Source organism: Tubulanus polymorphus, chromosome 8 (assembly GCF_964204645.1).
Source record: "Tubulanus polymorphus chromosome 8, tnTubPoly1.2, whole genome shotgun sequence".
Classification (NCBI taxonomy): Eukaryota; Metazoa; Nemertea; class Palaeonemertea; order Tubulaniformes; family Tubulanidae; genus Tubulanus; species Tubulanus polymorphus.
The window spans coordinates 7345869-7490047 of NC_134032.1; the positions used below are offsets into that span (position 1 = coordinate 7345869).

General features: G+C 36.7%; 4 protein-coding genes and 2 non-coding genes across 13 annotated transcripts; 4 read left to right on the forward strand and 2 right to left on the reverse strand.

Moving 5' to 3' along the window:
- The first annotated feature begins 13822 nt into the window (after positions 1-13822).
- On the forward strand, positions 13823-16848 carry LOC141910034 (uncharacterized). The gene is made up of 2 exons (XM_074800724.1): positions 13823-13856; positions 14678-16848. The coding sequence occupies exon 2, from the start codon at positions 14680-14682 to the stop codon at positions 16783-16785; it is 2106 nt and encodes a 701-aa protein (XP_074656825.1). The 5' UTR covers positions 13823-13856; positions 14678-14679; the 3' UTR covers positions 16786-16848.
- Positions 16849-28573: 11725 nt separating this feature from the next.
- Positions 28574-29629, forward strand: LOC141910315 (uncharacterized). The gene has a single exon (XM_074801049.1). The coding sequence runs from the start codon at positions 28574-28576 to the stop codon at positions 29627-29629; it is 1056 nt and encodes a 351-aa protein (XP_074657150.1).
- A 12285-nt stretch (positions 29630-41914) lies between these two features.
- LOC141909795 (putative glutamate receptor) lies at positions 41915-108165 on the reverse strand. Of its 4 annotated transcripts, none has more exons than XM_074800419.1 (5): positions 107835-108165; positions 50949-51013; positions 45545-45748; positions 44269-44432; positions 41915-43410 (listed from the first exon to the last, which is right to left on the reverse strand). In XM_074800419.1, exons 1-5 carry the CDS (start codon positions 107887-107889, stop codon positions 42876-42878), a joined length of 1023 nt encoding a protein of 340 aa, XP_074656520.1. In that variant the 5' UTR covers positions 107890-108165; the 3' UTR covers positions 41915-42875. The 4 variants fall into 4 exon arrangements, with proteins under 4 accessions (XP_074656520.1, XP_074656523.1, XP_074656521.1 ...); XM_074800422.1 differs by lacking the exon at positions 107835-108165 and adding an exon at positions 52912-52960; XM_074800420.1 differs by lacking the exon at positions 107835-108165 and adding an exon at positions 52433-52532.
- On the forward strand, positions 72342-72413 carry Trnat-cgu (transfer RNA threonine (anticodon CGU)). The gene has a single exon. It is a non-coding gene; the product is annotated as a tRNA-Thr (tRNA).
- Positions 74225-74296, forward strand: Trnat-cgu (transfer RNA threonine (anticodon CGU)). Its single transcript has one exon. It is a non-coding gene; the product is annotated as a tRNA-Thr (tRNA).
- A 7128-nt stretch (positions 108166-115293) lies between the features above and the next one.
- LOC141909792 (uncharacterized) lies at positions 115294-127621 on the reverse strand. Of its 5 annotated transcripts, none has more exons than XM_074800412.1 (2): positions 127429-127621; positions 115294-119341 (listed from the first exon to the last, which is right to left on the reverse strand). In XM_074800412.1, exon 2 carries the CDS (start codon positions 118746-118748, stop codon positions 117549-117551), a length of 1200 nt encoding a protein of 399 aa, XP_074656513.1. In that variant the 5' UTR covers positions 118749-119341; positions 127429-127621; the 3' UTR covers positions 115294-117548. The 5 variants fall into 5 exon arrangements, with proteins under 5 accessions (XP_074656513.1, XP_074656516.1, XP_074656515.1 ...); XM_074800415.1 differs by lacking the exon at positions 127429-127621 and adding an exon at positions 127255-127336; XM_074800414.1 differs by lacking the exon at positions 127429-127621 and adding an exon at positions 125880-125964.
- Between the last annotated feature and the right edge of the window lie 16558 nt (positions 127622-144179).

Here is a 144179-nt window from a genome sequence, read left to right on the forward strand (position 1 = left end):
AATGAAAAAGAAAATTGATAATATAATCCTCTAGAATCTATTTGATTAACCACTGGTTGGTGGGTATTTTAGGCCTAGCAGCGGCAGTTATTTAGCGAAAGGGTCGACAATTGGAATTGAAAAACCATGAACAAATGAATAACAACTGCTTTTCAGAGGGATATCCTAGTATTCAAGATGAGATGGTTACCTAAAGGTGAAGCAGATAGGAAAAATAAAATTTCTTTTTAGCAAAAAATGAGCTAAAATTTAGACAAAACTTGGATTCTTGTGCAAAATACTCAAAGTTTTTAAATTGGGTAGGCATAACCATTATTCGTCTTATATATTGCCGATTTCGTAATAAAGTATGAGTTTATTGAGTGAAAGTGACGTTTTACTTGTTAAATTGACATTTAGAGTGGTAAAAATGAACCAGGAAGTGTTTTGATTGATCAGCTGGCAGCCGGTGTGAGCCGGCAGTGACCCGGATGTAAACAATTTGAAGCGCCTTGCCGACTTTAGGTCAAAATCCGCGAAAGACTACTAAATCAATCTTAAAAGTAATAATTGAAAACAATATATAAAGTATCTTATTTTATCATGTAGTAGAGTGCAAGTTGTTAAAATTATTAATTTTAGCGTATGAGCACTTTGAATTATGTTTACGACTTTTTCCGAGTGATACAGGGCCTACCAAAACTTGCACGCACCGACATGCTCTACTTGAAACATGTTCTTAAAATATTCTGAGGTCAAATATCCAGCCAATCAGCAGCCGGCTCACGGATTTGACCCAAAAAATTGCATGCGTTTTTCACGTGTTTGAAAAATGCATGAACAAACATGGCCGCCATCTTGTTTCCTAGAAATGAGCCGACGCGCGCCGAACTACGACTTATTGCTCCGTAACTAGGCAAGATACACTCATGAAATTGACACCACAACAAATAACCGGTAAATTGAGTATACTGAGCAAGTTTGGCTTCAATCGGATATAGAATACGTTTTTTTATGAGCGATTGAAAATTTGAAGCGTGGAAAACGCTAATTATGACACATTTTGATCACGTGACCTGAAATCCCTAGATGCTGATAGGTCTGTTGTGACTGAGCTTTTGGACGTTGTGGCTAATTGGCCATTTGAAAAAAAGAAAAAAACATCGACGAAAAAGTGCCCAGCAATTATTCTTCAAGTGTTGGGTAAGTTGTTATCGAATAGGCTCTAAATTTGCCTGTCTATAGTTGATTAGGTTTTTTTAGCCTAAACTCGCTTGAGACGAGTGGATAGGCCAGCAAATTATCGGACATAAGATGACATTCTAAAGTTAATTTTTGAAAAGATTTATTTGCACAACCTATCATCTCCTGTCAATTAGGTTACTGGAGACGGAGTGAACTGGAAATATGTCATAAGATCAAATCGAAATTCTTTTGACTTGCATTCGAATTTCAGATGATCAGAGTGAGTTGCAGAGAATATCATCGAGATTGGAGGTATAAGCAATAAATGTAGACGAATTACCGCTCCTAAACAATGGAACTCCAACTCCAAATCAAATTGGAAAGGGCAAACGGCCCAAGCATCAAAGGAAACTTGACACTGATTCGGAGGAATCAGCTACCGACGATATGGAGAAGGAAAACCGACAAAGGAAGAAAGCGGTGAGTTAAGCATGGAAATTATAGGGCACCCGTCATATGATAGATTTTATTTGATGTGATTTCTATGTGTTGCACAATTTAATCAAGAGACTTTAATCCGACAACATGTCTGATGATTTGCTTGCTGATTTTAAAATTTGCTAGAAATCGTAAGATGTTTGGTGATCGTACTGAGTTCTAATGAATTTGTTGAAACCCAAAGCAGATTGCAATGTTCCACCACCTAGAATTTTGTTATGATGATAAGGATATTAATATGTTCGTTGTCCACACAGGCCTTATAACAAGTTAAAAAGATCCAGTTTATTCAAATATACAACTCCTTATTTTTATAGAAACGTACAATTGTCTGATGAAGGCTCAATTGCTTGTGGATGTTTTGACGACAAAAGAGAAGCCAAGACCTCAAGAATCACTCCCTCATTGTTCCAATGCAATTGATTTAGTCGGTTAGTTTGCCTAGTTATAGGCCTATACAATGAATGAATAAGCAATGATGAAAATGATATTCAATATTACAGGATTTTAACATTTCATTTAAGATCAGGAGATAAAATCACCTCAAGCTAAACCAAAATTTGGAGAAAAAAAGGAAAATACATCGATGATAGCAGGTATGTTCTAGCATAAAACAGTGGGTGGGGGAAGGGGGGGTGGCTTTTTTTATGATAACTTATTTTGATTCTTATGGTAAACAAAATTGACAAATGTAATTGCTTATGATGAACTAGGCCTACATTATAGACCCTAAATCAATTTGAGAATTAAACCTTGTGAAAATGTAACATCAAATTTACCCGGGTAAAAACGATGCGTTTGACATGGAAACTATGTTTGAATTTTGACATTATATCTACAATATTTTACACGTCAAATGTTAATGAGTTTTGACAGTATAATGGCGATTTGGTTTGTCAATATATGCAAGATCATATATGACACGTCAAATACAATGTTTTGACGAGCTATGTAGAATTTACTAGTAAATTTTATGTTTATTTTTGACTAGTAATATATGAAAGTTTGACTGGTAAATTTGGTGTTTTTTAATTGTTAGGCCTATATGGCTTCAAAACTAACTCGAGTCATTGATTTGTTTGTACAGGGATATCTCCTCTATCATCGACACCAAACACAACTAGGGGTCAAGGGACGCCATGCCCACTTGGGAAGTGGTTTCAAATGCTCATCTATCTAACAATTTCAATATTCAATGCCCCCTGGTGACCATATACTTAAAACCACTGACCACGAAACTCACCACAATCATAGAACATATCAGCAGCTACGATTTCGTAATCGATTGTGATAACAAAATATGCCTCATCACTAATTTCATATGGACATACTAAGTTATTCTACTATTCAACGCCCCCTGGAGACCATATGCAAAACCAAATGACCTTGAAACTCACCACAATCATAGATCATGTCATGAGCTAAAACTTTGCAATTGATCATGGTAACAAAATATGCTTAGGTACCAATATAATAAGGAAATACTAAGTTATTCTACTATTCTACGCCCCTGATCTTAACGATCTTTCTTAATCTACATTCATTCCGACATATTCATTAAATATCTGTTTGTTACTCGTGTTTGTTTCAGATCTTCAAATATATATCGGAACAAATGGAGGGCCGTCTGAATTCAAAATCGTTTTCTGTGTTCGCCTCCGACCTCTTCACGGCAGTATTTGGGACCAAGGTTCTTGCAACCCACACATTAAAGGGTCATAAGAATAATGATCGCCCTATCCTTGATCAGCAAGCAGTGCAGGCCATTGAAGGTAAGGAATTTTATATGATATAGTTTATTAAAACGAAACCACAACGTTTCAGCTGTTGACTTGCAGCCATCATCAGGTTGAATGACCCCCTACTAGAAATTTACTACTAATTTACTAAAAGCTCCGATTCCACCTGATGATGGCAGTTAGTCAACTGTGAATTTTGCCTTTTTTTCAAACCATGGATTCTGAAAAGCTCTTACACTAATACAGGGAGGGAGTTATTCATAAAAATAATACGCAAGGGGGTTATAAAAAATCTTACAGAGAGCGTACAATGGAGGTTAAAATACCTAGCAGTCAAGTGTACGTACTTTATGCAGGTCCCTTGTCCTGTGCGCTTTCTGTCATTAATTGAATAGAAACAAATAGAAATAAAGTAACTTTGAATAGCTATTTGAGTTACATTACTATTTGATTCTATTAAAATTTGTATTGTTATATCGTTACAATAAAAACTAGGCCTATAACAATTTTAATAGAATCAAATAAAAATATATAAACTTCTTAAATAAATTGCTTGTTAAATATTTGATAAATAAATTAAGATGATCAATTTCATCAATTCTTATTAGAATCAATGCAACATACTCAACATGAAGGTTTTACATGTGATATATACAATAAAAACTCTTATGTCATAAATATTCCTTGAAAAATCATTCAAATGTTGATAATTTAAATTGAAAAATTAACGATTTACAAAATAATATTTCCTTAGCTATTCATAAAATAGCAATTATATTAAAAGTATGTAATGCATTAGAAATTGATTTCGATAATCTTAAAAAAAAATAATAAAATCATATATGAAAATGATGATAACTTAACATGTATTAATAGATAATGCCCATAATAAACCTTTAAATTGTAATAAAATTTAATGTCAGATGAAGTATTTGATTAACTCGCTAAAAAATAATGATCCAAATAGATCAGAGTTAGACAGTCAACTTTAGATGACATACAGGACCCGGTTCCACAGTTGTGAGTTAAAGTTAACTCTGGGTTAGCTTTTGCCCCTAGGGTCAAATTTTTAACTCAGAGTTAGTAAACCGAGGGTTAAAATTGTGTTCCACAGTTCATGGTTAGCTCTGAGTTAACTAACTCTGAGTTAGTATCCCACAATTCATCATCAGAGTTAAAAATGGCGTCGTTTTCGAATCCCATCAGCGATGTTGCCTCCTCTGATTTCAAACAAAAGGGCTAGAGGATGCAATTTTAGCAAAGACGAAATGGCGGTTTTATCAGATATGGTGCTCAAGAATAAGGACGTCTTGTTTTCGAAACTGACGACAGATATCTCCAATAGAAGGAAGCAGGCGCTTTGGAAAGATATTACGGCGGCTGTCAATAGCCTGGGAAACGCTGTCCGCAAGCCTGAGGACATTAAGTATAGATGGAAAAACATGTCCTCAAAAGCGAAAGTGAAAAATATGGAGCGGAAAGTTAGTCTCCAGAAAACGGGGGGTGGGCCACCGGATACTTGCCTCACTGAGGAAGATCCAGTCATTGAGAAGATCGCCGCAGCGAATGAAAACCGGGTGGCATGGAGCGGCATTCCAGACACCGATTATCTCGACAGTTTTCCCGTATTTGAAAAGACTGGGCAACAAGAAGGTCAAGGAATATCTTTATTGGATGCATTAAATGAAGAACAGGGTAAGAAATCATTTGGTTTTGGACCCGAGGGAGGGTGTGAATCTAATGAGTTGAGCATTTGTTTACATTATCGGCTGCGTGATGACGTCATTGATGACCTTAAAACCTATCCAGGAAGTATCCTGGAATTCCAGGGTCGGAAAATAGATCATGACCTCGTGACTAGAAGATTTAAATTCTTACTTACCCTGTTTATCTAAGCTTATGCCATGTTACCTACTGGATAGTACACTGAACACGTCTGGCCTTCCAAGCATTCCGAGCCTATAATCCCTCCAAGTGCTTTGTGATTGATACATAATCCTAAATTTACAGTGTCTACTGCTAGACCCAAAAATACATGCAGCAATGGCTGGCATCGTGCCACGAGCGCCGCCTTTTTGCAGAGCAGGCAGGGCTCGAATCCCGCTGGACTCAAATATTATATTTTTTCACACAGATTACATCGTACTCGCCAACAAAATCCTGCTGCAAGATACGGAGCTGCAAGATACAGTTACGCAAAGTTCTTTAAAAGAATCGACCGAAAATATTTCATGCGGTAAGTGTCACAAATTATGTATTGATCAAAGTTATCAAATAATCGCATTCTAAATGTAATCTGATTTATTTTTGTATTACAAATCGATTGTATGCTCATTGATTGAATCTAAACATTGTCGGATGTTTCATTAAACGTCAACTTAATCCAAACCACGCACGATCATAAATTCATTTCTCGTTCCAGAAAACAAAGCGAAGAAAAGAAGATTTACCCAGCAGGATCTACTTAATGAACAAGTTATGTTCATGAAGGCCAAAACAAAGAAAATGGAAATGTCCGTCTTCGAAAAAGAATCAGCATTGCGTGTTCACCTGTTAGAATTGAAGATAAAACACTTAGAAAAAGAGGAATAATTGTGTATAAAATAGTGAATTTGTTTGTTTATTTTTCAAAAGTTTTATATATTTCATATATTTGTTAATTCTGTTATCAAATAAATTGCCGCAAAAGTTCCATTCTTTGAAATAATTGTTACATGTTCTCTCTTGTGTTAGCAGCATTATGTTGAGGATGTTGGAGTGTCAGTCGCTGAGGAAAAAAATGTGGAAATTATCCCTGTTGGTAAAAATGTTGTATTCAAGTCTATGGAAAAGATCTTTTTTTAATTCTAAATTTTTGATATAGTTGAAGTGATAAATAAGTACTAATCCTAAACTCCCTCAATAGTTCATGCTTCCGTCGATATGATTCTAATTCCGAAATTCAAATATATTTTTTTTAGAATATTGACCAAATTTCCATACCACAATCATTTACAGTGTTATGTAATACCCCAAATGAAATAGATAGTACTACGATTTTACGATTAAATTTAGGAACTAATATGTAGATAGATATTGTATTACTACATTTATACTATATTTCTTCATAGAAATTTCCAAACTGCGATAATATCACCACAGAGTATTTGAAAAGTTTGTGAAATTAAAATATTTTGTTGAATTTTGCTCCGAATTCAAATTTGGAGGAATTTTACCAGGGGATACTACTTACCAGTTACCAAATTTAATATCATCAATAACCTCTAACATTTACCTAATTAGTGTCGAAAACTTGAAATTTCTAATACGTGCACATTTTTTTGATGATTTGATACTCAAGTCTGCATTAATTGTATGACAGAAAACTCATGGCATTGGTTATTGAAATTGTCCAATCATCTTTTCCACACACTCTTCACCAATTACAAGTAGAACCGAATCTTATTTAAAAATAAGTGTTTGTGATATATGTTCTCATATGTAGCCCTTGTTCATCAACGGCATGTGCAACATGGTTTTCATCTACTACTAGTTCATAATTCACTGCATCTTCATCCCTGAAAACCTCTTTATTCATTATTGCGAAATTATGCAATACTGCACATGCTGTTATAACCTTGCATGCTTTTGTAGGAGCTAATCTTAATTCACCATGTAAACAGTGAAATCTTCTCTTTAGCCATCCAAATGTTCTCTCTATAGTTGACCTGGTTTGTTTATGAGATCTATTAAAGTTATGTTGTTGCAGTCCATTACAATTCAAGTATGGTGTAATGAGGTGTTATTTTAAGGCATATCTACTATCCCCAAGCAAGTGACCTTTGTAAGGGGTTCCATTCAAGTATCTAAAATGTAAGATTATAATTAATTAAAATACATGGATTTTTTATATTGAAGTGAGAGTAGACATTTTCTATTTAGAAACCTATTGCATTTTGCGAAGTTTATTAGGCTTAAATAACTAATCGGGGCTATGCCAACAACGGCTGAAGCAACATTAAGCACTTTAGTTGAATTCAACTCCTTGTAGGCCAATATTACTTTTACATTTACTACGCGGCCTTTAATTTCTCAATACCTTACCTGGCAAGGGAAGAGGCTCTGTAGATGAAGCTATCGTGGCAACTTCCTGGCCATTGTGCAAACGATATTCGCAAATAATCCTGAAAATGAAATGAATATTCTTAAAGCATAAGCTAAAAAGTATGAATATCTTACCAAAATCCCTCCCCCTCCCTTAGCCTGAGCTCAGACCACTATTCCAAAATCTTCTAAAGTATATATTTCGAATCTTGTTATTGGCGAGTCAATTAAATATCTATTTGTTGTACCAATAAATTTGCGGTGTGTAAATGTATATGCTTACATATCTTACTATAGATATTAAACTTACCATCGGCATTGCAAACAGCCTGCACATTGATACTATGGTATCCCTTTCTATTAACATAATCGGCTTCATTCTCATTTGGTCCCTGTTTTCGTATGTGCGTTCCATCGATGCACCCAATTATACCAGGAAATTGCGATATCAGATAAAAGTCCGCTTTCGTTTTTGCGATTTCAATATTTGACGTGGGAAATTTTATAAAATCATTCTTCAACGAGCATAGAGCATTGGTCACTTCGCTTATACATCTTGACACCGTTGATTTGCTCACCCCAAAACTATCAGCAATCACTCCTAAGAAGGATCCACTTGCGTAAAAGCGCAATGCTATCAGAAGTTTGTTTTTTTTGGTTAAAGGTAGACCACGTTTCGAATCTCTGTCAACGTGATAACAGACCGTAAAGTCGCTCAATGCCTGCTAAACTAAACCTTTATCGGTGGTAGCATTCATCATCTGTTAAAATACGGTCTATCCTCGAGGAATATGACTTTTCCTTAGCTTGTCGCCCAGCCATCAAGTAGAAAGCAGCCATTTTTAACTCTGAGTTAAGGATTTAACTCTAGTCTGACCCTGGGTTAAAATTTAACTCTTTTTTCAAATTTTAACCCTAGGGTCAAATCTAACCGACAACTATGGAACGGATTTGACCCTAGGGTTAAAATTTGATGGGGGGTTAAGGAATTTGACCCTAGGGTTAAAATTTAACCCACAACTATGGAACCGGGTCCAGATGGTTACCTTGTCCATCCACATGAAACATGTGGCCTAAGTAAGATTGATATGTCATGTAAAATTTTAAATTGTTAATATTTTTGTATGTTTTTCAGACCACGAACGTACACAGTTTCCTGGGACTTCTCAGAGCCAAATCCGCAGCTCATTGCGATTGAAAATAAATAGATGTCGTGAGAGAGAATCTAGTTGTAAAAATGATAACTGACTTAATAAATTATTTTGAAAGATAAGTAGGTGCCAATTGTTGTCAATTTTGAAAGATACTGGGTTTTTGTATTGGTAGCATCACTGCAGTATATTGCTAGGATTTATAAACAAGGGAGGTCATTTGAGGAGAAACTAATTGTTTTAATTCAAAATGTAATCCAAAATACATTTTTCTAAGGTAAAGGTATATTTACAAAAACATATTTTCTTGCAAAAATATGTTTTGAAAGACATTTCTCTAGGGAGAAACATATTTTGAAAAACATATTTTCTTATTTAAAAATGTGTTCTGAGGGGAAACATGTTTACAAAAACATATTTGTTTTGTCTAAAATGTGTTTTGAATTCAGGGAAAAACACATTCAAAAAAACATATTTCCTTGTAAAAATGTGATTTAAAAAACACATTTTTGTCCGAAAAAGACATGTTTGAGAAACACATTTTTTAAAACATGTTTAAAAAAATATAGAAAACATGTTTTATTTTCTTAAGGGGAATGACTCTAGTGCAAATCGGGACTACACACATTTTGAATACATGGACTTTAAGTTCATTCCAGTAAAGCAGTCCCCTTATCAGTGGTGTACCGCCCTCCACCATCAAAAGTAAATGGACTAAAAAACAACAAGTTCTCTGAGGAGTGGTCGCAATACATTGACACGGGACTAACCCCAATGACTCCATTATAATAGGGGATCTTAATTTCCACCTTGACAATTTAGAAGATAATGATACCATTAAATTCCAGCGGATCTTACATGAGAACAGTCTACAACAACATGTCTGTGAGCCTACCCATAGAAAAGGTCATATACTAGATGAAGTCATCACTAAAGAGGACAGTAAAATTGCATCTAACGTTGTTGTTAGTGATTCTGGTATTATCAGCTCAGACAGTCATAAACCCTGTGCGTCGCTTTTGAGACTAATTTTCCAAAACTACAGCATAAACAATCTTCTGTATCGTTTCGAAAGTTTCGTAAAATTGATATCAGTGCACTCAAAGCAGACATTTAGTGTTCTACCGCATTAAATTACACTGACGGTTCAGCCAAGGATCTTGTCAGTACCTATGCTAAAGGTGTGCAGTCTTATGGATAAACATGCCCCTGTGCAGCACAAGACCATTATATTGCGCCCTAATGCACCATGGTATACTGATGAGCTCCATAATGCTAAACGCAAACGTCGTCGTCTTGAACGCCAATGGAGAAGGACTAAATTGGAGATTCACCGTCAAATGTTCCAGCAGCAGTGTAGAACAGTAAATTGTATGCTAGTTAATGCTCGTAAGGAATATTTCAATTCAAAAATTATTGAATGTGGTAGCGATCAGAAAAATATTTCAAATTAATTCAATCTAATTCAATTAAGTCACAGGTTGGTATCAGAAAGCATTGCACTATTCAAAAATGTGTTGCAGATTGTCACAAAAAAGTGCGCAGGCAGACGCGACCTTGAATAAAGAAATTTAGCATAGAAAGTTGGAAAGTTGCAAAGGAATCGCTCATTGCTTATATTGATCAGCTACGTGAGATGATACCATAATCAGGTCAGATGGACCTTCATCTAAGTTTAAGAACAAATTTATCGTCAAAGGAAGTACAACTAAATAATACGATGGAACTTCTTAGCAACCTCACATCCAGGGCCAAGTAGATGGAATAGGTGGGTCATTTAAGAGGGAAGTCTGTTTTTCTGCAGCTTACTGCTATTTGCCTGAGGCACCTGAAGAATTATTTTATGATAGTGCATGTCAACTTGAAGAATATTCTTTAAATTGGGAACCAGCCTACTGGAAAACACTAGGTTTTGGCATGATGTCAAAGCTATAATCATAAATGTGGTTCAAACTACAGATCTTGCAGAATAAAAGGTATTCTTAGAATAGACTCTAAAATATGTGAACAGTTTAATTCATTTATGCAATGTATTAAATACACAGGCACTCATCGAAGTCAGCCCCACTTCCGCTTTTTTCTTCAATTCTTCATCATTATTTGGCAATTGAAAAAAAATAACTAGGGTACACAGCAAAAGAATAGCTCTTGCAGTTGCTGGTGTTGAATAGATGTTTTCATTACATCGCTATACATAGATTCATAAGTCATTACTTCATAGGTCAGAACTTATGAAGCATATTCTTTCATTTTAGCTGTAAAGTGAATGTAATCATTTATGGAGACAGTTTCGTCGAACGGTTGAGGAAAATATGGGATTTCAGCCACCCAGAAATATGTGCAAACTTTGCTGGCTACGGAGGTGCAAAAATACCTGATATTGACAATCAAATAATGGCGCTGCATAGAAACAAATATGAGCTTGGAATTATTTCTGTGGGAGGGAATGATTTAGATAGCCACTGTGCTGTAGAAAAGAGCATTGCAGCATATGACTGCATGATTAAAAAATCAACCACCAGACATTATACCACCGATTTTGTTTGGCCTCCCACTGTACAAACGCGCCAACACCAGGAATTGCAATGAGGTCGAGTACAACAAAAAAATAGATACTTTCAAAGGGTACATGTTTGACGAATTGGATGGACCAGCAGTAAAAGTATGGAAATAGGCCTATAACAATCTTGGTTGTCGATATGGTACTTGGACTGCTTCAGGACGGGGTTCATTTTAATGCAAATGCGAACAATAAATTTAACCAGGGGTCCAGGGACACTATGCCCACTTGGGAAGTGGTTCCAAATGCTCAACAATCTTACAATTCAATATTCAACGCCCCCCGGTGACCATATTAAAAAACCAATGACCTTGAAACTCACCACAATCATAGAACATGTCACGAACTATAACTTTGTAATTGATAAGGGTAACAAATATGCCTAGGTACCAATATAATAAGGAAATACTAAGTTATTCTACTATTCAATGCCCCCTGGTGACCATATAGAATAACTAATGGCCTTAAAACTTGCCACAATCATAGATGATGTCATGAGCTACAACTTTGCAATTGATTGTGGTTACAAAATATGCATTGATACGAATATAATATAGAAATACTAAGATATTGTGGCCATATACAAAAACCAATGACCTTGAAACTCACCACAATCATAGAACATGTTATGAGCTACAAGTTTCTAATTGATTGTGGTAACAAAATACGCTTAGGTATCTATATAATGTGGAAAATTTTTTCCCACCTACGAATGAGTACTGATGACACCAAGATGGCCGCCAATTGCGTCATAATTGGCTGATAAAAAAATACCTGTCTCATGTATAAAACATCCCTTTCCAAAGAATACCCATCACAAATTGCAATGAGATATGGCAAACCAGTAGGGAGCTATAGGACTAAGAATTCGGGCCAAAATTGACATTTTTGGGCACTAAAAAAGGTCATAGGACGGTCATCTTGAATCCGATCGACCCAATTTTTGTTATGCTGATGGGCCCTGGGGGGATTCACATACATCCGAAAGATCAAGGTAATTGATCGAAGCGTCTTCAAAATTTCCCTCAAAAAGTTCAAAAATGTGTAAAAAGTGATTTTGGCAAACAACAATGGCTCCCAGTCAGCCATCTTGATTCTGACAGGGCCAGTTTTTGGGCTGAAGATGTGTCTAGGGTAGATACATGTGTAACCCAAATATCAAGACATTACATTGAAGCGTCTTCAAAACTTCTAAAATAACTGGATTCCGTCTACGGACGCACGGACGACGGACGAAAAGTGAACGCAATAACCCACTGGGACTTAAGTCCCAAGTGGGCTAAAAACCATGTCCGTCAAATCATCATGAACAAATGATATAATCTGTAAAAGCGTTCACGTACTGTAAACCTGTGCCATTCACGTACAATGTGTACGGAACCTGCGCTATAATACGTCGTAGATTTTGTAAAATTTTGAATGTTTGATTTTTGTTAATTTACTTTACCAACTAACACTATTTATCTATTACATAAATGAATAAACATCGTTTCAATTTCACATAAATCCTTTTTATTCAATGATTATTTGTCGTGACACTTTTTCGTTATCGCTGAAAAGTAGCACTACTAATAGCTATTTTCGCTACTTTTATTTTTCTCCGCGACTCCAAGTAGATCCAAAAACATGTTATGTTTTTTTTCTTCAGAACGACAGAAAAATTCGCTATTTTTCGGAAAATCGTTATTTTTGATTGGTTCTAAATCTCGCTCAAATTTATCCGTCCGAACGTCAGAAGAAATCACTATTTTTCATTTATTGGTTTAACTTGATTTAAATGCTTGAAACCAATTAGCCCTGAATACTTAAAATACTTAACATACCTTTCTTTTGTAGTATCAAAAACATATTTATCAGCCCTGTTTATGCTGTTGGAATGCATCACCATTCGGCGGCTACACTCGATGTAGGTACAGGTTACATTTGTCAATATGAACCAGAAAATACCAAAGACCCCAATGCGATCATGGTACAAGACAGAAACACTAAGCAAGTCCTGGCCTATCTTTAACTAAAAGATGCTGCTGCCCTTGCTTCAATTAAAAAATGCGTACACAGTTGCATCGTTGTGAAATGCAACGGTGAGGCGATCACACGTAGTCGTTTTATCGGGCCTAAGCAGAAGTGTACATTGGGCTTCAAGCGTAAGGAAGATGACGTTGACAGAATTAAGGCTGCACTTCTGTTTACATACCGTATAGTACATGTAAAGTAGTTTAAAAAATCCCAGAAATGTAGCTTAGGCCTACATAAAATGTTTATGATGCTACACGATCGGAGCCTTCCCCGACTTAGTTTTTCAGATGTTTTTGTTATTTTCTTATATTTCATTATTCCTTGTTTAAATGATAATGTATATGTAAAATAAATTAATAAGTATATATGGGTTTCCTTTAAATTCACATTTCTCGCAAGTATAAGGTAACGTGGGGTGACTTGGCCATTGGGGTGATTTGGCCACCATAATCAATAAAAAATTAAGAAGGCACGACCCAAAAAATCAAACTGTGCTTATTATTTTCTTTGTGATATAGTTTTATTGTCATGATCGTACTGTATTATAAATTGATAATTGTCAAGAAGTCACATGACCAGTCATGTGACTTGAAGATATTCAAAATGGCGGACTGCAAACTCACGCTGTGAAGTCAAGGAATTAAGGTAGGAAAAACTTGTAATCATGAGCACTGGAACTGAATTGTTATGTGTCATTATAATTAGTTAGTTAGTGACGTATAATTTAGAAATTGAATCTTCTGCAAGGTATTTTATACTTTAATGTAATCAAGAAATTACTTGTTTTGGGGTGACTTGGTCACGGTGGCCATGTCACCCCACGCTTGTACCTATATAACAAGTGGTCTATGTATAAACTCTTGGATAATAACTGATGTGCTAAACCTTATAAGCTGATAAGGTGCAATCATCGGTAGGTCTACTGGGATCTAGCCTACTGTATACTATCACAAATTTGTTTTTGTAGTACAATACCTGGTAACAGGTAAACAGGTAACCCCCCCCCCCCAAATTTGATTTCACAGCAAAATTCAATAAAAATACTTCTATATTCTTATGTTGAAAAACTTGAATAGTTTTCAAAAATTTCACATTTTCCATGGCGTTTTTCACAATATTCACCTTGGATAATCTGTGACTTTTACCAAGCTACGTGCATAGAAATGACATTATTCTGTGACTTTTAGCTACCAACATGCATAAAAATCACATTATCGTAGTTTTGATAATTTCTATAAAGAAATCTAGTTTGTAATGGTGAAATATCTACGTACCCTAAGTAGTATTGTAAAAACTATTATCTGTTTTAATTTAGGTTTTATACTTAAGTTTGATAGAAAACTGATCTGGGGGGGGGGGGGGATTTTTCCCATGTCGGATTTTTACCGGGGGGATATTTACCGGTGGGATTATTACCTACATTCAAAATACCTTATTATCTAAGTATTTTTCGTCTTTATTTTCAGGGATGCCACGAGATTATGTTAAAAAAGTTGGTGGGCGCCCATACAATTGCTATGATGCTGGTGATATGCAGGCGGCCATTCAAGCCTGCGAAGATGGTCTCTCAAAAAAGAAAGCAGCAGAATTATTCCATGTTAGTCGTACTTCTTTACGTAGACATCTGGAGGCATACAGACGTGGCGAAGAAATAAAAAAACCAGGAGGACAGACAGTTCTCACAGCGGAAGAAGAGGAGTTGGTTGTTCATTCGTTGCAAATCCTCAGCGATTGGGGCTTTGGTTTAGATCGCAATGATATAAGATTGATCGTGAGAGATTTTATAAGAGGCCTAGGAAGAAAAAACCAATTTAAAGGCGATCTACCAGGGTTGGATTGGATGAGACTATTTGAAGAGCGCCATAAGTCTAAAATATCGCGTCGGATTGCACAGAATTTCCCTCTCAATCGTGCCGAAGCATGTTCTCAGAAAATAGTGGATGATTTCTTTATGAAATTAGAAAAACTGTTAGATGAAAACCAGCTGCTGCATAGTCCAGGTCATATCTTCAATATGGATGAAACAGGCTTTCAAACTGACATTGGCTCGAAAAAAGTCCTATGTCGACGAGGTGATAAAAACCCACACGTAACGGTTGGTTCTAGTACCAAAACTATGTACACAGTTGTTGAATGTTGTTCTGCTGATGGTAATTTTCTAGCACCTTATGTTGTCTACAAAGCAAAGAACTTGTATGAGTCTTGGTGCACTGGTGGGCCTGAGCGAGCGAGATATAACGTATCAGACTCTGGATGGATGGAAACTCCTCAATTTTCTGAATGGTTTAAGAAAGTTTTTCTAGAAGAGACCAAAACCATACCTGGAAAAAAGTTACTGTTATATGATGGACACAATTCTCACATCAATTTGGATGTGCTGAACCTGGCTATGCAGAATGATGTGATCATCTTTTGCATACCAGCGCACACTAGTAGTATTCTTCAACCACTTGATGTAGGGGTATATAAGGCGCTAAAACAAAGTTGGCGGAAGGTTCTAAATGAACACTACGTATCAACTAGGTTTAAATCTGTAGATAAAGCTACATTCCCTTCCCTCCTGAATAAAGTCCACCAATCTAGTTGTATGTCGCGAATGAATGCAATCAACGCATTTGAGAAATGTGGAATATACCCGCTTGATAAAACCAAGATAGGCGATGAACTACTCAAGACATCTTGCGCTTTGCCTGAAACTCCCACTGAAACTGTAACTAACGACAACGAGATAACCAGAACTGATGCCTCAAGATCCCGTGAGAATATATCCGTTCAACCGAGAGACCTTCTACGCTCGAGTACACAATTCAGAGAAGGCCCAAGTACAATCACTGTAACTGCTGAAGTCCATAGTAAGCCACCTGGTAGCAACGTCATCACCCCTCGTCCGGAAAGATCGCAAAACTCTGATGTCCTCAGTCCAAAATCTAGTCTTGAGAAGGCATTGCTTGATCATTTCAAGTATTCTGCTCCTGAGCCTCCGAAGAAGAGAAAAAGACTAGACAGGAAATTTGCTGAATGTCTCACAGTAAATGACGTTGTTGAGCGGCTCGAACAGGAAGAACAAAAGAAAGAACAGAAGAGAGCTAAAAAAAAGAAACCAAACTCAAAAATAAGAAAAAAAGTGAACGGAAACAAGGAAAATGTGTCTGATTCTGAAGATGGTAATGAAGAAGAACCGGAAATTGATGATGATAGTGATGACGACATCGGTCAACTGGAAAATGATAGCGATATGATTGGCCAAATGGAGAACATGATAGCTAGAGAGTATGAAATTGGAAAATTTGTTATTGCAGTCTATAATCAAAAGTGGTATGTCACGACAGTGTTGAAATCAAGTCCAGCAATTTCTCCAACTGTATTCTTAAAGTATAAACGATGGCATGGGGTGAATAGGTTCTCGTCACCACCTAAGGATGATATTCTGGAAACCTGTAAGGAAGATATTCTCTGTTCCATCTCTGAGTCAGATATCATCAATGTTGGTTCACGATTTGTAGGTGTGACATCAGAAAAGCTGGCCCTCATAGAGAAATGTTTTTCGAAATGGTGTGATGAGTATGGTGAATAATATTGTTCTACGTACTTGTGTTTTATCGTTATATAGCAATTAGTTGCCGTTATTCATGTTTTGTTGATCGTTAGAATTTTACTAAAATTTGATTGTTTAGTGTTCTTGAATAAGATTGTCTATGAATAGATTTGAATAAATTCTGGCATAACACACAACTGTACTTATGTGAAAAGTTGATAATGCATGTATATAGCATAGATTTATGAGGTATTCTGTCAGATATAAAAAAATATAGCAAGGTTCTGTTTGAAAGATTACATTCCATCAGCCTTCATTACTTTTATTCAAGAGAGAGTCATTTTCAGTTCAGACTATGGTTTTTATAGAGCATGGGATTTAACCCTGTAACGTCAGAGTTATCAAGGTTTCCTGAAGTTATTATGCTAGAATGAAAACACCACAAACATTACACCCTATTTGTAGCGTTTTTATTCTAGCATACCGTTGTATTATATCGGAAAACAGGATTTTCTGCATGTGACTGTCTAATCAAGGGATCCAGAAACAGACCCATTTACTACCCAAGCCTACTAGTCATTAACAACAATGAATTTAGTCGCAGCATGATCTTGTTCAGTATAATGGTCAGTGGTCCACAAGTAACCTATGATTGCAGAAGTAATTGCGGAACACTTCTACTAAGCTTATAGGAGATCTCTGCAATCGCAAAACCATCCTTTTTATCTTTTGACCAAGGTACCGGTGGGTAAAAACATTTTACACCGGTCAGAATAAAACTTCTCCTGAGGGTAGGGCCATGGGTTGTCATATACATGTATTATAGCTAATATGACCAATTCACCCCATGCACTGACCAAGTCACCCATGTTGTATGGGGTGACTTGGTCACACAATAATTCCCGTTTACTCCTGATTATACAAATCATCCATAGCACTTTGGCTAACTAATGACAGGTACAAGATAACCTATGGTCCATACTATCAAACATAATAATTGGGGGAATGATTATGCAATCAAGTGATTAAGAATATCTGATTTTAAAGACATATGGCCAAGTCACCCCACGTTACCTTATCGAAATCCCGTGTTCGTAGAATGAAAAAGTGATATGCGCGAAAAGTACCGACATGACATGAGGAAATGGTCCCTGGATATCACTTCCGGTTGCGATGCATTTTGGGATTTTTTTACAGTGGGTTTTCCCAAGGATGCCACTCTACCACCTAGTGGCTGATTTGGACATGTACCGGTAAGTGCTTTCAATCTGAGAAGGTAGGTAATATTCGTTAAGTGTGCGAAAACTCCCGAAACTACCCTAGGCCTATCTAGTCAGTAACCTGACTGTGGTTGAGTTTCACGTTCGGATATTTTCACAAACCACAGTCAGGAATGGGAAGGTCATTTTTCAATGAAATTTTTGTGAGTCAATTTGACTCACGAGTAATTTGCCTGGCATTTCATTGTCTCTTAAGATATCCGTCTAATTTTTGTTGTAATCAATGCACAACAGATTCGTAGTTTGTTTGAAACCTATAACACCTCACCTGACGATCTTAATCCATGTGCAAATCGGCAGTAAAGTGAGAGTAAATTTTCATAGATTCGACGGCGGCCATTTTGAAAACTCGTGGAGGGTGCTGGCATCTGTGGACTGAGGCCAGGACCACAACACAAACTAACGAAACGAAACAACGAAATTGAAATGAAAAAACCCGACACTAATTCACATTTTCCTCAACCAGAATTTACTATTTCATTATTTATTATGGAAAACACGAAGATTTGAAATATAAGTTAGAAAACTATCAAAAATAAAAATTGTTGTTTCGTTTTGAATGTTTCATATAAATCCTTGTAGGTCACCTAGTCTATCATGCCACATGTTATGCAATACAGAGAAATGGCGGCCAATGGCGAAATTTGCGGAGAAATTAATTAATTTCTCAAAATAATTTTGATTAATCGCTCGAAACATACATAAAATTGGATAATTTCAAAAGGTACCTGTGTTAGTTTGTGATTTAAGCCATTAATTGTGGACTGAAGTGAATAGAAAGTATATTTTTGAAGTGTTACTTTTTCAACCGTGTTTTGGCCCTTGTCATCCCTAACGTTGGTATAAGCCCATCCGATTATAAAAAGATTACCACCAACGATTAGGTAACTAACTAAGGCCTATCCACAGGGGCTTGTAAACTGGCTTGGATTTTACTTCCGGGTTGTTGATAATCTCGCGAGAATGGCGCTAAATTTAAACTGCAAATAAATTCAAAATATCACGGAAATACCTCAACACAAGCCCCTGTGGCCTATCCCATTTGTAGAAATTATGGCAACATTTATGGAGGACCTCTTAGTTTAGGTACTATTTTTGGGGTCCGGTCCAGCAATACGCATCTTCGAGCTACTAACCTAATTGTGCCGTGGTCTGATGCCTGAATTGTCTAGGACTAGAGAGGTAGAGCACTTCTCTTGTTTTAACAACGCCGCTTCCCCTGGCGCCGCCCGCCTCACTCACTTGCGGTCGACTCCGGTCTATGTGTTTCTAATTTTATATATCCGTAGCGATCTTATAGTTGTCTCTTTTCGCATTTATCCATTAATTTTATAGAATACGATTCCCGATTATTCTCGTTTCACGTCTAAAATGGATGTTTTTATCTCTCGGCACGGCTGAATGATTTTGCTTGATTTTATCCGCGGGGCGCTTCTCTCCGGCACCCTCGATCACCGCACTCTTTGGTGGTAAAACTTTAAAGTTATCGTCAAGTAACTGTCTAGCCAATTTTTGAATTCATCCTGCTCCAACACTCTTAAATCCGCGGCATTTGAGGGCATTGTTCTGTTTTTATGATATTCAAGAGTTAGCGACTCTGAACACAATGTGCATTGTCTGAACGATCACGCCGCGTGGTGATGAGCTAAGTTAGAATGGCCATTTTTATTCTATAGGCCTAAAGGACCAAATAATCGGTTGATGATCAGGGATCAAAAGTTACCTTTCGATGCGCAACATTTTGGCGCAGGTCACGGCAATCATCAACGACTGTGAATAAACTTTGACAATCCTTCAATACAGTGCCAAATTGTTGCGATGGATTTTTATTCCTCCCGTTTTTTGTTCTATCGAAATTTTCGAAGTTACCGTACCTTTCTGGGGGGCAGACCCAGGGTCTTAGCCAGCACCCGTCCTACCCGTCATTTACGACAGGGAGAAAATGAAAAACTGAAATTGACGGGACGGGGAAAGTTTGGTCAAGACGGGTCAGAATATGAAGATTTTCTCAAAAATGACAGGCTGTATAAACATAACAGGCGTTTTGTTTATCATGCATGTGTATCCATCTGACCCTTTACAATAAATACATGATAACCCCTTGTGGAGTACGTATGTACGTCATGATACTGTAGCCTGCAAACTTAAAAATAGCTTCCGCACCGGAAGTACGACAAACAGATCAGTGCTGAGACGAGTGTCTAGTGACATTGCTCAACCTCCGATAGTCCTAGTAAATGATAAATTAATCAGTTAAATTAAGCTTCGTTTTTTTTCTTTTATTTCTATCATTGCTGACATTCAGACAGGTTTTATACATCCATTCCTCTGACTCCAAGTGCTCTTAAAATCACTTAAATTGTGGCCGAAATTCAAAATTTTGGGGGGTTGGGCCCCCAAATCCCCCTTTGAAGAAGGGGGACACCTCCCTCGAGCTCCCCCGTCTCAGTACCTGCGGTACCTCGGGTGTCGCCTGCGGCGCCACTTCAGTTGGACTGGCTGATTATTTCGAATGTTCCAATTTTGACAGGTACATATTCCTTTTTGGCTAAGACCCTGGGCAGACCTGCAACACAGTGAGGTCATGGGATCGATGAACGAGGTCATCAGTATCGTTTTACGGTGGCGTATCGTAAAATAATCAAGGATCGCGCTACTCAACTTTTATGATGGCGGTAAATCGGGAAATATTGTAATGCATTAGCATATGATTGTACTAGGAGATTACGTTGGCGGTGGCGGTACGCGTGGGGCGGTAAATCGGGTTTTTTCCTGTACATTTTAGATACGAATGTTCAGTTTAGTAGGTGTAGAATGAAAAGTTTAATCAACTACACATGTGGGAGCCATTCACTATTGGTGGTTTGGAGCATTCAGTAGGGCCTAAGGGTTCCGTTCTAAGGACAATGAAATCATAATGATAAGTATTCTCTAAGTAGTACATGTAATATGTATATAAACATGAATAAATCAGCATTTGATAATGATAGTGGATCCTAGTAGGTGTTCCGTTCCGCAAATTACAGTTACACATGTATACCCCTAGTGAAACTGTATTTTCCGGACCGGATCAAGAAAACAAGAAAATTAATTTTAGAAAATTGTATAATTTCTGGGCTAAGCTAATGTGGAATTGCAAATTTGAAATCGAAGTTTTAAGAAATTTGGGGAATGATGAGATTTGGCGATTGGGTAGATGATACGGCGGGTCTTCGACTCTAGTAGTGGTTTAAATTTTTTTATTGAAAATTCTCAATAATTGATCACGAACTTGCGACCGACTTCATTTACTTATGCCTCTAAGCTGGTCTGCAACTTCATTGCCTCCATGGTTGAAGAAAGAGCTCTTCTGATGTCTGCTTCATCATGACTTCGAGCATATCGTGTGGCCTAGCCAGCCGGCCCGGGCCACGGGTTTGGCTGTCACTCGATATCCTAGAGTCTGGGTGGGTTGAAGTAGACATTGTCATTTAAAATAACATGCTTATGTTGTTCTGTATGAATTACCCGTGTGTCATGTTGTATTAATTCATTTTAAAATTTGTATTTATTGAATTTGGGAATTTTATCCCGAAATTTCAATGTAATAAGGATCAATAAAGAATTGAATTGAATTGTCACCTAATACACATGCCATCAGAGGACGCGGAGCCGTATATGATAGCTATGCTATTATAAATTGCTAATCTCACGAAACCTGCATACTTCTAATATCAAACATATTTTCTAAAACGTTTGAATATTGAAATTAAATGTTTACACATTTTCATATTGACCTCTTGTAGCCGCTGATGAAATTCACGCCGGCCCTACACACATCGTAGATAGCTTCGTCATTCCACCGGCATGCCCACGTCAGGGTCTGACTTTTATATCAGACTTCCAAATCGTGTATACATCCGCCATTTAACCGAATAATCCGATTTACTTATCATTTCTATTTATGCCTGCCGCTTCTGATATAATCATACATCCTTTACTATTACAATTCGTCTTCTAATGATATTCAATGCAATATAACATTTCGACGTTCAAATATAGGTCATTATATAATCACAGGAAGCCATTCTACATCTATGTCAATAATATTTTGCCAGATAGCTTATTTGTGTACACATAGACCTGTGACGTTTTGCACATCGATTTACGGCTGTCGTTTGTAAAATGACGCTGAATGGTTAACATTGTTTAGGTTTCATAATGGAAACGTTTTATAAGGCGTCAAAAAATCATGTTAATGAGTATTTTCTACGTAGTACTACGTGTAGTACATGTATTAATGAATGAATTAGCATATGTGAAAATGAAAGTCGATTTTAGCAGTGTTTCATTCCGTTACGCAAATTACAGTTATCCCCTAGTGAAACTGTATTTCCCGGAACGGAAGGTAACAGGAAAAAATAAATCATGTTGGTAAGTAATTTTTTAAGTGGCACTTTATCTAATAAAATTGAATAAATCAATATGTGCATTTAGATATATAAAATAAACGCACAAACAACCTAAGTCGTCGTAAATACAGATATTCTGCAGATCTTGGTCTCTTTGAATTTGAATTTCTCTTTCAAAGGACAACATCTTCAAGATTCAAATTTTATAACTTAACAACCATACAATTAAGTTCATATTATATGCACATTATACTCGTCGTTTTATAGATGTTAAAGTTGAAGTCCTGCTTGAAATGTACTACCGATATTTTAAATCTAAATCTTCGCCTTAGTGGACAAATTACGTAATTGTCATTTCTAGAAGGAAAATTTGGTTCAAAAAGGGGATTGTCGCATCCACACACGACCCCTGTGTGATCAGCGAAACAATGGTTTAATGACAGCTCTCTACAGTTGTATTTCAAGCAGCTGGTGACCTAAAATCTGTTAAAAAAAAGTTTTAATTTTTCATATTAAATTTCTGCAGTCAACTCCACTCAAGTTATTCGCATTATTTAGAACCGTCGGTTGATGATACGAAGAGAATACGCGACTTTTCAATGTCGATTTTTTAATTTTCCATATCCGCAATGTGATCAACCCAAACTTTATCGTTAAAACTTAAGCCTGGATGACTAAATTGTTTAAGATAAATTATGTTTCTCAAATATTGACGAAATCTAAAAGGAAGCAGATGAGAACGCCTTCGACGGAAAAACCCTGAATTGTGGCAACAACGTCTACAAAATAGGTAGAAATGAAATCGGGGTCAGAAATTTCTATCATTTCTACACATTCAATACAGCATTAACATGACTTATCTTTTTTTGTTCCGTTCCTGGAAATATAGTTTCACTAGGGGGTAACTGTAATTTGCGGAGCGGAACGGAACGGAACGGCGTTTCCGTTTCGTTCCGTTCCGGTAATTACAGTAAGAGCATGATGGATTCAGTGACTGTCGATACTTGGAACTACTTTGATCACTGCTGTTATCTTAGTGTTGAAGCATCTTCACCCGTCAAGGGATTCGAACCCACTACGCTAAAGCTGTTCCCCGAACCCTTGAACTCACGAGGAGTCGTTGGAGTCGTTCTAGCCGACCAGAATGCAGTCGTACCAATTACAGCGCTTGTAAGAAAAGACATTAGGCTTGGAAATTGGTTAAGTTTTGTCACATCATTTAGTTTAATTTTCATTTCTTTTTCACGTTTAAAATCGAATCCAAAGCATATACTTGGTACTACAGTATTCATATTTATTCTGCTAAGAATTATTCTTTACATCTTATTACCATTCATAAATTACACGAAAATTATCTAAATCAATTAAATATCCATGATTTCTTATTTCTAAACTAAATAATCACATTCAGGTAAATTATAGTTAAGTTGCATACCAAATTCTTTAACATGTTTAATGGTAAAATATCTAATACAATGTATACTAGAATTACAAGTTGTATTTTCATCAGCCTCGACCTCGTTTTTTGTAGGTTCTATTAAATTGCAATAAACATAAAAATGTGAAAAAGGCATTAAATTCGGCATAGAATCAACACTACTGCCGGTATATCTTATATTAGGTGCAATTCCTAGTAGTTTTGCTGCAGGTTTTTTTACCAAAAATGTATGATAATTATAAGCTAACTTTATCTTTATTCTATTGGTAGAATCACTTTTGAAAATCTAATACCAAATTCGGCAGCACATCCAGTATATTGAAATTAGTATTTAGAAAATATTATTGATTTTCATTTCATTTAAAAAAATTTAATTTTCAGGCCGCTTAGCGACCAATAAATTAATTCAATTATATAAACATTTCGGTTTGAAATTAATAGTTTTCTTTTAATATATTTTCCGACCTTACGACCTTACGACCTCTGATCTGAAACAACATATTCCCTATTACTTGTAGAGAATCCAAAGAATATTGGTGTATAACACAAGCGACATTTCAATGATACAAGAAAACACATGGCTGCAAGACTTATTTGAAGAGGTTCAAGAGAATAATACTGAAATCAAATAAGCATTGTCTACTGAGATTGTGCCCTCTAGATCATTCCATAATGTTACTCCGGATCCGGTTCCACAAGTTCCTGGTTAAAGATCTATCTGACTCTGGAAGGCTAAGGTAGTGAAAATGAATTAAATTTAACCCTCGACTGTCCACACATCACATGTGTTCAGCGGATACATTTTTAATTGACAATGAACTACAAACACCAGATGTCAGGCGATCTTTTTAGAACACTTTCATTAACTGATCGACTGATGGACCCTTTAAATATCCCCCAGATCCGATCAGTCACACAACTTCTTCGCCATTCAAAAATCGAGTCCTATTGGTAGAAGATTTAAGCGTGAAAAATACACTGTTTTCCCATCAATTCGTGAATCCCCATAGATGAGATCCTCTTCTTATGAAAAATAATGATTTATTTATTTATTTATTTCCTGAATAATTTACATCAATAAATAAATACCAGACAAAATTACAATAGATGATTAATTTGGTTCATACAAAAATACATAAACTGATGTAAAATAACAGCAGGGCAACCAGAGGAAAGCAGAGCTTGTAATATCAGGCACCCCAAAAGGAACAAATAGAGATGAAATACGCACGATACACACAAACACACACACACGCACACACACTCGCAAGCAAGCAGCACACACGCACACACCAAAACACCCACCACATATAAGAAAACCACACACATATATTCACACACATTTACAAGTAGACACACACACAAAAATGTATACATATAAATACATAAAGTTATACCTTGGTTTATTCCAAAGTTATACATACATCATATGAGCATAATTAAGTACCATTTGAGAAGGTCATTGCACCTTATACATAATTATCATTATTATTATTTTCATGAATAAACTGTAACGATTAATAATGAGAAAGTAAAAGGTTTTTTGTTCGATTTTTGAAACTTTCAATAGAAGGGGAGTTTTTAATTGAATCATTCATAATATTCCAAATATTTGGACCGTTGACTTTTATTGAAAAACCTTTTAGATTTGATTTGAATGAGTCAGGGCGGATGTTGTTGCTGTTTCTAGTGTTGTATCCAACGTCATTCGTCTTAAAAAAATTATTGAACATCTCAGGTAACTTGTTATTGACATATAGATACATGAATTGTCCAATTTGAAAATTGTTTATATCTGCCAATTTAAGAATTTTTGCAGACTTAAATAATGGTGAGGTATGGGCTCTAAAATCGGTTTTAAAGATAATGCGGACCGCTTTCTTCTGGAGAAGTTCCAGCTTTCTTAAGTTTGAAGGATAAGTATTACCCCATACAATATTACAATAGGTGAGATGGCAATAAATGAAAGAATAATACAACTGCAGTAAAGTTGTTTTTGACAAAATTCCATAAAGTCTACCCATTATACCAATGAACCGTGATAGTTTAGTACAGATGCTATTAATGTGTGACTTCCAAGTAAGCTGGTCGTCAACTTGAACGCCTAGAAATTTTGTTGTCGAGACTTGTGATATAGACATATTGTTGATTTTGATAGAAATTGAGTGTTTATGTTTAGCACGACTGAAAAACATGAAATGAGTCTTTTTCAAATTCAATGAAAGCCTGTTTGCCCGAAACCAGATATTCAGTTTGTGTAGTTCTGTATTTACTATTATAGTTAACTCTTTAATATTGATATGAGAAGTGAATACATTAGCATCATCAGCAAACATGATAAGATTAAAAATGCTTGATGCGTTTGCAAGGTCATTTATATATAATAAGAAAAGGATCGGCCCCAAAATAGATCCTTGAGGCACTCCACAGAATACAGGATAGCTAGTGCTAGTAGTCTTTTTAAAAAGAACAGTCTGAAAACGGTTTGAAAGATAGTTTCTAAACCAGAGTAATGGCGTACCTCTGATGCCATAATGGCAAAGTTTAGACAATAGAATTTCATGATTCACTGTATCAAATGCACGCGAAAGGTCTAAAAATATTCCTATAGTTGATTTGCCATTGTCTAAATTATTGATAATTTTATCTATGATAACAGTAATAGCCATGTTGGTGGAATGGTCTTTTCTAAATCCAAATTGACATGGAGATAGTATTTTATACTTGTCCAAAAAACTTATAACTCTTTTGTTAACTACTTTTTCTAAGATCTTGGAAATACATGGGAGTATTGATATTGGTCTGTAGTTTGAAAAATGTGAAACATCTCCAGATTTGAACAAAGGTAATATCTTAGATATTTTGAAGGATTCAGGTACTTGTCCATTAATCAAACTTAGATTTAAAATATGAGCTAACGGCCGAGATATAGCGTCAATTACTCTCTTAAGGATCTTTTGATTGATACCATCATGACCAGTGTTATTACTATTTTTAAATTTTGAAACAATATTTTCAATTTCCAAAGAATCTGTGGGAGAGAAAAAGATATTATTTTGTTGTGGCGGACCCAGAAAAGAGAAAAATGTTTTGTTAGTAGGTAAAATATCATTGGCTAGATTTGGACCCGCTTGTGCAAAACACTTATATATTTCATTGGCTATACTAACATTATTTTTGTACATAACACCATTCTGTTCAAAAACATCAGGATATTTAGAATTTGATGATTTTCTATTAATTAGGTCATTAATTATTTTCCAGGTTTCCTTGGGATCTCTCGCATTGTTTAACATAGAGTTATAGTGAAGCGTTTTAGCCTTTTCGATACAAGTATTAAAAACGTTTCTATATCTATTGTAGATATCTCTATCAGTTTGAAGTTGTTTACTAGACAGGTATCTTCTATAAAGAGAATCCTTCTTTTTCAAAGAAATCAATAAACCGTTAGAAAACCATCCGTGTTTCTTGTCCCTATATATCGAAAACTTTCTATTGATTATAGGGAAACATTCCGTGTAGTATTTATAGAATACATCATAAAAAGAGTTATAGGCAACATTAGCATCATGAATATTAAACACATGAGTCCAATCATGTGCAATTAGCTTTCGTTTAAATCGAGCGATATCATGATCTGACATTTTTCGATAACTAACTGTCCTAGTTGATGTATGGTTGACTTTGATTTCCGGCATAATTGCAAAAATTGGAAAGTGGTCAGATATATTAAGATCAGAATCCCTGAAATTGCATCGAAACTAGAATAACAGTTTGAATATATATTGTCAATAAGAGTAGAAGATCTGTCGGTTACTCGTGTTGACTTATCTATTAAATTCGTAAAACCAGTTGAAAGCATATTAAAAATAAAATCTCCAGTCGGTTTATGAGAGTCGGCGTTGAAAAGATTTATATTGAAATCGCCCAAAATGAAGCACTTACGCCCTGTTCTAGTTAAGTTTTCTAAGAGTGGTAGAAAATCAGTATTAAAGTTATTGACACTTGCATCAGACGGTCGATAGATAGTGCCAACAATATGTTTTGACATATTACGTGGTAATTGGATTTCTATAAATAAACTTTCGAATGTGTCATTTACACACGTAAAATCATCCAGTATCCTAAATTTAATGGTGTTGGGGACAAACATCGCTATTCCACCACCACGTGTATCCTGTCTACTTATGAAAATCACTCATAATCAGGCAAATTATACATTGACTTGTTGTCATGTTGAAGTTTAGTCCACGTTTCAGTAAAAGCTAAGATCCCAAAATTGAAACAGAGGGAGTGTATATATAATTGCAAATTCTCAAAATTCTTATTAAAACTCCTTATATTTAGATGAAACAAGGAGAAGTTTGATAATCCAAACTTTGATAATTGCGTTAAATCCTTATAATATTTACTACTTGAACCTACGATAAACTCAGGATGTGCATGACTGGCCATCTGCTTGTGGAATTGAAGCGTGATAGTAATACTTCGACGGCACTCACCGTTACATAATAAATTTCGCTCATTATGAACAAAGTACGCATATGTATACACAAAAAAATCAATGAAAACAAAGAAAAATTGACGATGTAGAAAATATGTAGAAACCTTTGATACCTTTGAATGGATTCTGATTGGCGGATGATGCAGCATAGAAGCCAGACATTTGTCGAGGAGTGAACGCTCTAGACTAGTTCACTAGTCAGAAACAGATCACCATGGCTGTCAACAGATCTTGGTATTGGGTCAGTAACTGCACTATCAAACCACCTATCACCACCAAATACTTCTACCATATAGTATTCTATGCGGGTATATGTGGACCGATCGCTTTGGCTGGACTGGTGCTCAACAGCTTGTCAATCGCTGTATTCGCACGCTTGAACAACAAGGCTTACCACTCGATAAACATCCTAGCGATTGTCGATATGATTTACAGCACGAATTCGTTTTTCATGTACCCGGTAAGAGCTATATATGTGTACGCTATACTCGGCGATCTGGTGTTCCGTTGGGACGACTGGCGCTTTGGTTGGGAGTTCATCGTCTGGACCTGGCCGTTGCTGTGGCCGCTACATCTTCTTCGAAACGGTTGCGTGGTCGTCGTCAGCGTTGAACGCGTTTTGGTGATTGTGTTTCCGCTGAAATATCACAAATTCTGGAAGCGTTGGGTCATCGATTGTATCGTATCTATGATCGCGGTGTTTGGGTTTATCATCTACATCAACTTGATGCCCAATCGATTGCCTGGTTTGTGGAAATGGCCTTGTCTCAAGCCGAAACAATTCGCCTATACAGTTTACTGGAGACACAACCCGCCTGGGGTAATCAAAACCCCAGTCATCCAATTTAGACGCGGCGAATTTATCCCCAAATTTCCATTCAACCACAGGGCTGTATTCAACGGTGTCTTACCAATCTCGATTCTGATTTCAATCAATTTCGTGTTGTTGGCATTCTATTTCAGAAGCAAGTACCAACGCTCAAAATTAACGGCAACCCAGAGTAAATCGACTAGTGACATGGCTCTATTCCGTATGGTAGTCGCGGTCGTATTCGCCTATATCGCTTTGGAAATCCCGACGGTCGCCAATTCGATCGGACCGCTGGCGAAAATTTGGAGTTTCAAACAGTTCGGCCAGAAAATAGCGATGGCGACTTCGTGGTTGAATTCGGTGGTTAATTTCACCATTTACTGTGCGACGAACAAGAAATTTCGCGCGACAGCGAAAGAAATATTCAAAAAACCAAAATTTATTTGCAAATGTGTTTAACGAATAGCGAGAGATTTAACATTCCTAGGTTTCCAAGTACCGTAGTAAAGTTACCATCATGTAGATAAGTATAGTGTTGGTGATACTATCATGTAGATAAGTATAGTGTTGGTGAAGAACTTTGAGACAAGGCGTAAATTGCTAGGTACGAGCCTTGCGCAAGTTTCTAAAATTACTGAGTGGAGGAGGCTTGTAGCATAACAACGACCATTACTTTACCCTGTATTCTATCATTTTTAAGTTCTGTAAATATAGGGGTGATTCGGGCTGCTGCCTTTCCACTGAGGTTGCCACGTTATGTACGTCGAAAGCCTGTTCAAAATTGACACTGATCCTCTCGATCGGGAATTAATTCAGAGAGGTTCATCCAAATTATCATTGTGTAGAGAATCCAATAAATATTGTTATTATTTGGGGAATAGTTCATAGTATCCAATGGTTCATTAGATCCATTTGATATCATTTATATAGATGAAAAAAACACCTCCAACACGTTCCCAAATGTTTGATACTTTCTCAGTTTGTATCAAAAATATTGCCAATTTCTGGTCCTTGAGTCCTGAAAAATGATAAATTTACAGCGCAAAATCGTACAAACGTGTCAATTATGCTTCTAAACACTTTATTTGCGGACCAGTTTATGAATTGAACGTGGGCCATAGAGCGCTATATCCGCCTGTGATCTCGACTTTCAACTTATTACGTAAGCTATTCGTGAACAAAATGCGATCGGCGCACAATAGAAACTTCGCTCTATGTATTCTTTCATTACCGCCGACAAAGAGAACCGATATTTTGCAAATTGGATTCGGGAGGTTTAAACCTCCCAAGGTCAAATCACTAAAATTGTGACCTTCGTGGAGATTATCTAAAAAGCCGATGGTAATCAAATTTAGCAGAACTTTTTACCCAAACGTTCAATGGTTTGAAAATCTTTCAATGGCATTCCTAAGTATTTGATGAAAGTTGAGAAATCATAAGATATTCCTATAACCATGGACTCTAAGACCTAAATCGTTTAAGAGTCCCTGATATAAAAAAAAAACTTCGCATAACGAAGAAGCAAAAGTTCGAATCTGATTCATCTGTTTGGAATTGATTCTTATGAAATGGAAACAAATGCGTGAGCACTACTCATTCATTCAATTTACTTTGCGGCTTTACAACGGCTATTTCACTGGTTCTGTGTGATGAGATAATTCTGATTAAAGTTATTGTAATAATTTCAATATGTATATACGTAATGATACTATTTCTGAATAAAGGATGCACGTTATTCGAATCCCCACCATTGTTCTCTACAATGTACGTTAATCAAACCAGGGAAACCAGGAATCACACTTCCCTGATCAAACTCACGATAAAACCAGAGCCAAAACCATGGACTCAAAAACGAAGAATCCGTGGTCAAACATACAATTCTAATTTCCCCGTTAGTTCACTGATGCCGTCAGTTTCTATCGAATGCAAGGATTCTAGCCAATCAGAGAGGCGCATGTACACATCCATTGGCATGTTAGTTATAGTACAACTTAGACAATAATCAAGGTTCGAGCCAATGTCAGTAACTAGAATATGTTCTTTCATCAAATACAAATAACTCAGCAGTAGTCAGTTAGTTGAGTTTGTTTGACTTGATTTGTATTTCATCAATCAATCTATTTCATTTTATTTTAAAGTACAAACTAAACGCTTGAATTGTTTTTAACACGACCAGGTATGAATTAGAATAGATCGGCTTAATATTTCGAATGCAAATTTGGCGTTTAAGCAATCGGAAGTTCGAAGTGCTTGAGAAATTTTCCAATACGCACATTACTTCGAATAGCGATAAGTTCATTGACACATGTGACATTGTTGTGTTACTTTCGAATAGCGAGTCGAATAAGCTATGGGACAGCTAACGACAGCACAATCGCAATATCAACAGAAGTTCATTTTATCCTACATGATGAGGCTAAATTCAGCGAAATCGATCGTGTTCTGAAATATATATTTTCCTGGATACATGTTGTTTATTGTAGCTATTCTATGCGGTTTTATACATTAACCTGCTATAACATATTGACCGTTTTCAAGAACCCAAAAATTACAATTTTCTGGGAATCTGTTTTTTTTCAAAAACAACCCAAACCCGAAATTGTGTACAGTTAGTACGCAGCGTATATAATGTCGGATTAGAGAATATTGAAAAAACTTAGAAAAAGTTCAGTGAAGGAAAATAAGCTCAGCAGTGACAAATTGTCATTCCATCCCCTTCACGTGATTAATTGATGTCCAAATATGTTCTACCGTGAAAACTCTGCATTTAGCTTCAAACGAATTTTTGTATATGTATCTCAGGATGCATGCTCTTAAAAAAGGTAGCCTATTAGGAAAAAACTTACCCGGTAAAATCCTAATTTGTCCTAAACGATATTCCAACTATTATTTTGTTAATTATTCAACTAACTGGGTAAGTTAGTTGAACTTACATAAAGATATATCATTAGGGACACTTCAATTTCACACCATTCAATATCATAAGGGAACAAAATTCTTTGAAACTTGGTTAATGGTAGTTCTTAAGACTAGGTTTTGTTTCCGGAATTTACTAAATGTACCAATTCTAATAATTCACTCATTGAAGCTTCTATACATTAGAAGCGAAAGCTCGTGCGTCGAAATAAATAGTTAACCTTTAAAGTACTACTCCTCTCTTCATTTAAATTCAAATAATATAAGTCTTTATTGATTCTTTTTTTGTTGGAATATGCATAACTTTTTCTGGGCAAATTTCTATATTCTGTCAAGTCATGGACGTTTTAGAGTCCATGGTCAAGGTATTTTGGCTATAACGAATATAACTAACTCCCTGGGGCAACGATGTGGCTGATGAAATGATCTCTCCCATTGTAATCCCACCATTTAATTACTCATTGTATAACAACTCTCACAATTAAGCCTCGGACTCTACAACGAATTATGAGTGCATGCTTTAGTATAGGCTCTGATATAGAGCATATTGTTTTGATTTAGAACATGTATGCATAAACTCTAGGCTGCAAAGAAATACGTTTTCAGCGGCTCTAATCGAGTTAAATCTTTCGTGATAGATTAACACAGAAAGGCGGCACCCAATCACTGCTTATTGACATTAGGCACAAGTCACTGTTATGTTCATTAGTAAAACCATGGACTCTAAGTCCATGGTAAAACTAATATAGAATGAATAAGTGAGGAGGGAAAATGTATAAATTAAATTTATAAATGAATTTATAAGAATTTAGCATGCATCGGAGTGCACTTAAATTGGATTATTACAAAATAACTCACTTCAAAATTTATGATATTGTTTCATTGATATTTATTACTTTAAAGCGATTCACTTTAAGAACTTTGGTCAACAATAAGTCTGACCTGCAAATCAAATCATCGGGAGACAAAATGCTGTTTCAAAAATTCATATTGCTTATACATTCCTAATCTTAACCTTTCGCCATAAACCTACTGGATTTAGGGCCTGGGGAAAAATCTAGGTAAAATCCTCACTTGGCGATTTCTCAAGAACATTTGAAAGCACGATATTCATTCAAACATATTCATCCACGATACAACTGCAATATATTTAACTGTGCATTGATCTCTTTTGTTGAAATAAATCTTTAAATAAAATCATAGAATAAATGAAATTAATGAACTTTTTATTCATACTATCTTTTCATATTCTTATTCATACTATCTTTTAATTCGAACTAAATAACTCTTTTTAACTTGTGGTATAGTATGCTTATGATATGGATTCGATTTACGTATCAATATTTTCATGTTGACGGGGGCCTGATGATGGCTAATAGCATTAGCCGAAACATTGCTCGGAGAACATTTGATTTTTAGCTGAATTCATTGTGGGATTTGTCTCGTTATTCACCATACACGGATATTGTGTATTTTCTTCTCATTTTCATGTTGGTTTTGAACAACTTAAATTTTGCGATTCTAATACCTTATTAACTTTAGATGACAGTAATACCTTCAATTTACATGTAAAATATGATCACTGCTGAACGTGTAATAAGGAATATATATTTACTCCAGTGACAATATTTTGATTCAAAGATTTAATTCAATCATCTAGTCCGAGTCTGTATGGTAAAACTTCTGGCTAACCAAGAGCTAACCGAATACCGACAATAGAAGGTGGTCGCTTAAAAATTAGTTAATTTACGCAACAGGAATCTATCTTGATTTCAAGGGCACTTCAATTAATCGTTTCAATAGTGACCACTGTAAATTAGCCAGTAGTTTAAATGACCAAATTCAATCAACCGATTCGTATCCTAAGAATGAGAATTGTATCTAACCACAGTAGTTATTCCTCATCAAACGTTCGGTCATCATATTATACATCTATATATCATTACTATCATCTTCAGTTAATAGAAGTGAAATAAAATCTAGAGTCTATGAGTTGAGTTTTTTTGAACATAATAAATTGTGTTGATTTTATGTTAGTTAAATCAAATATTGGGAATATTTTTACGGGGGATTTTTACTTTGGGGATAATAAGCTAAATTATTTTATATCATCGGTTTTCATTAAGAAAAAAAAACAACTATTAATCTTAACTACACTTATATTCCTTTTGGAACATTAAGATTCTTTCATTGAATTTAATATGTTATTTCGTACATAGTTCATCACAGTGCATCATTCACGCTTAAATGTACAAAACTTCTTTACAGAGTTCAAAATATAAACCAACAATCTCATCTCAAGCATGTACTAGCGCTGACGCTATGGGATAAAACCAAGTCTCGATTCTTTCATTGAATTTTATATGTTATTTCGTACATAGTTCATCACAGTGCATCATTCACGCTTAAATGTACAAAACTTCTTTACAGAGTTCAAAATATAAACCAACAATCTCATCTCAAGCATGTACTAGCGCTGACGCTATGGGATAAAACCAAGTCTCGATTCATTGCCTAAAATGTGGGTACATTCATTCAAATCAGGACTAAAATATGCTTATATGAATATCTTGCATGATATCATTTTACATTACGGGTGTCTCATAGGCCTGGTTTTACTTGTACATTGTCATCAATTGGTTAAACATCCCAAGTAACTTCTTTATTTACTTATGGCTTAATCACTGGTATTCAATAGCTAGTCGGCTATAGAAAGACTAACCCGATAAAATTCCATTAACCGTTCGTCCAGAGTCGAACACTCGCGCGTTAATTCGCAACGATTTTAAAGAAAGAAAATGATTGCATGAAATCTACTTTTCGTATCAATCGGCGTCCAATCTCTTAAACCACCCTAAACACAGTCGTGTAGTAGTTTGTGTCTATTTGCTTTTGCTGATGCCATTTAACATAACAATGGAAATGTATTCGTTTATTTGGAAATTATATGAAGATATGGAGTAATCATGAGACAAATCAAATTATTACTGCAAGGCAAAACATAGCGCACTTCAGATAAATGATATGGCCTTAAAGACTTTTCATATATTAACAGTCCAGTTTAACGTCTATTGATATGAATAGTCCAGTTTTGATATGACTGTCGCAACAGTTGGAATAAAACCTATGAAATCTAGGGGCATTTATCTCATGAAATTTAGATTTGAGATAATTGTATTGTATTGTATGAGGATTAAACATTTCAATGGCTGGTGATTATTTGTGATGAAGTAATCAGTGAGATGGACTGTTGATGTAGCCTTGATTGAGGCACTCGGGTCAGATAATATTGTTAGATAAAACAGTGCATTTGTTAAAGCAGAACACATGATTTTAAACTAAATATAAGTAGCTAAATCTTAGGAAGAGAGTTCAAATATCTGATAAGTAATATCGGATAAGTAGCTAAACCGTTAAATTTCATTCTTAACTTTTCATCACTCCTGATTATCAAAAATAGATCAACAGTTTGATTAACGGATAGTTGCAGTTAACAACATTTCTATCTGATAGAGAAGGTATACAGGTATACAGAGGAACAAGAAAAGAACATCCAACTAGACACTGAAAAATCTTTATTCGGGTTTTCTACTAGGGGCCTTTACCTTGGGGTATATTTAACTAGGGGATTTTTACTGAAAGGGACCTTTACGGGGCGAGTTTTTACCCGATCACATCGATTATTGAATGACACACGAAAATATAGGAATGAATTCTGAACAGAATCAAATCAGGTTGTTCTAATTGGTATTGTGTATACATTTCATTCATTTGATATTTCAAGTAATTCGTGTAATTAGGAAAAACTCGATCCAATAATTGGTTTTTCTTTCGGTTTTACGTAATTTACAACTTACCAAATATGGACTACATGGTTTGACATTAAAACCAGTGAGCATTATGGTATCAAGTTCAACCAAAATTGATAACGATCGGCCTTTCGTAGAATCTCCCTGAAGGTCACAATTTTAGTAAATTGACCTTGGGAGGTTTAAACCTCCCGAATCCAATTAGCAAAATATCGGTCCTCTATGTCGGCGACAATAGAAGTACCCTGCGCGTAACTTTTTATTGTGCGCCTGCCGCGTTTTGGGCACGAGTAGCTTACGTAATCTTAATTGAAAGTTGAGATCACAGGCAGATATTGAGGTCTATGGCCCACACATAACATCATAAATTGGTCAGGAAATAAAGTGTTTTGAGGTATAGATGGCACGTTTGTACGATTTTACACTGTAAATTTATCATTTTTCAGGACTTAAGGACCAAAAATCGGCAATATTTTTGATACAAACTGAGAAAGTATCAAAACATTTGAGAACGCGTTCTCCCTGGTGTGATGAAACAACTAGTTTCAGTAGAGTAGGACTTTTTGAAGCCATTGGCATTGAAGCCGCATTGAAGTGTGTCTAGTACAGATAACTCACAGGCCATGTACTTGAGGGCGATTCATCAAAGGACTTTTGCTAATTGACAAATAATTGCATGTACTGAATGTTGAGTGAAAATTGAGACTATGACATTGATGGATTAACTTCAGTGTTTTCTGGAGTTTCTTATATTTCCTATTGACCACACTAAGCTCATAAGATTACAGATGTTCATACGTTTTTACTTCAAGTGTATGTTCCCAACAGCTGACACAGCTGATACAGATAACACAAAAGGATTTACAACGGGACCATGCATTTTTCTACGGAATAAGTGAAAATACGGATTATGGAGCACGAATTAGACAATTTTAAAGGGAATGACGTTACTGAAAGACGGGACCAATTTATTCATACGGAATAAGCACTTAAACGGTTTAACCGGAGACGGATTAACCGAGGTTGACTGTATAACACAAGCGACATTTCAATGATACAAGAAACACATGGGTGCAAGACTTATCTGAGGTTCAATAGAATAATGCTGAGATTAAAGCATTGTCTACAGAGATTGTGCCTTCTAGATCATTCGATAATGTTACTCCGGATCCGGTTCCACAAGTTCTTGGTTAAAGGTTTCTCTTGACTCTGGAAGGCTAAGGCAGTGAAAATGAATTAATTTTAGACTGTCCACACATCACATGTGTTCGGAGCTTCACTGGATACATTTTCAATTGACAATGACAATTGACAACTACTCGGCGATTTTTTACAAAACACTTTTTTAACTGATGGACTGATGGACCCCTAAAATATCCCCTAGTTCCGCTCAGTCACAAAACGTCTTCGCCATTCAAAATCGAGTCCTATTGGTAGAAGATTTTAGCGTGAAAATACACTGTTTTCATATTTAATTCGTGAATCTCCATGGATGAGATTCAACTCTTTTAAATACATCCAACATTTTATTCAATGTTCAGCATAATGGGAGCGATTAGCTCCAAATTGTCGTCAATTTAACGACCTGATATTGTCGTATAGAAAGTTAGGTAACCGAGTCACTGGAGAGCGAAGACGTATTGCGTCAGCTATTGAAACTCTGAATGGTAATAGATCAAACAAACTAGATTGATACGTCTATAATCAAACAAAGAACAGTAAATTGGAGCTTACTTTAGTCAATAGGCTATGCGTCCCTCTGTTCGGGGGCAACGTTTGATACGGGGAATAGAGCAGGTGACAGAGGCAAAGATACTTCGCGATCAATTGGTTCGTATCCTAGCCACGTCAAAAAATTCTGTATGATATGCTGCATATCGTATCAAGGTTTGAAATAAAGGAGAACATATTTATAATCATTGGTTGTAGTCATCAATTCTTCCAGTCAGCTTGCTTCCAACCACAGCGCTGATTTGGCTCGATCACGGCCGGACCTCGTCTTAATTGGTTGTCGTCTGTCCCCGATATTACGTGTAGTTTATGAAGAACCCATTTTTATATTCGAAAGATCGACAAGCGAGTTGTGTGTATGTATTACTATGACTATTATTTACAGTTTAAATGCCCATTCGACTTAAATCTGAATCTTCAGCGACTCGTCTCTCGGTCATTTTACTACACCGTATTTGGTGGCTCCTGATTACATGTAAAGATTTGATTAAGAGCATTAGCGCGGGAATTGCAAGTCACCACACTTGCCTGGTCACCAGTCACCCATCTCACGAGTTCTTGACTTGACTGGTACCTGGGGCTGGTTGCTCAAAAGGTTAGTTACATCTACACTAGTATTTTGTACCCGGGTTATGCGTCTCCACTACGCTCGAAACACGGGTTCAATGCAGAGTTTTCTGCACAACTCGGATTTTAGAAACCCCTATTGAAAAAGAAGGGCACACTCCGCATTGAACCTGCGTTCGCGTAAAACTCCGCATTTTTTGCTAGTGTAGACACATCCTCGCTTGCCAGGGGTCCAGTATCACTCCCGAACTCGCTTCCACCAGCCCCCTGGCCTCACGAAGCGTGATTTCATTACTGGCGCTGTTGCGCATGACGTCATATATCGATTTGCGAAATACTTCCTTGTTCGGTAAAACGTTCTGATTGGTCCATTTAACGGGAAAACCAACAGAAGTCTACTGAGGGTTTGTTACAAGCGCTGTGATTGGTACGACCGGATTATGGTCGGCTAGTAACGACTCCAACGACTCGTGAGGTCAAGGGGTTCGGGGAACAGCTTTAGCGTAGTGGGTTCGAATCCCTTGACGGATGAAGATGGTGTAGACAGTGACCCGTGTTAAGAGTTAACCAATAGATAGTTGACATAGTGGCAGCTGGAAGTTTTTTGTTGATATGGTTGTTATCCGGGTTATCTTAAATCAAGACGATTTCATGATTTAAGACCACTTCTGGACTCAAGTTACGACGTCAACGTTGCCCAGGCAAATGATGTAAATTCCAACTGGATTGACCGCCAAAGATTTGAATGGTTTACTTCGAGTCGGTGTTGGCCGCGCGCGAAGACATGAACTACAATTCAATGAAAACTAACTTCAATTCAATGAAAACAACAAAAGATAATTATCATAATTATCAATATCATTATTAATATTATTATCATTGTCATTACTTACTATCATGATTTATTTTCAATAATTACTTAAATCAGCGAAATGAAACTTTATTTTTACATTCAAAGCGTTACGACATATAAAGATGAAATAAATCTTTTTAGAAAGTATACATATTTTATTCTATCTAAGCTGAAACAAACTCCCATCCTTGGTTCGATCGAAATTTATTCAATATTAGATAATACTCTATCATATCCAATAGAATCAAGTTCTTAAAAGAGTTGGTGATATCTCCGAATTTTTCTTTTCGAAATCAAGAATCCCGTGTTAGCCACCATATGTTATTTAATCTGATAGAGTAGCAATTTGACAATTACATAGGATCGCTTTTGAGTTACCGGGTATGTCATCAATGGATACATATTCAAAGATAGTCAACGTATCATTTCTTCATGTCAATACTTTCATCTAATACAGGGCGGTCCAAAATGCAACCTCTTACTTCTTTTAGAATCCTTCAATATTCATGGATGGATAGGAAATTTTTATACAACAATTTTCAAAACCTTTTCTGGCTAAGTCTCAGGAGAAAGTTCGTTTCCGGAGAAACATGATAAGCTTAAGATAGGGGCGATGCAGCACCCAGAGCACCCCACCCCTGGATCCGCACCTGTTTTGTAATGTAATACAGGCAGACCAATCTAGTGAACAAGGGTTTTAAGCTAATCCACTTGGAACTCTCCCGGATGGCAAGGCCTCTGTACTCAATCGAACAGAGACACCCAATGGTCCTCACAACCGATTGGAGAACCTGTATTGATACTGTTCACGTAGAAGGACACTGGGAAATGGGTATACTCGTTCTGTTAAGTTTTTAATTAATTTTAGTCGAGGCCCCGTTCAATCAACAGCGGCAAAGCTCAATTGTGCCATATTTTCCAACATGATGTTCAGTTTGAAAATAAAGTGTATTATCTTATTCTATTATGTGTTCAGTAAACAGTGTGTGATAATCCTAGCGAAGCAGAAATTGGGCAGTTTGTTGTCATGGCCCATTCAATAGAGGCTCTGACTGGTTCGCAACAATGACCCTGGAATACAAATAACTTGACCGAATCGAGAGTCATTTTCACCCTAACAAAATTTCCGATCCATCTGTATGAAAATTGAAGGCCTCTGATGAGTTGGAGTGTATAACGTTGCGTTTTTGGACCACCCTGCGTACCAAACAATGAGTGGCGTGGTCGTTTTAGTAAGTATACACCGGTGACAATCTTAACGATTCTCGTTTATCCCCGCCAAAAAGACGATGTTTTGTTTCACGCAGTTAAAAAGACAATTCCACGCCGACATTTTCGCGCCGCGAAGTCATGCGTCGAAATGTCAGTAGATGGCGCTACGTACGTATGAATTATGTCATCCTGGTAACCCGGAAATAATTCTTTCAGCGTTATCATTTTAGCTGTTTTGACGTTTCGACTAGCAATTTGCCCGATCTTCTTAAAATGACAGATATTTGGGAAACCCGGTTCGCCGGGAGAGCGTTGTTTTCTACCGGCCACAGCAGATATCCTCACAGCGCATGCGCAGTGGAAGTAAACAAACACACGTCTCTGAAACGGTGGATAGAAAAGATTGTGTAATGTCGATTTTCTATCCGTCAGAGCAGGATCGTTTAACTGTTGTGATGGATAGAAATTAGCTTCCTATTCGATTATTTAATCGTCAAGAGCAGGATCTATACTGCAGTAATCTGGGCATTCTTTTAACTTTGATCGGTTTCTTTCGTTCAACGGCAAACATACTCCAATTATTTCAAAAGTTTTTTTGTGCATATTAACTAGCAAACTCATTTATTCTTTTTGAATGATTTTTATGTTTTGGAGATTATTTCTGGGTTTCCCAGGATAACGTCATTTACATCTACGTGGCGCCGTCTACTGACATTTCGGCGAATGACTTCGCGGCCCGGAAACGCCTACACGGCGCGGATTTGTCTTTATCGCGGCTTTATTACTGCGCGTAACTAAACACAGTCTTTTTAGCGGGGATTGTCGCCCATACTCGTTTGTTGATTATTGCATAGTGTGCCAAGGGACGATATGGGAAGTTTTTCTAAGTGGGCTAACTAAATATAAACATGCTAGTATTTTTTTGCCGAATCTTCATTCGGCGATTGCCAAATTCGCCCACTGCGCCACCTTTACCGAATAGGCGAGGCGAAAAATGGTACATACAGAAATTCGCCTAGTCTGTTGCAGGCTCAAGTGTCTTGCACCTAATTCGCATAAACCAGTTTAAATCTAAAGTTTTGTGATGTTTGGTTGTTAAAATATGTTTGTATAAATGTTATAATGGTAATAAATTTACAATTACAATTACATGTACTGTTAATTCTTCAAATAAATTTGCTGTAGACAGTACAAATAAACAGGACACAATGTTTGCTTAAGGCATAATCTGATGTATGTACCCTGCCCCTCAAACAATCTGCTGCCAGTACCCTGCACTCAGACAAACCGTACCCACCCCTCAGATATTCTACTGTCTGTACTCACCTTCAGACACTCTGCTGGGCTGCAGGGAACCTTGGGGTAACCATTTGACTTGAATGATTACACCCAAGACTAAACTGACTTGGAGTTCGAGAACATCCCATCCCTTACCCCCTACCCGGTACAACGTCAGAATGCAAGTCAACAGTCTTTCATAAACATGGAAATCGCTGATTGAAATCAATTTCGACTGGTTGCAGTGTATAGGATGTTGTACATATATTAGAAATTAAACAATATCATTGGCGAACAGTAACTAAAAGAAAACAAAGTTCAGATTTGGTTTTGAGCTCAGAATGTTCTAATCTCAAATCAGAGTTAACTCTAACGCCAGTGTAACTGATTCATTGTTGTTTATATTTCATTAATATTGTTTTTTTCTTCACGGATATTTTCGAATACTAGATTCGTTCTATCAAAATTCATAGATATATACAAAATGAAGGGCTTTTAGATCAGTCGCTGAAGATGTACAGAAAAGTCAGGTTTTTTTTTAATATTGTGGGACGTACGAAAATCGTCGTCGGTTTAATCCATGTTAGGGATCCTGATCCGAAGCTGTGAGTTATGATTTGTGATTTGACTCGGAGCGAACCCATTGAAAATGAAATGATTTTTAATCAGCATAAGATCCAATTCACAAACTATGGAACTGAGTTCTTGGCTTTAGATACAAATATTGTTTAATTTCCGTGTACAATAAAAATGATCCGGGATCCCGGGTCTGGGATGACCCATTCCAAATCATTTCTCTTTCAAACTAGAGCGTAGCGCTTTACACTTTTTGATGAAACAAAAATAAAACATTATATGTTTGTCCACGCGCTGTGTGTACGTCAATATCTAAGAATCTCTGGGTCGTTTTTAAAGACTGGTATTACCTTAACGTGGGGTCAACTCAATTCATTATCGATTGAGTAGCCCTCGGGTTAAAGGTTAAACCAGTTCATGAATCCGGCCTCTAGAAATTTCTGAAATCAACATTGAAATATCAGGTCTATACATAGGATATATATTCAATTCTTTTCGAATTTGCGCATAGTTATTTGATTCGAAAAAAAACAAATTATTGTCCGCTTATTTTCACATCAAATTCAAAATTGAAAACGTTTTCTCTCGAGGTGAAGGTCGTCGGTTTTTCAATGACGTCACGCCAAGCGATATCGTTGATATATACGAGGTGAAGGTCGTCGCCATTCTATGACGTCATCTTTGTAGAGACGGAGCGAAAACCAAAAAAAAATTAAAATTCTTCAATTTCATTTTTCTTTTAAATTTTTCCTTACAGCTGCGCTTATTTTGACGTCGAAACCAGTAAGAAAAGGGCTAATATTAAACTAGATATTGCCAAAATTGTGTTTATACTATTCGACCGCGAGGTGGCATTACCAGTCGTCGCGGATGCATCCGGGAATCGCGCCGGAGTTTTGAAAGTATTTCCCGAGCATTTTGTCGCCCACCATTTCTCTACTAACTTCTTCAGTTGCCCATTTCTTCGCATTTCCTTCAACACGAAGTCGAACTTAGATTTCCACGGAGACAATTTTTGCATCGGTAAAACCAGCGTTTCGTGTTTGAGCGTGTCGATAAGGATTTTGTTGCATGGCTGCTGGCCGGCCCAGTAATCTGCCAAGTTGAACTCCATGAACACCGTAGCGTTACCCTGCTCTTCCTCGAGAACAGCGACGGCTTCGTCTGCCGTGCCGAATAGTGGGGAAAACGGCCGTGTCGTGCGGACTATTTTTCTGTATAGTTGTTTCACGTAGGCGTCTTTGGAATTCTGAAAGAACTTTTCGGTTACGCTGCTTTCAATCAGGCCGGGTAGAACGCTAAAAAAATCGATAGGAAACAAAAGTATTAAAATCAAATTCGGATGCGATTTTGATTTCAGGAGAGGCTAAGTTTAGACTTGTTTTTCGATGATTTCAAAATCCAGTTACATAGCTCCGGAGCAGGGTCTGCAGTTTGACGAAAAAAGTAATACGATTTTCACGAAAAAAGCTTACTCAGATCGTTTGTTTTTTTCAGCCCAAAGACGTTTTCATGAAAATGCACCTTCCGACCATTAAGATCAGTAGTTGGTTCCAGTGTGTGGGATTTTTGGGGGTTTGCACCCGCACCATCCCCAATAAGGCTGCTGTCAATGCAGATATCACCAAGACTTCGGGAAATGTACCATAGTTGGGTGCACTCATGAAGGGTCGCAGAGCCCTAACCAGTCCCATTCCAAAGATAGGGTGAAGTCAAAACATTGGCAGCCATTCTTGGAAATTTTAGGTTTTCTGGATGTATTTTTTCGGACAATTATAAGGGGTTCCAACAGAAAAAGAAGAGTATTTCCCAGATAAAGCAGCCACGTTTCTTGGCGGCGTTGAAAAGGTCTAAAGAAATGCATCAGAATAGATTCGATTTCCAACCTAGAAGGTGAGTGTCTAATTTGCAGCAAGTTTCAATAATTTCTGTCTTGACAATAAGTGCACAAATTCAATGCGAAAGCAGGGGTACTGACCCCCACCCCAAAGCCCAGAGGAAATATTCTGGAGCCATCAAATATTCTATATCCATCAAATATTCTGGGGCCGGATTTTATCATCTAAGCCATAGCAAGAGGCAACCTCCTAGATCAACACATGCATTGTAAAGCGTCTCAATGACAGTTGAGTTTAGGATTAAGACTGATTACATACCGTTGTTTCAAATCTCTGAATGATTTATATGGTATTTCCTCTGACCCCGGTTTCCTGTAAACCATCATCACAATACCGCTCTCCATATATGGAGTAGACATTGTCAGCCTGTCTCTAACCAACTGAGAACTGTTAACAAATATGGCTGCCGCTACATCAGCTTCCTACAAAGAAACAACATACGGATAATTGAAATCTCCCGAAGACACTTTTTAGGAACATATATGGCTGAATATAGCGATGTATAATCCATTCCACGGAGCCCTTATTAATTACTGCTGCCTGCGTGTGACGTTTTGAACCGTTATTTCGTCAGTAATCAATTGATCCACCTTTATTTATGCATCAGTTTGTTCATCAATCTTTGTGTATTCACAAATAAGCTATGATTTCGCATAAACGTGTTTTGCTTTTAGTGATTGTCACCTGGAATAAGCTCACGTAATTATATCGTGCAGTCTCGCAGTCATCATCAGCCACCATTACCATTCGACCTGATAATGGCTGTTTAGATTCATTTCAATAAGTTCTATCATACAAAATTTAAATTTTGGAACTTCTTCTTTTTACACGGATTTACGTGTTTTATTCGGCTACTCGCTCACGTAATGTTGAAAATGGCATTCCGCGTACCATAATGTGGCACCAACTACTGTATCATTTTATGCAAACGTTTAGGCGAAAACGTCATAGCTACGTCCCCGAGCGTACGCGGGGCGTTTATGCGAGTATTCTTCTAGGTAGAAATTCGCTGATAGATGATAATAGATATAAGTTTATCCCAGTTCTAACTTATTTCTGAATGTAAAATCCTTACTGAACAAAACTAATGAATTACGTATATTGACAGATCAACTAACTATTAACGAATTTACGGATCGAAACGTCGCACGAAGGGGATGTGTGACGTACTTCGATAACCGAAGTTCGTCTTGTGGGTCAGGGCGGATCTAAAAAATTGAAGGCAGGAGTCGGAGAAAATATGATTGAGGCATTTTTCAGATAAAGCAGGGTGTCACAGGCTACTATCAGGGTCCCATTCAGGTGTAATTAGTCACTTTTGGTAAAACTCATCCGAAAATATGGTATCTTCGATTAGGATGAGTGTCATATTCACAGGTTATAACGATCTTCATCTTGACGAAAAGGGCAATCACAATGAGAGGGGGGGGGGTCCTACGAACACCCCTAATATAACTCCAACTCTGTGTTTCCAGGCTACAGCTAGTTCGAATTCGTGAGATTAGTACCCGGTATACGGTCTCTTATCGCGTACCTGTTGCTCCAGTTGACCTAACATACCGGTTAATCGGTTATCGGGTCCGACTTCGCCGTATGTCTCATCTGGCACTTCTTTCACCTCAAAATCAGCGTCTACAGCCGGGTGACTGGCGATCTCTCTAATCAGTTCGAACAGAAACCCCGTGTATTTATCATTACCCCTTTGGGTGTGATCTCTGATCTTCATAAATGGCTCTTCCTACGTAGAAAATAACGATAAGTTTATTAAAAAGCGATACAACAGGATTTTAACAACCTCGACTTGATTCTCCAATATCAAATAGTAGTAGTTTTCGATAACTAGGGGTCCAGGGACACCATGTCCACTTGGGAAGTGGTTTCAAATGCTCAACAATCTAACAATTTCAATATTCAATGCCCCCTGGTGACCATATACAAAAACAAAAACCAATGACCTTGAAACTCCCCACAATCATAGAATATGTCAGCAGCTATGATTTTGTAATCGATTGTGATAACAAAATATGCTTCGTTACCAAATTAATAAAGAAGTACTAAGTTATTCTTCTATTCAACGCCCGCTGCTGACCATATGGAAAACCCAATGACCTGGAAACTCACAACAATCATAGAACATGTCATGATCTACAACTTTGCAATCGATCATGGTAACCAAATATCTCTAGGTACCAATCTAATAAGGAAATACCAAGTTCTTCTACTATTCAACGCCCCCTGGTGACCATATGGAATAACTTATGTCCTTGAAACTCACCACAAACATAGACGATGTCATGAGCTACAACTTTGCAATCGATCATAGTAACCAAATATCTCTAGGTACCAATCTAATAAGGAAATACCAAATTCTTCTACTATTCAACGCCCCCTGGTGACCATATGGAATAACTTATGTCCTTGAAACTCACCACAAACATAGACGATGTCATGAGCTACAACTTTGCAATTGATTGTAGTTACAAAATATGTGTAGGTACAAATATAATATAGAAATACTAAGTTATTATATTATTCAACGCCCTGGTGACCATATGCAAAACCCAATGACCTTGAAACTCACCACAATCATAGAACATGTGATGAACTACAACTTTGCAATGAATCATGGTAACAAAATAGCCCTACGTACCAATCTAAAAAGGAAATGATAAGTTATTCTACTATTCAACGCCCCCTGGTGACCATATGCAAAACCCAATGACCTTGAAACTCACTACAATCATAGAACATGTCATGAACTACAACTTTGCAATTGATCATGGTAACAAAATATCCCTAGGTACCAATCTAATAAGGAAATACATAGTTCTTCTACTATTCAACGCCCCCTGGTGACCATATAGAATAACTTATGTCCTCAAAATTCACCACATCATAGACGATGCCATGAGCTTCAACTTTGTAATTGATTGTGGTCACAAAATATGCGTAGGTAAAAATATAATATAGAAACACTAAGTTTTTGTATTATTCAATGCCCCCTGGTGGCCATATACAAAAACCAATGACCTTGAAACTCACCAAAATCATAGAAAACGTAATGAGCTACAACTTTCCAATACATTGTGGTAACACAATATGCTTAGGTATCAATATTATGTGGAAAAACTTTTTCCCATCTACGAATGAGTACTGATGACGCCAAGATGGCTGCCAATTGTGCCATAATTGGATGATCAAAAATAAATGTCTCAGGTATAAAACATCCCTTTCCAAAGAAAACCATCACAAATTGCAATGAGAAATGGCAAACCAATAGGATGCTACAGGACTCAGAATTTGGGCCAAAATTGACATTTTTTCGGCACTAAAAAGGTCATAGGACGGCTATCTTGAGTCCGATCGACCCAATTTTTCTTATGTTGATGGGCCCTTGGGAGCTACAAATATACACAAACAATCAAGGTTATTGATAAAAGTGTCTTCAAAATTTCCCTCGGAAACTTCGAAAATGTGTAAAAAGTGCTAATATTGGCGAACAACAATGGCTGCCATCTTGAATCTGATAGGGCCAGTTTTTGGCCTGAAGATGTGTCTAGGGTAGATACATGTATAAACTAAATATCATGACATTACCTTGAAGCGTCGTCAAAACTTCCCAAAATAACTGGATTCCGTCTACGGACGAACGGACGACGGACGAAAAGTGAACGCAATAGCCCGCTGGGACTAAAGTCCCAAGTGGGCTAAAAATGAGATGATTTGACATAAAAATTCTAGTCAGGGGAACTGGTAACGCCACTGTGGCAAGTGAAAATTCAACGATGATACGCCATGTTAAGCCTCTCCTTATTAAATTACGTATATATTAAAAGTCGGACGTGCTTTTACGGTTGTGGTGGTTCACAGCTTGGCTTTGTTCTGTAAGGCTGTACTTATGTGAACTGTGTGTCTTCCTTTGTACAGTTTGGAGTCTGTCGTCCGGGGTATTCCACTGTGTGTGGAAGTCTGATGTATTGTTGCCTGCTGTGCGCGGGCTGGAGGGCTGTGTGTGGACTAGAGGTTGTGTGCCTCGCAGGACTGTGTGTCATGTTTGCCTGCTGTGTGCGGGCTGTAGGGCTGTGTGCCCCTGAGTCTACTGTGTGTAGACTAGAGGCTGTGGTGTGCCTCGCAGGACTGGTGTCCTGTTTGCCTGCTGTGTGCGGGCTGGAGGGCTGTGTGCCCCGGAGTCTGCTGTGTGTGAGAAACGAATCGTTACGTTTAAAAAAGAAAAAAAAATGATAATAACATCAAGAGTATTAATGAATTATGAATTTTAGGTCAGAGAAAAACTCGAGAGGTCAAGGTTATTGGTTCTCCATTATCAAAGTGTATTTCGATATTCTACGTTAGTCCCACTATTGTGAGATTTATCGGTCAGAGAGTTCGTCTATTATTTCGGTTTTCTGATCTGTTTCGGCGATTTTATTTAGGGCATTTTCGTTTCCATGGAGAGTTTAGTCGCACTCAACGCATGATTAAGTTAGCTCCCCGTTCGTGCGAGACGCGTGACATATATCCTACATTATAGCTTTATGCGATCCTTTTGACTACTCAGATTTTAGAATGTTTTTTGTTTGTTTATGGCTGGTCAGCTTCTTATTGCATTTGACACGGATCAGGCTCTGGCCAAAATTGGCCCGTGCCTAATTAGAGAGCGCGTTCACACGCAAACCATTCACTACTAAATTCGATACTAGACAATGCTCTTACGAAGCGACCATTTCCGGTGCCAGTTGCTATTCAAACGTAATCATTGTCTGGTGCTAAAATTTGGCTCGGGCCTGGTTCGACGTTTTTGGTCGGGCCAAACAGGCTGGGGCCCATTTGGCACCCGTGTGAACAGATGGCACGGGCCAAATTTGGCCCGGGTCAAAAATGGTCGTGTGATCGCGGCTATTGTATTTCACCGTTTTCGAGGTGGAAATAAGTAATAGGGGTTCAGTTGTTCTAGATCAAAGGTCGAACGGTCGAGCTCATAAAAAATGAAAAATATGAAAATAATAAAAATTTCTATTTGAATTAGTAGCGAAACTCATAAAAAATGAAAAATAATTCTCGCAAACTCGAATTTCATTTTTACTCGAGTAATTAACGAGTTGTTTGAATTGATATTTTAAACATATTTCAATATTTATATTTGTATGAGTTAGATTTTTAAACATAAAAGTGTGGGTAAAGTGTGAGTGAAATAATTCATATTTAAAACATTGAATATTTATATTTGAATAAGTTTTAGTAAAAATTTTGTTATCAAAATGAAGAAAGAAGAAGAACCCAACTTTAAAATCGAAATGAATTAAACCAATTATTCATTTTCACAGTTTAACATTAAAAATTATATTTCAGCAACAAATTTAGTGTCCGCATGGTATTATAAAATTGAAAATATTACTGTAATTAATCAAATATTATCAAATGAAACATATTTAATTACTGAACTAGTAGATACTTTTGATAATGGCGTTAAAAATCCTAAAATGTTCAATACAGTTTTTAATTTTAAAGGAATAATCAAAATTGAAATAATATAATTGTCTTTTTTCAATTCTTAAGTTAATCAAATCATTATAATCTTTAGAAAGTATTAAATCATCATTTCTTTCATTAAAAGGAGTTTTAAGAATATTAATTATGTTTTCATCTAAAGTTCCTTTAAGATTAAAAACTGTATTGAACATTTTAGGATTTTTAACGCCATTATCAAAAGTATCTACTAGTTCAGTAATTAAATATGTTTCATTTGATAATATTTGATTAATTACAGTAATATTTTCAATTTTATAATACCTTGCGGACACTAAATTTGTTGCTGAAATATAATTTTCAATGTTAAACTGTGAAAATGATTTATTGGTTTCATTGATTTCGATTTTAAAGTTGGGTTCTTCTTCTTTCTTCATTTTGATAACAAAATTTTTATTAAAACTCATTCAAATATAAATATTCAATGTTTTAAATATGAATTATTTCACTCACACTTTACTCACACTTTTATGTTTAAAACTCTAACTCATACAAATATAAATATTGAAATTTGTTTAAAATATCAATTCAACTCGTTAATTACTCGTTACTTTTTTAGCGAGTAAAAAATGAAAAATAAATTCGAGTGTGCGAGAATTATTTTTCATTTTTTTATGAGTTTCGCTACTAATTCAAATAGAAATTGTTATTATTTTCATATTTTTCATTTTTCATTAGCTCGACCGTTCGACCTTTGATCTAGAACAACTAAACCCCTATTACTGAAATAGCCGATTTGCAAAGGATTTGAGCGTCCTAACCTGTTGATTGTCTATGTTGGAATAAAGTTAGATCGTCTATCAGTTTCAATTTGTTGTTTTTGTTGCGTCCTGTTTTCAATTCTCTAGCCGCGGGCCTCTTAGTGTCCGTTGTCATGGCTTCGTTGTCATGGTTTAGTATACTCCTTTTTAGTTGCTTTTGGGTCACGGTACGATCTTATTTGACGGGCGGTGTGGATTCTATTTTCCGGTGACGATTGTGATTACTGTTTGGTAACTTTTGAGGGGTAGCTTTTCCTTCCCTCTGGTCATGTTACCGTGGCCGATGATGCTTATAAACCATTGTACGTTTTTCTTCGAGCGTTCAGGGAAGTTCAGTCCCGTAGGGCTTTTACATGTGTTATCAATATTGCTTCTTTGCGCTTGCTGTTTAGATCTTATGTTCAATTCCCCTTTATGGTTTGGTTTTGGGTTTTGGGATGTTAGTTTTGGGGTTTTTGCAATGCCTTTTCGGAGTGTTTGGGGCCGTCGGTTGGGTGGCCCCGGTTTTTTTCCCATATCTATATATTTCTGCAGTATGTCCGCACAACAGGGAGTGAGAATATTATACACATCACTTTGAAATAGTCAAAGTAAGGTCTGCCATCTTTGTGATGATACAAAAAAACGATGCAACTCTCACGGAAAACTTACTACAATAGTCGTCACTTTGATAATCGGCTTCTTTTTGCCCATATCATCAAGAATAGCCGCAAATCCTAAAAGAAAAAATAGAGAATAATTACTTAAATACGGTACATAATTCTAATTTACTCAACGATTAGCCTGCGATTGCCATTTGTAATGTTTCTAAAGACCATGAATTCAACAATGCAAGGTTCATCCTCTTATACTATTTACATCGGCTTTTAAATGCTTGTACACGCGGGTTAACTCAATTCATGCAGGACTTAGTCATTGAACTGTTCCATTAGGCAAGACAAGTGCTTCAGTACGTACAGTCTAAGTCCTAAATCTTCAGTACGTACAGTCCTAAGCCTAAGTATTGGTAATGTCATAATCCTGGAGCATAGAATGATTACTTCAAGGTATAATATAGTTGTGTAGATGATAGGTTTGGCTATTTGTTTCGTTTAAAATGAGATGGCATGACCGGTCTGACGTTCATGGGTCTTCCCCCGACATACATATATATATATACATCCATATAGCTTATATATACGTACAATAGAAATCTCGTTAGAAAATGAATTCGGTTATCTGGACTCTCTACCTGAGAGATACATACATGTACACGCACTGCAGGCATGTCACGGTGAACGGTGGAAAAGAAAATACGTTATCGATTTCAAAATACATTTATATATAAAGTTCATTTTCCACGTAAAACGCAATAGAATCAAACGTTGATCAACGAAATCTGGACACAAAAACGGCACCTGAATTGAACAATTGAAATTAGTCTAATGCACGAAGAGAAATGAAAAATACGTCACATTCGTCTAGACGTATATAAAAATTACGTACAACATGTGGTATGACTATGTTATATTTTCATATACGCGGTCTATCGTGTGTGTCATATGTCTATAGTATGTGTCATATATACATTGCGTCAATGAATGTTTAGTCGTCTCGTTGCGCAATGTCAGTACGTACATGCTCGCACGAGTATATGAATTCTACCATCCGAAAATCTTCTAATTCCAAAGAGAACTCAAGATAATTCCTTACAAAACGTTGATTAAATAGCGTACTGCTATGAAAGGCGAAAACTATACAATCCGGAATTCGCAATCGCTATACTTCGGTGCGTTCTACTTAGTGGAAATGATGACCCCATGAAAATTCCATTCTCGACCATTCGTAACCAAACGAAAATATCAATCTGACAAATGTCACCTCAGGAAATTCATTACAGTCTATGGAAATAAATCGAAAATACCAACCTGATAAAAATCTTCAAGAAAGCATAAGAAAATCATAAGAAAATCTGACGTTTCGACTCAATTCTATGAGCTATCTAATTAATTGAACATATGATAATAAAGAGTCACTTGGAGGTAACTAGGTGATGGCCAACTGCTAGGATGTATACAAGATTTTCTTTCTTCATTTTACTGTGTATTTTTACTTAATTGATATCAGACAGTCACTCGTGTATGGAACAACCAAACCTGTTTTGTTACCGACAGATGTGACTGGTCGGTTTGTAAGAGAAACATTGGCTATTCCTTCTTTTGAAGATCAATAGAGCGAAAAATTCAATCTCATAAGATTCCCACAAAGCCATTCACAATAAAACTATATCAATAAAGACTCATCCAATACACCTAGTACTGTTAGTACTGAACCTGTTATTGCGGGTTATGGTGCAATGTTTACTGCTATAGCAACCAGACGGCTAATCGATATAGTGACGTGTTCTAGATCTATATAAACCAGTACGAAACTGCGGTTCAGCGGACTCGACAGACAGCGACTGACAGCGAGCTACCCCACCCGGCTTTAGTCATGATGGAAATTCGTGATTGGAAATGGGTGTTGTCGCATTCTTGCAAACCTTCGTCTTACGACCAATAACGCTTACTTCGTATCCTCTCACAGTGTTCGGACTGCGGGAAAATCAACAAAAGGTTCCCTAGTTTAGCCTTACCGTAGCGGCCCCGCTATCGCCCAGCCACGGGCGCTCAGGGGTTGGTAAGGTCATGACTGGGAGCCGCCTCGAAAAGACGGTCAAATAGTTCGCCTGGTTTATGAAATATTGCAGCTGTTTACTGTCTATTCGTGGCGGAACCAGTCTTATCTTCATTTACGCTGCACAGTACCGGGACCGATCTAACCATGGATTAAAGGTAAGTAGCCTAACGCTAGGGGAGATTTTTGGCAATTGATATTGAGTTATTAGACAATGTCGGATAACAATTTAGCATGGATTTTGTGCCTTCCTTTTTATCAAAATTCTTCAATTACGGTACTGAAGTCATTTCTTTTTTAAGTTCAAATTTGTACTTGCAATTCAATTTACTGAGTGTAAATCATCATTTGTAAGTTAACACATTACTGAAGAACTGGAAGTCTTTATTTTTGAGTCGGAAATTGTATTGCAATTCAATTTAGGTATATGAATATAGCTACTGACTTTTGTAAGTCTAACTGTACAATACAGTTGAAAATTGATTCAGATATATTGTCTAATTTTGCCAGTTGTCAAATCTCCCTGTGGTGGTTGGTAACGGAGCACGGAATTGGATATCGTGTCTGGACAGGCTGTCTCGTTCGAGGCTGCGAAGTAAGCGTAATTCGGTCGTCAGCGAAAGTTTTAAGTGTCTGGCAACACCCCGGTTCAGTCGCCGTAATCAGACTCAAGCCATAACTAGTCTGTTAGTTAGCTAGTTGTTCAAAAGTTTGTTAGAGCTACGAGCAATTATCTAACTAGTTAGATAATTGCTCGTAGGTTAGAGAACTGCTGGGCAAATACCTTGGCCACAACACGACGTCACTATGGTATTTATTCAACAGTAAACAAAACCAACATTTGAGCAACTAAACTCCCTTGTTTCACTTGATTGCGATCAAAATTGTAGACGGTTCGTGGGTGTTCATGCGAACCCCTTAAAATTTTCAAAGTGCTCCATTTCGTACGAAATTTACGTGAAGGGACTGATTCTAGAAAAATCGACTCGAGGTTCTGATAAAAGGCACACAAACTATGGGGATAAAAAGGGCGGCACTAAACACGTAATTTTCGCGTAAACACGTAATTTCAATGAAATTTTCTTTGCGCCCTATGAAATCATCGTAATCCACGAGCGAAATTGCCTCATTTGCTAAATCCCCTCATTTGCATTCACGCTGGTAGTCCAAACATGTCCTTTGACGAAGATGAGCTAAGGAGTAGATATTAGATTGGGTATAGAACCGAAATGATCTTAGACTGGTCTTAAGTTGTTAGATTGGCTACCGAACTAAGTTTGTCTTAGACTGGACGTGTATGTTTTTAGATTGACTATAGAATTATAGGATGGTCTTAAGACTACAGTCTAAAATCTAAGCCCTGACTGTGCTATTTGGTCTGCCAGACTCGTAAAACCATGGACTATAAAAAGAGATAAGCTTTTCCTACGTTAGGTATTCACAAGGCCTATTTCCTTAAACAAGAGCATCAGAAAAAGCAAATATTCCAAAAAAACTAACCAGCCATTTGACCACGAAAATATAACAACAGTTTATTAATGATAAACAGACGATCACAATCAGACATTAGAAATAAACAGTTACAAATATTCAAATATTTGAATAATAACGGTTTCATTTTTTTGTAAGAATAGCTGTCTCACATGGATGAGGAGCGAATTGCTGTACATATTGTTGTAGAAGGTCCATCTAGGAAATTATCAAAAACGACTGTAGTACTATTTCTACTTCTACGGACTTTTTTGATTACTTGGAGTATGGAAAGAGGACAAATAAAGAATGAAAAAATAGATGAACCGGAAGAAAAGAAATAAAATTGTTTTCATTATTTGAGTATTTTCCACAAAAGATTTTAGAAGGACTGCGGAGTAAAAGGAGTCAAAATTGTATTGAATTGAATTCAAATGATGAAGGAAACGGAGGGAAATTAAGAAGACAAAAGAAAAAAGAATAAAGAAAAACATTCTTACTCTATTCACCATCATATGGGGGCGGGAATCATGACGAAAACTGCCGCCATGGGTGACTAAAAGATGCTTTCTTTTTAAATTGGCTATTTTCGTTAGATTCTGAGCAATGTTTGCGAGTGCTCCAAGTAATTAAAAGAAGGCATATTGGTGAAGCAAAAAGTAGGGACAGACAGTTGTTTTTTAGGTTACGCCTAACTAGTTTCATTTAAGATACTCAGCTGTTGCTACTGTATAGTAGCTTCATCGGGTAAATCAGTAAATGTCAACGGAAAAACGAACACTGTCAATAGGAAGAGTGCGCTAATTAGAAAATACATACTGAGTAAGTTATGCAACTCATACATTCAGTTATTTCTTCTGGTAACACTAATACATGACGTACAATTCATATCTACACAAACTCATTAGATTGATTACGTGATGGGTCTTTTTATGAAAAACAAACGGGTAGGCTAAAATAAAGCTACATACATATATTATATCGTAAAATACAGATGGCGTTTTTTTCCTAGAAGAGAAAAGAACACGCTGTCATATCAGCTAGTATACACATGATTTAGCAATGTGGTCGTAGCACCTCTAATGAAGTTTTGCATGTGTTTTTCATTAAAATCGGAATTAATAAAAAAAGTCGCCAGTAGAAAATTGTTTTGCTGCCGAATTTCAATTTGCGTTTTCTTTCCCTTGTCTAAGATATCTTGCGCCACCTGAGAGTTTTATGAGGATAAAATCGTAGTTAATTAATACTACACCAACTTGTATCTTTCACACATATATTCATTATTAATGCAGATTAAGATTTCTTATAATCAAAATACACCGCAAAAATACGTTAAAACTTAAACTACACGTTTTTGGTGACCCAGAAATAGTGGATAACTTGTTACAGATTAATCCATTGGCCCTCATAGTTTTTACCAAGCAAACAGTCTTTACGAAGTACCTCATTGAAATAACTTACACTGCATCTTATTGTATTTACAGTCTCACTAGCTTTTAAGTCATCAGATAAATCGTCAGATAAATCAAGTCGTCTCTATTTTTGGAGTCCCAATTTGTGTTTCTAATTCTATTTACTAAATGAAAGTCGTTGTTTGGTTAAGACGTAAGATAAATCGTCAAATAAATCAAGTCGTCTCTATTTTTCTAGCCCCAATTTGTGATTCCAACTCAATTTGCTCAATTTGATCATTTTCCAGTCGCCATTTGGATAAAGCGTCACAGTATCGAAGTCTTTATCTATTTTAGTCCCAATTTGTATTTGCAATGGAATTTACTAGGTGTAAAACGTCATTTGAATAAATCGATAACCAATTACGACAAATTAAGTGAGTGAGTCACTGTATATGCTGAAAATTCAGAAGAAACTGAATTTAAACCCAAGAATATGTATGTAATTCCACCGGTCTACGGCATCCTAGAAGAACTAAACCAGACTTGAGAAATAATACCTTCTATCAAAATGTATACAAAATTTTCAAATTCGTTTCGACATTTAAAAAATATACATCATGAAAAGTTCTGAGAACAACCGAAACAAATTCGAAATGTTACGAACTTTAATTGATGCATGAAATGTTCGCTTTTTTAAAAGGAGTTTTCGAACTCGCAAAACATATTAGTAAAAATGATACGAATGGAATGTAACGCAAACGAATAAATAAATAGATATTGTATAAATATGATTTTCAATCGTAGGTCTAACAAGTACTTATAACAGTATCATATACGACAACATTGCGTGTATAAATTCGATAATCAATTAATTAAATAGTGACAGCAAATAATAATTTTCTTTTCTTTTCATTATTTACAATTAACAGTTTTGAAAAGAGTCATTAATCGGTTGACGCTCTGAAACTGGGCCTGCGGTCAAAATTGCGAAATATCCCTTAAGCCCAACGCCACGCGACGCAGGGAAATGGAAGGCGGTATCAAAAATGTTTGATCTCGGAAAAACATTGTTTCCCGAAACCATATTTCTTATGGAAATGCACACGATACAGGAAAACGCTAAAAACATGCTTCTGTCTTCCTGTTTCCGCGTTTCCCCGCGTCGTGTGCGTAAGTCTTGAATTGTTGGATTGGCTCTAAAGCCAAAATGAGATTAGACTGGTCTTAAGTTGTTACATAGGTTATAGTATTAAATAAGTTGGAAATGGCCCTATTATATAAAACTGCCCTGCTATCACCGCAGTAAGATAATGCCCATATCCTCTACTACTGACTCCGTCAATGAAAATACCCGAATTCTTAAAAACATATCAACGGTCATGTTTTTTTCTTCTTTCAAATATCATAATGTATATTCGATTTAGTTAACAAACACAGATATGCAAAATCAACGTCTTAATGATCAATAATTAGCTGCACGGGAATAGTTATAGCTTATGCCCCCACGAATAACGTCGTGCGTAAAATGTTATGGCCTATGAGTGGCGTCACGCCTTAGAAGTGACGTCACACTCAGAAGTAGTGACGTCACTTAAATTACAACATCAGAATATGAATATACAGTCAAAGCGGTTAATTCGTCATTTGGACAAATCGTGTATCTTTTTTAAGGTCATAATTTGTACTTCCATTCATTTACGAAGTGTAAGTCATCACTTGGATAAATCGTAACAAAACTGAATTCGTCCAATTTGTTTTGCAATGCAGTTTACTAAAGTGCATGTCATCATTTCGATAATTCAATTATAACTTCGACGACTAACGTGCGAATTTTACACCCTACTGTATTTTATACGCGACTGAGTTAGCCAGACAAACAATCAAATAAATGTTGAATGCATATCGATTCGACGATGCAAACATTAAAGGTTAAAAAATAGAATAAATTTGATAACAGTTGAATTCGTAACGGTTATAAAATTGTTGTGACATGGATAATTACGTTCACACGGAACAAAAATATCGATAAAATAGAACAACACCCATAAAATTCATTCGTTCTATAAGCGAACTGTTTTTTCAACAATGTCATGTGATAAATCTGTACTGAGTAAGTTCTTTAAGTTGTGTTTGAATTCAATAACAATTCTACAAAATGACCATCGATTAAAATTTCAAAAAGGTCAGATTGTACATTCGTGGCTTAAAATTAAAAAAAAACGGTATCTAACCATCTCTAGACTGGCCTTAAAACTGGTCGATTGGCTGTCAAAACAGTGTAGACTGGTGTTAAGTTGTTAGATTGGCCATAAACTAACGTCAGCTAAGATCGGTGTTAAAGTTGTAAGATTGGCTATGGAACCTATACAGAGCTTAGAATGGCTCTTCCTTTGGCCATTGATTTAAGATGGTCCTAGGTTTACGTCATGGCCGTGTGCAACCATCCCTGGCTTCACCCAGTGCTTGAAGTGCTCCTTAATCCTAAGACTAGTCCCTGATTGGCAGAAGAAATAACAAGGTCTTAAGTCTCTCACCGTTATTATACAACTGACCCTTACTATGTGATAGTTATGCTATACATTTTATCACGTAGGCCTATCCATTAAATGACCTTGACTTATCCGACCTTTACTGACCTATTTACCGATCACTGGCCAATTGACTGATTTGATTTATTCCTGATTTTTTTAAATGCGATTTCACGATTATTTTTCGCTGAGAAATTTGAACGAAATCTATTGAGCAAATGATTTACTACTACAAAGTAGGTTTACACAAATCATATTCACACATTTCTAACAAAATATGTCAATAAAAATAAATTGAAATATAATCCAATAATGAACAGCAATCCCTAGGACTAAAATGTCAGGCGAAGACGTATTTTTATTATGAAGGGAGTATCAATTCTTTTAGTATCAGATGAGTAAAATGAGTATTTTTATACATGAGTAAATACAGAGCATACTGTGGCAAGCGACTTATATGAATAGTTATACAAGTATATACAAGTATACCAAATAGCCATATTAACCATTAAGATAGATATCATTCTATTGTTGATAAATATTATTAAACATCATTTATTTACTAGTAACTACATCTATCAGAGCTTTATTCGTATTCTAACGATCTACTTTCTTAGAGGTCGCGTTAAAGCTCAATTTTGATGTGAGCGCAGTATTAGATTTTCTTATGAGAACGCATTTTTCGTCAACTGACTTTCTCTTTCTACGGGAGATCTTGGAAAAATCGCCACGATTTTCAATGAAAAATTAACATTTTCATAATCTATGATGATGAATATAGCTCTATTCGATCACTTCGCGATTGATGGAAATGGTTTTTTTGTGATTTACGGTATGTTAATCGAGCCGTTCTTCGTTGTAATAACAGTGTGGCACGTGGCACCATAGTTTTTTTTGCCCTTGAGTGCTGGAGAATTGCCTTACATAGCAACTAAAGATAATCAGGGTATTTATAACCGTCGAGGGTATATGTCATGTATATCAATTATTGTGTTTGACCACCAATAGAGGGCGGTGCATGTAAACGTCATAGTTTCTTAGCCCGTCAGTGCTGGAGAGTAAACATCCATAACAAAAGATAATCATGGGATTTATAGACTTCGAGGGTCTGTCAGTGATTTTTGGTATAGCTGTTAAATGCGTTTAATGGGATGAGATGTTGTTTCCTATTTACAGTTGGCACATTATCAAAACAACTCACATTCAAAATGTCAATCAATTACGTCGTGTAAAAAATGCAGCTTCTTTCATCGCGATAATATCTTTTTGTTCGTAATACCCATTTATTGTTCTACACCTGACTAGTATATATTCCGCGTATTAGAAACACGTGACAAAAATGATAAACTCCATTCGCAGAGGTTCCTTTTGGTCATTGAAACAAAATGCCTTTTATATATTTCATTTTTTGTGCGGGTTAGTAATTCGTCGAAAAAAGAAAGCTCGGAATGGCAATACCGATTGCTACGATTAGAAAGATAAGATAATTGTAATGGCCCCTAATTTATGTTCCCAAAATCGCGGCGGCATTTTTCAGAAATAAAACATTGACCCGGAGTAGGGAAAAATTTCTCGATTTTTTCTTTGGCGAATAAATCTACTTTAATTGTTATTCAAGAAAACCGAAATGTCCAGGTTTAAGAATCTGACATAACACAGGGATTTTCCATTCCCCATCCTCATTTTCAAAGTATTGCCTCAATGTCCAAGACTTGTTTGATCACATGCCCTTAATCTGCCCTTAAATGCCTTCAGTATCCAAATTGTAAAAAAAAACTTTTAAAACGTACCACCTAGCAGATTAAAAAGTCGACAGAATGATGCATACAGCTGCTGTGGTACACTTCACCCAGAGCAAAATTTTCCTGCACAGATCGATCAGTTAAACTTTCGTTTGTGTCGTTTGAGGGAGTCCCCAAAAATGAGGACGGAAAACCCCCGAATGACGTCATCAGCAATATACGCAATGTGAATACAATCGAGCTAAGTTGACATGGACATATAAACTAGATATCTAATTTATACATCCGCGGTTAGAGTTAACTCAGAAGTCAGGAACCAGTTCCATAGTTGGAAGGGTTAAGTTACAGTGTTGTGAGTTAAGAGTTAACTCTGAGTAGAAATCGGTTAATCTCCTATGTAATAACTCAAATCTTAACTCACAACACTGTGGAAGTGAGTCCAAGCATCGAGTGCTCATTGATGGTTCAATAACCAACAGATGAACACAGTATAGGCGATGCAAAGAGCGGAGGCTGTTAGGAATCTAGCGGCGCTAGTGTACCGGTTTATAGGTACGTTAAACACCCGCGCAGGGCACTCCGACTTCCACCATTTATCAACCATCGCTTTCAGCTGGCCGTTAGTCTGTAGCTTCAACAGCGCCCGGTCGAATTTCGCCGTCCAGTTAGACTTTTTCTGAAACGCCAGCGCCAGCGAATCGTTCGACAGGTGATCGATGACAACGAGATCGCACGGCTTCTGTCCGACCCAATAATGCGCGAAGTTGTACTCCAAGAACAGCGCGTAGTTGCCCTTCTCGCTACGGACTCTTCTCACCCCATCTTCGACCGTCGATACTAGCGGCATATATTGACTACGATCCAGCGCCGTTTGCATCGTTTTAGTTTTTTCGTTTAACTTTTGGATCAACGGATCTTTCGAGTTCTGGAAGAACTCATCGGCCGATCCGCGCAGGACAAGACCGGGCACAACCTTCGTGAAGTTCACGTCGCGCCATGATGTAATCGGCGGACCGCGTTTCATGTCGTTGTGGTACATCATCAACACGATTCCGCCGTTCAAATATGGCCGTCCGAAACTGATCGCTTTTTCGTATTTGGCGTTCTTGAAGAAAGCGGCAGCAGCGACATCTGACGTCTACAACGAGAAATATAGATGAATACAAGTGTTAGAGAGCATTAAACGAATATATGATAATTACGATAATGTGTGAAATTTGCCACGGGCAATCTGATTGGTGCTTGCGCACCCGGTCTAGTGTGGCTGGGTTTCGTGACTGCTGAGTATAGCGATGCCATCAGGTTTCGAATCCGCACCGGGGTTTTTTTTTTGTTATGTTTTTGTTAAGCCCTAATCATCAATTTGCGATGCTATCGTATATCTTGCATTTCTTATCTTGCATTATAAAGGCTGTACAATCACTATAATCGTTGAGGTCCTTTGGGGGAAAAGTTTAAGCAGTAATCATGCATGAATAACTCAGCAGGAGTTTTTAGTAAAGTTGGACAATATGAATTTCGATGTACCGTACCCAAAAACAAACAGATAGATAGACATGGACAATCTTTTATGATCTTAACCCCTTATAGTTATTTTCAAATCTCGAAGTATGAAATTAAGAAGTCAACACAAATAAACCCCAATCAGTCGCTTGTCGGTTCAGGCTGGATTGAAGAGAAATTTCCAATTATGTATTTCGATTTAAACAACAAATTCTGTAAATTCGACCGGCCACCCGAGTTTGTCTGTACTTCGATTTTCGGTTTCAAAATCAAACCCCTGTTCAGTTCCAGGTGTGACTGGTGGGTTTGTAAGGAACACGAGAAATATGTATTAAATCAGATTAAATCAACCAAATGAATAGTATAGCGACGATCGTGAACTTGACTATATCGAGATAATAAAACACAACACATTGGAAACGAATGTCAGACACATTACTTCGGATACTTTCTCCGCAGAGCACCGAATGCAACTACTGGTTACCTTATCGACTAATTCGCGGACCATCCCGTTCCAATCCCCGCGTGTATCCTGATGTCCGTAATTCCCGTCATATGCCTCCACGAACTCGACGTAAGTGTTGACTTCCGGGTCGGCGGCCAGTCGTTTAACCAGATCGAGGAGAAAGCCTTCGAATCGAGCGTTGCCGAATTGCCGAAAGTCCTTGATCATCATGAACGGTTGGACTCCCTGTTGAAATACAAAATCCCAGTTGCAGCATATAATTTTAAGAAAATCAACTATAAGGAACACGGTTAAGATTATCATCATGAATGCATTGCCAAACCAAACCCAGTATTTACGAGAATGAATAATAGTTTTCATACAATTGAATATTTGAAAATACATGTATTTGTAAGATTTTTTTAGACACAAATTGAAAAAGATGACTTCGCAAATGCAATTTTGTTTTTTTTAGTATCATCTTCTCAATAATCATTAAGAATAACGTCATTACATTAAAACACTTCAAATACAATTCGTCTGAATATACACGCAAGAACCGCCCTCTTATTTGGAAATTGATTGAATATATAGGATCTTAGCGGACACAGCAGATCTTTCAAAACGAACAATATTGAAAAGCGACAAAAATTGCGACGAAACGGGATGTCCTGAATTGAGAGAAAAACGAATGCCAGAGATGCACGATAGGCACCAGTACCCTTTTATACCAATGAAGTTTATAGGGAGGCCTTGTTTATTGCAGTTGTTATAACCAGTCTTTTTTCAACTGCATATTATTTGCGACGAAGTGTCACCGGCATCATTGTAAGATGCGTCTAGTCTATTGAAAAGGTTATAACGTTTGAGGACTAGTAAAGATCTATTCTTATGACATTGAAATGGATCCACATACCCCTAAAAACATGAAATAACTATAATATATTAACTAACACCCAGCGAACATTTCTTCAAATCTATCATTCCTAATTCTAGGGTGGGGTGATTGCTTTCTACCGTAGCTGCGCACAAAAGATACTAACAGTTTTTGTAGTGAAAACCAAAACCACTGCTCAAGAAGAAGAAATAGCCTAAACATCGAAAACCATGCGACATAGAGATACATTTTAAAACAGGTTTCGTAGACTGGAGGAATTTTCGTAGCGATGGAAGGACACTTTGCAAAACTACGAACGCCGCTCGTATCGCTCGTGTGCAATAGGACATCAACTACTGCGGCAATAGAGGATTCCACGACGGTTTTGCAAAATGGATTTAGTGAGGAGTGGAATGATGAGGAAATGTGACGATGACAATAACGATGATAACATCTTCAACACTATGATAACATTCAATACAATATGTGACCTCAAGACAACTATATAGGCCAATACTAGACCAAGCTCACAGACGAACACTTAGCTTCCACTTAACACACCGCGGTCCAGTTACACAGTCGTGACTGAAGTCCAAATATGGTCTGAACTCATAAGCCTGGTCAAAGGTTGTTAGATTGGCTATAGAACCAAAATGAGCTGAGATTGGTCTTAAGTTGTCGGATTGGTTATACAGCCAAAATGAGCTCAGACTGGTCTCGAGATTGGTTTTAGAACCAAAATACGGTTTTTACACCTTAGTCAAGCTAAGTTTTGTGACTTATATATCACAGAGGGAATCGGTGAAAATTAGAAGCTTGTGTAAGTCGAAACTAATCATATGCTTCTCTGGCTAAACCGACAAGGAAATCCTCCTCAAACACGAGCCATTATTGTATCAGATTAAAGTTCACGACATAATGTAGGCCTGAATGTTCATCATTTGATGTTTTCTAAGGTTGCCCAAGGTCACATGGGGACCGATTGAAAAATTTACTTACCGAAGATAAAGTCGTCACCTTAAGCGATTTTTTCTTTTCCATTTCGTACTGCCCAAAAACTACATCTGTAAAAAGATTGCGCACCTTTCAGTGTCTCCTCATACAAAAGGTGGCGCGTTGGTATAGACAACAAAAAGTGTACTAGCGAGTGTGTGTGTGTGTGTGTGCATATGTTAGGTGTGCACGTAAGCGCCATCTGTAGGAAGACTAAAATACAATTGCCGCGTGAACAGTGTCGACACTTAGCGACAATGTGCCGGAACATCTAAACATTGATGACATTCATGGATTGGTGCTTTACGGCATCGAGGATACATAGCGTGATTGGAAAACTATTTACAAAAACAAAAAACAAAACGAAAAAAGCATGCCCGCGGATAATAGAATCATCCAGTTAGATTTTGCGAGAATGTTATTTTTTCGTATCCACATTTCTAGCGTCTCGTTCAATAGAGGCACGGGGTACTTTACCGGGGACGGAGCATTTTTCAGTTACTACAGGAAAAGCCTTTTACGTGTAAACAGCAATAAGACAACAGCTAGCATGCTCGAATTCATACTTTGTGACAAAATTAAATTTATAACGAAAACATTATCAAATTATTTTGTAAAAAAACCGGAAAAGAAAAGGACGGCAAGTAAGACGTTTTCAACTTTAAAAGTATGATGTGGACTAGAGTCACCCATCCCTACCATACAAATGTCATTTAACACCAGGTATTTTCGGAGACAGAAATTCAGGGCCAAAGGCATTTCAGGTTTCAATGATTCTGAAAACCCTGAAAGTAAACTATTTTCAACCCAAGAGTTAAACCTTACTCACAGCTGTGGGACCAGGGGCTGGTTGCATAGTCATGGCTTAGACTTAAGACTAGTCTAAGACCAACTTATTTCTATAGCAAATCTAACAATTAAAGACCGGTCTTATGATTTAAGACCACTTTTGGACTTAAGTCATGACTGTGCAGCTGGCCCCAGAGCTATTACACTTTGTCTAAGAACTTATTTTGTCTAGCACTTAGTTAAACCTAACCCCTGATAAACCAGCATACTCTCCATAGCAAAAAAATACTAACTCACCACTGCGGGTGCCATAACGGTGGTTAAATGGATATTTGTGATCAATTTGTGGCCAGCAGGGGACGCCCGCTACAACCTCCTACCTGTCCCACACGATCGCGATGAGACACTCTGGTTCAGGTGCGGATGCAGGGCCATACAGTGACTACAGCACAGTGAAAAAAGGGCACCAACTTTGAAAAGGGCCAGTATTAATGCCCAGCGAGCGAGTTTGAGTTTGGGTGCCATTCATTGGTATCATGCCACTAAATTTGTCTTCACATTCAATTCGCTTTAAGCCTTTTTTAGATTTTTGGTCGAAATTTGCCCTTTTTCGATTAAATATATAGAGCGTCAATAATTTATTTTTTAGAATAGTGCCCTTTTGAGTAAAAAAATGCCTTAGATTGCCTTTTATGATTTTGGGCAATTTATTTCATTCACATTTTGCTTTAGGCCTAGTACAGAAAGGCAATTATTCTTTTATGACGCACAAATTGTGTGCCCTTTTATTTACTTTTTTCCCGCAACATAAATTTTTCAAGGGCATTTGAAAACTGCGACTACCGCACGTGCTGCATGTGCGATAGATCCGCGCCTGGGTATTGCGAGATAGTCCCTGTTATAACCGCCGTGCGCGTTACAGGCTGGCAATAATAACATGACCTTCGCTCTTAATCGATCAAGGACACGAGAATTGCTACGCGACAACTGATCGATACCGGTATGATCCGTTAACCAGCATCACCAAGAAGATCTTACGGTATATCGTGTTGCGTTAATTGCCTAGTAAGAACTACAGCTTACCGCAGATGATGTGCAGTATAAAAGGGCAATCATCACTCCGACATGGCAGTAGCTCTGAACCAGGAGCAGTGAAGAACTCGAATTGTTGAAACTTGCTTTTCCTATAAGCAATCATCTCTCTTAATTAACCGATTTGGTTGCTCCTTTTTGTCAGAAATTTGTGAGCTCCTTTTTTGTAAGAGATTAGTGTGCTCCTTTTTGTGTGAACATGTAACTATATTCATATCCGTGGCAACAATCAACAATTTACTAAAAGTGCATTCTTCAAACTGAACATTTACATTGCCATATCTAGTAACATATTGAAAAACACAATAATTTTGAGCTATAAATAAGTGGATTCAATCGGTGGCCAGCATGTAGATTACATCTTTAGCAAGGAGTATTTTTATCTGGAACTGCGGATTGTGTTTTTATGTTTAAATATTGTAATCAATATTTTGCCAGGTCATTTGTAGCTAAGAAAACATATTTGTAGATTTTTCCTATGTCCATTAATGGATCTAACCCTTAGTCTTTGTCACTTTTACCCGGATACCGTTTTGGCAGCTCAAGTAGGCTGTCTTGTTTATTGAGTATTTTGTCTGCCTAGCGAACTGGCTCTATTTTTGAATAAGTGATGTAATAGCAATATAAACAACTCTCAACTCACCTGCCCTCGCAACTAGTTTAGCTCTCATCAGGTAATTAGTGTCTTAATATGTCATTAAGATTTGGATGAACCAATCGCTAGAAGTTTTGGTCACTAATTTCTTGATGGGAGTGTCTTAATCAACTTGGTTTTTGGCAGCACAGATTTGATCACTCTGTGCCTGCTATCCAACTGATTAAGACGTAAAATAAACTGGTATTAACACATAAATTCAATCGTTTGAATTTTCAGGTGAGTTACATCTATTTTTCATAGTTAAATCTTATATATGTTTTGGCATAAATGTGTACCTAGGCTTAGCTGAGAAATCAGACCTTTATGTAACACGTACATTTGGTACTGAGAGTCAATTTTTATAGATTAGGTATTTAATCTAAAATGACGGCTAATGATTATTTGTTTGTAGAAATAGGCCTTTGTATTAAGTATGTAGTTAAAGAAAAGTCATTGTAGGACAATCTCAGTTACGATCTGATGAAGTATGAGTAATCAAGTAGTATAATATTCGATTCTATTCTGTGTATACTGTAACTAATTATCATAACACTCTGTGCCTGCTATCCAACTGATTAAGACGTAAAATAAACTGGTATTAACACATAAATTCAATCGTTTGAATTTTCAGTTTTTGTAAAATTGGCAACGCGCAAAAAGTCCGTTGCTAAACATCGAATTCATTGCGTTCCATCATACATGTAACTCGTATTATCTATGTAATACCATCCGTATTATCTATGTAATATTACCATGTAAATCACTTTGTACATTTGATAAATCAATTTATAGATAACATAAACAGTAAAAGGAAAATGCGATTTGTATTGATATTTGAGTGTCCTAAATGTACATCTCTTCGACGAGGAATCTTTTTAAAATTGAAGAGTCCGCTAATTATCCGTAAGAGATCGGTCATGCTACGTATTAAGGTATACGCTAGGCTCTATACGCCATTTTAGTGGAATCCACGATTACCACAGTATTATAGTTGGTATCTCCGAATTGCTAGTGCGAAGCGATGTGTCGGGGACATAAATTAAATTTTTAAAGTAAATTTTGAATGAAAGATTAGTCTCATTTTCATGCATTCTGAGCATTTTCAGCCCCACTTTCGATGTAGCCATCCTGTCCCATCACTACTCGGGAATAATACGGAAGGAGTTTTCCTAAGGGGGAGCTCTAGCACGAAAAGCACGTGCGCCTTCCATTAATAATAATGCAACCATTCAATTGATTACCAACTGTGCACAATATTAGGGGTAACTGAATTCTGAATTCGTAGCTATACCTCTAACTCACAACTGTGGAACTGGATTCCGGTAGAATAAATCATGGTATATGAATATGTATTTTTAGGTAATTTGTGCAAGTAGCTTCATCGGAAGTGTGAGATAAGTCGATGCAGAAACAACAGTAGGCATTTTATAGGGAGAGTGACATTAATAAGAAAATACAAAGTGAGCAGGGTATTTACAAATCATTTAACGAGTGACTACTGAATATGAATAATTAACAACCCGATGAAGCTACTATACACTTTTAGTACATTCGACAAGATCAAGATAACCTTCAAAGTACTATTTGTGCCTTTTGCGTTAACTGGTTTGATCACCTGAGCTCCTCCGAAACTCTGATCTCCTGACTAGATTTGGACAAGGGGACATGGACATATTGTCAAATTTAAATTTGGTAATGCTAAGACAAAATTTGGTCAATTTATAGTCCTATATCACGTTATTGTAAGCGCAGGTCTCACGCAATTAAAGTTTCTGTAGTTATTTAAGTAGTAGGCGAGCTAAGACTGATTTCGGGCTGTGTTTTCAGACAGAGCTAAATGGTGGCGTCCTCGTACGTACACAAACGAACTAAAACTGGTCGTTTCTGTGGACAGATACAAAGCAACCTTGTAATTATTGATCGGCTGCCAACGCACAGCGTCGATATTAAAATTAGTTGTAATCTGCTCCGTGGACCGTTTTCAGAAACAAGGTAACAAGGCGATTCAAATAATTGTTTATTTATCATAACGTTTTTCACGCTGAAAGATGTTGACCTTGTGATTGGTGGTTTTAAACTGGGGCCAGTTTGTTCGCTAACAACTTGTTCTGAGCCTAGTTTTGGCTCTAGAACCAATCTAGCAACTTATGAGCAGTCTATAACCAATCTATTAACTTAAGACCAGTCTTAAGACCACTTTTGGACTTGATTGTCATTTAGTCAACTATCAATGGTAATCTCTTTTTAGTGTGCAACTGAAACAAAGTACAAACTGCCTCGAATCTTAATGGTCTAACATCTTAAATATTGGTCTCATTTAAGTAGGGAGCTAGATTTTTTTTCCAACCCAATGAATCGTCATTAACATTATATTGAGTCGCTACAATAACAACCCCCTCCCCCTCAGAGATGATGTAAAATCCGCATCACTACTAAAGACATTGTTACCTAGCAACCGCACACGGCTGAGCACACCAGATTACTTTACGCAATGTCGACCTCGGAAATGTTGCATTTTTGTTTTTTGATCATTCACTTGCGAAATGCGTTCGGTGTAGTAGTGAAAATTGTACGAGTGAACTGTTGCTTCAAAGCAGCCATTCATTTGAGTTTTAATCAAATTTTTGACGCCGTTATAGTAACGGTAATGTTTATTTTTGATTGATAACTACTATTCGTTATTTAAGGGGTACTGTTGTGCAGTACGTCACCAATATTGCCATTTCAGGATAATAACTATAGAATGTGATTTTCAATGCGAATTTTTCATTTTCTGATCAAATATATTTCATGGTTCATAATTTCTATTGTATGAATTTTTGATGGATTGCAGGTTTGATGTATGGTGCCCTATGTCATCAATATTGGGCTAGCCCGGTTAGCCTGGTTGCCAGTCAATACAATCTAATCGTCGATATACTCAAATTCAGAATATATTTTAATCCTCATTGTCGATTAGGAAATATATACTATTCTACTTCAAGGCGTCAAAAAGCTTTCGGGTTAATTTGCTTGTTAACATCTATACTGTTCATTGATCAATTTTGTATGAGATTTGAATATGTGAAGATAAATCATATATTAATTGAATTCTTGTCATATCAAATACTATTACAAAGCCTAAACAGTATTACCACGATGCCATGGCGCTACGAAAAAGGATAGCTTTCCAGCAAACAAAATACAGTAAAAGTCGTATATTGTGACCGCTATTGGGTCCAGTGAAAATATGGCGTCAAAACGAATTTGTTCTAAAAAATGGTGGCGTTAAGAGAACAGTGGCATTAAGAAAGGATGGCGATATAACGAACTTATATTCCCTATAGCTATTCTCTATAAATCCGAATTCCTCAATTGAACTAGAAATACAACCCTTTACGCTACGCTGTCATTATGGTGATATTTCTTTTTTCAGATAGGCGATCTCAATGAATACTACGCAATTCAGTTGACGACATTATTTCGGTCAATGATAACTGGGGAAACAGTGGCGAATGTGTACTGATGTAAGGCCTAGGCCTACGCGGCATTCCTGGTGATAGCGAGTTATTTTTTAGTTAGATAGAGGATAAATGCTATTTCGTATGTGACCCAATCATAGCGATATATTAACGGGCTAATTCTATCACTGATAAAAATATATACTAAGGGTTTCTGTTTATCTAATCATGATTGCTGTGGCATTATCTAATTTGTGCTAAACACGTATTTACAAATACGTTGTTTGGGCAGGGTTCGTTACGTGTTTTGGAAAATCTTGGAAGTTAATGGAAATTGTATTTCTTTCCCAGGCTCTGGAAAAGCTATGAAATTTACGTATTGTTCTCTGTGGCAATGGGAAAAGGTATAGGAAATTACAAATGGTCTCGAACTTTCACTTAGATTTTGTCTTATTAATAATATTGATTGAACGTTGTCACCTTTTCATAGCCGCTACGCATTTGATAGAAATCTTTATGAAAACACTTCGTCCAACGGTATTGAAAGCGCTTTCAAAGGGCGTCCATATGCTTAATAAAAGGTGGGAAAAGTGTGTAAAGATTCATAATTTGGGCTGGAAAGGTAAGGAAAATGAAATATGTTGACGAGTAAGAACCCTGTTTGCTGAAAAAATATGGGAATCGAGCCCACGAATTCTTATACAATCCCACGGATTCGTGTACACGTAGCCGTATCAATTAAATGATCACAGAAATTTACGATTGAATGTCCGTCTTTGAATACTTGTAATGGGCAACGGCAACACCATATCCCAACAGATGAACACTCTGTGATTACGTTGCGTGAATCTTAGTTCATTAAGGTTCCCGAATCCAAACATTAAAAATGGACTCCCAAATATACGTTAAATTCATTTATGGGTTTGACTTGGGCCGAATCGTCTCCGTTATAAATAATTGAATGACAAAAGGACTTTTAGCTATGTTCTAAAACTACCATTTGTACCACTCTCACCACCACGATCCATATCAAATAGCTAAACCTCATCAAGTTTTTATGAGAAGCAATGTTTATTGAAGTTAACATCATGAGTGTGGACTTACTTATCGATTTATGAGTAAAATGTGATTCATCGCTTTAGATGAATTCGCTACGCTGAGTGGCGGTGCAGTCACAACGATCTGACATAAAATATAAATCACACCCGAAGGACTTTGACGAGTTAATAGTTACCACGGCTAATAGCGAACCGGCTGAGATTGAGAAATTATTTAAATCCCCTACGTCAAAATCTGGGGTTTATATCCATATGCTTAGTAGACCTCGCAACCCGAGGGCCTGGATACACAGTATATATCATATAAAATCATATAAGAAGCTTTCTTTGTTTAGGGATTTTATATTATTACAACACGGACTCAATTGTCTCATCAATGGTTATAACGAGGACAACATCAGTAAATATTCCTGAGAATGACTATTAGGATATAGTCGAAATGTTGAATAAACTATACTAGCTCCAAGATGCATTTCAGATTCTTCGTACTGTATATCAACCATAGTTTGTAGCACATAATAATTATCTTTGTTGTGGGACTATATATAACGCATACTTCTGTTATGAGACTAGAATTACTGAAGATGACTATTAGGATAGTCGAAAGTCGTATAAACTACTAGCTCAAGGAAACTTTTTGGACTCATTTTTCGTAGGTGTGTGATTTTCTATATCATCACCACCAATTTCTCGCTAGAACGTTGATTCTAAGGTCTCCGCTAATTGAATGTTGACAGAGTGAACATATTCACAGTCAATTCTGTATTAATTGCTGTTTGAATATTGATAGCAGCATTAGCGGCGACCTTGATTCCATCATACACACAGAGAACATGTCAGGCAGAATAAGCATGAGCATAGTTACAGTAATTGGAATAGGCAATCTGATTTAACCAGGGGTGGACCCATGATTCTGTTAGGAGAGGAGCCCATGGCAGGAGAAACATAAATCCTGTATCTCATTAATGGAAGGGGCTGGGGGACACTCCTAGAAATTTCGAAAAATTTAGGCCTTCAGATGCATTCTGAGAATACGTGCTTGAGACCATTCGAGCAGATCCTATAGATATTCAAATCCCATATAGACAATGATTTTCTTTTCAACAACCTTTTTACTTTAGTTAGAAAAAAGTCGGTCCAAAAACATGCCCCCCGAATCCGCCACTGTTTAACTGTTATCCCAAACGAACTATCATTCGATGTTGGGGGCCAATTCTAACGAAGCAAGACCCGATTAAGGGAGTATCTCTGAACATGGTACGTAGAAGTACAGGAAATGCGAATTTCCAAGCGCAAAGGCACCAAAGCAAAGTATCCTCTATTCATCGTACAAAACCTAACTGGCACTCTTAATTAGTCAATTGACAATGAATATGGTCAGGTCCGTAATGTTCACTAGTGGCACGAGCGGCAAACACAGCGGCTCGGTGGCCAAGTGGTAAGGCGTCGGCGTCGTAAACCGAAGATCCCGGGTTCGACCCCCGCCCGGGCCTAATATTGTCCCTTTGAAGGTTGAATCTGGAAGAAGGTGTCCGGGTATCCGGGTGTCCGCGTTATTCGAATAGCCATATGGATTCTGGGGGTTATGAGATTGTGATATGATATCATCATATATAATAAATCAAGGTTTTTCAGTATCAGGTGTTGACGCCGATAAGCGTGGACGTTTTTATCAACTGATTTAGAGAAATATAGGTAACTAAAGTTTCGAAGTGGGCCGCTGAATCACCGGAAACCAGTCAAACGGAAAACCGAAAACACTGAATCAGCTGTTTATTTTGACCAAACTTTTACATCAAATTAAACAGATACAAATCATCCTCGCTTATAATGAAATTGCTTCATTAGTTTTTCAAGTACAGCAACCCGAAATCAGTGGAAGACCTCTAGGACCATTCCAGTTGCTCATTGCCCAAATGCTATTTGTCAGTATTCAACTGGCATGTCCCTTCAGCACTTCCAATGCTTTCCAGGTCTTCAATAGAAATCTGACTCTCCGCGATTTCAATCAATTCGGACTCGAAATCAACTCGAAAATGTAATGGCTGCCCACTTCAAAACTTAAGTTACCAATTCATTGGAATTTAAAGCGATCTTTTACCCAGCTATTCTAAATCAATTGATAAATAAGGTCCACATTTATCGGCGTCATTATCTTATATCAAAACACCCTTGTTTAATATATATGATGGTACCGTAGAATGGGCCCATCTGCTACCCCATGTTTCACGGAAACCCTTAGATTGGTTGTAGAACAAAAACCAGCTTAGACTGATCGGAAGTTGTTGGTTATAGAACAACATGAGTTTAGACAGGACTTAAGTTGTTAGATTGGTTTAACAACCGAACGAGGAAGATGGAGTAACTAGTAGCGCCACCAGGTGGATCTTCTCTTGCCATTAGATTAATCCTCGATCGCCACAACATTGTTGGTAGCACCGATTTGGATGATTTTCGCGGGTTATCTCATCATTTAGGGACTAAAAATAGCTCCCAGAATGTTGGATATAATCTAATGCATTTCAGTCATCCCGCGGTATTTGTGCAAGTATGTTTTCTTCATATATAAGACTTATATACTTACTCAGTAATGTATACTTGTATATGCTTAGAAAAATAGAAAATAACATTTTCCGCGCTTTATCTGTCAATACGGTTTAGTTTTCGAAAAGTGCGCTGCACAGAATTGAAGTGCTCATTAAAAAAGCACTGCAGTTATGTGAATTCCTTTTCTAGAGTATAATTTAAGGATCTGATACATTGAGGGTGTCGAGTGACAAATCCTGCTGTATTCCATGTGAACAAAACCAACAGTTGTGAACGAAATTTCAGATTATCCCTTTTGGGCAACTGGTCCTAGGTTCTAGTTAGTTAGAATCAGCACATTCAATTTTTCAACTTTCTCAGTGGATGTACTCTTTTATCAGATCGACTAATCCGTTTGCCTCCAATCGTGCCCTGTTATTGGTCACATGACCTTTTGAAGTGTCCGAAACCTCCCTTCTGTCGAGGTGGTGTGATCATCGTTACTTTTGTGGAGATCCATTTTAATGGACATTAATTTAACCTTTCGCTTTCACTTATCGCACCCATCATGAACATGTATATACTTTAGACAATATCCCTAAAAGGCCATTATTTAGTTAATTGTTTAATCTGAGTCAATGAAAATTTTATTTTTTTTCATGGAGATTCTCAGTACCGGGGATTCATTTAAAACCCGTAAATAGTTGATAAATGGTGACGATAATGAACATTGAGAACGATTTTTTTCGCAGTCGAGCTGCTTGCAATCAATCACAATGGCTCGGTGGCCAAGTGGTAAGGCGTCGGTCTCGTAAACCGAAGATCCCGGGTTCGACCCCCGGCCGGGCCTACATTTTCCCCCCGAAAACTAGCTATCCCACGGGATGGTGTGCTGACGTTATCATGCACACATTATCACAGGACCTACTAAATGTACTTTGAATTCATTTTTCTACTGAGTTGTTGGTATAGATTTCGCTCGATGTAACTGAAATCGGAAATTGAAATTGACGGCGGAAGTTGAGTAACTTAGCGACACCTCGCTTGAGACTTATAAGTGAGTGGAATCCTAGTGAATTGTCACAGTAGCATTGGATGTTCCCCCACTAGAATGAAATATCTAGTGTCTGTAATTGATCTACTAATACAATTTAAGATTTCTAAAAGATAATTCAAAAGCATTAATTAATACACGTAGTCTGAAACTAAATCAACAAAATATGCTAACGATTTCTGTTAGTTTTGGACGTGTTTCATATTGTGCCCACGCATGGATAGATCAGAATTAAAGGGTTCATTCCTGGTTCAAGTAGCCGCTTCGATCAGCTTGTTTTATTCGAGACCTGTTTACATGTGCTACACACACAAACAATGTCTGAAGTTCGAGGTATCATCTGAGCGGCTTACAACATGCTCGTCTGGTCAAGTCGAGGTCAGCCCGTTTGTTCGTGCTGGGTTTCGACAATTCGAACGTTTTTTTTAACTCAATCGCACACATTATGTTTAAACTAGACACGCTACAGACATTTTTCCAAAAAGGCCCATAATTTCTTTAAGGATAGATAATTATTTCATCTACGTAAATGAAAGTCAATGAATATTAGCTCCCAAATATGTCTACAGTTTTTTGTTTGGATCTGAGGGCTAAGGCTAAGGTTGAGATAAGTTGATTTGTGTGTATAATCGAAATAAAGTTTATCAAGCTATGGTAGTATTGACCCTATAACCAACATTTCAACAACTTTATAAGTATGTAGAATTAAACAATGCATGGCCTGTGAAAACTGGGCTTTGCAAATGTCGTACATTCACAGTAGATATTATTCAAATGGACCTATAGCTTCCTGAAGATGATTATAAGGACATAAAGTCGAAAAGTCGAATAAACTACTGTGCAGGGATTTTCTTATCTTTACGGACTCAAAGTGTTTCATCAATGGTTAAAATGTATGATGAGGACAACATCAGTATCCCTGAAGATCACTATGATATATCCGAAACGAATGAACTAAAGTTTTTATCCCAGTGGTTATGATCGCGGTGCATCAAAGGGTTATTCCACACTAGCTCAAGGACACATTTCAGACTCTTTCTATCCTAACTCTGGGATTATAGCGTATTGGACCAAGCAGTACTTTTATTTTGTAAATTTCGTTAAGGTAACTAAGATTTCTATAAATCAAAATGGGCGAATCATTTGATTAATCCAACAAACAGCGAGTGAGATTACGATTTCCAGCTACAAAGTTCACTAAGTCACCGGGGTATGAATAGACCCCCTCACTGAGTGAGTGCCCTAGAAAACTAATTCAGGGGTCACGTACATCAAAGGTTAAAATGGCCAAGAGAGCGAAAAAGTGAAGTACAGGAGTTGTCAGTTCTTATTAAAACGCTCGGGTGAGAATAGACGGATCTTAGTGCTGAGTGATGTTAATTGAGATAAAGACGTCCTGAATTGATACAACGCACGTCGAAGCATGCTGTCAAAATACATAGACTCTGTAAGTAAGCAAAATATCACGGGATCTTCATCGTATCAATCTGTTACCTGGAACCAAACCTTCAAATACGTACACGATACCTTTTCACCTGAGACATTTTGATTCGAAAATGAACTACAAACAGCAGAAATATTAGACATTTATCAGCGAACTTTCAAAAACTGATGTAACACACCTCACACGTGTGCGGAACATCACATATTTTCAACACCAGACATTAAGGGTTATTTTATCCGCTAAATTTCAAAAACTGATCCAAGAAGACGGTATGCTATGCTTCAAATTAATACCAGTCTAACTTTCATTGGTATACAACAATTTTGAGGGGTAGGGTACCAGTTACACGATCTGCCAAAATTCGGAATAACATATGCGACTTAAATTGAATCTAAACTTTTCGCTACATAGCACAATACTTCGGGTTGAGTTGCGATAATATAAAATGGATCATATTATATTTTTTTACCACAAATATTTGGTGTATTTTTAAGTATCATTGCAAGATTTTTTTTGTCTGGTATGATTCAGAAAATGCCGGTATTTTTCCAGTATAGCTTCGAGCAACTCAAAACGCGATAAACACACAATAAAAATATCTTTGAACATAATTTCCGCATTGATATTATATTTCGAAGATAAATATACATAAATCTTAAGTGGCGCTTAGCCATAGAGTGAGCTACCTACATATACCCTAAAACCGGTTCGAAAAATGATTAATATACACATACCCAGTAAACCTTGCGTAAGTCGGATATTTTGGGACCGAGAAAAATCCCCCAACTCAGAAAAAGTCCGCCTTTGGATAAGTCAGATTTCCTGCCTTTTATTTAGAAAACTTATGAATTAATTTCCGTAAACGGAAAAATTAAATCAACATCTGCAAGAAAAGATTCAAACACACTGAAATATATTTCGGGTTTTTCTAATACACCGAGCAAAACTAAAATAACGACTGTTGACATGTAACGTCGATTTCGAAGGAACAGGGGTCGGAACAGGGTTTGAAACCAGCGGCAATTTGAAAATAGCCGTCCGACTTTCGGTGAGTGACCTTAACTGATTTATTATTTTGGAACAAAAAATACCACGAGATGGGCGAGTTTCCGATTTAAAAAATCCGACTTTGGAATATAAAATTCTCCGAAAAGGCGAAGGAAAAAGCGGGACCATCAATATTCACCCGATAAGCGATTATTCGGCTTTCGGTGATCGGACTTACGATAGGTTTTCTGAATTATGAAAAAGCAATGGTCAAGCTTCAGCAAATGTGAAGCCATTGAGAATGTTGTCATCAATGGATCATGATTTTACTGAATCGTTGAAGTCACTAATGCGATCTTACTTTAAAATCTAACTTAATCACTGAAGTCATGGAGATGAGAAGGTCGCATTATAAGTAACTAATGCGTTTCACTGAATCGTTGACTACTGAAATAGTAACTCATCAATTCTACTGAATGGTTGAAGTCATTGAAAATGAGAAGGTCAGTAAGTAATCATAATTTTATTGAATCGTTGAAATCGAGAATTAAAAGAACTAATCACAATTCTACTATATCTTTGTAGTCATAAGTAACCAGCCTTGATTTCGCTGAATCACTGAAGTTATTGAGAATGAGAAGGTCGTGATTAGTAAACATCATTTTACTGAATCAATGAAGTCATCGAAAATGAGAACGTCGTATATTTTAGGTAGATAGCGAATCTTTCCCACAAACATTTTCATAAACAACAGCGGGAATCTTCAAACTTAAACAGAACGTCGACTCATGATCCAGAAATTCTGAAGATCTTATCTAACGCATACCGGGATGTAGCTGGATTCTGCAGTTGTTTATTTGCTACCGCGTAATACGCACCATCGATTCGAGAAAAAATTACATCGTACGTAAACAATCTGAACGGTTGAGCGGAAATCCAGGTCAGTGGAATACGTCAGCGCGACGGGTGGGCGCGTGAGTTTTGGCACCTGACTGTAACTAGAGGATATTTCCCGTCAAAATCAGCAGCATCAAGTGAACTTGGGATTCGGATCCGTTATACCGCAATACTTTTGAAAAAAGTTAATAACAACACTGCCAGTATGTTTCTAATTTGAAAATCAATACAGTAATGGTTTATAATCCCTGTTTATAATTTTTTTTTCAACTGGCGATGTGGTTTAGTTGCGGGGTGGAGCCGTGCGGTCATGACGACATCGTTCAACATAGCATTCTCTGATAACAGAGCCGTTCTCCACAATGTCTCCAATTATACTCTATTTCACCGAAATCGCCGGCTCATCTGGATTTATATCCGGACGTATTAATATAGTCGGCCCTTCACGTAGTACATGCTACGGTCGAGTTATCGGGTGCTTTTTTCATCTACGGTCATTCGGGGATTTATGAATAAAAAAGCTGCCATACTATCAGGGAATTAAAGATGTTTCATAAGGGTTTTACAGGAAACCAACCTTCTCGAAAACAGGGGCCGGTCCCCTAGTCGATACAGTCCAGAAGTGGGTCTTGAATCTGAACACTGGCCTTAGTGTTGTCATATTGGCTATGGAACCAAAATGAGCTAAGTCTGGTCTTTAGCGGTTAAAATAGCTCTTAGACTGGTTTAAGGTCTAAGCCATGACTATGGAACTGGTCTCTGAATAATTCGATGACGTCATAGGAGGTTATTATGAAGGCATATTCCTGTTCTATGTATAAACTTATCTATTTCGAGTTACTGCTCTAAGCGCCTGATAGGGTTTTTAGAATATATATAAAAAGGGTAAGTCTAGTACCCGCTCCGCTCCTTAAACGCGCAGATGATGCTTTAGCATCGATCAAAAATAAGTTGTCAGAAAAACTTCCTCGACGAAAAGAAGGAGAGCTCATCGAGTGAAGTGATAAATAGAGTCAGTCAGTAGTTAAATGATGGGGCTTTAACAACATATCTATTGACGATAAAAATACATATATATGCGCAGCATGCTTGAGAGGGGTAGGGTTGAGGGAGGGAAATGAGTTTAACTGTTGCAGCAGCAGCAGCAGCAGCAGTATATACCAGACCTGCGGAGGGTCGGCTGGAGTCAAGGCTGAGATATCCAGAACAAGTGAGCCGCTGTGTTCCTACGGTTCATCAGATGAATGAAAATAAATTCTAGAAAAATCCTATCTTCAGTTTCATAAATCATAACGGTGTATCAGTCATTTTAGCTTCAGCGTCCAGGATGTCTATTCAAAAACGTGGTTTTCTATCTCAAGGTCAAGTTGCGCGGTCTAAGGCTTCGTTTTATGAATAATTCTTTTTGGCCTATGTTTATGCATAGCTGAAATATTGAACAAATTAAGCCCAGTCCAATGACATTTTGGTCATATTGCCAATCTAACCACTTAAGTCTGAGCTTTATTTTGGTACTAAAGCCAATCTCTTAAAACCAGTCTAAACTCATTTTGGCTTCTATAACTAATATAACAACCTAGGACCAGTCTAAACTCCTTTTGAATAGTAACCATTCTAACGACTTTGACCAGACCAAGATCATTTATTTCCATGGCAATCTAGCAGATTTTAGGCGTACCGTATATGATAAACTAAAAAAGATACCCCCGCATGTGTGCCGAGAACTAACCGTATGAAATTAGACTTGATGAAACCGAAGATATTTTTTACAAAAGTTTCAATAATCGACTTGATTCTGAACATGTTTAAAAAGCCACAGAACGGAACACTTAGTAAGCTTATGTTGAATCTTCCCTACTTTTCGATTTTTCTATTTCGAGCCCAAGTGGCGCAAGTGGTTCAAGCGTGAGAGAGATATGGGAAAATAATCATCGTTTTACAAACGAAGTTTTACACCGCAGCTTTTGTTACTGTAACCGAATTATTTTTATCTCGACGAAAGCGTACGGATAACGAGTCAAAAGAAACAAAATAAAAATTGAAAGGTTTTTTCGTGTTCATTGAGGAATCGTGTTGAGATATAGGGTTTGTTTGACAAGTTACATGCGTTAAAAACTGAGAGTTCTTATCGCAATACACGCGAATACAGCTCATCATAAAATGGTTTTATCGTTAACCATGCCACGAGCAATCATCTCAACACGATGGGATGATTGCTCGTAGATCCATGGGAGGTATAATGTACATTATACGGGGAGCTGGTGGCAGGAACCTGTAGCCTTGAGTGGCACCCATATTTAGGAGTTGACATTTCTGAGAATATGGTGGTTTTTTATAACCTTTTTTTCGCAGCTGGGGACAAAATGCGCAGCATTTATACTTTTACACGGGAATACCGTTGACATTTCATATAAATGCTGACAAAGCATACGGTCGTACGTAAATAGCCTTTTCCGGGATTTGGAGTGAACGTATACGCACACAGGATGCAGGACACGCGCACGCGGGATTCCGGTTTAGCATTTTTACTCCACTACGATTTTGAAGCTGGCTCATGAATCCAAGATTTTTGCATTATGAGATGGCTGGGCAGTCTCAAACTCGTCGTTTTTTCAAAGCCTGTAATATTTCTAGCCCATCTAGAAACATAGATTGTAAAACAATCATAACATAAATTTCTTCCCACTCAAAAACAGGCCCGTGGCGAAGGGAGGGGCGTTCGGGGGTGTTTCGATGAAATTATAATGTTTTCTGGAAACGGGTGGGGGGTGTGAAAAGTATATAATCCGTTCTCAAATGATTTATGATTTATTCAGGTATATACGTATTTAAGATCTGTCCTTTTACAATAGGAAAGTGCCCCCCCTCTTCACGGAGAAAAACTGCCCTTTTTCTTGAAATGGGACTGCCTCTCAAAAAACTCGTCATGAGTCGGAACGGATATGATGTACTGTACGCTCATGAATTAAAATCATGTGCACGGCATTAATCTCAGGGGAATGAATCTATTAAGATGAATTGAAATTTAATTTGATTAGCGTTTTACTGTGCATTTCTGTCGCCCGAGACTACGGGCAGCACTGCACAACCCATACACGAGCGGATTATTATCAAAGAGCTGCTTTAGGCTCGTCTCATTTACTCTTCAAATCCCAGGGACGTGAAAAAGGGCATTAACCAGCAAGAAAGGTATAACATATCCTGTATATTCTCCTTTCTTCTTAACCGACACAGGCTTGTAAACTTACAGTCTGCCACCCTAGTGATACTTGCACGTATTACTAACTCTTACTCATTATTTGACACCAACTCGGCCTAGAGTTTTACCGGTCTCAACTTTACAGCAGTAGGAGAGATAGAGTCTACTGTATTTCACAAACTCTTACATAGTATTTGACAGCGAATCTCGGGGTAAAAATTTAACTTCTCAACTTAAACGCAGTGAAAGAAGTGTATTTCGCAAAATCGTATTCAGAATTTGACATTTTATACTGAGCGAGTGAGAGTGAGGATGGAGAGAGAGCTCCCTTTGAAAAATACCCAATAACATGATTAAACTGTGATTACGCGGTGTACATGTATACGTAATTGACTGGTGCCCTATTCCGTATTACTGATGCTAGATTAGGAGTAAAAACTTATCGTGAGAAGAATTTTTCTCGAATCAGTCATCATCGAATTAAACACATTCCAGTTTTATATGTAACAAAAAGTGCTGCGCCTATGATCGCTATCATCATACCGCAGCGGCTCGGGGAACAGTTACACATTAGTCAGAGATACGTAAAAATATTAGTTTCACCTTACTATCTTTGTAGATTCTATCTAACAACTAAAAAAAAAAACAGTCCATAAGCTCAGGAGTTTGGTTCTATCAGTCTAACCAATCTCACAACTTAAGACCTGTCTAACCTTATTTCGGTTGAATAACCAAGTTAACAACTTGACACCAGTCTAAACTCATTTCGGGTCTGTAAACCCTATCTAAAACAAGAACTTTAAAGCTCAGCCAATCTAAAATCGCGATGGTTTATAGGCCGGTCTAAGACCATTGTGATTCCATACCAAATCAGAGAACTTAAAAAGACCAGTCTTAATTAATTTTCTGCCGATCTCAAAGCTCGGCTCACCCGGTAGGCCTACTACACCAACAAAACTAAAGAATCAATTTCAACCCGCAAATGCGGTTCTAAAATATAGAAGAATGCTGGACATTTAGTTTTTGAATTTTTAAACAATGCACATGGTTTCTAGTGTTTTCACGTACTGCTGAAATGAAAAAAAAATCAAAAGGTGGGAGAAAGGGTATTGTGCGGTGCACCGCAGCAGGAATGGGTTTAATGTGCTGTTGCGTTTTGTGTGGCTACAGAAAGAGCGAACGTTTCCGATGCGGCTAATAATTCACAAGATAATTTGCGTTTCGAAATGTGCTTCCTTTCTATCTAGTCAAAACGCAGGACAATCAACTCAGAGGACTTCTACATCAACATCTACCCGAGAAAAAACTAAAATAAACTATCGGATTATTTACACGTAGAGAACGACCAAAAAATTGAAAATGGACAAATGATCTTCAACCTTGTAATATAGCTATTTCCAAATTTCGATGTATTAAATTAGGCAGCCAAGAAAATTCAACCCAATCAGTCGTTTGCTGGTTCAGGCTGAATGGAAGATTGTTTGAATGAACCGGAACCGAATTTCCCAATTATTTACTTCGATTTAAACAAAATACTTTTTGTAAACTCGACCGCCGATCACACAACTATATCTGTACTTCGATTTCCGATTTCAAAATCAAACCCCCTGTTTCGCTCCCGGCAGGTGTTGTGGGTCTGTGAGGGACACTCAATCAAAAAATCAAACGAAATTTACCAACCAATTAAATAACAGGGACAATCCCTATTTTAGAATAAAAAAGAAATAATTCACAAGGCGATTCGAAAGAAATCTAGTCGAAGTGTGGGCGGTTATTACAGCACCATCCCTTAATCATTACTAGTTCTTTTCTAGATCATTAACCGGAGGTACGATCGGATGAAAGGGGGGGGGGTCGACTTAATTGATTTATTGAGCCTGAGTCTTGTGGTAAAGTAGCACAACTCGTACAGTTCATTCATTCCTGTTACATTTCATGGCATGTGTGACTGAACAATAACAGGTAAGGAATTGCGATCATTTCTTCGGTTGACTTCTCTATGACGTAGCAATCGAGGATTCTATTTGAGGCAAGTGATGATCTTCCAAGTGTCGCTAGTGTGCAGTAGGACATCAAAATACGATAGCAATTGAGTTCCGCTTGCGGAAAGTGAGAAACAAAACAACTAATTCGACTTTATCTAGAAATGTGATTTTTGTTATGGTTCTTTGTTTATGTTGCCCGCTGAATTACTCATTAATTCGACTTGATCTGGAGAAGTGACTTATCTTAAATTTCTTGAGGCTAAATTTGGATGTAATTTCCTGAAACGCGATTCCAGACTCGTAAGCTGGGTTTATTAAATCAACAGTTATCAAGATTACCGACTGATCGTTTATAGTTCATTACAGAAACAAAGTTCAATCTGATAAAAGAAAAGTTATCTATTATATACACTGTGACATGACATGAATTGTGTTGTAACAAACTCGAACAAAATTATGGGTTCAGTACGTCCTGGTTGGTAAAATGTTCAACAAAAAAGGCTTTCTTTTACCCGAAATGACCACGAGACGGCCAAATTGTTTGCAAACAATTCTGATGCTAGGCCCTTACGGTAGTAAGGGCGCTACGAATACACGCAAAGCCAACAACAAGTCTTCCCTGAAAATCTGAAAAGTCATGAGGAGCTGATCTTGGCGAGCCGCCAGAACAAACCAAATATCAAAACAATCCATCGAAGGGTCTTCAAAATTCACCGTCACAAACATCATAATAGTGCAAAGAGAGCTGATTTTGCCTAACAACAGTGGCTGCCAGTCGGCCGTCTTGATTCCGATCGGGCCACGTCGAAGCAGCCGCAATATCGATCCACTGACATTTGAGTACAGTTTTTGCTAACGTCTCACGGGACCAAGAGATAAAAACAAATACAGCGACCACAAAATGACTTGAGAGAAATCAACAACGCATTTTATGAAACTACCAGTCGCTATTACTCAGCTTAATCCGATGAAAAAAAATCACAATAAATTAGATACCACCACGGCGTGGGTATGAGCAATGTTAGCCGTCCCCTGAGTGACTAATGGACCAGACACTCACAACTATTCAGCGATGCTTCACCGATTTTCCAATATATTTCATTTAAAAGCGCGAAATGTTATTAGGCTCTGTACACCCGCGGAGAACTTACGACCTATCGCTCTTCTGTCTCCGGGTTGTTGTTGCTGCAGCGGCTGCTGCTGCGGCTGCTGCTGCTTGACTATAAATAACAAATAAACTCGCCGGTTCGTCGCCCAGAAGGAGAAAGGTCCCGCGCAATCGATAGAAAATAATACTAATTCGCATCAAATAAATCATTTTTGCCGTTCGTATCCCTGGTGATAAAATGACGGGGACCATGTCCGCGCAGTCCAGAACCCCACCACACCACATTAACCATTGACGTGCAAATAAAGTCTTGACGATCGCTAACGAAAAAAGGGCTGATAAAATATCTTATGCCTCGTGTTTGTAGTTTATTTTCGAATAAAAATGCCTCGGGTGGAGGTCTGAACACAATGTGGTCTGTGGGCAATCAGTCTTCGAAAGTATTTGATAAAATGTCTTATGTCTGATGTTTGTAGTCCATTTTCAATGTCTCCGGGTGCGAAGTGCGGATGATCTTGAAAGTGTAGGCCTACTGATCATATGTCTAATGTCTGGTGTTTGTAGTTCATTTTCAGTTCTTAATGTTCAGTCCTTATACATGCCTATCATTTAAAGGCCAGTTCAATAACCAATCTAACAACTTAATTAAACCTGAAGATATGTTAAGAAGAAAAGGGCGTGTAGTCCCATTTGCTTGATGTTAGCAACAATGAAAAAATATCTTAATGTATCAAGTAATAAATGCATCGATAATTGTATCAGTAACTCGTATAGACGATTAGGAAATCAAATCCTTTGCTCGTGGATTCACTCTGATGTTGATTGATCACTCGGTTGTGACGTCATGTTTACAAACAAATCGCTACCGTTAATGATATCTAATTAGCGGCCGGCATTCAACGAGTTACAATAAACAAACAGTCATCTGTTATCGAGGGAGAGGAGGGGGAGGGGGACTGAAAGAGTACGGGGTGGGGTTCGAGATTGGTGTTAAACATTGATGAAACAATCGTTAATACAAAGTCCCGCTCTAAGAATAAAAAGATTCTGAAATGTTCCTTTGAGCTCTAGAAGATCGTTTCGACTATTCCGTACAGTCATCATCAGGAATACGATGTTGTCCTCATTACAAACATTAATCATACATGAAACACTCTTTGAGTCCGTGTTGTAAAGATAATAGAAAATCCTACGATAAGAAACGATTTTTAAATGTTTCCTTGAACTATTCATTATTTAGATGTTTCGGCTATAGCCTAGTAGTTCGGGAATAATGATATAAAAGGGTAATATGCAACCATACCCTACTGGGCTATTCGTTTACAAACCGAACCATTTATCCACTATCCATTCGGCCATTATAACAATTAACAATACACAAATCGTATGTTGGTGTATCATCCCGTAGAGGCTGGGAACTAACCTCTAGCCGTCGGATAAATAGCTGTGAATTACTCCATTAACGTAGATGACAATAATGATACACCCAGATGAACCCATTGTATCTCAGGGTTCCGACCTGTTACTAATTTTACGGCTGCATATATAGTTTACAAGTTTAGGTTATTGTAATTATGACACTTATTCTGATCTCATTGATGATTTTATACGGTAGAGAGTATTTTGTCGATCTTTTCTGTCAAAATGACGAATTGTAGTTGATTTATCGAGTGTTATTATCGCGTAGTTTTAGCTTCGCTTTTCAAGCTGCCAATAATCGTTGTCATGAACGTGTGAAAATCATATTATTGATAACACGAGTATGAACCCTCTAGCGGTTCGGGGGTCATTCTACGAGTAGATAAGAGCTCCCCTGTGGCGGCAAGGGATAGTCCACCAGGTGTCGCTAGTGTGCAGTGTGGCATCAACTGCTGCAAAAGAGGATGATTTCAGTCATGCCAAGTGAGGATCCACCAGGTTTCACTAGCTTTGCGTTGGTAGGACATCAACTATACTGCGGCAATATATGTTTCGGCTTGTGGCAAGTGATGGTCCACCAGGTGTCGCTAGTGTGCAGTAAGATAGCATATTAACTATTGATGATACATAATAAATGTTCGTGAACGAGGATCCACCAAGTTTCACTAGTGTGCAGTAGGATATCGATTACTGCGATCTATTTGTGACAAGTGAGTCCATCAGGACCCCATTGCTCCCCTCTGCAATATATTTTTCAATTTGTAAGTATAAAAGAAATTGAATGTGGAAGACCGAATCACAGCTAGACGTGGTCGACCTTGACTTGTCACAAGAGGAATCCTAGATTGCCACAGATACGTTCCCATAGGACCACTGCACCGTATACATATGCACACATGAAGAAGAACGCCTCTCAATCTCAGATCTGTAACACATTCTAAAACTATACGTCACAACTCGCAAATTGACTCTTAATTGCAATTAGGACCTTAATCGTAATTATTTCTCGTTAACCATGATGTTGAAATGGGTCCCAGGTGCATGAGACTCTACCAAGACACCTGCAACTTGCCGAACGAAATGTGATTAGATTGAGGCGGGTTTCAATTGCGGTTCCAACCGATTCATTCTGACGCGTTCGTTTTGACCAGAACAGGCTATTCCTATTCCGGAATGATATAATCTGTAAAGATGAAAGAATCAGTCGGTAGAGAGTTTGTAATACAGAATTGATATTCCTACACCAAGGAATAACCGGACAGGGTGGCGTAGGGGGGAGTTGACAGTTCCCACTCCCCAAAAACGTGGGAAAACGTGCTATTTTCTCATCTACGTGTGCCCTTTTTTTCAAAATCAACTGAAATATATTGTTTTATCCTACTGAAACTTAATGTACAATCCTTCACGTGGGCCTGATGAGCATTTTTATAGGCATAACAGATGTTTTGTTGTTAGGGCGCCGAAAGCAGTTTCATTTCTCTGAATAACTTGCCGATATCATAGAATTCCAAATATGTAGTTAATTGCTATGAGGTATTCGGTAACAGTGACATAGGCATCTACTCTACTGCGGCTCATAGCGCCGTTAATTAATACTAAATGTCATTGTGTATATATGCATATTAAATGCGTGCTGAAATTCCTAATTAATTTTGCCACAACCCGTTATGTATATAAACGTATATATAACTGCATAGTGTGATAGCAATCAACGAATAGGTATAAAAACATAGACTTACAGAAACAACGTGAAATGGCTTCAAAACAATAGGACCGCGTCGGTGGTACCACAGAAAGCTGATATAGTGTCAGTACGGTGGTATGCCACAGAAAGCTGATAGAGTAAGGCGTATTCACCCCAGAAAGCTGAAGTCTGTTTCAGTAAGATTTATACCAGAAAGCTGCTATCAGTAAGATCTATAACCCAGAAAGCCGCTATGATACTGCGAGGCCTGTTTTGTTCTGGCGCCTTTTTGCTCGCGATAATTCAAAGCCCTCTCTGTTGGTGCTGTTGGTCTGTTGTATTGTCTGAAGTAGGCCTATAGAGTCAACCCCGCACCGCAATGATTGCGAGCATTAAAGCGAGTACCGATGCAACAAGAGGTATATATGTATTTTAGCATGTATAACAGGTGTTTATGCTGTATACACGCGGTGTATACAATCTCTCTAACATACAGAAACAAATGATTTTTTCATCAGAAAAAAAAATCATTGTTCGCCCATCAAAGTAACGCATCGCTGACCTGTTTTAGGCTGCGTCTACTGGAAGACTGTCAAACTGACGAGTCGAGTAAATCTAACCCATGTATATCGGATCGGGGTTTTGCCCATCCACTTTCTCTGACGTTGTGCATCCAAAATTGCGGATATGAAGACCCCAACAAGTTCATTGATATATTACCCGAACTAAAGCCCTTTGAAAATCGTAGATCCATCTCTGTACAATTCATCATTTACGAGAAAAAATCCATTTTCCATTCTTTTTTACATTTAGCATCAGACGTAAAAAAAGACAGCGCACATGATATTTTTAGACACTGTGGCAACTGGCAGAGCTAACAAGTTCGCTAAAGTGCATGCGTATTGTTGTTGCTGGAAATAAGTAAGCCTATTCTCGCTTGGGTGATTTAGTAAAAATTAGCTTTATCAGTTTTAACCCGCGTGATCTTAACACAAATAATACGTATCACAATACATTTGAAGTGCCTCAGGAGGGGTTCCCCGCTCAGGTGGGGATAATTGGTCTAGAAATACCTGTTAAACCAGCCAGTTATTTATACCAACCAGAAAAAGGCAGCGGCTGCATCGAAAGGTCTTCAATATATATATAAGTTCAGTCAAAATGACAAATGAAGACCAGTCTTATCCCTCGTTTGGTTCTATAACCAATCTAACAGCTAAAGACAAGTCTAGGCTCATGCTGGTTCTAAAAACCAACGTAATAACTTTAGACATGTTAAAGCTGATGTTGGTTCTAATAGCCAAAACAACTCCAGTGTAATGATTGCACATTTATGTCCGAACAATGTCCCCGGCCCAAATAATTTTGTCGCAGGTTTGACTCTAACGAAGTACGTTAATTTCCAAAGATAGAAGTCAGTCAAATGCTTTAGTACTATAAAACTGAATGTCTTCCACTTAAGAGTTCTTACGTTATTCGTGTATTTCTCAAAGACAACGCCTTGAATTGATTTCATCTAAAGCTAATCAGTCGCTGACTGCATCTCAGAAGACAGCAAACACACGATCTAGTATTTTTGATGCCTTAAAAACTGCTAAATAATGTTCTTACACATTGCGACTACGACGCGTTATCTTAGTGGTACTTGAAACTTTGAATTTTCTTGGTAATATGCACCAATTACGTATATCATTATTTCGCGCAAACCCCATATACGGAACAGTACATCATTGAACATAGCTAAAGAACAGTTTGTTTATTTTCATAATATCGACCAATGAACCCATTAGGCGCCGGTAGCTAATAGACAATCATCTTCGCGGTTTCCGAGTACGGGGTAATTAAGGAAGCTCTCTACCGCGTATTAAAGTGCCTATAAGGCACTTCAATGAGAGTCAAGACCTCGTCCGCACCCGTAAATAAATTAAACCCACATCCGGATCGTCTTTGATGCATAGCTTCCGGTTGGAAATATCATCCCGACTTTGCCTGTTTGCAATCAAGCATCAGTCAACATACGTAGTCAGCCTTAAGAATGAATGTCAAGTCACCCTGAAATTTTATGGGAAAAATGAAAAATATCAAACTGATAATAAAACACGTTTAAATTCTTAAGATAATTCTCTGTATTTCTATGAATTTTGAATGTTAATGTTTTCCGATTGGCTTTCTTTCGGATTGCCCTTTTAATCATATGATAAACTCTATTTTGGGGGTGCACCCTCCCTGAATCAGACTCAGATCCGCCCCGGCCTTCTACACAATCAGGGGTGGATCCAGGGGCAGACTTTGACAGCAGCACAAAGAAATAAAAAGGGCATATATACCGGTATAAGTATATACCGAAAAGGCAAGTAAAGTATCCACGCAGCAATTTCTGTGCGTTTTCATACAATTCCTATGCACTTGAGAGACATTTAAGAATGTATAAGCTAAATCTTGCGGATACGGACTGCCTGTCTTATTATTTGCGGGTGAAAAAGTGCTCTGAAAAACATTGCCATCGTATACTTTCAAAAGGGACGGAAAGCTGCAGATTTATGTGACTCAAAATGTCTTTCCTTTCCGAAAGCGTCTATTCGAGCAATTGGATTTTGCAAGACTGGATTCACGGAGACATCGTTTCGCAATCTCAAGGGCCAATCTAGGGAAATTGGAGGGTGAGGGTACAAAGGGATAGGGAGAATCGTACTAACGAGGTTCATTGAATGCACGTGTTACCAAAAGCGACCATCAGTCACTAAATGGATACATTGAAAAGTCTTAACATTTTTTTTACTACTTGTTTTATCGAAGGTTCAGGCTAGCGACTGCAGACATGTCAAAAACAACTATTCGTGATGCTAGCGGCCGGCGCCGAGAGGTCGCCGCGAATTTGAATTCAAGCGGAAAGTTTTAAACTCAACATCTGTTACGCCACCCACCCGCCCGGCCAGACGCGTAAACTATGTGTCTGAGAGTTTAAAAAAATATGTGGCCATTATCTCCAGGTCGAAAGAGGCAAAAAGCAACGGCAAAAGTCGAACGACCCGTGAAATGAGTCCGAACAAACAAACAATTATATGTATACATGTATACATGAAAACATCGAATACGAGGTTCATTGCTCGAAAAATAAGGAAGATATGACACAGCTGTATACGGCTCAAATTTGAATTGAAATCGTGGTGAAACGCTCTGAGTCCTTGTTGTAGAGACAATGTAAAATCCCACATTGAAGAATAAAAAGAGTCTGAAATGTTTCCTTGAGCTAGTAGTTTTTAAAATGTTTCGACTATATACATCATGATAGTCATCTTCAGGAATACTGATGTTGTCTCCATCCTGACCATTGTGACCATTGATGAAACACACTGTGTTGTAAAGATAATTGATCCCACACTAAGAATAATTAGTCTGCAATGTTTTCTTTGAACTAGTCGTTTATTTGACGTTCCTACTATATCCTAATGATGTAATGGAATAGTAAGTTGTCTAGACTGTACATAGCTATAGTATATTCTTGAATACGATTATTAGTTCATTTTTCAATTTTTGAACTCTTGAGCCAAATCTAAGAAAATTGCTTAACAGTGAGACTGGATCCAGAGAAATACTTTTTTAAAGTTCAAGTTGATTTATTTCAACGACGGTCTATAGTAGCCTAGAATATGTTTTACCGTAGCGGTTTTTTAAGCTGGTCAATATTCGGTTTAAAGCCGCGATACGGCGACGAAATTTATTCATTTGTCCTTTCACCTCTGGGAGCCATAGCGGTGTAATTTTTATTGCGCGCAATGATATAGCAGCCGACACGACAGCAAATTACCGGAGGATTGATTTATTGCTATGGACTACTTTACCGAAATGAGAACAGCACGTACGTAACTGGTGTGTGAGTCCTCAGGGATTCCGTGTCTTCAAAAAAAACCATTGCTTTGTCGACTTTTTAATAGTAGAAGGGCCTACTTAATAACATCATTATTCGAGTTCTTCCATATTAACTACACTGTAAAAAAAGATACGGTGCTTATCGTTTATTAACACCCCTTTTTCCATTAAAATCGCAATAAAACGTTAAAATTAGCCAAATTTCGCAATTTTACGTTATTTTACCAGTAATTTCTGTTAAACACAGTAAAACAGGTAGCCGTTTTTTTACGGAAGACATGAAAACGACGATAAAACTCATTTTCACGGTTGACCAAGCGTAGCAGTGCGGTGCACAGCGATATTAGATGGGTGGTCGACGTTTCGATACGGCAACATTTTTTCTGGGACGGCAAAATCAATTTTTTTGCGACAGGTAGACGTTTGGCTGAGGCGTGCACCGTTAAAATACCGTCAGTGTGAAATATATAACGATGTGCGGACGTGTCATTACTGATCTTAACATCACAAAACGGAGAATGCCGTTTTTCGTAGGCAGCCGGTCGTATTTTTTCGTTTTTTTCCGCATTTTACTGTCGTCAACAGGCGTGTTCGATGCAAGATGGCGGAACTGCAAACCGGTTCGACTTTACAGGTAAGCAATTTTTTAATTTCTATAACCTCTCACTGCAAGCATCATCAATCAAAAGTAGCGATAACTTTTCTCCAGGTCTCGTGTGTCCGGAGGGAGGTTTCCGGTATCAAATTCCCGTTTGATTATATGAATATTTCCGGAAAAGGGCCTAAAATAAATGTCATGTCACCTCGGACAACTGTAGTAGTGTAACTAGTGTAAACTGTGTCATGGACCTGCCAACCGTACTTTTTCACCGTATTTTCATATGGCTGTGGGCTTTTGTGTAGGCCTATGGACTCTCTCTATTTAGTACGGTCTTGAATAGAATTCTGGGTGGTGATAAAATAATTGACTAGACAGTAGCAATAGGCAACTAGTGATCGATAGAGAATCTGCATGCTGTATTGTAACACAAGGAGCTGCTCTAACGCGCGCTTATTTCAATTTAATTCAAAAGTAACAGAATCTTGAAACTACGATTGATAATATCTTTATGATTCATAAATTGTAATAAGGGCCTAGCCCTATGAATTAATAAGGCGATTAGATTTAGACTTAAAAAGACGCTATTTATTGAAGAGTTTATTCAGAATCTTGAATTGATACATGTAGTTTTAATTGGTAACACGTGTTGGAGCACGTTTTTGATTTCGTTTTGATATATTACATCACCGGCCTTGCGATTCTGGAAAATAACAGAAAAATAATCATGATATTGAAGAAATTGCTTGAATTATTAGATACTGATCAGATTTAATACTGATTAGATACTGTAAAAGAAATGTAATTTATTTCTAATTTAGTAGGCCTATAATAATATATTAATATTAATAATTGTGATAGCATTAATTCTTACAATGTTTTAGGCCTATAGGCCTAGTCATTTATTTGGTTAGAAATTCTATTTTCGACCGGAACTGGAAGTTATTTTTCGTGTCGAGTTACTATTAAAAAATACTGACAAACTCAAAAACTGACGACATTTTTCTGGGGTTGGCAGGTCTGGATGATGTGTGTCAGTCAGTGTGTGGTCAATATAGGCTAGGCCTAATCAATGAGGATGAGTTCTTTATAATAAAGTGAACCAAGCCCGTGCCTAGAGCCTATTAAAGACCATGCCAGATTCATGTGTTCTAATGTAATATTATTAGGAAGATCCCACACCATTTTGATATAGTTTCGCATTCAAGTAAAAATATAGGATAGGACTAAGAGCATTGGTAAATTCTTGAGTCATGCTGTGATTAAATCTAAGGTCTGGGTTTATTTGTAGGAACTATATAAATGCCTTGTATGTCAGGCACAGTCAACATCAGTGAAATCGTATTGTCGTCATTACAGAGAGCATAAAAATCTACCAAATTTTCCAAACATACCTTGCCCACATTGTAATGTCTTATCACCTTCCTATGATGCACTACGTAAGCATATAAATAGGAATCATGATGCTAAAAAAAAAGATGGAGGCCTCAGAAGACCATCATGTCTTGCTGAGTTCAAATGTTCAGTGTCTCTATGCAATAAAGTATTTATGTCTTTGAGTAGTCTAATCGCGCACCTAAAGGTACATATTGGAGTGGGTCATGAAATATCGTGTCCGTTTAAGGATTGTAGCTATAAATATGATGTAAAGTCTTCATTTTCAAGCCATCTTTCACGGCAGCATAGGGAGGATTGGTTTCGCGATAATATAAAGGCTGAAATTGCAGTACCGTTAGTTCTGGAGAAAAATGATTCTCAGACCGATTCAGTCAGTGATTCCATTGAAACTGCAGAAGCAGCAGGAGACATTTCAGATTTACACCTGGATGAAACTCTAACCAATAGTTCTACTGATGTCAGGCAACTTGAAATGAGCTTAGCTCTTTTGTATCTGAAATTACAGTCTAAGCTTTTAGTACCAACTTCTACTGTACAAATAATAGTTGAAGAATTTGCCAATGTTTTCCACCTTGAACAAAAGTATGTAAGTGGAGTATTGTGGCATAAGTTGAAAAGTCTTGAAATAACAGATGATGTCGCACAGAAAGTTATTGATGAACTGGCTCAACAAAATGAATTCTCTCAAATTCTAGACATGAAGAACGGTCCATTTCGTTCGGAGCATTGTAGAAAAAAGTTTTATGGAAAGAATTTTAATGTAATTCCACCAGAGAAAATAGTTCTTGGTGGTAATGACCAATTTATGTATTATGTACCCATTGCTAGAAGCATTGAAGGCTTTTTCAGTGACTCAGCAGTTGTCAACCAATTTAATTGTCCATGCCCATCTAATCTTGATAAAATGGTTGATATCCATGACGGGTTGGCTTTTAGACAAAATCAATTTTTCAATGCTTCTCATGAAAAATGCTTGGAAATTATATTATATCAGGATGAAATGGAAATTGTTAATCCCCTAGGAAGTGCCAAAACCAGGCACAAAGTATTGGCCTGCTATTTCACTTTGGGTAATATCTTTCCATGGCACCGGTCTAAAATTGATAGTATACAATTGTGCTTCTTGTGTAAAAGTAGTACTGTAAAGCAACTTGGCATTAAAAAAGTCTTTGAAAGATTGGTTCAAGACATAAAATCTATTGAAAGTAATGGTATTGAAATTCAATCTTTAGGAAAAACTATTAAAGGATCGGTACTTTGTGTTTTAGGGGACAATTTAGGATCCAACGGTATTGGGGGTTTCACAGAAAATTTTTCAACCTCTGCATTTTGGTGCAGATACTGTCTTCATTCAAACATAGAACAAAAAAACAAGGACATATGGCCTAAAATCATCCGTGATGTAAAATGTTATAAGGACTCCGTAGAAAAAGTAAATACTGAAAATTCTATACATAATGGGGTCAAGGAAAATTCTGTCTTGAATCAGATGAAGTATTTTCATGTTCAGCAGCCAGGTTTACCCCCCTGCCTAGCACATGACGTTTTTGAGGGTATACTGAAAATTGATCTTGGCCTTATATTAAATGATTTTATTAAGAAAAAGTGGTTCACAGCATCTAATGTTGTTGATAGATTTAGAAAATTCAAATTAGCAGGGTCTGATGTCCTAGATAGGCCATGTTTGAGTGTTGACAAAAAAAAGAAGAAATCAGTTAAAGTAAGTGGGAGTGCCGTTCAGAATTGGAACCTACTTCGTTTGATTCCGGTGGTTTTAGAAGATGAAATTCTGAATACATCAGATGAAGTATGGCGATTGTTTATTATGTTAAAGCAGGTAGTTGAGTATATATGTTCTCCATGTGTCACCATGGAAATGTTAGCGATGATGGAAACTTTGATTGAACAGTATATTCAATTGAGGATTGATGTATTCCCAAATTCTAATTTACGTCCTAAGCACCATTTTATCCTACACTATCCATTGATGACATTGTATTTTGGCCCTTTAATTAGACTCTGGACTTTACGCATGGAAAGCAAACATACATACTTCAAGCAAATTGTCAGACGAACTCAAAACTTTAAAAACGTCTTATTTTCACTTTCTGAAAAACATCAGTATCTTCAGGCATACTATTCTATTGGTAGTCTCTTTTCTCCAAACTTGACTTATGTTGAAGGTTTCAAATTTGTTGACAGTATTTATAGTGCTGAGATTTCTAAGTCTGTACGAGATGTCATACCTTATTCCAAACAGTGTTTAGTGACTAAAGAAATTAATTTCAAAAGTGTTATATATAAATTGGACAGTGACATGCATGTAGCTATCTCAAGTAGTGAAAGTGAGACAGTGTTTGGAAGAATTATTCTACTGCTTGTTTCCGATGAGGAACCATTCTGCGTCGTGGACCTGGAGAATGCTATATACTCTGAAGCATACGGTGTATTCGAGCTCCAATTGAAACAGGAAAAACTGTGTTTAAAACTGTCAGAATTATGTGATTTTTATCCACTGCCATCTTACAAAATGTCCTCAAAAAATGTGGTTGTAATCAAACATGCATTGGTGATGCGTTAATAAGGTACATTGATGAGGCATTTGATGTTCTAATTTTATACAGTTTTGTTCAAGATTGTTCTGTGTTATTTAAAGGTCATTGGCAAATTAAAAAAATTTATTTTAGAATTCAAGAATTACTTCTAATAGATAGATTGAAGTAAATAAAATGCTTGCATTCTGCTTGAATAAAGCATTAAAAAAGATGGCATAACGGGTTTCGATCAGCATTGCTTCTCCTGCACAACTACAATGTGGTCTGTTGTAAACAGCAGTGATTCATGACGTCATTTGATTCGCTCAGCAGCACGGTTACAATGTTGAAAGCATAGCACTCTACTTTTAATCAACTGTATCATCGCTTATGTAATATGTATTATTTATTGAATGGCATCATTGGATAGCTATATAAACTGAGAAGAACCTTCAGTGAATGTCATGGATTGTTATGCACTGCGTTATCTGTATGAGCCAAATTAAAAACACTAGTACTGAAGTGAACTGAATAAAAGCTGCCTCAACGTGTGTATAGCAGACAGTCTCTGCAGCAGTGCGAATCAAATGAGTCAATGTGAACCACTCCACTCGGTACTTTAGTGAACTACACACAGTGAATACAATGTGCTCTTAATCTTCACATAGGCGCGTTAACAAAATAATTTGGTAAAATTATGATTAGAAATGTTTAGCTAGGTTAACAGGATGGTATTAAACTGTGAAATAGAAATTTGAAAAATTAGTGTGCCAATGACCGTTAATTAAGACTAGCTGGTTGGTACATTAGTACCGATTAGTGGGTCTGTTATTTGAATTAATCAGGATTTTCAAGAGTTTTTTATTTAAAGTGTTGCTTCACTATTAGTTCTTTATTATCATTATTATTATTATTCTTTATTCGCGAATTGAATTACATTAGAAAATTACAGCAGGTGATAACAAGATAATATAAAGTTGATGGACACCTGACAACAGTGTCATTTGAATATTTGAACCGAACCAGATGAATGGTACCGATTTAATCCTCTCAAGCAAAGTTGAAATACGTAGAAATTAGGTTCCATATAATAAAATATAATGGGTAAACAATATATAAATAGGACTTTGTGTATGAAATTGTTACCGCAATACTTTTTACTTTTAGGTGCCAGTCGTTCAAAGCGAGATGATCTTAAATGATACACTTGATATCTCAGACTACTCTAGTATCGATGTAAGTAATTAATTTAATCGAATAAATACTCAGTATTTGTGGCGGATCAAGTATAGGATCAAAATCATAAACGTGAAATGTTTAAATGAAATTGTACCTGTAGTTTTTATGTATACATTAATTATTCTAAAATCACTGACTCTAGGATTTGGCATAAAGAATTTGTGTGCAAGGACAGGTCGCTAATTTGTATCATGTGTCTCTGCATAACACAAAAAATGTTAAGTTGTGGCTGCGAGTTCAGAAACCGACAGTTTTATATATTTACAGCTTTTTAATGTTTTTTTTTCAGTCATTACTCAGTTCAGGTTCTCCGAGTTATTATGTCGTGAAATATAACACACGAAGATGTGGTATCAAGGGAGATTGTTACGATGAATTAATCACTAAAGGTAAGCGCGACTTAAATGTGGATTCATTATTCTTTTCATTTAATATGTACACATAAAATTTGGATTTTGCAACCCCCTTCCCCTTGTTCGCAAAATCGGCCGTTTTTATGCTTTGATCATTATAGCACGTAGTTTTAATCATATACAAGAAATCTCATTCAACTCACTCAACTGACCTAATGGGACTATGATTTGTCTGAATTAGGCACTTAATTTAGTATTACATAGATGGAAAGATGTGTTTGTCCGAGTCGAATAAATACCGGAAGTACATGTCCGATTTAGGGTTTACTTTTTTTTCTAGTATCGCTCAAATTCAACATTGATCCGAATGATTTCAAGATCACCCTAAAGGATGGTGTGGAATTAGACGATGACATTTTCGATGTGGTGCCAAAGGGTACAGAAATGACTTTAGTTCCTGAAGTGAAAGGTGATTATAATAGGCATGTATTTGTACCCAATTCTGGGATTAGTACATGTAGTAGATGATACATTTTTGTTTCAGTTCTCACCTCTCTGGACAACACGACACCAACATCAATGCTGGAAAACTCAACATATTCTCAACTAGATGAACCGTCAGCGAAGCTACTACTCCGAGAATCAACACCAGCACAGCGATTTGAGATACCTTTTAGTAAAATACCGCCATCAATTCTCCAAAAATTAAATGGTGGTACAAGGCTTGATGAATCTAATCGATCATTACTATTGAAACTTATGTATGCAGAACTTAAAAGTTTCTGTGATAAGCCAGGAAATGCTGAATTTAAGCAAATTGCTGATGCGCTTACAAAGACCTTCCCAAAAGCATTCGAGTGTAGATTGCTCGATCAGGTTATAAACAATGGTTTCACTGCAATTTTCAAACGATTAGCATCATTCCGCGATCAAGAAACGCGCGAGAAGAAACGTAAAAGTGCCGTAGAGTTTGAAAACATTTCTGTGAAAAAGGCTAAATCCGACAATCCCACCATGAAGAAGCTTCAAGAACTTTTTCAAAGTGGACAAAAGCAGTCTGCTGAAATTGAACAGCTGCTCGAATCATTATATGATAGTATTAGAATTGAAGCTCACACTAAACATGACATTAAATGTCTCATTGAGAGGTGGCCTCATGTCTTTAAGGAAATAGTTTATTTTGTACGTCTTTGCGAATGCTCTATCAATTTCGACCTAAAGGACTTTTCAACCCATGTTTCCACAAGGTTGGAGTTGCTGCGTACTTTTCTAGACAAGAAAAAGACCTTTGGCGGAAGAAAAACTACTGACGTGCATTTGCAATGTTTTGAAATGCTAACAACATTCTTCAAAGAGGACCGCAGTATTATTGAAATGAACCGAGATGATTCGTTTGAGGATGATCTCCCCTCGTCACCAACTATAAACATTTTCTGTAAGTATGCCGTCATATTTCAGGGCCCAAAATTGGATTTCAGTTCCACAGTTCCGAGTTAAGATTTGACTCCGAGTTAAAACATTGAAAATGAAGTATCCAGGACCCAGTTCCACAGTTCCGAGTTAGGATTTGACTCCGAGTTAAAACATTGAAAATGAACTAATTTTAACTCGGAGTTAACTATAACTCACAACTGTGGAACCGAGTCCTGGATAAAAATGCGGGATACTAGCTATTCAAAATATGGCATGGAATTCACAACAAATTTATTTCCTTTTATGACGCGTTGTTGGCATGATATCTGTGCCATAGATATACTGTCAAAATTAAACTTGATATCTAACTTCAGACATGTCAAAACACATCTAGTTATATAAGAAGAGCAAAATATCAATAATTGCTACGCTGTTGAAGATATCTAGATCTGATGTCTTTGTTGTGTGAATAATTTTGTCACATTTTCCATGAGCTTTAATCACAAATTATGAATAGTCTTTCACAGAACAATGTTTCAACTGAACATGGACGTATAAACTAGATATAAATTTCTAGTTTATACGTAAATGATCTGAATTACTTTTACTGTTTTAGCCGACTTGGGACTTAAGTCCCAGTGAGCTATTGTGTTCACATTTCATTTGTCAGTTTGTCTGTCTGTAAACGGAATCCAGTTGAAATCTTTTTGATTAACTGTTAAGCATTTAAAATTCCTTCCCAAATGGGCATGGTGTCTCGGACCTCTAGTTACCGCGGTGAGTGCCATTCAGCAAGGAGCTAATGTGGATGATGTAACTTTCTCAAGGACATCACAGCACAACCGCGGTTCGAACCCATGACCTTGCATTCCACAAAGCCGTACGCTCTAACTACTGGGCGATGCTGTTCATAAAACCATTTAATTGTATGCAGCTTAAAAATAATTCGATTTCAAATTGATTTTGACTGACTGGATACTGCTGTATTATCAAATACATTCACAATATTACTTTCTTTTCAGCTGCTGTGAATGGTGAGGACCAATATATTATTACTGTGGACAAACTGATCATGTTTAAAGTCACTTCACAGATGGATGCACTGAAACTACTGTTTTGTTCTTATTTTGTCTTCAACATTAAATACCCAAGTGCAGTAGGCAATACCATGGAATTTTTCCAGCGCTACATAGTGTGTTACAACCCTCCAGGGAGAATTCGACCTAAAGTAGCGAAACTAGCTGATAGTTTGGCCAAGTATCACTTTAGTCAGCTATAAATGCTAACATCCAAGTATTATTTGAACTGAAAGAGAATCTTGTGTATTGAGCAATCAAGTGCATTTGTTTTTGTATAATGTTTCAGAAAATATTTTCTTTTTTTAATATATTTGAATTTGGTGAAAACTCTTTTCTAACATTAAATTTATTGGTATTCATCGCCACTTTCAGCACAATCATAAAAAATGTCATTTCATTAATAAAACAAATTCTGGTAGTGATGGAGAATGCTATTTAATTAAAAAAAGAAAAAAAGCATTATTTACTTAAATGTGAATGATTTTGCAATCAGTGCAAAACTAGTTTAAGTTACAAAAAATCCCACAGGAGAACGAACAGTTTTGGAAATTTTATCAAGTAATCTTAATCATTTCGGCTAACCTTTTAGCCCACTGGATCAGATCTGGCCCATGATTTTCAATTTGTGTGAAAAAAATTTAATAAAGGGCCACTGCCACAGAAGCAGGTTTCATGAAAAAAAGCAACTCATCACCAAATATCAAAGATTAGATATTATATTTTGTATTGCTTTAATACAGTAACTCTATAGACGAGTGTTCGGTAGCGTGTTATACGTGTAGTTGTTGTGAGAGAAATATTTCACTATAGACTGAAATGAGAAATCTTTTAGTCACTTAAACATACTCGAATGTGAAAACAGGATTTATTTGACATGATTATGTACATGAAGTACATGTTTATACAGAAATTTGTGGTACAGTGTATACCATAATGTTTTTCTTTTAATTAACTCGGCGCCTAAATCGCACATTCGGGGAATCATATTTTTGTCTGGGTTAGTGGTTTCAGAAAAGGAAATACTGGAGATAATTGTAATTATACATGTTATATGTATTAATTCTTCATCTTATTATTTTTAAATCTTTGCTTGTAATTTTGTCGCGCATTTTTAAATTCTGTGTAATTCTAAACAGGGTAAAGCCCACTCTCCAATTTTAATTTGTATTGAAGTTATATTTTTAACTCGTTGAAATATAAACATAAAGCGTATTTTACTACTGTATTATGTATTATATGTATGCATGGATTCCCGAATTTCTAAACCCCTTCCCCGCACAAATTTAAGCATTAGGCTAACAAAAATTGATACCTCGTTTCTTATTGCTGATATTAAAAGGTGACCAGGCCGGCCGCCTTTTCGAAATCATGATATCAGGCTAACAATAACAGACCCAGCAGTTGTAGAAATGAACTGATTAAAAATTTGATTGCAGTTTACAAAATGACCCGGCCGATTAGGAGAAACAAGGTATCATTTTTAAGCCTTATGATAGGAGAATTGGCATTGGAAATTTGCCCCTTAAAGGAGTCTCAATTCAGGCATCCTGTCGGGGGTTTCAATTTGTGTCCTTTTTTCTTCTGTTACTGTATCCTGGAGGTTTTTATGTTGGAGGTGCCTTTTACTGTCGATTCGAAGGGTCTGTGGGGTGTGATCTCCAGAATGGGTCAAAAGGTCAGCTAAGGAGGACGGTGGCATGTCGGATCAGCCAGGCGATTCTGCCGTTTCTGGACGGTGCTCGATCGTTATTTCACGTTGGATGGAGGTCATTTTAATGGTAATCTCGCCGTATTTTAACGGCCCAGTAACGTATTTAAACGCAGCGGCTGCCTCCGGTATACGGGCGCTCATCAGCTCCTGACGGTAATTCAGACAGGGAAATACGGCGTACAGCCATTTCGGAACGGCGGGTTTGTGTTTTTACATAACGTGAAAAAACGGCATCATTTTTATTACCATCAAATGACGGAATCTCTATGTGTCCCAATTGCTGCCGACGGAATTACCGTTTTTAAACGGAATTATTTTTTACAGTGTATGGTATTGTTATCGTGAAATACCCCCTGGTCTGGACTTAGATCTTAGAAATATTGATTGTTTGTTCTTGCTTTACGTCGTTCGGATCCTGGTTTCCCAAGACTAATTATACTGATTCATTCATTTAACTTCAGAGTGATTGATTGATTGATTGATTGATTGATTGATTGATTCATGCATTTGATGCTACACTCATTTTTGGTGCGTCTTTGACTTAGATTGATAGTGGCTAGAGTCACAACACCTGACTGGTCACAACACAACTGACTGGTCACCAGTCAACTTACTGGCCAGACAAAGTTTGTTGAATTGATCTCTCGTCCAGTGGATGGTATGCTCGACTGGTTGCTGGTTCGGGTCCTGCTACAGGAAGATTAGGGTAGAGCTGGGGTACTGTTGTTTTTGCTAGGGTTACGGACAGATGCGCTCTTAGAGTCCATGGTAGGACATATGGTTGTTATAACCCGGAGAGGAATCACTTGGTGTACGTATACTTTTTCTGTAAACAACTCTTCCGTTTTTTCATTTCAGTTTTTTTGTGAAGAATTGCCCTAGATCTAGGGTCAGTTGCAAGGAGCCAATTTAACAACTTAAGAACGTCTAAGTAAATTTTTGTGCTTTTGCTGATTTTGAGCTTAAAGACCATGCTAAGCTATTTTTGGTTCTATAGTCAATCTAACACTTAAGACCAGTAGCTCATTTGGGTTGGACAATAAATCTAACTAATCCGATCTTAGTAAGACCAGTCTAAAAGATCTGCATTTACATAATATAGTAAATACTGCTGGCACCAATCTATGTAAATTTGTTTAGTAATAGCCTATATCCCACGTGACCTATTCAAATGTTGACTGTCAACAACCCACAATGGCCCGAAAAGCGTCGCGGAAGTCCGATATCATCAAATATTAATCTAATCGGTTAAACATATTATGCCGTAATTAATGACGTAAAGTTACGCAAATCAGACCCGTCCGGATCGGATTCAATCTCTCCAGTTGTGTATCGTGTCGTATGCGCGTACCCATTGCGTGGCAGATGGCTTCTCAAGTGGCCACTCACCCTGACACCCGTCACCGCTACACCAGAACAGAACAACTCCTAAACCCATATATCATTACTCACTGTCATTTGGCGAATACAAAAGATAGTAAGCTATTTCGCCACGCATCACGAGGAAGATACTTTTAGACCACCAATTATTCACTTCGATTTTAAACAAAAGATTCTTCAAATTCTACTTATCATCCGACTACATCTGTACTTCGCTACCAGCAGGTGAGACTGGTGAGTTTTTAAGGGACACCAAATCAAAACAAATCAAACCAAATCTACCAATCGAATGAATAACAGGGTCAATCGCTATTCTAAGATAAAAAAGACTCATTTGAGGACTCCCATCTAATATCTACGTATGAAAAGCTCAATGCAACGGGCCTCACTAATCCTTCCAATAAACAGCATCTATACCAAACTAGCAAAGAACCCGTCCTGAATGGGTTTTATCGTATTAAGTTTGAGTTGATTATTATGCTACTCGTGTGGAAACCACAGTTATTTCGCATATGATTGGAAGATTTGACTTGACTTTATTTGGAAGGTCGGTTGAATTAACATTTTATGTTCTTTTTTTGTTAAATCGAAATAGATTACTGGAAACAAGAAAATTAACTTTGATAAATTATTTGACGCCTGCGAAAAAAATGTAGAATTTCTGGGATAAGCTAATGTGGAATTGCAAATTTGAAATCGAAGTTCTAAGAAATTTGGGGAATTATGAGATTTGGCGATTGGGTAGATGATACAGTCTTCGACTGGTCTAATTTTAAAAAAATTGTCAACTTGAAACCGACTTAGATTCATTTTTGCCTCTAAGTTGGTCTGCAACTTCATTGCCCTCATGGTTGAAGAAAAAGCTCTTCTGATGTCTGCTTCATCATGACTTCGAGCATATCGTGTAGCCAGCCGGCCCGGTCCCGGGGCCCGGTTTGGCTGTCACTCGATATCCTAGACCTGAGTCTGGGTTCAAGTAGACATTGTCATTTAAATAACTTATTCATGTTATTCTGTATGAATTACCCGTGTGTCTTGTATTTTGTATTTTCTTATTTTAAAATGTGTAACTTTATTGAATTTGGGAATTTTATCCCGGAATTTCAATGTAATAAGGATCAATAAAATATTGAATTGAATTGTCACCTTATACACATGCCATCAGTGGATGCGGAGCCGTATATGACAGCTATGCTATTATAAATTGCTAATCTCATGAAACCTGCATACCCCTAATATCAAACATATTTTCTAAAACATTTGAATGTTGAAATTATTTGTTTACACATTTTTAAATTTGAAATTATTTGTTTACACCGCTTGTAGCCGCCGATGAAATTCACGCCGGCCCTACTCAGATCGTAGATAGCTTCGTCATTCCACTAGCATCCCCATGTCAGGGTCTGACTTTTATATCAGACTTCCAAATCGTGTATACATCCGCCATTTAACCGAATTATCCGATTTACTTATCATTTCTATTTATGCCTGCCGCTCCTGATATAATCATACATCCTTTACTATTACAATACGTATTCTCATGATATTCAATGCAATATAACATTCCGACGTTCAAATATAGGTCATTATATAATCACAGGGAGCCATTCTACATCTTTATCAATAATATTTTGCCAAATAGCTTGTATGTGTACACATATACCTGTGACGTTTTGCACATCGATTTACGGTTGTCGTTTGTAAAATGACGCTGAATGGTTAACATTGTTTAGGTTTCATAATGGTAACGTTTTATAAGGCGTCAAAAAAATACAGTTCATTTTCTATACTGTAAGACTATTATACGGTATGTGATCTCCCGTAGGGATACTTAGATAACGGACCCGTGTGATACTCTTTCACGGGTGTTTAAGCACCGGCCCTTCACCAACTGAAGATGTCCCGTGCCCAGGGCACAGGTAGTAAAACTATAGCAAAAGATATGTAGTACCAGTGAGAAGAATACATTCCCTATAAGCTATACTGCGACTGTTGCTGTGTGACGTTATTGAAGTCATTGAAGCATATATATCATATATGTTTTCGGGGTTTATCACGGGCCCCATGTTTGTTTCAACTGGGATATTTCTAACAGCTATGCGTAAAAAAATCGCTTAACTCATGGACTCCTAGGCAGTTCCGCGTCTCTGTAGGCAAGTACGCTACACTAAACCGCTGGATGCTCACATTCGGCAACTGTTTATTTTGATCAGCGCGCGCAGTGACGTCACGCAGAGCGTCCAAAACTCTAACCGAAATTTATCGTTTCAGCCAAAATTTGACCCTAAAACATAAGACGCGGCCAGTATCTTTCATTTGGTACCATGTTCATGCATAACGCACAGACCGCGCCAACCCGTGACAAAGTGTCGCCGTTTTGTCTCTAATTGTATGGATAGTATAGATGTGTATGGGAATAAGCTTGGAATTTAGCATTTCTAATTGTAGTAACCCTTACAATATAGACATATCTTAGTCTATTCTTTGAATCCCATGTACCGGTATTACCACCTCACATGATGAGGGGATATCAACTCACCTGGTGAGGGGATTATTACTGCAGATGAGGGGATATCACCTCGTCTGATAGGGATCACCGCTTCACCCGACGAGGGTTAAAATCACCTCATCTGATGAGAGGATTATCCTCTCATCGGATGAGAACCATTTCAACCGAAAATGTCAACAAATTGTTTATACTCATAACAACATACAAGGTGTATACTCCCGAAATCGGCCGTTGCCAATATATACACTACTGTTTTAGAAAAGATTTTAGCATCTGAAATTAGCCTATTATCATTGTCATTGCGTGCAGCATATTTCTTCGGACGCACGACATTTCTAAATTATTAAGTTTTCGAATCTATGAATGACGTCATCGCTGCATCGTTCTGGACAAACAAAACGGAGCGAAGTCGTAAAAATATCGAGGATTACATCTAATGCGGCGCCGCAAACAAATATCCATAAATTCCCGCTGATTACACAATATATAATGTGAGACCGTTAGACGATTACAATTGCTAATATTGGCGTTTGTTGTAACCGAAATGAATTTCATTATTCTATCTATTTCTTCTATCTATCTATTCTTTTTCTATTTAATGAATGTTCATGTCTTTTGACGGACAATGAGTATTTGAGTCAATGTACAGACACTACGTCATCGATATTGTTGCTAGACTGATGGTTGCTGGTTGATTCAAGCTACGAGCAATTATCTCAAGAATAATGGAACGATCTTTAACATTCTACTATCTTCTCTATTCCTTAACATTCTACTAACTTCTCTGTTATATATTAATCGTGGACAATATTTGAATATATATATGCAATATATATGAATTGAGTTTCGCCTCTAGGTTAACATTAATACCAGTGAAAAGTGGGTCCTGAAGGATACGTTTTTTATCACTCAAGCATAGTTTTCGCGGAGGTAGCACAGAATGAGCGGTACCCCGTATATACTTTGAAACTGATGTTGCGGATTCATAAACGTCTTTTCTGGTGTTTCATATACAAAAAGAATAGTCGAAACTTCGGATTAAGAATGCAACTGATGCGTTGGGAAACTAGTCTCACACCGGGTGGCAATTTTTACTTTTGACTTTCCCTGGCTTACTAGTTGTTTCCCTGACTTGATCTGCTAAGAATCCAATTCAATAGCACAGTCAAATACGGTAAAACATAGTCACGAGGTTAAGCGCGATCTAACTATCTCAACAATAATCGAGAGAAATTCCACTATAAATTCAGCCAAAAATGAAAAGTTCTGAGGGATTTCTCTCGTTATTTGTTTTACACGGATATTGTGTATCTTCTCGTCTTATCTCAACAATTGTCCACGACTTCTCCCCATTTCCAGGTAACTGGCCACCATATGTCACCATAAGTTTTCCTCAATAGACAGAGAACCTATCGTGATTGTAGAGATGCCTTTCGCAATGTTTATGAACCACTTCTAGACGCCTGCACAGCCTGAAGATATCTACTTTTATTCTGTCGACGCGTGGCACAACGACCCAGTTCCGTCGTTACCCCCGGTACGGGTCAGAAGAACTTGTAAATAGAACCAACTCAGCATGTCGAGGAATCCCCGCGAAATTCCTTTTTTCTTAGTTTGGCAAAAATTAAAGAATGTATATTCCATTCAAAGAAATGTTCTTTAAGAACTATGTTTTCAAAAAGCTTTCACACAACACGTTTTCAAAAAGCTTTCACACAACACGTTTTTTAGCAGGTGACTAGCTGTAAACATAGGCAATTTCACACGATTCTACACGATTATGCGTAAGAGGGAGAGGGAGAGGGAGAGGGAGAGGGAGAGGGAGAGGGAGAGGGAGAGGGAGAGGGAGAGGGAGAGGGAGAGGGAGAGGGAGAGGGAGAGGGAGAGGGAGAGGGAGAGGGAGAGGGAAATGATGTAAGCATGGAGTGATAATTCGATTACTCCAAGATTCTGCTAATGCGAGTGTCTTACGAGAGACAGCTAAAACGCGATTACTAAAAACCAGCTAATATATACGAGTTATACCCGCGGGCCCGAAGCAAAGGAGAGAGGGTACTGGGGGAAGCCAGTCACAGATGTTCGAAGTATGGACTAGAGGTAAACGCAGCCAGGCGGGAATGTTTGCGTGCTGGTAGTATAAGGTTATCATACACTTATAGTGCTTGTCATATTCAGAATCTACAAAACTAATTCAATCACCTCCGTTCCGCTGACGATAATCATGAAAATAAAAACTACGAAAACGAAAAAATATTCGAACGCGTGAACATTGTGAAATGCTTGAAAAGCCAACAGAAAATAACTGTAGCAACACGACTCTAAATAGTAGAGACTCTAACAACAACGGGAACAAAAGCAAATCGAGTGCTTTTTGATCAGATACGAAGAATACCACAAGCTGCCGGTGTAAATTTCAGTCTATCAAATCTGATCAATTATTCATAGATAATTAACTTTCATGCAAATCCGATTAATTTGAAACAATTAACCTAGTGTTAGATAATTAATTAATCAATCAAAAACTTACCTGAACTGATTACGGCCAGCCAACAAACAATCTTGAAAGTATTCGCGGATGCCATCGTATATGTCTATATATCACTTCAAAATCCGTCGAGGTAGAGATTTCGAAACAAAAAACCCTTAAATCCGTTACAACTCAAATTCGAAAACGTTTTTTTTTTCACCTTACTTCCCTTCAACTCAAACGCAGTCTAGATTATCCTTCGCAATTTTTTATGTATGTATATATCTATGTTTGAATAAGTATCCGGAGTTGAGCGTAAAACGTCCGAGTTATCCGAACGAAACCGAGAACTGCCGAATCTTCCCGAGCGCTTAAGAGCGAACAGCAATGTGAATCGTCGAACGGAAATAGCGTGGAATGAAGTCGAACGAAGGAACGCTCTGAACACTCTCTCTTGTAGCGGGGGCCGTATCCGCGCAGCGGCCGCGCTTATCGAGCAAACGTACTAACACGTCACAAACGGGATGCTCAAACGACCGTGGTAACCATAGCAACGCTTATTAAAGATCCAGATAAAGCTGTTTAGCGCAGCGATGGCGGTGGCCTACATTTTCATCGGAGGGAAAAATTGTCATCGAAGGTCTAGCAAAATCTCACAGGGAAACCGCCCCCGGTGAATCATCGTAGATGTTTTTTATGAGATTTGATGCGTATTCCGCGAGTTGTAACTAGAGTAGCATCCCTGGCATGAATTCTATCTCATTCATAACGCAAGGATTCTGCAACCTACTTCAATGCCTACTCCGGGCGCAAAAACTACACAGCCAACTGGTTTATTTTACCCAGTTACATATACATCAATATTTTATCTCTAATGTGTTCGAATGAAAATTATGTAGTAAGTTGTGTCACAAACTACGTAGTTCGCGGATTTATTTCTACCGAAATCTTCGCAATTACAAATTGAATCTAATCTAATTACTTCTCCCCCTGCACCTAAAACTTACATCTAGAATTAGTTTAATGTCACATGTTTTTTTTGTGTAACTTGTAAATGTTAATGTTTCTAGTAAGCCTTGTTAGGCTGGCTTGTTCACAAGCGCGATGACACCTTAATAAACAATTCTTTACCAAAGCTTATTCTTGAGTACTCCTTTATGTTTTAACGTTGCTCTAGAATCCGTCTCTATTTCGTGCATCATACTTCGTAAGTAAAAGAGAATAATTTCATGTGGAATGATGGCAATTTATTATTATCATTATCATCATTTTATGCTTTACGCTCTTGTTTCGCTGTCAATGGCTACACAACACTGCGTAGAAATTTAGCGTAGAAATTATGCTAGAAATTCGTCATATTTTACGCAGAGAGAGATATCTTATATATAAACATGTAACACCAGCTTCTGAATGAGTAACATGTGGTAAAAATATGAGCGTTTAGTATGAAAGACTATTTTACAAGATGCACCGCTTAACTAACTACAGATAATCTTATTTTTAAACTGCCATTGAAAAATGATAGCATGCGATTGGCAGAACAAGGAAAAACCGACTTGAGTCCTATACATACGTATAACACTTGTTCGCAGGGTCGGATCCAAGGTCCACTTCTGAACATCCAATCATTGGAAAGGCATATTTGAAGGTGCATTTGCAATCAAGGCATTGCTTGGAAATCTGTGGATGGGTTAGATGCTTTTTACAACATTTCCAAGTAGAAAACTTTCCAGCTCATCAAACCAATTTTCCATGTTAAGGCAGCTTTCTGGGCGCGTTTAAATGTCTAAATTCATAATACATGCACAGTATATTGTTTTCTTGTTGTATCAAAATTGATATCAAAATAATGACATTTCATATTATACCAACAACTGATAAAAACCGTCTACGCCTCTGGTTTACTGTTCTGGAATTAAACAATGGCTTTTCTCGTCATAATTCCCTACTTTATATTATTATTATTATTATTATTATTAGTTTATTATATCAAAAAATATAAATTTTTTTATGATATAACACAATTACATGATAATGTATGGCGGGTAAATAATTCAAGTATATAAATGCATTGTAAGTATATAACTTCATAAATTACCGCAAATTACTTACTCACGATGAAAATTACCAAATTAACCTTAAAATTTTCAAATAATTATTTTACTTTTAAATTTTTACGCATGTGGATTTTTACTATATATATACATATATATATATATATATATATATATATATATATATATATATATATATATATATATATATATATATATATATATATATATATATATATATATATATATATATATATATATATATATATATATATATATATATATATATATATATATATATATATATATATATAAATATATTCCCTACGTTTACATGTGTACATATTATTTTGTGCAGAAAAGAATCCTTTACGCCCCTGTCCGCATATCTGTTGGGTGCTCAGAGGGGCTCGGGTATTATAAGATCCACATTTAAGAAACGAATTGAAAGGGAATCTATCTTTGAAAACCATCCATAGACGGGAAATGCAATCAAATGCTTTGAACACAGCGGTGCGACGCGCAAACAATCAGGGTCTAAACCAAGCGTTGACGCCGGAATCATTTGAGTAATCGCCCCGATAAAAGAGACCGGTCATTTTACAAACGACGACAATTTGGGCGGCGCAGGGATGATCCGGCCTAATTCTTTCTCGACCCCTACCCCGACTTGCTAAAGCTAACGCACAAACCACGGCCGAACAAACATGAAATTCTTTGTCGGGGGTCTCGCAAACTTTGCACCGTCATTACGACGCAATCAAATCTTCGGCCAATTCTAAAGCTCTCGAAAAAGCTTTCTTCGCGTTGTCCCCTATTATATTAGAACGGGTCTAATCAAATATACACGATTGCATAGTAATGAGGCTACCCGAAAATGACCACTATTATGTAATAGCAAACACGAGTAGAAGCGGTCACTTATTATTCATGAGATGGAATGGGATAATCGGAATTCATTTTCTTCCCAAACAGAGCGTTCGATGGCAATGACTTATTCATGAACGCCAAATGGCGAAAATATATTACGTACCGGTATTGTATACACGTGTGCTGCCAGCGAAAACTGTGACCGTGACCTTGTCACTGGTGACCATTCACCACCAAACGATAACCTGCAGTGGTTGGAAAAATACCGACAGAGATATTTTGATGTTTTCCAAAGACTCGATTTAATTGGAAACATTGCTTTTAGACATTTGCGTGAACTTGATTTCAAATCTGTTTCATTGCACTGCGCGGCATTGCTTCTAATATAAAATGCTGTAGAGAATCCCACAACGATTACGAATAATAAAGTAAAGTTCGAAAATGTCTCATTGAGCTAGTATAGTTAATTCGATGTTTCAACTATATCATGTCATCTTCAGGAATACTGATTTTGTCATTCCATTATTCCATGATATCAAAACACTCCGTATTTTACAGATAGAATAAAATCCCTGCATATAACTATAAGTATTTGGGTATACTCCCATACCGGGTCTTTTGTTCAGTGCCGAAAAGCATTAGCAAACCAAGCGCAGCGGGCTATGTTCTCTGTTTTAAAAAAGGTTAGCGAATGTTAACTCGACGTTAATGTTAGTTTAAAGCTATGATAGCATGGTATTACCAATTCTATTATTTGGATGTGAAATTTGGGGTTACGAAAATCTCCGAGCTCTAGAGTGCGTGCAGCTGAAATTTTTTAGATATTCACTCAAGTTAAAGAAATCTACTAATAGCTCATTTGTCTATGGAGAACTTGGCCGCTTTCCTCTCGAAGTTTATGTGCAGCTCAGCAGAATTGTTAAATTTTGGGCGAAATTAGTATCTGATGATAAATTATGGTCAAAGGTTTACAGATGTGTTTATAATAGCTATATCTATATTGATGGTCAAGCTAACTCTTGGATGGATTTTGTTGAAAATATTGTGCTCCGAAATGGGCTAGGATATATTTGGGAAAATCAAAATATTCACAACGTGAATTACTTGAGTCTGATACTTAAACAGAGATTACATGATCAGTTTATGCAAGTCTGGCATGCAAAACTTACTGATTCCACTATGGCTGTTACGTATTTAACAATCAAATGCCGCTTCGAAATTGAAAAGTATTTAACTCAATTACCTCCCAGGGACCGGTTAACTTTATGTAGATTTAGATGCTCAGCTCACAGGCTACCGGTAGAAGTTGGGCGGTGGTGCAGAATTGCCCGTGTCAATAGGCTGTGCCAAAAGTGTGATTTATAGGCGGTGGGGATGAATATCTTTTTTACTCGTCTGCCCGTACTTCCAGGAATCCAGAGCTAGATACATCCCGGAGCGTTATTGGAGATTTCCCAATAACGTAAAGTTGTATAATTTGTTCAACTCAAATTGCCAAACCCTTAAAAACTGGCGTTGTATATACGCAAATGTTTAATACATTTCTAATGTTAAATGTTGCAATGTATATTGTAAAATAATTTTGTGCTCTGTGCAATTGTATAATTGTTGAGTAAATAAACTAATTGTGAAAATTGTAAATTGCAACACTACCAAGAAAAATAATCTGAAATGTTTCCTGCGCTAGTAGTTTATTCAGCGATTGATCGTCTAAATCCTACAAGTCATCTTCACTGCTGTTATCTTGAATTTTCATTTCATTGTCAACTATATACATAGCCCATTTCGTAAAATAAATGTCAACAATTTAGGATGATGAATTAGGGGATATATATATTTGAATCGAGTTTTTAACATTATATTCATTTCCATGATTTGAAATTATGTATTGATATTGTATTCTCTTTGCAGCATGTTTTTTCCTGTTTCCCCCACTATTTTCATCTTCGTTGTATTGACAATCAAGCAACTTGATTATGGAATGAAACACTCAAACTTCATTCTATCGATCAATATACGATGTTTCACACGTAGATAGTTTACCTTATTGGAGATCCTTCTGCCGAAACCAATAACACTCCAATCTAATTGAAATATCGATTAGTATTTTTTTTCCTATTGAAAATATTCTACCCGGACCCCTGATAAATAACGATTAACCTAATTGACCAACTAGGAAACGTCCGGCAACACAACGAAAGCACAACGCATGCGCCATCTAGCGGATTAAACTGCTATTGTTTTCGATTTATGCATCTGCCAATCGCGAAATAGTTATCGAGAACGTAATGTGTTCATTGTTCATCTTGCAAAGAAGCAAATCTAGTTCTTTTCATGCTAATCGGTTCGAAAATTTAGTGGGAACTATTCTCATTTCAGTTTAAAAAGCAATTCAAATGCCCACGCAATACGGTCATTTGTTTTGTAGTTGAGCAGGCAGAAGCCCAAGTACCTGGTCTAGGCATCGTTCATTATAACCTTTCTATAACTCCGTCCTCACAATAAACGCCGGACTTCGAATCGCCTTCTGTGATTGTTGATTTACTACCCAGTTCTGTGTTACATTGCCTTTAAGCATGGCGAGAAGTGCAAAATAAAAATCATCCCATTTTCACGGATATCATGCACTTCACGCTTAAGCAAGGTTCTTTTGGTTCGCTTTGCGGAAGAAAACAAGTCCTCGGGATTTTACCTAATTAAGCGGTGGTTTTTCGTACACTTTCGGCAGGCGCTGGATACATTTTTTGATTGAGTAAAATGATGAGTCCAAAATCTCCGAATAAATAATTCATGCATAATTATTTTTTCGAATTATAAATTCTATGATGTATTAATGTCTGCTTTTAGTTCACTTTAATTAAGATCAACATTAGAGCATACTGATACAGTTATGCTTTGATGGGTAAAATATTCTATTTTATTACACCGGATTAATTCTCGGATTTAATTAAAATCATTCATTTATTTCTTAGGTTTTCCGAATGATTAATGAATATCTCACTATAGTTGAACCCTGAAGATTACTCAGAGCTCATCGACATTAGTTGTCTAATGTCTGTTGAGGGAGGCTGAAAATCTTGACAGAAGTTCATCGAATAAGAACTAGCTTATGATCGAGTTGTCGCATTGATGCTTACGCCATCTAGCGGGACAGCACGTACAACACGATCGAGGTCCTCATAGGTTCAGGGTCGAATTTCACAAAAACGTCTAACTCAAATTTTTGTTTTGATAGCTACAGTGTAATTTCATGTTTTCAATGAGGACCAACATCTTTTGACCTGTCCCTTCACAAGCGCTTTTACATTGCCCAAGATCTTGCGAAGCGGCCACCAGTCTATGTATTGAGTCAATCAGATGCGTTGTCACCGGCAATTTCGCTACGCAAGCATCTCATTGGCTAGGTATAACCTGTCCACCCAAGAAATCTCGGGCAATGTAAAAGATCAATTAAGAGTTAGCAGCCAGAGTTGTGTTGGCGTGAGCTTCGACGATAACAATCAAATACTGGCAAGCACGATTCATGATCCCCTGAACATACAAAATGGCTGGGCTCAATGCATTTCTTTAAGGATCTAATCAATCATTAAAATGGTACTAGTCAGAAAAAAAACTGGTCTAACCGACGAAACAAGTCGCCTGTAGCGAATTGAGTAACGTCAAATGGTGAATTGAAACCGGCCTGACAGCATTTCGGTGTATCAAATAATAATCCTGTGAACCACCATCGAAACAACTACACACACATTCGATATGTTTATGGGTGCAGGAATTTTTGCGGTTTTTTGTCGTCGTCGCGACCTCGGAGAAAGAAAATAAAACTGTCGTATTATTCATTGCCATTAAAAGACGGCCGGGGGTTATTATGACACGTAGACAACGCGTGAATGCTAGCTTCCAAGAATTTCAGCTTGTCTCGTAATAATAGCTTTTGAGTGACGTCTAGGGACGCAGCTGCATCGTCATGTTTTAAGCCCTAAAACTTAAGATCGGTCTTAAGTCGAGGAAAAATTCACCTAAGACTGGCCTTAAGGTGTTGCATGTTAGATTGGTTAAACGGCCAAAATAAGCTTAGACTGGTCTTAAGTTGTTTAAATTGGCTACAGAACCAAGATGTGCTAAGAATCGTATTAAGTTGTTTTATTGGCTGTAACCAAAATGAGCTTAGACTGATCTTAAGTTGTTAGATTAACTAAAGAACCAAAATTTGCCAAAGCTGGTCTTAAGTCCAAGCCCTGTCTACGGAATTGGCCCCGTTAAGTCTTACCTAATATCTATGCAAACTACTAAGAACGTGACCTGTATTCTGTCAATAATGGCCATTTTGTTCACTTTCGTGAACATCCGATAAAATTGTGCCTAATTTTCAAAGAAAGTGCCCTTTTCAAATTTGGTTTCGTCCAAAATGTGCCCTTACGATGTATCGATCTTTCGACCACTCAAAAGGTAAAGCGTCTGATGATCTGCGCTTGATGGTTCGTTCGATTTGGTTTTTTTGGCGTGTCTCCTTGCTCCATCCCGTAATGCAACACTAGATCACAATTAGGCAAATCCTATGACGAAATTCAATATCAAATTTTTGTTTATTATAATCATACTTTTATTTCAGAGAGTGTATCTCGGACGGTGGTTTCTTCTTCACTAGAGCGACACAAATATTCAACAACAATTCACAAATTATGTTATAAATACAGTTCTTTTAACGTAAGAAAATTTCGCGACATTTTTACGTTTCTTAAAACAGAAATCTTATACATGCACAGCATATATAAATACTACAATTAATACTTAAATTATACTCAAAAGTCAAAAGAAAAAAATTGACAAACATTCATTTTTCATGTTTTATCTAAATTCTTCATTGTTTTCCAAACGCAGTACTAGAAAACAATACAATTCTTGATTTAATGAAATTTGCGTTTCCTCGAAGTGTATTTAAAACATAGACACAAAAACGTTTAATCGAAAACATATCCCTTAATCATTTACGCTTACTTGATTTGCAAACTTTTATAGTAAAGAATAAAAACAAAACATTCCATTATGAAAAGAAGGTAAGTTTCAAATTTAAAAAATATTTCACCGATTTTTCGATTAAAAATGGCTTTTAGAATAGACAATTTTTAAATTTGCATCTTTTATTCTTAGGCCCTACCTTCGTCGTTGTGAGACGTTTATAGAATGAAAAACGTAGGTTTTTGATAAAATCATCGGTCCAATAATTCGGACAATCGTCAATAAGGAAATGAGAACAAAAAAATTAGAATGAAAATACATATCAAGATCTGAAATCTATTTAGAGCCTGCTCTAAGCAGTGTCGGAACTAGTGGGTGGTGTACTTGAGGGGTCTGGGACCCTACTTCCCAATGAGGTTGCCCTTTTCGCCAAGACAAAGATCATCCTTCGGAATTTGTATCTTCTAGGACGGATTTCTTCCAAATATCTTACACAGAGGATGGAATCCCACTAGTGGGCATGGCTCCTTGATCCGAGAAATGCATTTTTCTTCTGCACCTCGGCCTTTCGAATTTTCCTAGATCGGCCACCGCTAAGTACGTTAAGTAATATTAACAGATATTAAAATGATAGCGCCATCTGAAGCCAAAGGTTGCAAACCTTTGACTTTGAAGTCTGACTCGCAAGAAAATTAACCCAATGAACTGACATTTTCAATGCCTGCATTCATAGTGACTAGAAAACTAAAATACCGATACACAGCTTACTTATTTTCATAGGTTTATAGATAGTTGACGTTATTTAGGATTAAAGGGATAAGACCCTTAATTGGTAAAAAAAGGAAAATGAATGAATATATACCTTGATATTTAACTCAGAAAAATGTACCAAGCTAATCGGCAACGGAAACAGAACATCAAGAGTACATATAAACTTAATACGGAATTTAAACATCCTGTATCTTACATGTATATCACGATTTATCACCATTCGTATCAGAAAATATCACAGAAGTTTCGTCGAATATGCGCATACATAACAACCTGATTACGGAGTCATCGAACTCAAAAATGAACAAAGCATCTTAATCTTTCTATTTCAAAAAGTACAAAATTCGTATTTCAACTTCCATCGATATTTGAATTTCTTTCGTCAATTTTCCTTCCTAAATCAAGTAAGTTTTCACCAACCGTTATTTTTTTGCCTAAATAAGATCGATATGAAGATAATGTTCGCAAAATTCGGTACGATTGTTTTTGATCGCGAAAAGAGGGATGTGTTTGTTTCGCTGGATGTTCAGACACGATTTACGCAGAGTTACCTCAGTCAAAAATGCTCATATATCTAGAGACTGGCCTTAAGTTTGTTTGATTCGTTGTATTACCGAAATGAATTGGTGTGGTCTTAAACTGTTAGATTGGCTATAAAACTTAAAGGAGCTTAGACCGTTCTTTTGTTGTTAAATTGGTTAAAAAAACAAAATGAGATACTGTTACTAGCTCGGCTTCATAAGTGAATAATTTGAAACTGTAAGATTGGCTCTAGAACTAAATGAGCTTATACTGGTCTTAAACCGATAGATTGGTTGGTCTTAAGTTGTTAGATTGGTTATTGAACCAATATGAACATAGACTTAAATTTTGACAGCTCAAAAGGGGCCGTTCTCTATGTCATGGCTTAGATTCAAGAGCAGTCTAAGGCCATCTTATTTCTATGGCCGGTCTAACAGCGCAAGGCCAGTCTTTAGATATAAGACACGTTCGGATTTGAGTGACGGCTGCGCAATTGGCCTTTGGGTCTACAGCCGATTGCTGTCCACTTTCGTCAGTTTCGAATCGAAACAGAACGTTCGTATTTTCGAGTAAGGCGGATTAACGAGTCTTTAAGAAGTTTCTAATCTCCATCGTACACTATGTGAATAGCCGTGTCGGTTTGTCTGGGGACGGGCTCGTCGAAATCCTCGGGTAGAATTTCGGGTGCGACGATCTCGAACCCGCCTTCCTCGATACCCAACAACCATTGTATAATCCGTTCCTCCCTCTCATCGTCAGAGTCGATGCAAACATCATAATCGTCTGCCTCGCACTCTACGTCATCATCATCGACCCCGTGACCGTTTTTATCGACCGGTTGTTTCGGTACCGGTATTTCGTTGTTGTTCAATTCTCGCTTCAAAATGGCGGCGTTACTTCCGGATCGCACTATCGGTCGGCGGTTGGTCCGCGATGCCGGTCCTGCCGGCTTTTTCTGCTGCTGTAGACTCGTTGAAATGCTATTTTGGCTGGGTTTCTTACGCAACACGCTTACGCTCGTATCCTGGCGTTCGAGTCGCGCTACCCGCCCGGCTTGCGATCCGGCATTCACTGCCACCGTAGAAGTGTTATTAGTAACTCGACTGCCAGTGATGGAACCATGCCTAGCGGTTGAATCGACGGCACCGACTCGACTAGCCCCGGTGCCGTTGGCACGCTTTATCTCACTGTTATTACGGGTGAACTTAGTCCGGGCTTTGCGGCCGATTTTGCTTAATTCGCTGTTTGAAACGCTACGTTTATTCGACATGAACGATATTTCGGTATCTGCGTCTTTCGCACCGCAACACTGGCGCCCCCTAGTATTCCTACCCGTCATATCATCCGTAGACACAAGATTCCCTTCCGATAGAGTCTTTCCGTTCTTGTTCAGACTAGACTTCAGACCGCTACCACTAGCATCAGCCTTATTATTACTATCAGTTGTATTCGCATTATTATTGTTTTGCTCAAATAAAGTTTCCAGTTTCGGGTTAGATATCGAAGTCCAGGCAGTTTGCTCCGTCGGACATACGGACCGGGAACGCGGCATACTGTTCTGCCCGGAACGCGATGTATGGTTACTCGTCGAAGTTGACGTGGAACCGGCGATACTTTTATTAGTCAAAACCTTACTTTTAGTAGTCCTGGGATTAGCGTCGATCGGTTGCTGGTCCAGACTTATCAAGCCTGGTCTTTCGATGGTTTTCGTCGGCACGCCATTGTAGTAAATTCGTACCGATCCTTTCGCGGTGGTCGCGACGGCGGTTGGCTGTTTAGTCGTCATATCCCGCGAACCCATTTCTCAAAACCAGAAAGAACCGAATATTCTGAATATACAACTTTCAGGCTACTACAAAAAATCCATCAGATGTTAGTTTCGAAGTAATCCCGTTTTTCGATCACGCCTGCTAGTGGCCATCTTTAATCTTGTATTGCACCGTCACCGATGAAGCACGTTCCGGCATTTCTAAACCCGATCCCGTACTGTACAGAAAGCACTCCAGGTAACTGCAGATAATCCTGATTTCGAAAAAACTATTGTTACTACGGCTTCTTTCAACCCGGATGACTGATACGAGTAGGTCTGAAAATCGGCAATGATTGATTCTTCGATCGCGTGTTCTCAATCTCCGAGTTCGAATTGTTTACCCGTAAAAAAAAAAACTCAACCAGACGAGACCGAATAATTCTCTTTCTATGAGTTCGCCGGTAGTTCAATCCGTCTGTGTAGAGGGCGCTGCGCCGGTTTCGACCGCTGAATTCCGTTAATCCAATACACCGCTAATACAAATCCTTTATTATTCTTAATCCGCTAACCCAGACGTTAAATTTACACTGGAAACACTGACCAGCCGTTGAACCGGCCACTGCGCTGTGTTTGGCTGGTGAGGCCTGAAAAATAAAACGGCATTTCATTCATTATTTCATGTGCATGAAATATATAAAACATTTTAAATTCATGGCATGCGGTCAAGTGCAAAACGCGCAGATATATTCTTTTGGCTTCGGTGAAGACATTTTTGTAGAATTGCTAATTTTATGAAGATATGACGTCAATCTCGGACAGTGGGCAGATTACTCAATCTAGAAAAGAAAACACTTCTTTGATACATCTAGGTTCAGTTCTAGCATTTGACTTTGCACCCAGTTTCACTCTGGATCCAGTTCCGCAGTTGCGTCGGCTAAATTTAACTGCTTTTGGGTGATCCAATTCAATTCCTTGTTGTTGCAATTTGACACGAATCATTTGACGATGAACTGATTTTGAATAATGCAAACTAACTACGGAACTGGGAACTGAACGTATATAAACAAGTAATTAGCATTGATAGACGGCGCTATTCTAAATCACACAAACATCGGTTCAAAAAGATCGCGAATCGAAAACGAATGACAATATCAGAAATTTGACATGTAAACACTGCCATGGACTCTTCGTTTTAGAGTCGATGACAAAACACACTTACAAGTAGACGCAGTACGGGTATCAATCAATCATACATTACGTATATCGGACGATTCAAACATATTCAAGCCATTGTGTGAACACTTTATAAAGCGGTCGCGAATTCAAGCGCCAACTATTGTGGGAAAACCGATTAGTTTTGACATCTGAATATGTATTAATGTATTTATGCTAATGTTGTGTATTTTACCTGCACCTGTTATTGCTAGAACCCACCGGCGCCCGGTGTTCGAGGCCCCAGAAAAAAATTACATATTTGATATATTCTTTTGCATATGGCGTATTTACATATTTGATTTGATTCTATGCTTTCCTCGCTTGCACAAGGTTTGAATGCCTCCCGCCGAAGCTCACGCCAACACAAACCCTGGCCGCACAACCTTCAACGGTTTTACATTGCCCAAGATTTCTTGGGCGTATAGGTTGCCGCCAAGCGGCCAGCAGTCTATGTATCTAGCCAATCATATGCACAGCGAATCTGCCGGTTAAAAACGTCGCATCTGATTGGTTTGATACATAGACAGGTGGCTGCTTACAGGGCTTTGTTAGCGCGAGCTACGATGGAAGGAATCAAACCCTGGCAAGCGAGGATCCACTAGGTGGCCGTAGCGATGTAGCTGATCCCCCAATGAAAGAGTATGTCCAACATGGCGATGAATAACATCTTATTTTTGATTTTGCCTTGCTGAATGAACTTCGCGAAAACATTCCAATTCAAACGCTTTAGAAACTTTCTCCTCCCAAATCTCCGGTTACAAATTAAGTAAATTTCATTAAAGACGGTTTTATATATACATTTTCGTATATAGATCCCTGCTGTAGTATATTGTGTCATGCATATAGTGTAAATATACCTGTTATGTTTTGGAGATGAATTACATTTTCTTTTTGATTTTGCCCTGCTGAATGAACTTAACGAGTAGAAACTATTTTCTGGTGGAACCTCACATTTCCAGTTACAAATGTAACATTGTGAACAACAGTATCTGTATGCATAATGTTGTAAATAACCTTGTTATGTTTTTAGAAGTCCGTTGTTTGTCTCCGTTGTAAACAAACTCACTTTTCCCTTCACATACCAAAGTGGTAAGAGAGCAGCGAAAATTATCTAATTTTTTCTAAACCCCATCGAGGCCCTATTCCAGAGATTATCTGATTTTTTCTCCTGCCTGACTTAAGGACTCATCAACAGTTTAGGTTTCATGCCCGACACTAGAAGGCCCCCAGTTCACTGCCAGTCAACTATAACTCGGCCGGGGTCACCAGTACACCTACTTTTGTTCCTATGCATATTGTATTTTTGTCGAATAAAAGAAATCCTATATCACCTGTCTACGAACCCTGACTCGCGTGAGCAGTATAAAAACCGCTGAAATCTCAAAATCAATTCAAGAATATTCGACGACAGCGATGAAAAGTTCAACGCATTTTCTCTAAATCATAAATACATTCAAACAAAGCGATCATTTTTTATTTGTGAGTCAATAACAACACGGGCCTGCATAGCATTCTTGGCGTTTGAAGTCGCCAGGATCCAATTCCCCACTTGTGATTTAGGGTTGACTAAATTCAAGATCGAGTTTCACAGATGTGAGTTAGAGTTAAATCAGTTTATTTTGGATGAGTTAATTATAAGTCAAATCGTAACTTAAAACAGCTGTATTCGTCAATTTTTGAATTGAGTTTTTGGACAAATCCAACTACCCAACATCTAAACAAACTTTTCAACTTAAAACACATTAACAAAAAAACACTAATTAATTTGTATCAATTCATTAAAATTTGTACCCGCATCTATTCTGTTCCCTTTCTATATCTTATATTCTAAACCTAACGACTTCGTGTCTATGCTGCAACAAAATGAACCTTCTATACTATAATCCTACTGTACCGCATTTAACTCTGTACTTGAATGTACTTGTAATTGTTCAATGCAATTTTTCTGTCAACAACAAAATAAAATGAACGAATGAATCATCTATAGGCACTATTTCAGGCAGGAGCATATCTAGGGGGATCCTCTCAAATCTAATCTTTAAATCTGTGCGTATAGTTGCTCATTCGTGACGTAGTTCTTCGCCCAATAAAGATTTCTCGGGTGAAATCGTCCGCTTGATCCTGGGAAAATTCGATCGAAATATTGAAGATTGCCTACATCGATGATTTATCGCGTGACCCATCGAAATGAAAGTGCCTGTTTGAAAAATGAAATATTCAAATAACACGTTCGGTGCGGTATATTCATTATGAAAACCTCTTCGAATCGAAATGAAAACAGGTTTGACCCGACACGTTAATCTTTTATCGGTTAGAACTATCGAACTCATATCATATCGGGTTTGACTACGTAACGTTTACATCAGATAAACCTATTTCTTTTCGAATATATCTATTTAGCTATCGTATCATTTCGTACATAAAGAAGAAAGATACCCACAGGTTTACAAGAAAAAAAACAACCAAAAATATTACATTACAAATAAATTATTAAAAAAAAAACAAACCGGATAACATAATCGTTTTACAAACAATACAAGAACACAAAAAATTCGCTATTACAATTACATTGATGGAAAGCTGATCTTTCCCTCAAATTGTAGACAAAATGAAGTTAGTAGTTCCGGGAGAGTTGCTAAAATCGGGAGATGACTTTTATAGGCTATTTTTCGAAACGTTGAATAAACTACTTGTTCAAGACTAACATTGTGTCTTTTAGTTTTCGACTTAATGAATAATCTTTTTTTAAATCTTTCAAATTTGTATAGTGTGCTTTAATGTCTAAATCGTATTGTCTATTCTCCGCGTCTGAGTGTACCGGCTATTCTAATAAACATTGGCGTGTCTATGGTCTCTATTTATTTCTAGTTGCGCTTCGATGAGCCTATTCGTCAACAAACAAATACACGAAGAAAAGCCGATGAAAGAAAATAGATACTAAAAGAAAGGTTAAAACCAGTTAAGATTATTGAGAAATATCGCCTAACCAGTACAGTCAGACTTGTGACGAATTTTCAAATATAGAATATTCGTAATAATTAATTTTGCGTTCATTTCGAAACCTTACAATTCTAGCTTAAACTGTTCAAAGACTTTAGATTTAATGAAAAGTTAGTTAACTCATTTGAAATGAAATAATTTCCACTCGGAGTTAACGCTTAACGCACAACCGTGAAACTGGATCCAGGGTTCATAGTTAGCTCTAATTTACGACTGTACCGGGGTAATACCGGATGGACTATGAGTCCATGTTCAGAGTTAACTCTAACAGTGGGACTGCATGAGTGTAGTAGTGAACTGATATAAATCTCAGAATAGTTAAGAAATAAAAACCCACAGTAGATTTGTAGAAAAAGTTTATTTCCTAACAGTTTCGAATTTAATTCTAAACCGCATCCTCAGAGGAACACAGTAGGACTGCATCCTGAGCTCAGAGTAACAATCAAAACCGTAGAACTGGATCCTGAGTTCAGTGTCAACTCAAGCTATCTCAAAACAGTCGGACTTCAGATTTAACTCACAAGCGAAACTGGATCCTGGTAAACTATGATTCACTACTGTAGAACTGGAGCCTGGGCTCAGAACTCTGATTCACAATTATGGACCCTGTTTCAGAGTTGCAAGGACTCATTCTAACTCAAAGTTAATTCAATGGATATTAACTGAATTTAACTCGGAGTTAACTCAAGCCCATCATGTCTGTGAATCAAAGTCTATAGAATCAAGTGACAGCAAAAAGGAATTAAACAAATATAAACCATTTAGGAAATAGGACGAAATTTGATCCAAGCCCGAAAAATTTACCTACAAATTCATACGTTACCTCAAGTAATTTTCCGACAGCGACGAGTCGTGGTTATAGTTAAAGATTACGCGACCGTTACTTCGCTGTGATTTTCTCTCGTCGATTTTGTTTTGTTTTCAAGCGAGAGACGAAATGGAAACACACGCGTCGAGCCCAGATGACCCCGTGCTGGCGTTACATTCAAACACGAAATGTACATTAATTATCATATTCGTACTTTTGATACAATACTCGAGTATTAAATTGATTGTCGCGAGGTCCTTTAGGGTCATCGCGATCGCTGTTTAAAGATTGTGATTTCAATTGTGACGCGATAGTCAAATATCAAGTTAGAATATATATTTCGATATAGGCCTAAAAGCCTAAAAGCGGAATTTCAGTCGAGTCATTTGAAAAAAACAGGCTTCAGGTTATAGAATAAAATGATCTTAAGTTGTTAGATTGGCTATAGAATCAAAATGAGTTTAGACTGGTCTTAAATTGTGAGATTCGTTCTATAACCAATATGAGCTTTGAGTTTTAAGTTGTTAGATTGGCTATAGAATAAAAATGGTGCTTAGGCTGGTCTTAAGTTATTAGATTGGTTATTGAATCAAAATGAGCTTAGAATGGCCTTTAGTTGTTAGATAGGCTATGCATGGAACCAGCTGCACTTAAGACTGGTCTTAAGTTGTTGCTATAGAACTAAAATGAGTTTAGTCCGGTCCTGAATCTAAGCCATGACTGGGAGGGTCACATCCAAACCCTCGATTTGTTGTATGTTCACATTATTACATTAATATGATATAAGGAAACTATAAATGAATGCAGGAACCTGCGCATTGCCAGTTCTATTCGATTCTATTTACTTGTCGTAAAATCGATGTATGATGAAACGGACATTGTATTATAGAAACTCTATTGTATCCGACACAATAGAGTTATTTCATTAGAGCGATGATAGATGATATTGTCTCCACACTGTGACCCCAGGAGCGGTGGGGAGAGAGTGAGAGTTCTTCTGGAGTTCATTGCAACTACCTGTATATTGGCTTAGCTTACGTGGAGCAATCGATGACTATAAAGATATACCATGGCGAGACTGGGCTATCTGCTCTCTGGTTGAGAAGGCACAGTTGTCAAGTCGTGATCGACATAAGCCCTTAATGGTCCGAAATCTTAAGACTGGTTTCAAGTTGTTTAGAATATGTCACGATTGGGCTAAGGATTTGGTTGCTAGATTTGGACGTATAATAAAAATAGTCTTAATTTGTAAGATTGATTATAGAACAAAAATGAGCTTAGACTGGTCTTAAGTTGTTGGATTTATTATTGAATCACAATGAGAGTTTAAACTGGTCTTAATTCGTTAGAGTGACTAGAGAGTCAAAATGAGCTTAGGCTGTTCTCACATTAGAACCAAGGAGGGCTTATAGACTCTTCTTGATTCGTCTAAGAACTTAGATGAGCTTCGACTGATCATAAATTAAAACCAAGCTATGACAATGTGCGTAAAAATCTCTAGACCCTCACAGCACTTTATAACAAAACCTCGCTAAAGCCCTCTCTCTCTCTCGACTTCGATCATATTACTCAATACAAAAGACGAAGTATGTATCAATTATTCGTGTAGATTCTTTGTTGCTCTAAGAGCCGTCTTATAAAGCCCTCCCGGACAGTCAGTGGCACGCATTTGAACGCTTAGCGGGGCTAATTTTCACAGACTTGCTCGTTGTTTTCTCCTTATTATGTCATACATAATTCATTTTTTATGACTACGAAAGTAATTACCCCCAGGCGCTTAATGGTGGGAATTTTTGTTGTCAATTGTGAGTTTTATATAAGATTTAAATAACCTCTGCCGAAGAGCTCGAACGAGTACGTGATCTAAACCAACATCGGGCTTATATCCCTTCCTCGGGTATTTCTTCACCCAAAAAATCGAACCCTTTTCCTAACTCAAACCCCTGAAGGATTATGTGTACGTCGATAGAGAACAAAAGTTGGGTAAATAACAAATCTATATTGAAAATAACAATCCCTAAATACAGGTATTTCTCCACGGATTTAATTCATTAACCTAACTAAGATATAAGGCCTACTATATACACTAGCAACGAAAGGTCATAATTTCTGATAAAATCAGTCAATCTACATACGTAGTAGGCCTTTTACTAATTTACCCGATGAAGCTATACTCTATCCACACCTGACGATGGCCTCTAAGAGTCCGAAATATATGTTCCTAGCCTGAAATATCGTGTTTGTTGCAAAATCTGAATGTCATCAAATAACGTAAGATCAATATTATTGCGATATATTTGTCTGATAAACTGTCGAATCGGAAATGATAAAATTCTTTCGTAGAGACTTCAGACTTCGTTCGGTCGCCTGACGTTTACCTGCCATTAAATATTTTCAGGTCTCGGTTTAGTCCTAAACCTCTGTTCATAAATGTTTGAAAGAATGCATTCCTTTTGCTGCGGAGACGATTGCGTAAAATCAAACAACTCATAGGACCTGGTTAGAATGTGACTCATACGTATTATTGTACGACACTATACATGTATATATACATTCAAACAATCATGTTAACCATATTATCAAATATCAACCAAGGACCGAAAGGATTCTGAATTGCAGAACTGAGTCCTGTGTTTGGAACTGGATCGAAACTGAGTTCCGTGAGTCCTGTATACTGTGGAACTATGAGTCCAGAACTGTGGAACTGCCTGGGTCTTGAATTCAGAATTCAAAAAGCGAAAGCGAAAGTTATGGATCGGAAAATACATAAGAAAATCAGAAAACGATTTTACTTTTGTCCGAGTTAGTCAAAGATCCGAGTTGGCCATGTCCGAGTAAGGCGAGGTCTGCACTCTCAAACTCTTACTCGGCATTTAGCCCAGACAATATAGCTCTCCAATATCTCAAACTCTGTAACTTTGTACCCTGATTCGGGGTAGAATTATAGAAGATTCAACTTTTCAACTACGTACTTCCAAGGCACTGTGTACACCTTTCGACTGACAGCTAGATTTAATGCTTAGGCCTCCGTTCGAAACCCACCACTTACACCTGCCAGGAATGAAACGGGGTTTGATTATGAAATCGAAAATCGAAGTACAGATATTAGTTGGATGATTGGCCGAATTAACGGAATTATTGTAGCCTTTTTCACAAATTTGGCCCCCACTGGGCTAGAATTTCATCAGTCACGTTCAATCCAACTTGCGTGCACAGTGAATTTAATATAGTTAAGGCCTATACTGCATGCAATTTATACCAAGCCCAGGGTCCAGATTTATACACTGGTATCAACTTTAGTCCGGGGTTAAACTCAATTCAATTCACTTTTCAATCGACTTTACCCATGGATTTACACATGAGTTAATAGCAGTGGTGGGTTTGAAAGGTAAGCCTACACCAAAACAAATCAATTTCATGAACAAAATCGACAACCATCTCTATTTTAAGATTCAATGAGTTCATACCAGCCTGTTAATCGCGGCCCTATAGGCATAAAAAGATATGCTATAGAAATTACTTTGACTTACTTACTCTGAATAGCCGCCTATCCATCACAGCAAAATACTTCAAGTACTTGAATAATTGAATAAAAATACTTCAAGTACTTGAATAATTGAATCTGTATGATATTTTGCGATCGCAGTTACGGTTTTGACGTTTTGATATCCCTAGCGTGTGTCGTTTGTATACAACATTAATACGTACCGGTAAACGGGTTCTGACGTAATAATTACAGCGTCGCTGGCGGGGGTTGTTTGTTTATTCCACAACAACAACAGTCCAAACACATAACTGACTCACGACCGTGAAACTTGATCGTGAATGTCCGATCAAACACTGACAGAGACAAGAACGCCAGAACGCGTCTAACGCGCCAGATAACGGTCGTTAGACTAGACCGTCGTGAACCCCTGATAAACTGGTATATATATTAACGTAGACAAGAACTAGGTTTGTTGACAAGTTTACACTTCTAAAGGCACTTGTAGCGCTGTATGCAGGTACGTAGACTAGCGCGCGACAGTTCACGGCGGGAGGCCATTTGAAACCACACCGCTCGCGTCAGAATGAAGTCAGCGCAGGCGTCACCGGGATTTTTCAAGAAGGCGGTCAACTACTTTTAAAATTTCACTACTTAGAACAAGCCTTGGACTAATATAGCCGTTGATAATATCCCTGATTCCAATTTGCAATTTGTGACTTGAGCTCCATATTGTGCTCAGGATGCGTCCTTTAGTGGGTTTTTTTGGATGGGGACCAACAGATCTGTTGACCAACACACTGTCCCTTCCCAAAAATGTGAGTCACTGCAGGAGCGGGATCTAGAGGTTTTTTTCAGATGAAATTCCTCTACTTAAGGTTTTTTTTCTTCAAATTTGTCATTCGTAAGATGTTTTCCCTGAGGAGGCATTGGCTGTTGTATAGGGCCTACCGGTTACTGTATCCAATTCCACAGTTCTGAGTTGAGATTTAACTCTGAGTAACCGCATTGAAGCGAAAATGATCTAACATGAACTCGAGTTAATAGCTCTAACAAACAACTGTGGAACTGGGTCCTCTGTAATGCGCCACGAGACTTATTTGTCCCAGCCGCTGGGAACAAGGTTTAGGCTAAACCGAGACTCAAGCTAGTGTGAGGTGCATCTTTAAAAATGCTAAAGCCTTGTGTCAATGTAAAATGCTGTGGCCAATGCCTGCCTATAGGCAATCTGGGCGGACAGCTGGTAGTTTAGCTTACAATTATAACATAAAATGAATTAGTTCAGTGTACGAATTGGTACCGACCATACCCACTGGAATAACCAATTCGTTAGGTTTTCTTACGTACCGGTACTAGATCAGGGGCGGATCCAGGGGAATGGGTAGACAGTATTGGAAGGAAATTTAAGGGCACCTTTCTGGTCTTAGGGCACACCCAGTATCCAGGTCAATGCGAGCGCCGAAGGCGCGAAGTCCTCAGAGGGAGGTCTGGGAAACGAATTCGAGACAATATTTCAACAGATGCGGATAAAAAATGAAGCTGGCGAACCCATGAAAGAATGGTTGTCGCCAACTTCGCCTAGTGCCCCTATAATCTTTAAAAGTGCCCCTTAACATTTATACAGAATACGGCTAAGTGCCCCTTCATTGTTAACAATCGGCAAAAATTGCCTCGTCTTCACATTTATCCTTATGTCGTGTGCCATCTTCCAAACCAAAAGTGACCCTAAAATTTTAAAAATTAGGCAAAAAAGTGCCCTTTTCTTCAACATTTTCCGCGTATAGTGCCCTCTTCTAAAGTACGAGTGCCCCTTTAGCCCTCCCTGAAAAGGCAAGGACAAGGTGCCCTCATCTAAAGCATGAGTGCCCCTTGCAAAAGGAAAGTGCCCTTTTTAATTTATCATGATTAAAGGCTTTACAAATATGATTATCTCTCCTCACTTTCTCGGCAGCCGTATATACCGATTAATTTTATAATTATGCCCGGATTACGGACACGGAATTAGCGGAACTTGCTGAAATAATGCCGTCAAAAATATTGCCGGTGAAATTTCGAAGGGCACTTAAAAATTCTAGACCGTATTGGGCAATACGGCTAATACGGTCTGGATCCACCCCTGTAGATCAAAGAGTTCCATAATTATAAACCTAGGAATCAAAAAATTTGAAAGGAAGGACGGAAATCGGGAACAGGAGGGGCCCTATGACAACTAGGGCGTCCCTCACACTTCCACCGGCGGCATTTCTGGGAAAGAATTTTATGTCTAAATAGCCATCGTGTAATAATCTGTCGAAATTTGCGGGATCTTGAAATGTTTGGTTAGACCCTTCAGTCGGAAGCCGGTCGTTTTTCTGCTGGGGCTCTAAGCCTGCTGATTCGAGCGCACAATAAAGGCGAAACTATCACGTCATATTAAAATCGATTCTAAGTAAAATCGTATACCGGTATCATCCTGGCAAGTCCTGGCAAATCAAATTTGATTTGGTCTAATTTCTTTATTTAAACACAGTATCAAATTAATCGATTTATCAAATCATCAACTCACCTTCACAGGTGATCTGATACGATTTGAAGATGGTGGACTCACACATATATTTCGAAAAAGCTGGTCTAAACCTGAAAAGAGAAACCGATTTATTGACAGAAATCAATGAGACTTGTGATGACCGGTGTTAATTGTGGGATAATTGTATTTTTCGAAATGAGGGTGATACACTAAATCTTAAGTAGTCACGTTATAGTCATTTCAAAGTACCGTAGTAATAATCTGATTAATTGTAGGCCCCCCAGATTTACAGAATTAACATAGTTTTCAATGCCAAAATAATTTTTAACTGATTTCAAACCAAATTCCACATGATTCTATAGTTAGTGTAGAAGATCCAAACGTCAAAGGGCTGTAAAACGAGTTCAGAAGCGATATGAGAGGGCACAGACAAACTTTAAAACTTCACGTGAAACATTTGAAAGTCCAAAAACAAAGGCCAAGCGGATGCTAGTTTTGCACAAGAATGTGGTACAAAAACACTTGACTTTTGCATATTGTTTGGAGAACTCGATCCGTACTAAATACCGCGCTATCAAAACTCAACGGGAAAGGTAACTTTTGCGGAAAGCATACTGTACTTCATACATCAAGAAATACCGTCTCGTTTCCCATGCTGAGAAGCGCTAACAAGTTTCTCATCATCTTCTACAACCGGGTGAATTTGAAAGAAAAGGACATCAACATTCAGACATTCAACATTCAGTGATCAACAATCAGACGAGATCGTAAACGCCATTCAGGAATCTTTCTTGAGGGATGACAATAGCCGCATGTGTCCTGGGAAACGCGATACAGTAACCCACTAAAAAGACAAGAAACAAAAGTGACTGCTGAACGAGTCGATGCTTGATCTGCACTGCAAATTTCTGTTTGAAAATCCGACATTTAGAATGTCATATCCATTCTTTTGCAAAAACGAACCATTTTAGGTGGTACACCCAAAGGCTTCAGATCTCAATACATGTAACTGTCGAAATAGCTTATCTAATGTACTTTTATTTTATCGATCAAAATCTAAATTGGAATCAACATGTTAATTATTTAAATTCTAAACTGAATAAAAATTTATTCCTTCTTCGTAATCTCTTACAACCATGGGCTAAGCGTTTAGTTTATAACAGCTACATCCAATCTCATCTAGTTTATGCCTTACATACATGGGGACCAATGTTATCTAAATCTCAAACCAACTCTATTTTCAAACTACAGAAAAAAGCTGTAAGATATATTGATAATGCAGGTTTCAATGCTCCGACGAATCCTATATTCAAAAAATACAAAATTCTTAAGTTCAATGACCTAATTCAACTTGAAATAGTTAAATTTGGATATAGTTATATTAACAAAAACCTCCCAAAGCCGATTCTTAACTTCTTCAAATCTAATGACCAACACCATTCATATAATACCAGAAGGAAAAACCTACCTCGTGTTTGTGATCACAAGTCCACCCTCTACCATAAATCTATTTACGCCCAAGTCCCAATTGTTCGGCAAAACCATTCGAGCATTGCGGATGGTTACCGTCCCGTGAGAGGACCCGAATCAACACACTGTCCCGTGAGAGGACCCGATTTTAAATAATGTCCCGTGAGAGGAGCCGAATCAACTTACTGTCCCGTGAGAGGACCCGATTCAACACACTGTCCTGTGAGAGGACCCGATTTTAAATAATGTCCCGTGAGAGGACCCTATTTTAAATACTGTCCCGTGAGAGGACCTGGTTCAACACACTCTCCCGTGAGAGGACCCTATTTTAAATACTGTCCCGTGAGAGGACCCGATTCAACACACTGTCCCGTGAGAGGGCCCGATTCAACACACTGTCCCGTGAGAGGACCCTATTTTAAATACTGTCCCGTGAGAGGACCCGATTCAACACACTGTCCCGTGAGAGGGCCCGATTCAACACACTGTCCCGTGAGAGGACCCTATTTTAAATACTGTCCCGTGAGAGGACCCGATTTTAAATGCTGTCCCGTGAGAGGACCCGAATCAACTTACTGTCCCGTGAGAGGACCCGGTTCAACACACTGTCCCGTGAGAGGAACCGATTTTAAATAATGTCCCGTGAGAGGACCCGATTTTGAATACTGTCCCGTGAGAGGACCCGAATCAACTTACTGTCCCGCGAGAGGACCCGGTTCAACACACTGTCCCGTGAGAGGAACCGATTTTAAATACTGTCCCGTGAGAGGACCCGATTCAACACACTCTCCCGTGAGAGGACCCGATTCAACACACTGTCCCGTGAGAGGACCCGGTTCAACACACTGTCCCGTGAGAGGACCCGGATCAACACACTGTCCCGTGAGAGGACCTGGTTCAACACACTGTCCCGTGAGAGGACCCGATTTTAAATACTGTCCCGTGAGAGGACCCGATTCAACACACTGTCCCGTGAGAGGACCCGATTTTAAATACGGTCCCGTGAGAGGACCCGAATCAACTTGCTGTCCCGTGAGAGGACCCGGTTCAACACACTGTCCCGTGAGAGGAACCGATTCAACTTACTGTCCCGTGAAAAGACCCGATTTTAAATAATGTCCCGTGAGAGGACCAGGTTCAACACACTGTACCGTGAGAGGACCCGATTTTAAATACTGTCCCGTGAGAGGACCCGAATCAACTTGCTGTCCCGTGAGAGGACCCGGTTCAACACACTGTCCCGTGAGAGGAACCGATTTTAAATACTGTCCCGTGAGAGGACCCGATTCAACACACTCTCCCGTGAGAGGACCCGATTCAACACACTGTCCCGTGAGAGGACCCGGTTCAACACACTGTCCCGTGAGAGGACCCGGATCAACACACTGTCCCGTGAGAGGACCTGGTTCAACACACTGTCCCGTGAGAGGACCCGATTTTAGATACTGTCCCGTGAGAGGACCCGATTCAACACACTGTCCCGTGAGAGGACCCGATTTTAAATACGGTCCCGTGAGAGGACCCGAATCAACTTGCTGTCCCGTGAGAGGACCCGGTTCAACACACTGTCCCGTGAGAGGAACCGATTCAACTTACTGTCCCGTGAAAAGACCCGATTTTAAATAATGTCCCGTGAGAGGACCCGATTCAACACACTGTCCCGTGAGAGGACCCGATCTTAAATACTGTCCCGTGAGAGGACCCGATTTTGAATACTGTCCCGTTAGAGGGCCCGGTTTCAAATAATGTCCCATGAGAGGGCCCGATTCAACACACTGTCCCGTGAGAGGACCCGATTTTAAATACTGTCCCGTGAGAGGACCCAAATCAACTTACTGTTGCGTGAAGGAACCCGATTTTAAATACTGCCCCGTGAGAGGACCCACTTTTAAATACTGTCCCGTGAGTGGACCCGAATCAACTTACTGTCCCGTGAGAGGACCCGATTCAACACACTGTCCCGTGAGGACCCGATTTTAAATTCTGTCCCGTGAGGGGACCCGGTTCAATTCACCGTTCAATTCAAGTTGGTGAGTGGACCTTTATGACAAATAGTGAATATTGGTGGAATATTTCTCTATTTTGATTTATAGGTGTCCGGCGAACGACAGGACCTAGACGACGACGTGGACGATGATATTTCAAACGTGAGTCAAAAGTTGTTGCATGAATACTTCAATGTACAATATGAAAAAATGATCGAATATTGAAAAAAATTATTTTACTGTATGAAATTACAGGTGTCCGCAGAACACGGCTGGCTTAGATTGTATGACGACGTCCTTGATATACAAAATCGCACCGAGGCAGAACAGATTAAAATCAGTATGAAGTTATCACTCAAAGAGTCACATCTCCGTCAGAGTGCAGAGAAAAGGCTTCAATCTCTAGTTTCCGAATCCAATCTGAATATTGTGTCGGTCGCGGATGAAAGCTGCTTTTTTGCAGCTGTTGTCGAACAATTGAGGCGAGAAAACGTTGACATAACAGCACATGAGCTACGAGTAATGGCTGTTTGTAAGTAAATTAAAAACCCATTCATATATCAAGACAGCACTACAATAACTATTATATACACATATTATGGTTTGCTTCGCAGGATGGGGCTGATAAGGCCGACTTTCTGGAGTCTCATCTGACATGGCCATTATATCTTAATAAAATGAGACAAAGAACCACCTGGGCCGAAGCTTTAGTTGTCCGTGCCACAGCTGACTGTTTAGGGAGACCAATGGTACTATATACCAGTTCAGAGCAGTCAAACATCAATATGATAGATCCTGTCGAATGTAAAAATGCTGAACCCATCTTACTAGGGCATATTCAAGATATTCACTACGTTGCCCTAGTAGAAAGGAGCTATATCCCAAGACGACACGTGTCAGTCGAGAAACAGAGGGTAACCTTGCGGCCTAACCCACGGAAGACGGTAAGGTGATAGTATATGCCACCCCTTCTGACTATGTATCTGAAAAATACAGCCATCAAAAGCCTTGTTCATGTCAGCTAAGGGTTAATTAATTGAATTTCATAGCGTCAAAGTGACAGTTACCTCTGGGAACCGCAGAAAAAAAGAAGACGGGTTGTCGATAGAGGAATCTACTGCGTTTGCAAGAAACCAGATGATGGAAGGTAAAGCTTAATTATATCATATGATATCAGGCTGTTGTTTTAAGATTCAGTCGTCATTGTCGAAAAAATCTTTTACCTTCACTTTCACTTTCACTTACCTTCACTTTCAAAATTTTCTGCATTTGAATTTTACGAAGTATTTGCAATGCGATGAATGTAGTAATGGAACCAGAACAACCACAAATTATCAATATTACAAATAACACTGGTGTTATAAATATATACTACAAGAAGTGTTCTAAATGTGAATTAGATAAATCATTAACAGAATTTAGTAAGCGTAAGATTAGCAAAGATGGTTTTCAATATTGCTGTAAAACTTGTTTTAAACTATATACCAAACAATATCGAGAAGATAATATAGAACATTATAATTATTAAATGGCAGAATATATGAGAGAAAGATATCAAACAGATCTTAATTTTAGATTGAAACAATGCTTAAGATCTAGATTAACACAATTATTCAACAAAGAAACACATTCAGAAACATTATCTAATTTGTTGGGTTGTTCAGATGAATTTTTCAAATCATGGATTATATTTCAATTCGATGATAAAATGAATATAGATAATTATGGGGATTATTACCATATTGATCACGTGTTACCAATATCTAAATTTAACATGAATGATGAATACAATAAAAAACTTATTTGGGGTTGGAAAAATTTAAGGCCTTTAGAAAAGAAGGAAAACATAATTAAATCTAATAAACTAGATTTACAGTTATATTTAGAACAGTTAACAAAGGCAAAGAAATTTATTGATCAATGGAACAATAATCCAAATAATGAACAATACGTTGAGGAATTTGATATCAAGGATCCGAAATGACTTATCTGGACAGTTATAACTACTGCTCCTAATAGATAAACAAAAGTAGTGAGATATCAAATAGATTTTAAATAAAAAGTATTTAAAAAACAATAACTTCAACCAGCTTGTGAATTCTATTATATTTTTAATATTTTCTTTTCAAAAAAGAATACTTTATATCACAAATAAAAAATACTTAAAAAAACAATAACTAATACTAAAATTCTTTACCTTTAACTAAGCTAGTATTAATCTAAAGAGATACTGGTATCATTTGAAGAATACTTATAATATTTTTTTTGCTTTTTTCCTCTAATATAAATGTCAAAGAAATCTAATAAGAATAGTATTGATATTGAAAAAACATTAGATGATTTGGGTATAATTGATAATAAAGATACAGTTGTAACTAATTGTGCTCAAGTTAATTGTAATATTGATTATGAATACTATTTATATTGTAAGCATCATCTAGAACTATTGATTGCCGGTGGAAAAACTAAAGAGTTTTTAACTAAGACTATTACTTTTCAAGAATTAGATGTTATGAAACCAGATAAAGTAATAAAATATTTTAAGATTTATGAAAAGGCAAGATTAGCTAAAATAAATGATTCTATTTCAGATGGTATTGTCAAATGTTATTCAAAATTATGTAACCAGTTAATACCAATTAATGATGAAAATAAATTATATAGTGATTTGAAAAATGACTACTTAGTTATGACTGAATTACAAAAATGGGTTGGATATGCTTCATTTCAATTAGGATCGGTTATGACATTAATTTCTACTGGCGTCATAACATTTTCGAACATCAAGCCTATGGAATATAAATCAGGTAAGAACGAAACAGATGTACTACAACCAAACGTCGAAACAGAAAATGAATCAGAAGAAAAATTAACTAAAATAAATGAGTGATGGCGTTAAGAAAAAGGTTAGATCTGAAAAACAAATTAAATGGGCAAGATATTTAGGTAAAAGATCTTCAGAATTAAAAAAAGCTAAGAAAAAGAAATTAACTGATATAAATGAATCACCTGATATTGATTCAAATAATAATCCATCTGATTCTTCTAATGCTGGAAGTAATTATAAATTATATATTACAATTGGATTAGTAACAGTTATTATATTATCCGGTGTAATATATAAATCAAAATTCAAATCTAATGATAGAGATGATTCCAATGACAATCGGAAACTTAGTTATCCGTGTACAGACAGTAAACCTATCATACCAGAAAATAAGTCAAATCATAAAGCCATTGAAACTAAATCTAAATTATTATTAATGGATTAAAATAAGATGAAAAAAGAACAATATTTAAGAGATTTATATTATAACCCAGAAAGTGAAGTATCATATTCTAACGTTTCAGAATTATGGAATAAAATTAAATCTGATAAAGAAAATGGTGGTATAAAATATAGTGAATTGAAATCATGGTTACAAAATCAACCAACATATCAAATCCACAAGAAAATGGATAAAACTTATTTAACAAGAAAAGTTATGGTTTCATATATCGATCAACAATGGCAAGCAGATTTAATTGACATGAAGAACTTAGAGGAATACAACAAAGGATATTTCTGGATACTGAATGTTATAGATATATTCAGTCGATACGCATGGTCAATTCCAATCAAAAATAAAACTGGAATAGAAGTTACAAATGCTTTTAAATCAATATTTAAAGAAGCTATTCCAGATAAGATACAATTTGATGAAGGTAAGGAATTTTATAACAAACATTTTAAAAAACTATTATCTGATAACGATGTAGACTATTTTTCAACACACTCAGATAAAAAAGCATCTATTATAGAAAGATTTAATAAAACATTGAAAACTAGAATGTGGAAATACTTTACTGCTAATGAAACATATAAATATATCGATGTGTTAGATGATTTAGTGAAAGGTTATAATAATTCTAAACATAGTTCTATAAATATGAAACCTATACAAGCTAGAAAAGAAGATAATCCGGAAATAGTTTGGAATAATTTATATGGAGCGTTTGTTACACATGATTTCGGTGAACCTAGATTCAAAATTGGACAACACGTAAGAATATCTAAATATAGAAAAACCTTTTATAAAGGTTATACTCCAAATTTTACTGAAGAAATATTTAAAATTAAAAAGATAATATTAACTAAACCTTTTGTTTATAAATTAGAAGATCTAAAAGATGAAGAAATATTAGGTTATTTCTATGAACAAGAATTATCACTTGTACCAAATCCAGATGAAATAGAATACAAAATAGAAAAAGTATTGAAAACAAAAACTCTTAAAGGAAAAAAGTATTCTTTGGTGAAATATAAAGGATACGATGATAAATTTAATGAATGGATTTTATCTAGTAAAATTAAAAGAATATATGAATAAAGATTTATTTATATTTGAACCGCATAATATGTTAGTTACTGGAGTAACCAATTGTGGTAAAACACATTTCATATTAGACTTGTTAGAAACTATTTATAAGAATCATTTTGATAATATAATATTATTCTGTCCTACTTATGAAATGAATAAAACATATAATAGAGATATAGTTAAGATGAAAAAGTTTATTATATTAAATCCTAAAACAGTAAAAGAAAATTTAGATAATTGTATAAAAATAGCAATTGATACTTATAAAGGATCAAATACATTATTCATTATAGATGATTGCGCAAATTTACATGATTCAAAAGTTAGAGAAAGTGAGTTATGTTATCTAGCTTTCTCTGGAAGACATTTTGGGATAACAACATGGGTTTTAAATCAAAGATATAATTCAATTGTTAAAGACTTTAGGGATAATATAGGATTTCTAGTTTTATTTTATAACAAAGATAAAAAATCTATGCAACAATCATTGGAAGAAAATCAAATTATACCTACTGAATTACATGATGAATATATGAATAAATTAAAGAATAATCAAGGTTCAAAATTATTACTGAGACTACAATTTCCCTATGAATATAAATTTATAAAATAACTATTTGTGTACCTATGTATTAGATACCCTATTAGATACCCTAATACCTGATACCCCATTAGATACCCTAATACCTGATACCCTAATACCTGATACCCTATTAGATACCTTAAATACTTAAAACCCCCTTTTTTATTTACTATTATTTTATACAATTTTCAACTAATATTATTATTTGAGTTAAATATAATTAATATCTTAATCACTTTCACTATCACTCTCCAATTCACTATCAGGCCCTAACAATTTATTCAAATGCTCTACCGAATCTACATCAATAGTTGTTTTATTTTTATATTTTTTCATCCTTTCTACCGCATCATCAATAGTTTCTTCTTTATGTTTCATAGAATCTTTATTATCAATATCTGTAACTATATCACCATGTGGGCGCCGTATGGCAGCATTTTCATTATTATCTTTATTAGTGTTTGCTCCTAATATTTCATTTACAGTGTTTGGTTTTAATATTTCATTAGCATCGGTTAGATCTAATTCATCTTTATTAGGTGTTGCTAATAATAAATCTTTATATAATTCTTTACCATTTACTTTTTGATTTGAAACAAACTTTGTAACATATCTAAATGGGTGTTCTATAAATTCTCTTAAACCAACACGTTCTATAACATTATTTATATGTACCTTTGTATTCATATGTTTATTCCAATTTGATGGAGCGTTTGAAAATTCACCTTTACAATAATCACAATAATTTCTATTTTTACTAACATTTAATATTATTGCATTATTATATGTAGAAGGTATTACATTATTAGATGTAGTAGGTATTACATTATTAGATGTAGAAGGTATTACATTATTATCAATTACATTACTTAAATTATCAACAACTTCACTTTTATTATTATCGATTTCTATTAGTTTAGTTTTATAAATTTTGAAAATAGGATCAAATATCAAAGCTATATTACAAGGTATTACATAATATAAACCATCATTATTTTCATGTGTATCGATGTATGGAATATGTTTATATACTTTACCTCCTTCTATTTATTATATATATTTATATTAAAGTTAAAATTTTAATACATAACACTATCTAATTGTGAATTTACAATATTTAATTGCGCGTCAGATATAATATAAATGTGCATTTTAAAATTTTTGATTCCTTTATTCTTTGTCATGAATAATTGTATTCCATCTTTAGTGTTTTGTAATTTTTTTCCAGAACCATGTTATGAATTATCCTCTGTTGTTCTAAAATCTAACCATAATGCATATTTATTGCCGGTATAATAATCAATTTGGTTAATGTTACAATTTTCAGATGATTTTACTTTTTCATTCATAAAATGTTTTCTAATTTCTGGCCATTGATCAATCATTCTCATTCCTTGACAAAATATTTTATTTGCTATTCCTTCGATAGTTATTTCTACTTTTGTTATTTCAGGATTATAATAATTATCAACATTTATTGCGCCATTAGTATATGTTGCAATGGTAAAAAATATTAATATACCTTTAATAGATCTTCTTGGGAAGTTAATATTCTCATTAATTATTTCATCATTTGCATTAATAGTTACGGTTTTAAATTTATCAATATAATCATATAATAATGAAAATCCTTGATTGTATTGAGTTTGAATTATACTTGAAATATTTTCATCAGTTACTGTATCATATTCTAAACATATATTCGATAATTTATAACTCATATCTTTAACAACGCTAGATAATACAATTTCATTTACAGGAGCAAATGTTATTTCGAATATAACGTCTTCTTGAATTGCGTATTTATATAAAGGTGCATTATTATTTATCAATTCAAGGTCTAATGGAATTTTATATTTGCTTCCATATATACTTTTTATCAATTCATCTACAGCATTAGTTAATATTGCGCTATTAGCTTCTGATCTTAACTTATTTTGGTTTTCTGATTGGATGCCTTGAAATATCATATTATTTCTATTTTCTTTAGTTAACCATAAATCTTTATAATGCATGAATAAATTATAATCATCTAATGAGAAAACTGTTTCTGGACCAATCTTTATTGTTAACTTTTTAATCAAATATCTTCCAACATTATCAACAACATAATTATTATTATTACCGATTACTTTTATATCGGCCGATAAATAAATACTTTTTGGAACATAAAAAGTATTTTTTGTTAATCGAGGGATTCTAACGTATAAAGTTTCATCGGGATTAATATTTGAAGGGTTATGAGTAATTATACGATGTGATCTCTCTGCTTTAATAGCATTAGATATTCTAGAAATCTTCGAAGGATTGATATAACTCCCACTCATTTATTTAACAAAAAGATTAATTATTTATTTTTAATCATGGTTACTTGATATTTTTTGATATCATGTTTACTTGATATCTTTTGATATCATGTTTACTTGATATCTTTTGATATCATATTTACTAAACCAAAAATAATAGCACTTACAACTGTAATTAAAAATAGAATAATATGTTCAGCAGCAAAGTTAATAATGTTTCCTGCAGATTTCAATATAAAACCAACAATTGATGCAATAACACCAGGTAAAGCTGCAGCAGATTTTTTAGACAGTTCCCATAAATATTTTGCTAATTTCTTTAAACCATCTTTAACTTTATCTTGTATAGAATTATTACCTGGGGGTTTATCTGGTTTATTGGGAGTAGGAGTAGATTTTAAAGCATTTGATATAGCTAAACCTATTGTTGTAAATAACATAGTTACAGCTGTTAGAATTGAAAATATTGTTATTCCTTCAAACTTAAATAATAATTTTATTCTATCTTTTAGTGATATGTCAGAATTTGGTTTTAGTATTAACTCTTTAACAACAACTTTTAATCTATTAATACAATAATCATATGATTTTAATAATAATTTCATTTTTTCTTTCTGAAATTCTATGTTATATTCTAAATCATCAATTTCTTTTTCTAAATATGCATTTCTTTTTTTAAATTCAATTTCTTCAATAACTTTAAATTCTCTATCTAATTTTAATTGTTCTAATTCTTTTCTGGTGTCAAATAATTTATTTTCTAAAGGTTTAATTTTATTATATCTAATATTTTTTTCGCGCACAATTTTATCGGCTTCATTTCGTATACTTATTATTTCTCTAATTGTTTTTTTAGAAAACATACTTAAAGCTTCTATTTCTTGATCTGTTGCATCAAGTAATCCATTCGGTAAAAGTTTTTCAGTTTGAATTTCGTTTGATTTAAGTTTACTAGTTTTTGAAGTTTTATTCTGTTCAGAAGTTGTTTCTGTTTCCGGATTATCTTTGATTGTTTCAAATAATTTATTAATTCTTTGTTTAAATACTCTTTTATTTTGATTTATTTCTTCTTGTGTTACATCTTCTATTTCATTACTATTTCCTATTCTCTTAATTCTAGATAGTAATGAGTCAAACTTAAGCAAAGTTGATTTTGCTACTATTTTGTCTTCATTTTTATTAGAAATATTTATATAATAATCCGAATCATCTTTCAAATGATAATAATATTCACCATCTAAAAACTTTAATTTTTTTACTAAAAATCTGGCGACTTTATCATTTATATTACATCCAGATCTTTCAAATACATCTTGGAACTTATATATAAATTCTTTATATTCTATATCTTCCTTTGATAAACCTGGAATTTCATTTTCAGGAGGTATTCTCGATCTAGTTCTTCTATCAAATTCATCTGTTGATGGGACTTTAGAACCACTATCTGCTAAATTAGAATTATATGCTGATTCATCATCATTATCAATATTAGTTTCATTAAAATCAGGTTGTGGTTCATCATCAATATATCCTTCATTATTATTTCCCATTTCTCCCATTTCATAATCTTCTCCACCTTCTGCCATTTACATAATAAAAAAATTAAAATTTAAAATATAATATTCCTCCTATAACAATTCCTATACAGGTTATAGCTAATTTAGTATTTTCATGGGATTTATTATCATCATTTAGTTTAATTATATCATGTTGAATATTATCAGTTTTTATATTTTCTGATGTATTATAATCTTTTATTTTAGAATCATTATTTAATTTAATATTCTTAGTTTTAGTTTCAGTTGATTGAATGTGTTTTTTATTTTTTTCACCTTCCATTAATTTTGGAGCAGTAATGATCTTTTTATTTATATCATTCAATCCAAATGAATTATTTATTGTTGCAGTTTTAATTAGATTATTATAACCAATTATGTTTCCCATCTTTAATACTAAATCATTAGAAATAATTAATAGATTAGGGCCTATACAATAATTTAATCTAATATGTGATTTATCTAAATAATTTTGATATCTTATAATGTTTTCTGGAATCGATCTATTTTTATCATTATGTATGGAATCATCAAATAATACTTTGAATTGTTTTTGTGTATCGAATGATGTATTCAAATATCCAATTATTGGTGATCTTGTTTCAACTTGCGCACCTAAAATACATATCAAATAAGTTCTAATAGATTGATTTATTCTTTGTATACCTGATTTTGTAAAACCTTCATTATTTTCTAAAATGAAATAAACCCAACCATTATTGTTTTCTTGTTTTAAATTATCATAAAATGTCGGTAATTTATTGAAATTTAATGTTTCTAAATCCTTAGTTTCTATTTTACCATAACCTAATTTATGACTATAGATATTATACAAACTATTAGATGGTATGGGAAGTGCACAATATTCTGCAATCTTTTTAGGGCAAGGAAGTGATCTTATTGTTCCAATTTTTGTTCTAATATCAGAATTATTTATATCTATATTAAATTCATTGCAAATTTTATAAAACTTTGATAAATTAATATTATTATCTAATTCTTTAAAATATCTAGATCCTGGTAAAGCGCACTCTAATTCATTTAATATTATTCTGATTTGAAAGTATGTATGAAATCTAAATAAACTTTGAATTAATTTATATTTAGAATTATTCAAATGATCATTCCAACTAATTCCACATCCTGTTGTTGCACAATAAACAGCAAAATTTAATTGGTTCTGCCAATACTTCATATTAGATTTTAATAACCATTGTTTTTCATCTTTCAATTTTTTAAAATTAATTAAATATACATGAAATATATTTTCCATCTTTGCATTAAAATTATTAGTTTCAGTAACATAAATTTCTAAATTAGTTAATGAATCTAAAACTTCATTTCTATATGTAATATCTTTATTAAAATCTATTGCTGGAATATTATATTTAATTGATTTATTGTATTGGAAAGCTTTTGGAAAACTATCTGCCATTTATATAATTAAAAAATTAATAATTTATTAATTCTTTTAATAATTTATCTTGTTCTTCAACTGTTATATGACCATTTAAACTTATGATATAATCTAGTGTGTTCTTTAATTTATTAATTTCTTTTATATTAGTTTTAATTTTTTCTTTATTACTTTTTATATTTAATTTTGAACTTATACCAGTTAAAACACTTCAACTTAATCCTAACACACCAATTGATATAGCTAAAGGTGTTAATGGGCTGAATATTGCTAAAAATGTTATTACAGAACTAATTGTAACCGAACCACTAATAATCACATAATAAATAATTTTACTTTTTAGATATTTTTTCTTTTTAACTTTTAAGTCACTTTCAAATTCTAATATTTGTTTTTCTAAATATATTTTTAATTTAGTTTTATTTATATCATGAGGAATAATATCAATACTATCAACTTTATCTTCCATTTATTTAGCAAAAAAAAAATTACTAATTAGTAAACTTATAAGCAACAAATATAACAATAACAGTTCCACCTAAAATCCATATTATTTCATATTTCTTCTGTTCATTACTTGGGGTATAATAATCTGATAATTTAGGTTTGTATAGATGTAATTTTTCTTTATTGGTTACCGCGTTATATATACTCATTGCATCATCAACTGATTGAAAATCTCTATGTGAAATCTTCTGATCATATAATTCTTTATTTATGTAATCCATATAGTTTTGTCTCTTTTCTCTATTTTCTTCTGCAGCTTTATTGTATTTCTCTAATGCTAAATT

Coding starts and splice junctions, on each gene's coding strand:
- LOC141910034 (XM_074800724.1), top strand. CDS start 14,680: ATGCCACGAGATTATGTTAAAAAAGTTGGTGGGCGCCCATACAATTGC.
- LOC141910315 (XM_074801049.1), top strand. CDS start 28,574: ATGGCTGTCAACAGATCTTGGTATTGGGTCAGTAACTGCACTATCAAA.
- LOC141909795 (XM_074800419.1), bottom strand. CDS start 107,889: ATGGCATCCGCGAATACTTTCAAGATTGTTTGTTGGCTGGCCGTAATC. Junction 45,749..50,948: donor TCAAAGTGACGACTATTGTA/GTAAGTTTTCCG, acceptor TTTTCTACGTAG/GAAGAGCCATTTATGAAGAT. Junction 44,433..45,544: donor TAGGTCAACTGGAGCAACAG/GTACGCGATAAG, acceptor GTTTCTTTGTAG/GAAGCTGATGTAGCGGCAGC.
- LOC141909792 (XM_074800412.1), bottom strand. CDS start 118,748: ATGGGTTCGCGGGATATGACGACTAAACAGCCAACCGCCGTCGCGACC.